Source organism: Varroa jacobsoni, unplaced genomic scaffold (genome assembly GCF_002532875.2).
Source record: "Varroa jacobsoni isolate VJ856 unplaced genomic scaffold, vjacob_1.0 contig00627, whole genome shotgun sequence".
NCBI lineage: Eukaryota > Metazoa > Arthropoda > Arachnida > Mesostigmata > Varroidae > Varroa > Varroa jacobsoni.
This window is the reverse complement of record NW_019214502.1, coordinates 1-134,311: the sequence shown is the minus strand read 5'-3', so window position 1 is coordinate 134,311 and position 134,311 is coordinate 1. Positions and strand designations below refer to the sequence as shown.

General features: G+C 40.2%; 7 protein-coding genes and 2 long non-coding RNA genes across 32 annotated transcripts; 5 read left to right on the top strand and 4 right to left on the bottom strand.

Annotated features, from left to right (window-relative positions):
• Positions 1–20,926: 20,926 nt before the first annotated feature.
• On the bottom strand, positions 20,927–29,993 carry LOC111271445 (uncharacterized). 5 transcript variants are annotated; one of them, XM_086972916.1, is made up of 12 exons: positions 29,071–29,085; positions 28,661–28,745; positions 27,729–27,770; positions 26,849–26,979; positions 26,615–26,728; positions 25,344–25,472; positions 24,169–24,573; positions 23,466–23,606; positions 22,717–22,806; positions 21,921–22,013; positions 21,473–21,559; positions 20,927–21,252 (listed from the first exon to the last, which is right to left on the bottom strand). In XM_086972916.1, the coding sequence occupies exons 4-12, from the start codon at positions 26,906–26,908 to the stop codon at positions 21,076–21,078; spliced, it is 1,296 nt and encodes a 431-aa protein (XP_086829042.1). In that variant the 5' UTR covers positions 26,909–26,979; positions 27,729–27,770; positions 28,661–28,745; positions 29,071–29,085; the 3' UTR covers positions 20,927–21,075. The 5 variants fall into 5 exon arrangements, with proteins under 5 accessions (XP_086829042.1, XP_022707967.1, XP_022707968.1 ...); XM_022852232.2 differs by lacking the exon at positions 28,661–28,745 and having other exon boundaries at positions 29,071–29,603; XM_022852233.2 differs by lacking the exon at positions 28,661–28,745 and having other exon boundaries at positions 25,344–25,469; positions 29,071–29,602.
• LOC111271452 (uncharacterized) lies at positions 28,130–34,345 on the top strand. 3 transcript variants are annotated; one of them, XR_015315319.1, is made up of 4 exons: positions 28,130–28,354; positions 32,517–32,804; positions 33,016–33,310; positions 34,002–34,345. It is a non-coding gene; the product is annotated as an uncharacterized LOC111271452 (long non-coding RNA). The 3 variants fall into 3 exon arrangements; XR_002686872.1 differs by lacking the exon at positions 28,130–28,354 and adding an exon at positions 31,225–31,508; XR_002686871.1 differs by lacking the exon at positions 28,130–28,354 and adding an exon at positions 31,225–31,583.
• LOC111271447 (ADP-ribosylhydrolase ARH3) lies at positions 30,145–49,062 on the bottom strand. 3 transcript variants are annotated; one of them, XR_002686870.2, is made up of 9 exons: positions 48,540–49,062; positions 46,792–47,023; positions 44,406–44,517; positions 39,664–39,889; positions 38,732–38,922; positions 38,117–38,312; positions 31,054–31,218; positions 30,690–30,833; positions 30,145–30,251 (listed from the first exon to the last, which is right to left on the bottom strand). XR_002686870.2 is itself a non-coding variant. In XM_086972918.1 (8 exons), the coding sequence occupies exons 1-8, from the start codon at positions 48,558–48,560 to the stop codon at positions 30,750–30,752; spliced, it is 1,227 nt and encodes a 408-aa protein (XP_086829044.1). In that variant the 5' UTR covers positions 48,561–49,062; the 3' UTR covers positions 30,145–30,749. The 3 variants fall into 3 exon arrangements, 2 of the variants coding, with proteins under 2 accessions (XP_086829044.1, XP_022707979.1); XM_086972918.1 differs by having other exon boundaries at positions 30,145–30,833; XM_022852244.2 differs by lacking the exon at positions 30,690–30,833.
• A 190-nt stretch (positions 49,063–49,252) lies between these two features.
• LOC147751993 (uncharacterized) lies at positions 49,253–54,762 on the top strand. The gene is made up of 3 exons (XR_015315320.1): positions 49,253–50,600; positions 51,618–51,891; positions 52,164–54,762. It is a non-coding gene; the product is annotated as an uncharacterized LOC147751993 (long non-coding RNA).
• Positions 54,763–56,974: 2,212 nt separating this feature from the next.
• On the bottom strand, positions 56,975–63,930 carry LOC111271451 (uncharacterized). Of its 7 annotated transcripts, none has more exons than XM_022852252.2 (3): positions 63,912–63,930; positions 57,883–58,073; positions 56,975–57,377 (listed from the first exon to the last, which is right to left on the bottom strand). In XM_022852252.2, exons 2-3 carry the CDS (start codon positions 58,071–58,073, stop codon positions 57,188–57,190), a joined length of 381 nt encoding a protein of 126 aa, XP_022707987.1. In that variant the 5' UTR covers positions 63,912–63,930; the 3' UTR covers positions 56,975–57,187. The 7 variants fall into 7 exon arrangements, with proteins under 7 accessions (XP_022707987.1, XP_022707986.1, XP_022707982.1 ...); XM_022852251.2 differs by lacking the exon at positions 63,912–63,930 and adding an exon at positions 63,493–63,576; XM_022852247.1 differs by lacking the exon at positions 63,912–63,930 and adding an exon at positions 61,885–61,923.
• A 2,509-nt stretch (positions 63,931–66,439) lies between these two features.
• LOC111271449 (uncharacterized) lies at positions 66,440–76,197 on the top strand. The gene is made up of 4 exons (XM_022852245.2): positions 66,440–66,807; positions 74,541–74,724; positions 74,939–75,067; positions 75,418–76,197. Exons 2-4 carry the CDS (start codon positions 74,604–74,606, stop codon positions 75,945–75,947), a joined length of 780 nt encoding a protein of 259 aa, XP_022707980.1. The 5' UTR covers positions 66,440–66,807; positions 74,541–74,603; the 3' UTR covers positions 75,948–76,197.
• On the top strand, positions 66,985–72,618 carry LOC111271446 (uncharacterized). Of its 3 annotated transcripts, none has more exons than XM_022852243.2 (7): positions 66,985–68,187; positions 68,893–68,931; positions 69,221–69,354; positions 69,833–69,905; positions 70,350–71,107; positions 71,752–71,875; positions 72,368–72,618. In XM_022852243.2, exons 1-6 carry the CDS (start codon positions 68,088–68,090, stop codon positions 71,770–71,772), a joined length of 1,125 nt encoding a protein of 374 aa, XP_022707978.1. In that variant the 5' UTR covers positions 66,985–68,087; the 3' UTR covers positions 71,773–71,875; positions 72,368–72,618. The 3 variants fall into 3 exon arrangements, with proteins under 3 accessions (XP_022707978.1, XP_086829043.1, XP_022707973.1); XM_086972917.1 differs by having other exon boundaries at positions 67,004–68,187; positions 70,350–71,359; positions 71,752–71,956; XM_022852238.2 differs by having other exon boundaries at positions 67,012–68,187; positions 70,350–71,359.
• Positions 76,182–84,051, bottom strand: slmo (PRELI domain containing slowmo). The gene is made up of 5 exons (XM_022852246.2): positions 83,626–84,051; positions 80,586–80,751; positions 80,167–80,253; positions 78,869–79,042; positions 76,182–78,351 (listed from the first exon to the last, which is right to left on the bottom strand). Exons 1-5 carry the CDS (start codon positions 83,655–83,657, stop codon positions 78,166–78,168), a joined length of 645 nt encoding a protein of 214 aa, XP_022707981.1. The 5' UTR covers positions 83,658–84,051; the 3' UTR covers positions 76,182–78,165.
• A 4,133-nt stretch (positions 84,052–88,184) lies between these two features.
• LOC111271444 (uncharacterized) lies at positions 88,185–133,563 on the top strand. 8 transcript variants are annotated; one of them, XR_015315321.1, is made up of 9 exons: positions 88,199–89,609; positions 117,562–118,292; positions 118,699–120,271; positions 121,222–122,431; positions 124,367–124,798; positions 125,284–125,883; positions 126,801–126,980; positions 127,808–129,033; positions 129,441–133,563. XR_015315321.1 is itself a non-coding variant. In XM_086972924.1 (9 exons), the coding sequence occupies exons 4-9, from the start codon at positions 119,042–119,044 to the stop codon at positions 128,131–128,133; spliced, it is 3,978 nt and encodes a 1,325-aa protein (XP_086829050.1). In that variant the 5' UTR covers positions 88,199–89,609; positions 117,562–117,673; positions 118,223–118,292; positions 118,699–119,041; the 3' UTR covers positions 128,134–133,563. The 8 variants fall into 8 exon arrangements, 7 of the variants coding, with proteins under 7 accessions (XP_086829053.1, XP_086829050.1, XP_086829048.1 ...); XM_086972924.1 differs by having other exon boundaries at positions 117,562–117,673; positions 118,223–118,292; positions 127,808–133,563; XM_086972922.1 differs by adding an exon at positions 99,475–99,937 and having other exon boundaries at positions 127,808–133,563.
• The last annotated feature ends 748 nt before the right edge of the window (positions 133,564–134,311 follow it).

Here is a 134,311-nt window from a genome sequence, read left to right as displayed (position 1 = left end):
ATATGACCATATAATTCTAATAATGCAAAAGCAAGCTAAACAATTCTGCTTCCATTAGGAAACTCCTCGTATATATTAAACTTTAGCTTTCGGCAAGATGGTCTATCATATATCGTGAATGGACGATAAATCAACGAGTGCTTTTTTATATTTTTTTTTTCGTCCGTCGCTGCCATTGCTAATAACTTCGGACAATGGATGATCAATGATTTTCTAGTTACTTGACGTATTTGTGAAGTGATTTATTTGGACTCTAACCTCAACGCCTATTAAAGCTGCCATACTTTTACGGCGTCTCACATAATAGCAAACCCTATTGATTGGTAAATAAAAAGTACTTGGTGCTTGAAGACTTATTTAGATTAATAGATGCAAATAAAGCTTTACATTTATTGAATCCGAGCACCGAACTCGTCAAGTCTGTTTTTTATCTACGGGCTTTTTAAAGAAACTGACCCCGTCAACAAGAATTGAAGAAGAAACGACCCGCTTCTTTTTCTAAGCATTCTAACTAAAAGGTTGACTTAAAGACACTTGCTTAGACACATTTATCGCACGACTGTTTATCCACCATTCGTACAAACTTTATGTACAAGTAAAATTCACTGATCTACAGAAAGTCTTTCCTACATTAAATATGCAACACGCTTTTAATATAATTACATTAACATACTGACTGAGACGTTAGCACACCCATAATTATTATTATCACATCTATAAATGCATCACGGTTCTAAGTATCTTTTAGTACAGGTCTCCTCAGCTTCCGTGGTAGGCGATCCTCGTGAGCAGATGCTTCAAGCTGTGAGCGTCTCATTTTTGAGTTTGTTAGAGGTTCATTGATAAAACATATGGAACGAATAGTATAAAGTCCATGTACGATCTGAACTAAAGCTTCTACGTGACCCTGTATAGTAAATATATATATAATAGAGATCTTTTTCTGCGGCTAAAAGCGTCCTGTAATTCCGCTTCACGGTATCCTCAGACGTCTAGCAAGAAAGGAGGTCGTCGAGCCTAAGTGTGCGTGACGCACTGAGAGCGCGCTATATTATTGCCTAAGTTGAAACGCGGCTCGTTAACGAGTTACGGCCTAGCGTTTTGACAATTTGACGACTAATACAAAGGGACAGCCTGACCACGTAAGTAACTCTAGGAAGAAAAGCCTCTCCGCCGATACCAGCGCTTAGTGGATGCTGAGATGCAATTACCCCATTGCATCGACTATTTTTCTTTGACACAAAGTCAAGACGTCTGGTAGCGTCTGTGACGCTGAAATATCTCGAGTATTTTCGTAGCTCTACGATCCTTGCATGATAATTTCTGGACGATAATTACGCAGCGCACATATGCCATATGAAAAATAATTGGAACAAATGCTTCCCTGCTCGGTAAACAGTTTCAGGTAACTACGTTTCCCGAAATGGAAGCGTTCCAAACTTTCAGTTCAACTTTCCCTCAGCAATTATGAACACGAAACATGCACCCCGAATACGCAGTCGCTTTTTTGCCTATCAAAATCCTCAAAGATCACTACTTCTAGGTGACTGAATAACAAATATAAAGGGAACTGATTGTAACACTTATGTAAAAAGCCAACATAAAGTGAGTCAAAACTGAGAGGGTCACAACATTCAGGGTTTATACCACTCAAACCTCAGCCTTTGTATGAGGGTTATTGTTTCAGCTTGCGGTTCATGTCAGGTCCTTTGATGAATTCATTTATTCAAACCCAAACGACCTATATCCGTTTGTGGATTCAACTAAAACTTTCAGTCAATTCTAAACTTTGTATTGCCGCATTGCTGAACTTATCGGCCATCGGGGTTGACGCACGCTACTTGTGCAGGCGATGTAAAGTCCAAGTAGTATGGCATCCTCTTCCTTTTCAAGCATTCCTTTCTACTAGTTGTAACAAGTCTGCAATATCTAGACCTGATGCATTCGTTTTTCGGACTCTGTCAACATTTGCCTTCTCTTTTCCTACATCTACTATATAAATATTGACTTGGCCCAATTTGATACGACGGGGGTACCGAGCCTTTCAGCTGGTGACTGTGATAGTGATGACGCCCGTTGACTAGAAGTAGACAGCATGTGGGCGAGATGGCTTGGTGGTGGATGGGATGGTGGAAGGCATTGCCGGATTGTGACACCTGCTTCGTTCTGACACATTTTCATCGTATGATGTTGGTGAGTCTGTATATGTGGGTGTGCTTATAACTGAACGAACCAGATAACCAACTTGGCGTATGCGTTTATGCCTGCCTTCGATGATATGCCTAACGAAATTAGATAGTATTTTATGAGTATCGTTTGATGGTACAAGCTATACCCGACCAGATCCCAGAATAGGCAGGTTACAAGTAAATTTCGTTAATTTCTCCATTCGTATATAGCCTTAAATTTCGGAAGAATAAACATTGTATTGATTAAACTTCTCCTGAACTCAAACACACGCCCTTTTGTGGGCAATTTGTTCAACTAGAAATTAAAATCTAGATATGGGTGGACTTAGTCCGGCATGTGTATATAACTATATGTAGCTTAAGCTAGTTGTGGGCCTATTTCGGTCGAGTTACTTTAGGCTCACTGTCTCCAATGCTGTGTGGAACATTCTGAATATACTTTTCCAAAGAACGTATCTGATTACTTTTCTTTGTCAGAGACATGTATTTCGTTGTACCGAAAGGCTGCAGTCCATTTGGCATTAGTTTCGAGATAGCGTACCTTAGAGAAACTAGAAAGTAAACCATAGGTCTAAACCTTCACATACGACCGACTGTACTTTCATGTCTCTCTTAGACATAATTTTGTGCGCACAAACAATGACGATGGCGCCACAACGGAGCAAAAAGCCTTACCAAACTCGCAACTTGAAGATTTCGCTTGATTAGGACGTGTTTAGAAAAAAAAATCTCTAGTTATTGTAATATTTTTTAGCTTTTACAAACTGTACGGTATATACGTGTCGTTGCCGTCACTTAGGGCACCCTAACATTATCACGCGCACAATGTTTATCTTCAGAAGAGCTGTTTGCCGTACTATGTGTGAGCACTCGCTATCTACTATAGGTACGTGCGACACCCTAATACCGCGAAAAAGCATAACTCGACAAAAGGCAAATATGCTCAAATCTATAGGGCATTGGTAAGTTAAGCAGCTACGACCTAAGATTGCAACAACGACTGAATAACGTCACTTAAACTAATAAAACCCAGTGCATTTCTTCCTCTTTCTATATATTTTGAATTTGGACACAGGTACGTCATACAAGATCGACAACGTAATCATCAATAGAAACCAGTACGCGTCTCTGTTTTTTGAAACAGTAAAACATAATGATTATTATTGACAAGGAAAGCTGCCTATATTTAATTTTATATTAATTTAGGCGAGCATTAGCTGGTGTGGTGCTAGAGGGCGTTCAGAAAGCAAGTCAATCTTAAGAAAAATAGGTAACAACGCGTATTTGCTTCGTAGCGTTTCCTTAGTGGCACCAAAGGACAAAGCGAAAACAATCCAGGAAAGACGCTCGTCGAAGACATTATAACTTGCTCAATATCTCGAGTGGTCTGTGTTCTGAGTCACTTCTGTTTCTCTGTCAGCATTTGGCATCGACACTGATTTCATTATCATATGTAAGTTATGGTGCATAAGACTACCACATAATTTTTGCCTAATCTCAGTCGTTTTTCACTGTCTCTTCTCCTAATCGCTTCCATGCTTAAAGGGTTTTTGGTGCCCGTGTATTGAAACAAGCTACTCTATTTAATTGTAGAGAAACAATCTACTTAGAGGAATGATTTGACGTGTGCGTAATTCAATAAACTAGGTATATACCAACCGATTTTTATATATACATTGTTCGCTTTTTATATTTACCTATAATAACCATAATAGCATATGATACGCTTGCGTATGACAAGAAATTTGGCCAGTAGGCAATTGAACGATAATAACGTATTTTTGGTAACTAATCATTATTATTGTTATTATTACAAAAGCTATTATTACAAAAAAAAAAAAAAAAAAAAAAGCCTCACCCGGCCTGCCAAGGTAGTACTCCCAAGCCAGCTACACACGATATTTTGTGTCTGTCAGACGAACTTTTCTCGTTTTGCTTAAAATTGAGAAGCTAACCATGAAAACGTAATTAGGGGTAACTGGTTCAATACGATAGTTGGCAATTTGTTTAAATAAGGTTCGTTCTTCGTTCCCTAAGGGCTTTTGCCAATACTGCATTGATTGAATTATCCATTTAATCTAGCCTCGCGTATACCAGATAGTAAAACTCCCGGAGCAATATCCATCATAACCTATTTCATGCAGGTTGGGATTTGCATAATCTGTAACAAAATAGAAGAGTGCTCAATTCTATCCGTATTGCAGATTTATAGATTTTTCACATTAAGCCGTCCATAAGTAGATCAGACCCCATCTTTAGAGTGCGTACAATTCTGACCAGGTTCTTTATATAATCCTATGTCTATAAATTGATCCAGAATACAAACGAGTCTGATATGGAGATGACATGCACGCGTTTATTAAATTTAGCTAAAAATGAAACACGGCACATGATGCTCTACTTGTATATAGGAAAAATTAAATCAGTACTTTACAAATTATGTGTAGTCTTATGTAAGTCGTAGCATCAATTATAATGATTACACGTTTAATTTGAGATAGGCCAAAAGAGAGATCTCAGTTTTGCCACATACGAACAGTACTTCGACACACGATCTATGCCTTTAAATAAGGGTAACTTCGTTCGACCGCGTTTTAGTTGTTTCGAGCATAGGACAAAGCTGCATCTGTTTCGCTTCGCTTGGATGGCATCCTGCAAAAAATGGCAGCAGTCTAATGCAAAAGCAGGCAAACGATACGCTCGTGCATTCATATTAACGACCAAACACACTTGAAGCAAGGACTTTCGGTTAGTTCGAAATACGAGAAACGTTACTACCACTCTGAAGGCCACCATGCCAGAAATACTAGGCCTCATGATATCTTGTTAATTTTATAGGTACCTTACAAGTGTTCAGCGACGAGACTAATGTTTACGAGACTTAAAGCGAATATTTTCTATGCTTCGTCAGTAAACTGTTATGTGTATGATTGATGTTATTGGAAAAAAAAGTTAATTAAAGAGGGATATTTTAAAGAAGAACAGAGTATTCTTCTTTTTTACTAAGAATGTTGACCTTTTAGCGCAAAAGGTGTTTAGCGATGACTTGAACAATCTTTAAGTGTACCGCTAATTAGATTTAAAAAATCAGAAAAGCCGAAGGGCACAGAACCGGGTACCTAAACGTAAGCTAGTTCTATCAAAACTTTCAGCCTAGCCAAAGAAGTAATGGGGAAAAGTTGAGCTGCTTTAGAGGAATTCGTCCATCTTTAAATAAGACCTGTCCTTTTATAGAAATGCAATTCTGCAACTGCCTTAACTGCAATGCAACTGTCTTAACTATACTACATTTTTTTTAAGTCACAATTACTTGGCCAACGTGTCATTATATTTTGATTGACCAGAAAATACCTACACTACGGTGAGGACAAAAGACCCATTCTTAGTTCGAACATCGACCTAATTCGCTTCCACGTTCGAGTCATATTGGGGACATACAATATGATGTTTTGGCTCTACATACCGGGTGAACTAGATGTATTATTAATATAACAGCTAGTCATTGAATACTACATTGATTCAGTGCACAGACGTTGCCGGTAGACACAAATCCCGGTGGATTCCCCGAACGAATCCATTCGCGTCGGCGCGCACGGAAATGTCATGTAGTTGGGACACTTTTTTCCGTCTTTTCTTATAACTGGGTTCCGGGAAGAAGCTTATCGGATACCGATTTGTCTGGTCGAGAAGGATGTGAACTTCTAGGAAATGCGACGCGCAACTACCAAACAAACGCAGCCGACGGTTGGCGATTACATAAGGAATATCAAAACACTCGGTGTCCACCAAGTTATACGATAACACCGTGGAGAAAAATACATCTTTCTTTACAGGCTATCAGGGGCAACATGCAATGAAAACAGCGGACGAATTAGTGGAAAGGAACGCATCGCCTTATTTTGACTCTATTCTTGCAGTTTAATTGAAGCGCCAATTTGAAGGAGCGATAAGTCGGCGATTCCCTTGTATGGAACTTGCTACCCATTTGTGTGAGTCAGTCATGTAAAGTCTTTTTCCACAACCGCGGTACATTTGGCCTTTGGGCCTACAAGGAGCGCGGTCTATTTCATTATATCACCAAACGGTAAAGCTTTTCCTTTTTATTTAAAGCTAGAGCAATATTCAATTTTATCCCACCCGAAGGCCACTGTAACTTAACTTCGGCAAAGTCCCGTCGTCCGCCGATGCATTGTTCTCACGGGGCTGCCAAGAGATATTAGTTGTTTGCATGTTCAGACAAAAAGAAAAACACGATTCAAGATTAATTCTCATCTCATAAGAAGGACTGCAACTCCTTTACCAGTGTGAATGGTAACAATGTTAACCCACCATAGTTTCAATAAAAACAACAACCCATTAATTCTATGAAGTATTAATTATTTCGGTCTGTAAGTCTTACAGCAGGACTCGAACAGGTTTCTGACTTTGCGCTCGAAAGATTCGTATAAGAGTGATTGTTTCGATGTCAGCCTAACAAACTGCGATGATTTGAGGTTGACTTTTACCAAGTGACTTTTTCCCCGAAATGTATAAAATTTATACAGCGTTTGCCTCATATTTTTGGCACATTTGATCAAGATGGACGTTTGTATGTTGCAGCCACCTCCATAATTTAATATTTGAAACGTTTGACTGATCTAGGCGTTCGTTGATAATAAACGTGTCCATATCCTACAAATACGTATTAAATCAGTGGGTTTAGTATTCACTTTAGTTAAAATAATTAACGAAAAAATTACGGCTTAGGTTAATTAATTCAAGCTGTACAAACGCCAGACATGCTACAGTGTTGGCATCTGGGCGGCTTATTTGAAGTAATCGAGAGCGGGCAATCCATCATTCATTAAGATACTAATAGCGCTTCGTCTGATCATATGCCTAGAATGATCAGTAAGCCTCTCCTGCGTTGCCCACCTATTACCGTGACTGTTTCACATAAAAAAAAAAACCTGTTTTATACCGTACTAATTTTACTCTGGCTAACTACTAAATCGTATTCTCAAAGTCTGCTTATTTTACTATTTGTACTACTAAGTACGGCTTTTCAGTTTACTTAGTTACTGGTAGTAGGTGTACATTTTTTATGCGTACTCATTTTTTTACAGATTACGAATGTGTGACATACATTTCACAATATATTATTAATCAAGAAAGAAAAAAAAACGATGAAATTGTTTAGGAAGCAAGAGTACAAACGCACAACTACTCGGGTGGGAACTATACTAGGAGTGAAGTTTTATGAATCGTTCAGAACATCAGATATATATAGGAATGTATTTTCCATACGAACGTGACGCCGTATGATTCTGGCTATCTATCCGCTGTTTTAGCAAACTTCAATTGCCCGTCACGAAAAACGTGGATACTGTTAGTAGATTGTAATTCACTACGTATCAAATCGTAGGTTAAGTATTTTTCAAAAAATCGATGCATACACTTTCAGGATACGAACGGTGAGTTAGCACAAAACAGTTAGGGGGTGCTTATCCTATTATATAGGTTTTCAGAGTTTATTTTTTGAAGTTGTACTCTAGACGCTATTTACTTGATCGTATATTAGCTAAAATAAACGAGCAAATCATTCGAGACCATTTTCATTATATCGACAATGGTGTTAATTGCGGCTAATTATGACAGAACGTGGCATTGTGTAAATAGTCATATTAAATTTACTTAATCTGATTACGGTGCAACAAGTATTCTCAGCAATTCAGGTTGCTACATGTTCAACAATACTAATCTTATAGTTGCATAGTTGATGAGGCCATCGGCTTCAGGGAAGACACAATTATCAGTCGGATCATCTAGCATCGTAAAACGTGCGGCTGAAGGAAATAAACATGCTCGAAATTTTTAGCAGCTAAAATAAGCCATCAGAGATAGATGTATAAATATCTACATATATATGTATAAATATCTATATATGGGGGGGGGGGTATATATATGCATATATATACATATGCATATATATGTCCCCTATATATATGCATATGTATATATCTAAATAAGGGGGAATCGCCTAGGTTTAGCTTGAAATAAAATTGGGGTAAGCTTAGGAATAGGAGGTTTAATCACTCGATAACAGGCCGCTGTGTCGACAGAAGCGATGTTAGACAACGTTTTAACTGCAAGTACATCTTTCATCCTGCCACATACATCTATTGCTATCTGCTACATTAGACTACTGTTAGAGAAGTTATAGGTAGCATATATTTTGAGGTAAACGAATTATCAACCAAACAGCTGAAGCAAGCTTCGAGCTCTCCACCGAAGTGCTCGACTGAGGTAAGGAGAGTACTAGAGCTAATTAACAGAGGCCATAGAAATTGAATTTATCTACAGCTACTACTGGAAAAGAAATCAACGCTGAAGCTAAGTCGACTGTTTCAGTAACTAACGCCTATTAAGGACGCACGATGATTTGCTATCATACTTTATACAAGTGCAAAAAGCATGGCTTTCCAAGAGAGATTTCTGATATTGATCAAACTTAGCTACATTGGTCGCCCTTTTTATATGTCATACTTTTCTTGCCTAACTAGAAAAATCGATTGAATGAGTCTAGAAGCTTCGAGAGATATCGGGCACATAATCGCCGGAACGCCTTTTATATCTAGTTCATTTGGAAAAAAGAAAATCAACATCAAAGACAGTTATGTAGATTCCTGTAGAGCGGTTAGTTGGGTCTACGGTGCTGCTGAAGTGTGTGCGTGTCTTCTATAATAATATGCTCGTAATAGTAGCAAATAAATCGCCGTCAATAAAGAAGTTGCCGATGGAAAAAATCACAGCAGTTGAGAATAGCTTGTACTGTTCCGAAGTTTGAACATCTGGGTTAGATCGCGTTTTAAACGGGCGCTTTATGACCGCAAAGAATTCTTACCTTAAACAGATCTCTTCGAATAATGTCCAGTATCGCCGAGTCCCTAATAGAGCTAAGGAAAAAGAGAGCAACTGTTGAATCACTGCCCGTAGAAATCTTCGAGAGGTCCAGCTCGAAGCGTTCGCGGTGGAGCTCCGGCAGTACTAATGCTACTAGGCCGATACTCGTACCTGGCGTATGTAGGACATGCGCGCAAGAGTTTCGTTCGACTTAGACAGCGTTGGTACGAAACATCCCTGTGCCCGTAAAATGTTGTGTAAAACAAAGGTCACTTTTATGCGAATATGTATTGAAAAACATAACTAAGCGATTACAGCCTGTAAGTGCCTACGCTAGGCCGTTCGAGCGTGTATCTGTTATTAGGAACACGTCGATATAATCCTACTACCAGACTACATATCTCATTCCAGCAGTTCCAGAATATTTAATGCTTTTAATCGGCCACTCAAACGCTGAAACCCTGTCGTGACCCTATTGCTCAAATAGTATCACATACGTTTATTAAGAAATCTAATAACTTAGACCTAAGTACCTCAGTCATGCATATGTATATTAATAAACAAAGTTTAATGGAAATGTAATGTTTGACAGGCGCACCATTCATACGATCGGCTTGCATAGCACAAACAGCGGCTGTTTTTGTTGTTGTGTCAAATTAGAGATCGCCTCTCAATACGGTACGCAGTACAGAATTGACACGGATATTTTTCGTGAACTTCCCATCTGCTAGTTAAGTTCGGAAGCAAAGCTTCCATCGACCATTTCAATGGGCACAGTTCGATCCAGGTCAAGGTTCAAAAGCGTTACTCGAAGCACTGTATAGTCGGTGTTCAGTTAAATAGATTTGGATGAGTGAACTTTTAAGCCCAATTGTGCAGTGTTACATTTTTAAACGTCTTTTGCTTTTATTTATCTATTAATTAGGACATTAGCAAACATCTACAGAACTTTGGCATACATAAAATCTGCACAGCGTACTTCAGCGTCCGTAGGCCTGATAACTGGCTGCAAGCGAGTTTAGCATTCACACTTCGTGTTATTATCTCGCACTACATACGGACGGCGCGTTCTATCCTACCATCTGATACGACTGTTACAAGCGCTATGCGAAGCAATGAGCTTAACTTGTTTGTTAACTTAACGTTTTCTGATGATTTTGCATGTTTCGGTACGTAACGTAACGAAATGAAAAGAAAAAAAAAAAAGAAAACAGATGTTACCGATGAAAAGAAACGACTGATTAGCAGACCAATCAAATACGAATTGTCGAAGTGCTCCATATTTCTCGGATGCAGCCGCCAGCGTTGCTAGACTGCTGAGAGGACACTTCCGCGTTAAGTTGATATTAAAAATCGAAGAAAGTGTGCCACCAAGGGAAAAGGGGGAAGAACTGTGTGATTATTTACAAATTCGAACAGATTAAACTACCATAGACTCGCTGTGTCGACAATGACGCTTCGCTGACAATTTAAAGAGGCTCAGTTTAGGGCAGTATATGCTCCAAAAAACCTCGATTAAACTCTCAGATGGCACGAGCTTGTTTTCATAAGGCAAATCGCGTTAAGACCGTTGAGAAGTGGGAAAAGTTCACTCTTCAGCTGAACTTCATTTGAAAATTCTCGGAAAAAATGTGCCTTCAAACATATTGGCGGACGATTTTCCGAGAAGTGCGTCGTACTGAAAACAAAACACTTATCGAAAGTTGTGATTTGATTTCTGATTTTTGATAACGGCACTGGGATGATGATGGATTTCACACAGGGAATACTAGAGTGGCAGGGCTATGCTGAGGTTATCGAAGGCGAGATGCTGCCTCAGGTGCGAGAATGGTCGTTTGAGGGTGACTACGTCTGCATTCACGATGGGGTGTCTTGCCACAGAACTCAACGTATCCCTAGGTTACTCGTTGCTAATGACGTTTAAATGCTGCCACGGCCTGTTAGTTCGGCAAAATTTAATCCCATAGAGGACTTTTGGAAAATCGTAAAAGCACGCGGCTTTGGAAAAGACAAGAAATAACAGATGTTCCAGATCTCCGTCAAAAAATGGCGTCAATTTCCAGCTAAGATTGAAAAACTCTATCAGAAATATACGTCTAAAGGTGGCGTCTGTTGTTAATGCAAGAGGCGAGGGCCACAAGATACCGATACGCACAACGATATCGTTTGTCATTCGTGTAAAAAGGTGTGCCGATCTTTTTAAACATACAGGGCACCATTCTAAAACAGAATAGTGCCGCGTTCATATACCAAAATCGTTTGAAAATATCCGGTTTTGTGCTCCGTAACCAGTCTTGAGAATTCGCTTCATTTAAGCTTATTAGATTAAGTACTAAGTGTGTGCTGATCATTTTTCAAGTGAAATTATGTATACGGTATTGATTCGATGATAGCTGATAGCTACATAAGTGTAACTAGTGCTAAAAAACATCTCTCACGACTTAAACGTTCGATGATCGACAAAGCTTCAGCCATTGCTAGAGGACAATCTGTTGAAACCCACCAGAAAATCACTAAGCGGTAATGTGATTCAACGATTCTCTGAACGCTAAAGAAACACCACGCAGTGTAACAAAGTGGCTTATCCGTAAGTTAGACAGAAATGGTATTGCGCCGCAAAGGTTTTTCTGTTAGGTCGATTTGAAAATGATCTTTTGTATGTACGTTCTACTTTACTACGAAGTTTTACCCCGAACATAATTTACGGTAGAAAGTTCTAGTGTATTTGATAAAACATGCAACAGCTCTAAATTTTTGTAAAATAGTTACACAATGAGACAAATGCCAACTAGCTAAATAGAACAGTCTGATCGAGGTAAGAGCCTTTAAAAAACGATTCAAAGTGATCTTTTTCGCACGACGACAACGACGACGACGACGACGACACTGTTCTTCGTATGATCTGAAGACAGCGTCAAACCGTCTTCTAGTTAACGTCGAAATTTCCGCAACATGATCCATTAGACTCGCTTCGTATGGACAAATACCTATTTAGATCGATGTAATATCTGCTCGACGAAAAAAAAAAAGTTAAAAATGGATGTTACAATGCATTTTTACGGAAATAGCCAATTTAATTCAAACACAAACAAACTCACGAGTCGTACCCGAGCAATCGCAGGTCATAACGGAAACTATCCTCATGCTCATTCATTCATATTAAGCTAATTTCATGTTAAGCTCAAATAAATCGTCCTTCTTTAAGGGAACATTGTATTGCTCGAATACAAAACATTGCATAGTTTTGCTTACTCTAGGCAGACGCACCTTCTCGTTTTCAGGGTACTCACCTTATTTTGCCATTGGTTTATTTGTCTACCCGTTTGTCACGTTGAAACTTTGAATAGTACATGTGTAGGCAAAGAAACCGGTATTGGCATGATAATTCCACACAAGGACCAGATCCTGTCGAGATATCTCTTTGGAAAGCAAGTATGTACACATGTCACTGTTTACATAGAAAAAAAAAAACAACATATTTTATCACATATCCCGTTGAGTAGATTGACGTTCATCAACCGAGCTTACAATATGTCTATCTTTTGTCGTTTGTTAGCGTTAAATACTACAATCCGAATGTTACGCCAACCTCTGTAAAATCCAATGTTCGGGTAAGCTATTCCACCTACGAAATGTTGGAAACCTATTTCAGAAAGTCATCTGTTTAGTGGACATCTGGAATCATTTCTTCGTTTACTATGGCCAACGGGTGGGGAAAGTACATAAACTACAGTGTAGGATCTAAGACTGTTGTCGTATAGGCTTTGCGTCGATAAATTAGGCACTGGTCCTATATAAATCTGAGGAAAATTTAGGATGCACTATGTTACACGCAATTCATTATTTTGATGGCTAGACCAATTATTTGAAGCTTCATGTCTTTTAGCTCCTTTCGTTTACTTAAGAGACGTACTTCGCTACAGATAAAAGAAGGAAAAAGGCGCATTTATCGTACCTTATATTGTATCTGAACACGGAGAATCGTTGTCCTGTTGCCGTTAAATATGTTTCGTCTATCGCACTCATATCGAAATGTACGTAAAGGGAACTCGTGTCTAGAATGACAAAAGCACTTAAAATAGATGCGTTCCTACAATTGTAGAGTATAAATTGTTTCCTCTAGATAAAATTATAACTGCAATTTGATGCTAAAAATATCAGTATGTTTTCATAAGTCAATCCGTCTCCTTCGTAGGTATAAATAATGTCTCCTGTTTCAGAACAACTGTACAGACGGTTCTTTTCATAGAAACTAATACTTTTTTTCAGATGTAATGAAGAATTAAAGCTGCTATAAGACCCGCAAATGAAGTAGTTGTTTCCAGCCTTTTAGTGACGAATGGCTTTAGCTACTGGTAGCAATGATTACAGCAGTTCTAGGAAAGCGACATAAGACAACAACAGCAACAGGGAAGGTCCATTGTTTTGGCTTATGGATGTTTGGGGTAATGATTACGAGCCAGTACATATTTAGCATCAAGTAAATGGTGTGTAATATCAGGTGCACACATTGTACAATGGCCAGAATGCCTTGGAAGGTGATCTAGTTAACACTCAGCAACGGCCCGTTTTATGCATATTATCCACGCCTGTTTACAGAAAAATGCAATCTAATTTAATAGATTTCTTGGTATTTTGCTACGATGTTTGAGTTCACCATCTTCGGGACGTTGTTTTTGGGCCAGGCTTCAAATAGGCTTCGTCTTAGGTTAGCAAGGCTAAATAGAAAGTAGCACTACGATGGACCACTGTTAATTACCTGCGACTACCTTCAATACGAGTGGCAGTAGAGATTTTCGTTGGGTTTACCTACCCATAGCCCCAGCATCTCTACGTCTGGCCGATTCTGGAATGGCAGTATCATAAAGGGTAAACAAGACTAACATTCTGCTAAATAACACTTTAGCTCCACTAAGTACCATTATATTCGATATAAATTTGGAATTTCGAAAAGAGGAGGATTTGACGTGTTGGCCTTTTCGAAAGATGAATGTCTACGCAAGAGGATATATATATAGACACTAACATGTTTACCTATGCATATATGCCACAATTTTAACATAAGTTTGTTTAGCTTGTTTTAATGTCGTTGATTAGGTTTATTGCAATAAGAAGGACCAGTTGTACGGGTGTGTGCTGCAAGCTGTAAATCGTAGAAACAATAGGGTAAAAACCTTATTTTTTTGACCGTGTTATGTGCATCATCTCCAATATTTACACGAACGTGTAGTTATATTACATCCCCGACATTTTCACGTGATTCACTAATGTAATTGATAGCACACTGATAGGACAGCGGTACCAAAGTATCCCGGAATAGCTTATAATGCATGACCCCCCCCCCCCCCCCTGCTATCATTGATTGTTCTGCATTTGAGCTCGCAAGCTGTAGACATACCTCGAGAGATTAAAAAACAATTGCTTTCCCATTCCGTCAACGCGTGTAGATGGCTCTACATCGAGAAGGATGTCTAAGGCGTACGGAAACTTGCATGATGTATGAATGTTGTCCTAACCTGAATGTTGTGAGCTATTGCAGTGTCCTTATTGATACTTGCACGGTATTTGTAAGTAAGTAAGTAAAGTAAAATTAAGCTTTTTCGTAAGCAAAAGTAATTTTAGATTGATAACAAGTAGCTGGTACCGCAGGTAAAATCAAATTGTACTGAAGGAACCACCAGCCAAAATGATAGTACACCGAATCTAGATAAGTGTAACCAGATTATAAGAAAGTGGATCGACCGTAACTTTCTATTATATTATTATATTCTAACGAGACACATTTGATATCGTCGTCAGTAGGTTGAAAAGTATTCGAGGCTTCAGTATTCAGTGCTGTGATGCCACAATAATTTATCGACAATCGAACAGTTAATATGTTATCGGAGGGGTGCACATTGACCCTCTGGGAATCCCTGTAGACGACGTTTCTTATATTTGCGCTGTTCCTTTAGCCAACTGGTCAGCAAACACGGTAGTTGACAGATACGGCAACACCATAGAACGCAGCCAAACATGGAGAGTGTTCGTGGTGAAAAATGGCTTGATCTGCCTTTGTGTTTCGAGCTTCAGGTCAGGTAGCGCTGTTAAACATTTCATCAAACGGCTGGATTCCAGCACAAAATGAAGTATGTCTAGGCTTGGGTCCGCACGTACATCACAACGTGTCCCTAAAATTAGAAGGAAATAGGTTACCCACACAAAATTATTCCGGCGAGGGGGGGGGATTGGCTTGTCCTACGTCCTTCAATGAAGCACACCTTATCCAGAAACTCGAACAGATTATTTATAGTAGAAATATAGCATGTTGCGTTCGACGACTTGTTGTTCTTTCCGTGCAAAGTTTTGAAACATCATTCAGATCAATTTTCCATCGATGCAGCTTAGATCTGTATGCAGCTTAAGCTTAGAATTGCACGATGTCGTTAGCTTGTAAAGGACAATATAGATTCTTTCATAACGTCTGCCTACTCATCGTGTAAACTGTGTTTATGTATATGATCTATAAACACATGGCATAAAAATAACTGCATTAAAGGCGAAACACGAATGTTGGTAGCAGTAGGGCTCACCCCTGTTGAGTCGACACCAAAGCCATGAAAGTTCAAATAAATAATGTTTTAACGAAACCACGCATCTCATTCCAATATCTTCAACAATCGATCCTGAGTAAATCTCCATAGACTTTTTTTTGGCATGCATAAAAGCCGATTGAACCTGGCAGCTAATTTGACTTTGGGTACAACACGAAAGACCTACTATCCAACCCAGTACGTCCCCTATTGTTAAGTCATAGTGCTTGACGTATAAAACCACGTTGCACGTGCTGCGTGTACCACTTAACTGCACGTAAAACAACACCCACAGTCCAATTTCAAACTAACAAAGGTTGGGTCTATCGACGAGCTTCCATGTTTCGAAATCGCACGCCAAAACAAGACCGCCATTTAGTAAGCTATCCTTGAGGACCCCCAAAGCCAAACGGCCGATACGCTGTATATCATTGGCGGCATAGAGATGACTAGCACATACGATAAAAACTGTGGTGTTTCCTCGTTGCATTAGGGATCAGCGTCGTCGGGGTTGTGTGCTATACCAACTATAAAGGACGTCGTATATAAAGGGCGCGAATTATTACTAACACAGTCCTACTAACATCAAACGTAAACATAATATTTTTATTATTGTTGATCGTTCGAACTAAATAGCTCGTCACTTTCATATTTTGATCAATGTATCATTGCAAGCTTTAAAATCAAGCGTTGAAATTTACCATTAAGTCTCGCTTTGGCTTTCGTTTGCGTAAGTGTTTCTCGTCAGAGGCACAGTAACTAAAATCATTGAGTGGTGTGCTATTACTGAATAACAATAGCCTCTAAGAAAAACGTCATTCAATATCTTAGTTCTCTAGGAATCTTTGGAATTATACGCATCATCTAGTTATTCTATTTTGGAAAGTTGAAAATTAAATGAGTATTTACGGTTATTTAGGATACAAATCTTGAACAGACAACTCCCATAGATACGTCATTGACGTTCTTGAAAAAGTCACGGAAGCTGCAAAAATGGGATCAGGTCACGTGTAATTAAGTTAACCGAGACAATACTTTAGTTGCCAGTTATTTATCGATACATATTACAACCGTACATTGCACGATCGATTTTACTAGATGGAGTCAGAAGGTAAACATAGCACAAAATATAAACAATTGATCTTTACAAGGTTTCTCAAAACTGAGACTGATTTTATTCATACTTAAGATATGCTCCCTTGAAATGCAAGTTCTTCAATTGAGCTGTTTTAAATTAGCAAAGTTCCACTTTTTAGTTCTATCGTTATTCCACAAATCTAGATCGGTCATGCAATCAAAGGGAAGGCAAAAATCAGATAGCCAAAACACAGTTCCTCCAATGGGTGTCGTAGCTGCATTTTCGTTCGTGATATTTAGCTCATCTCGAAGAGATATTAAATCTGATTCCAGAAAACCATATCGTATTCAGACAAAAAAAAATCATTATACACATTTTGTATGTTTTGGAATTGGCTATGAACAGTATAAACCAAATAGCGGAATGTTTAACATGAAAATCTGTCTGAAAAATCTGAAGAACATTCCTAACTATGCCTATAGTCGTCTGCAGTACAAAGCTCAGAAGCATCGGCTTAAAGACCCAAACGCTACTATCAGGTTCGTTTTCTCTTCGCCGGAGTGAATCTCACTTCAGTTTACAGTTGCTTTTTCTAAATGCTTTCATTATCTTTACGTACAGCTCCCTTTAGACGTTGTACTATTTTCTGCGTTAATATAGAACAAAACCAACAGAACAAAGGTTATACCTTGTTAAATGTACGCAATATCTGTACCCATGTACGCACAAACTACTATTTTTTTTTTAATACAGAAGCGACGAGAAAAAGAGCTTGTACAAAAAGCTAAAGTAAGGGCGAACGTTTATGTTGCCGGTTTGCGATGCCGCGCCACTCGTACTCGCTATCACTGGCATTCTAAGTAGTTGCAATCAAAGCTTGCTCATGTATACCGCTTATTATTATAGCCTTCTTTGTTTGTAGCCTGTTTTAAGGCACAAGTTGCCTAAACAAGAGTTGCTAGTTGTCCTGGGAATGGCTGTGTGCAGCGGCATGTACAAGCACTACTACTTCTTCAGTACTTCAATTTTGCATACGATAGCGACTTGAGTCTTAGATTCACAAATGAATAGGACGCGTCCGAACAAAGCCACTTTCCGCGGATATCCACGAACTTATTTGATGTTTGTTGTCAGTAAAGTCGCACCGGGTGGAAAGCAAGATCAGGGTCTCATTGACTGCGATTTCTGATGTTTCGATCCGTGTAGTAATTGTTACGCTCTTAATGCTCACGATGGGTTCTTCTTGTACGATTCTTCCGAAGACAATCCTGCGCCACGTTATGGCAGTGATACTGCATGCAGAATATGGCTCGGACTTCCGCACGATATTCCACAGATTCACTGCGAGCGACAAGAGAGCGTCTTAAATCGGGACTGTCAGGTCTGTTCTTATATTCGTTCGTCCCAAAGATCTTATGCTTCCATAACGCGAAACCTTCTTTATTTTCCTAAATTCATGGAATAAAATACTAGGCTGGCACAGTTTATTTAAATGCAAGACAAGAGTCATTTCATATAGAAATACATTACTGTTTTCACTTAGTCCGAGTTGATATATAGTGCACAAAAATAAGCATCATTCATCATCGAAATATATCTCCCGAGTCTGTATAGCTGTATAAGGATTAGTCGTCTTGTCGAAAAAACAGTTTTCAATAAAAAGAAAAAACCTGTGCAACAGCTTTCATATAGACTTGCGATGCAAGAACGGTGAAGAGGAATGTTTCTATATGGGACATGGAGGGTGGAACAGCTAGGGGCAAGAGTGAACAGGTTGTTTGGAAGCTTTTTCAGTTCATGTAGACTATATATAGACTAGAAATGGTTCCTCTATACTCCTGTTGGATTGAGATGTTGTGCAGGCATGTTAGGGCTGCCGAAGCATTAGGGCACCGACTGGTCAAGGTGGAGCGGAAGTAGAACACATAGCACACTGTCGTATGTGTATTAAGTACCAGTAATAGTGGCGGCCAAGGTGCACATAGTGTGCCAATCTTAGCGCCAGAGACGCGCAAAAGGCTTACTCCTTCAATCCTGCCGTCAAAAGGCTGCGGGCAATTTCTGTAGCTCAACCATGACACACGAACACCCACGATAGGCTATGAAAAAATTAGTGTTAAAAAACGTTTAGAGACCAGTGATTCCATCTAGTTTTAATAGAGACGACTACGAACACACTCTCGTACTTTCATCTGCCGTCAGATCTCGCCACATACCTCTTGCTCCAGGACCATCCTGTCTGCTAGTGCAGAAACAAGTTCCAGTATAGTTTGTGGTAATAATTCGAATCAAGATAGCTCTCCGTTATAACTAGATTTTTATAACAGAAGACCCAATTTTATTAGCTTGCAGGCCATACAAGGTGAACTCGGCTGTAGCCAAACGCGCCACGTACTTATTCCGGAACATGGCTTATGGCATGCTGCCGAATAATATGAGCTCAGAAATTTTTTTAGAAAAAGAGTATTTTTAACATTAAATGTATCAAAAACCTTTTATACTAGCGTAATCCGTTTAGTTGGAACGTATTTCCTTGATTCTTATATACATGCAGTGTAGCTCATGTTTAAAACTGACCGTCTTGTAAGCAAACATTGTTACTCTCCCCGCTGGTAACGTATTGAAAATTGAGGTTTACTACATCACCAAAAATGCTACCCCCACGAGAATGTGCTTACTATTTATAAAAGTAGTCCGAGTTGAAACACTTCGGTACGCTAATGAAAACACTGAGACGAAGCTCGTTGGTCGTGGAACCTCTTTCCCCGTCGAAGCATATGTCCAATAACGTGCTTTTTTAGTCAAAAATCGATGACATGGGTGCTCTTAAAGTTAACTTACACAATATTTTGTTGACATCTACGAGCCTGCCACTCTAGATTCTGTATTTGCTTTATAATAAAGCAGTACGCCATAATTTAAGATTCAGGATCTTCTATGCTTTTTGGCTGCTTGTTATTTTGATCGCTAGCCATGTTCTTAGTTGCTCATGTCAGATCCGATAATTTAAGTTGAAGGTATTCTAACTATAGATAGATGGACAGTTGGTTAGTACCTGTTTTCTCTGCCTGAAGACAATGTACCGCGAAGATTCTTAACACATATGATCTTGCTTAACTGTTTATAAAAACCAGGGCCAATCGATATCCGATGATGATATATTTGAGGTATCCAACACTGCTTTGACAACATCACTCATAGACAAGACATGAATGATATTGTCAACAATATTAATTAATTTCGTTTTGACAAATAATTGCATTTACCGATAATACCCACGCACAAAAATATATCGACAAAGCTGAAGATCTATCTAACAACAACCTATTCAGAGTCGGTCAGCTCAAAAAGCGAATCATCTGCTTCGTAATTCAGGGTCCTCAATGCGAACTTTTAAATTTCCAATGTAAACGGTCACAAAGAAGGTTCGGTGACTGTGAAAGCTTTTGGCGTTTTTTTCAACTGTGCACTCGGTAGAGTGCTCGACACTTGAAAGTTATCTTAAGATGGTTATAGAGTTGCCAAACGTGCATTGGTTGCAAAGCATGGTTTCAATTAAAAAGTAGTGAATTGTACCATTACCATGATACGCAAAGACGCTATCATACTTACGCACATGTTAAGATCGTAATATTACAAACAAACGAATGAAACGAACCACAAGAAGCGAATATTTAGTAATAATAAACGTTTTTCAGTTATTTTACCAATTATCTTTCCGTTGACGTATTATGCATATAGACATGCATAGATATGCATGTATATAAGTATGTTAAAAATAGAATAATCCCTCGATTAGATCGATGTGGGTACTTGGCAATCAAACGGTTTTTTTTTTCATTTGTATTCATCTGTCGACTGACATGGCGAATGGATCAGTCAGTAACGACACCTGACGTTTAGAAATGTCATCCCGGGTACGTTAAGGAACTATTATTATTATTATCGGATTATGCTAGTGTTGACAAGGCTTCCTGCACTGCAACGAATCGAGAGATCGAGAAATCGTTCCTTCGAACATAAGTGTTAAAGCTAATTCACTTTTACGAGCTTTTACTTAAAGGTACTAGTACCACGTAAGGGATCCCTGCAGGTTTCTGCAGTAATTGAATGACTGCTATGGCATATCAGCGCGTTTAGTTGCGACTCTCGATTTGGTGAAGTCTATATCGAAAAGAACGAGTAATAAAATGAGAACTCAGTAGTTAGAATTTGAGACGAATCATTGCAAACGTCGCTGTTCCTTTTTGTTTTAGTTTATTGGCAAGTTCGATAAGTTACTGTGATCATTAAACGTAAATCGGTCTTCTGGACCTTTATGCCTTGTACCATCTTTCCCACCACAACGCTTGTATCATTTCCCTTTCGAGTCTATAAATTTTTGGAAGTAAATTGGATCGTCGTTCTGATGCAGAAACAGGTGCACGGATTGGCCTTTTACCAAGTTGTTCTCGCAAATAAGCTGTCTGAAATCACCCATGATGATTGACGTTCGACACCCCGTAAAGCGAGCAGACCCTTCACCTTCCTCCTATGAAATGACGATCCAATTATTATTATATAGCGTAGAAAACGTGCTGTTGGAATAGAACGTGGGGTATATGGATAATAGTTGTTGTATGCAATGCATTGAAACCAACCTGCATCTTAGCTAACATCCTAATGTAACCCGGATGTAACAATTAAACTTCGCATGCAGAAATGTGCGTGTAAAATAACTAATTATAGTAAAAAGCAAGACAGATCATTACCGTAAAGGGTCGCGACGTCTTTGCTCTTGGTAGAAGATGAGATTCATGCGCGAAGTTGAAGCTCCTGGCTTTGAGTTCGTTTATCCCCTTTAGCAGAAAAATGTCAACGTGAGTTTAAAATATCTAGAGGAAGCTCCTGGCTTTGAGTTCGTTTATCCCCTTTAGCAGAAAAATGTCAACGTGAGTTTAAAATATCTAGAGAAAAAAGGATGTAATTAGTGGCTGAGTGCTTTCAATTTAGGACTGCTTGGCGATATTGTACCTGCCCTCAATAAAGGTTGGTCGTCCCAATCGTATCAAAAGGCCATATACAGGTTGGCCACTAAAATTAACAGCATCACAACATCTGACTATGAAACGGAAAATATTGATCGAACTCGTTAGTTGCATGTGAAACAGCTGTCCGAAAATAATTACAAACAACTCAGTTAATAAAATAGATGCTTACCTGCGCGATGGAGGTTAGCGTCTGCAGATCCTCTAGCTCTCTCTGTTCAGAGCCTGGGCTTCCCTTGCTGCTTGTCTCTGCGGGCATGTTTCTCTGAAAAAAAAAAACATTTAGCCTTTCAGATTTAAGGCCACTGAACCGGTCCTTCCAAAGGGCTCAAAACTTGTTACTGAACTGTTAGAAAAATACGACTACGAAATTTTGATCGAAGCGCAAAAACGATCGATTTAGCAGCCTTTTTGTTGTCGAACGTGTTGAGCCTACCTTTGTCGCCTACCTAAAGTCGCTGTTTTTGGGTTCACCAACAATATAATTAGTATTAAATACACTTTCTACTTTAGGCTTATTTTGTAAATATCTTGTACAAATCGCGAAATTCTAATTGACCATTTACGCTCACAAAAAAGGAGCAGCATCCAATCTACACCGATGGCTTTATTCGGGAGTACTATAGCGACTAGTATGTTTATAATGCTGACCCCAACTTCTGTTTAAGCGGACCCCATCAATTTATAATTAGTGACACAGATAAATACTGGATGTGTACAATTATCTACCGAGCAAAAACAAAAACAAAAAAGCAGCCAATGGGAGTACGTGAAACCGACAGCTTTCGCATTTTAACGTCAAAAATTAAAGCACTATACAAGATAATTACGTCCTTTTTCAACAGTTTGACAACATTTAGCTCATGTGTGGGCGATCAGACATATTTGACAGCTAAAGCAATTCCATGCTAACGGTATTTCATTAAAAACCATTTTCGGCTTAACATAGATTATTAATCTACGCTTACCGTTGAAGAACGTTTGGTCGACGTGTATGGCTTCTCAGAAGTAGATTTTAAATGATACAGGGCCTTGGGTATTTCCACTTTTTTGTCGTTCTTCGTTATTCACAAATTTAAAGCGTCGAATATAAACAAATCAATGTTATTAAAGACCATTAAATTTAATTAGGAAATACTGAAGTTTGGAATTATCATAACGATTCATCCATTCATTTATGGCTTTAGATTTATATGCGCATAGGAACACACGAAAACGTTTTATTTCCTCTTCAGAATAATTAGATATAAGTTCGTAAGAAACAATACAAACGCAAATCCCAGACGGAATTCCGTCTAGTGAGCCTCCATACACATGCCTAGAAATTATTGTTTTACTCTAGTGTTGTTTAGTCGAACAGGAAGTCTTCGAATCCTCTAAAAGAAACCAGGTATTTTACATTTACACCGTAATATGGTTCTATCAAACCAAGCAGTTACACGCTAAAGATATTTTTATAGCTATTTTCGATATTCTGGGAACATTTTGCTTTCTAGTAGAGGATATTCCATCACGGTAGATTTAGTTAGGACCATGTTAAAAACAGCGAACAGTGACTTCTTGCAGATTAATCTTTAAATATCTGCACAAACGAATTACGAGTAGAATTTGGATTCGATGTTTTTTTAGGATACAAATGTACCCTGTCTTAATAAGCACGGGTATAAATTGCATTGCAATTAATTTTTCAATAGTTTCACTTACTCTTTGAACTTACTTCTATGAGTGGTTCAAGTGGTAACTTAATTGAGTGTAGCTGCAACGTCGATGATTTCGGAACCTCCGCATCACCCGAAGTGTAATGGTACCTTCGTGTTGTATTCCCTAGGCTTTCTTTTTTTTGCTCCTGTTTGAAAGACTGGAAAAAAAAGACGAATTTATTGCAGAACTTTACCGAGTGACTGGAAGAAAGAGCGACCTCCTACTAGAAGCCAATGGCAAAAGACTGGGAGGACACGCTTTAAGACAAACCAAAAGAGCTGCTCCTTTTGGATAGGAAAATACGCACGTAGTTAATGCCTGTCCAACTAATCAGAACTGTTCTACAGCTCCCAGAGTGTTCATTACTGCAAGCTGTTCCTCCAAACTATTGTACAAGAGACCTGTCTAAGCGAGTCAGCAACCATCCAGATCTTAATATCCTACGCATATCGGCTATCAGGATACCCTTGATCCTTCCTTTACTCATTGTGCAAAGAAATCTACGACGTTAAGGTCTGTCAATTGTTGGAAGCTCTATCATTCCTGGTCGCTATTTTTTTCTCAGCAGTCGGAGGCAGATTATACTTGATGTTCATAATAGATGTATTGGTTTAGAAAGGGTAACCTGTAATGTCAGTTTTTACACTGCAAAGTACTTTAGAGCCACTTGAATCTGATATACAGGGAGGCGCCCACAATGCACAGCTATGACATCTTACCTTTTCGTGGGACTCGTTTTTGATTTGAACTGGCTTGGTAGCCTTTGAGGTGGTATAAGCACTTTGATTCGTAGGTTTAAGTTTAACCGATGGGATATGCGTATTTAGCTTTGTGGGTTGAGGTTTGACCGATGAGTTATGGGCACTTTGCTTCGTGGGTTGATGTTTGACCGATGTGGTATTGGTACTTTGCTTCGTGGGTTGATGTTTGACCGGTGTGGTATGGGTACTTTGCTTTGTGGGTTGAGGTTTGACCGATGCGGTATGGGCATTTAGCTTTGTGGGTTGAGATTTGACCGATGTGGTATGAGCACTTTGCTTCGTGGGTTGAGACTTGACCGATGTGGTATGGCTATTTTGCACTTTTGGCTGAGATTTTACCGGAAACTCCTGAACTCCAGAATCCTTGTATTTGCCCCAAAGGCAGCAAAATATAACAAATAATATTAATTTACAGGCTAGAAATAGATGCAAAAACTTCCATGCAATAAAATTCCATAATGTTATTTTCAACTTTATTTCTGTACTAAGTGAAATAATTGTACTAATAAATCATCTGGTTTTGATCTTAATAAGCCCGTGAGTTTAAACAAGGCAACGCTATAGACAGAGCTTGTTTAAAGGGCACACTTTGAGGTGCTGCGCTTTCAAAACCATAAAGAAACTGTTAAATGGTTTCTGCCCACAACAATTAACGTAAACAAGTCCAAATACATAATTTAACCCGATCTTATACATATGCCTGTATGCAGGAAAAGAATGGAAAAAAATTAACAGCCAATGCATGATCAACCCCTGATGAATGCCAAATCGTTTTCAAATAGTTGAATTCATAACACCGAGTTGCTATCGATATTCAATCGACAGTGGCTTTGGCTACTACAAAAATACAGACAAAAAATGTGAAGCTTGCCAGTTGTCTAAAACTGGTGACCTCCCAAGGGGAACAAAGGAAAAACGGTAACAATCACTATGTGGCACTAAGAAATTACCTAAAACATCCATTTCGGTACGCTCTCTGTAACAGACTACCTTGACTTGTTTGTTTCCATGTACTTGAATATGGATAGACGATTTCTTAATTAAAGTCTTGACGCGTATCCAACACCCGCTACAAATAAACATTGGTCATTCATATTCGAGCTACCCTGACAATATAGCAGTCCGGCACCTACCTTTGGCAAGAACTCTTTGGTCGATACATTCATTGTTCTTAGAGGTTTCGAATCAGGTTCTAAAGTCCAAGGATCCAAAGTAGCATATTCATCCAATGTCGTTTCTTCACCATCAGCATTTCCTTCCTGCTTCATTTTTATGTATTTTTACATTTTACTTTAATGAGCACAGATCACGTGCGAGTAGAATTTCTAACGGGGTACTAATGCATTCACTCAATGATTCATTGCTAGCCTGGACAAGGGCTCCGTATTGGTAAAATTTTGGGTTTATGAATTTACAAAAGATCAGTTCTATGGCACGCACTAAAGTCCGGATCATTAGCGCTTCCAGGGAGTACCTAAAATGTCGTCTGATACACAGCCAATTTGTGGCTGTAGCTTGTGAAAATGTCTACAGGAGAAATTTGTTTTACCAAATTGTTTTATGACTGAGCAGTTTGATGGTCGTATATTTCCACCCAAAATTATGTATGACTTTCAAATGAAGCACTTTTGATGGTCGTATATTTCTACCCAAAATTATGACTTCATTCATTTCATAAAGTTCAAGAAAAAAGACTATGCCCTACACGCGGTCAGCTATTCCACAATCTACAAATATCAAACAATATCAGCTATCTTAGATAGTTTACGTCTTTTGGTCGAGATTTGAATCCTATCGAGTTTGGCACAGTAGTTCTTAGAGCTGCCAGACTTGATGTGTCGGATTTCGAAAGCTTGGCGCCATCCTCAACGTAATAATTACTGTCAACTAACCTTCCTTTACTCTCATATGCTGCTGTGGAATGTATAGACAATACAACACGAACATACTAAACGCTCCTGATAATACGAACCTCCATGTAAACCTATTTATCACACGTAAAACGAACTCTGTGTGTTTATGACAGGTGCGACGTCTCTTCATCGAACGATTCACACTTAGTGCTATTGATGCTCCGACTGCTCCAAAGTGTGTTTAGGATTTTTAAAAATGTATTGTTTGGAAGACCTTGATAATATATGGTTTTCAGAGCAGTAAACATATCTACTAAGGAACTATGCACAAATTGAAATGCCAAACACAAAATGTTTACAATAGAGGCTTCCGATAGCTTTGTTAGTGGAGTCATTTCGACAAATGACATGAAGGCCTATACTGAATGACTCGGAAACCACAGAACTATAATTTTTAGAATTAAACTGTCTCAGCTACGCTATTTGTGTATATCACCTGACAAACGCATTCATAAAACGAAGGCCAATCTTTAGCACTGAGTAGTATTCACCTGGATATACGGCAGGTCCAATTCTCTAATTTGCGTTCCATTACCGGCTCGCGGCGCTATCGACGTTTTCGCTGTAGATTTTATGTGCCGTGTAACTTTCACCGGATTTTTTAGCTTAAACAAATGAAAATTATTTAAATTAATACGTACGATCCAAAAGATGACTAGCAGAAATACCTAGTCGTCTCTTTAATTTTTCTTGCAGCTTAAATGCTATTAAGAAGAGTAACCAACCTTGTCTTTCACAAGTGGTATAATAATGCTGAGCTTTCCCTCTTCGTTTTGGCATACCATAAACGCATCTTCCTTATGCGGATGTGACAGACATTCCGTGAACTTAGGCGCCGGAACCGTGACAAATTTTCCTTTCAAAATAACAAAGCACCGTTATTAAAAAGATGACAGCGAAGATAAGATCGCCTCAGTTAGAAACTACTTACGGATACGGTAAAAAAGAATCGAATGCAAAAGGTGGTCGCACTTTTCTTAGAAAACCCTACTTATCATTAAACAAGATGTGTAACATGCCCTTTACGTTATAGCCATTACTTTTTTCAAGATTTATCCAAAATCGTGGGGATTACGTTCGATTTCTCAAGAAATATGAAATCCGTTTTCGCTTACAACTATTAAGAAAAACATTAAAAATTAAGATAGTAATAGCCGGTCTGTTATATTCCCAGGTCTTTACCTGGGCAAAATCTAGTCTGCATCAATTTATCGTACAGGCCCGAATACTAAGTACAGTAAATTGCTTACTAAATTCCTTTCGAGAAAGATAAACACATCCTGGATCAGTCGGTGCTTAGGGGCGTTTTGCCCTAAATCCAATCTGTAGCATACATTGCTGCAGTGCTACACATAACGAAAATAAGTGTAGCTATTTTATTTGTCATTGACTAATTTAGGATGAGTTCTCTAGGACACGTAACTTAAGTCAACAGTACTATGCCATTGGATTTACCTGGTATCAAAAGACCTAAGATCTAGGCTTCTTGGTTAAATATGATTAGTAAATGATTAGGTTTGATATTGATTTAAGCCTATAGAGCCACGTGGCATGTCGAGAATTTGCTCTATTTTTTTTTAAAGGAAAAATGCGTTGTATACTCACTAAATGACTCGTCGTTAATATCATTTTTACCGGGCCTATGACCTGTGAAAATAGGAATCGGTCACTATTAAACATTCTATATGGATTGCGTATGTACTTCATGCATGCACTGGGGTGCGTTTTTCGATACAACCTTCTACATTTATATACTTTTTTTATATTATTATACTATTACAGGTACATGCACAGATAACACTTCGTCGAATGCTAACACTTCATCAAGCACTATAAATTAACTCGGCGTTTTCCTAATTTCCGAGTAATGCTCAGCGAAATCAATGAGTTTCCATAAAAGAACACACTATAGCTTCATAACTAAATATCTCCATTATCGATCTCACTTATCATCAGATGGAAATGTGGTTCAGTATGGAACAGTACTACTCAAAGCACTCATACCTTGTATTATTCTAATAAAGGCGTCTCTACGGCTTAATAGGCATAGTACAACGACGACGGATTTAGCTCATATTCGAAAATTCGACAGATTTTAAACGGAAACTTCGTCTTTTTGAGGGAGTAACATGTAAGCAGCGATCGTTCGGACTGGAAACACAGAATTACTTCCAAACTCTATACATATGCAATACATTCTTCAGGACAACCCTTTCGTTTTTCCATTGCAGGTAATGATTTGGGTTCCCACAATGTTTTCATGGCTGTTGAGGTATGTCGCCATTAGGGTATGACTAAATGGGCAAGGCCGAGTTTATAAGGTCCTTAAAATTACAAATTCTAGATACAGCATTTTGGCTGTGAGTCGGTGCAGCTTGGATTCTAGGTCGTTTTAAATGACCCGAAATAGTATATAATAGTTTTATGTACTAGGACTAATTTCAGCAGATAGGCCTCGAATTGAACAGCACAGTTTAACAGTCAGGACAAACAAACGTCTGTGTCTTTTTGCGCTTCTTTGATGTCGGCATTCGTACCGGCTATAGTGCGCCAGGCTCTTCAGCCTCAAGGAGCTAGGAAGCACCGAAGAGAGTCGAGGAGTACCACCATTTCGAATCCGGCCTGGATAAAAACTCAACACCGTCGTCAGTCCATCAGGAAACCTAGTTCTAAACAGAGTTGTCTGTAAACACTAATATTCGTTCACAACATCTACATATCTTTCAGGACGTAGGGGTTTTCTAACATCAGTTTGTTCAAGACACTACCCAACGCAATCTGAATCACTTCCAGGTGGCGTAACTATGTTTCTAGGAGCCCGTATCATTGGCATGGAATTTTAACTTCCACTAAGTTGTTAACGTTTTGTTTCGTCTTGTGTATATCGGAACCTGTCATTGATTCAAAGTCTACAGCGGTAAACTTCTAGCGAGTCCGTGGTACTTACGAACAATCAGCTTTTCATGATTGGCTTTTGCTTCAAAGCCGAAAACGGCGTAAAACAGGAATACCAGTAGGCCCCAGGTTAGATTAAGCTTCGTCATTTACAAGATCTGTATACTTCGCTTGCAGAATCATGAAACAAACTACTGTTTTAGTATTATGAATAGTCAAGCAGGTGATATTAACTATGTAATCTCTAGTAGACGACGACAGATACCCTCGCTTGACAGTAAAGTTAGCAGAATAATGCAGTTACACAAGTATTATAGTTCTGTCAACTTTTACTAACTAAGCGATCATTTTCCATGAACTTTTTACATTTTCTAAGCAAACGATTCAATCCGTAACGTTAATTAAAATACGTAACGTGGTCACTGGACATATTTACACTGTCATCAAAAATATAAACGAGGTCACCTGTGATATCATTTAAGGTGTTTGAAAAACTTAAATAACGTTCAAGCTTTGGTGCTATATGCTCGAAATGGTGATATAAATTTGTCGTCTAACCTGTAAAAACGCAGATTTCTCCGCTATTAAATAGTGTGTAAATACTACCTTTATAAATAAAGGTAGTATTAAGGATATATAAAAGATTCTAATAGTTTTTTTTTTTTTATTCTTAAGAAGAACTGCGTTGTCGAGTTTCGATTTCCTGTTATTTTCTTTATTGGATGTTTATATATTTTTGTCAGAAGCTCTAAACGTGGAATCTAATCGATATGACTTCATATTGAGCTTACTTAGAAATCAATTTTGACTGTGTATGAGTTACTCGAGAGTAACTTGAAATTAAAACTAGCTAAAAGTGAAAATCCCTTTCAATTCAGATAACTTTAGCGTAGAGTTGATAGTGACTGTTCTTATTAGGATTTAAGCTGACTTCATAAATATTATCGCAGTGTATGGGTCAGTAACGGAAGAAAACCCCGCGGTTTAGAGAAGGTAGGAATTTAAAGGACCCTTTGTGTGCCTATAGGGTGATATGACGCATAAGCTAGTTTATCAACAAAGAAATTTCACCTTTACCATTATATTCAGATGTACTACAGAGGCAACAAATGAAGGTTGCAAAAAGTGGCTTTAAATTTGCACAGTTTATTTACAACAGATGTCCAGTAGAATTTTTCAGAGGCATCATAAATCGCAGGCGAACGTGGAATCCGTAGCGAAAATTTCAGCAATCTAGAATGAATAACATAAATGGTTAAGTATAGTAAAGCTATCCAAGATATATATGGCCAAGTTGAGCGCATAGGCCAAATCGCGGAACAAGTTTTCAAAAAAGATCTAATACTGTGAAAGAACTTATCAAAAACTCCAATGAACTAAACAATCCATCCAAACAAATGACAGCGGCGTTCTATGCAGTGGTAACGCTTATGGTCGCAAACCTAACGCTCACTTTGAAGCATGTGTTTTTTGCGCACAAAGCAGCGCGATGCTGACAGAAAAAGCGCTTTGTAAAAACGTAATAAATTAAACAATATCAAAAAAAAATTTACTTAATAAATAGCGAATCAAACGTTTAAAAAAATGGCGCGCGTTTACACGGACCAATTAAAAACAAAATTAATTGAAAAATGTTATGACATACGGTTTGAATGATTTTAAAATTATTACTTTCATTGCGTTGGATTATGGAGTTAGCGCTGAGTAAGCAGAGAACTGCGTTTATGAGATTCACTGCGCTTCTCCGAACGAGAACCATGCGTAACCCGCATGTTGATACGGTGATGTTCGTACCCGGTTCTGCTCTATCCTGTTCTACTGGAAAACTTTTTCTTAGTGCTATATATATATATATATATATATATATATACCATTTACCTTATAAAAACGTATGCCTGACAAGTTATATAGATTCTGTATCATCTAACTGTTCGGGTGGGGTTACACATCTTAATATCTGTTGTTTACTTGAACAAAATTGGCGGTATCACACATTATGACGACGAATGTAAAAAGAAACGTCAAATGGTTATACCTTAGTCACAGTCTCTACAGCCTGGCATTGACGAAGGACAATGGCTGGAATAATCCTGGCGCCTTTGCGAGCTCCAACTAAAGAGCAGGCCATTGAAGCTATCGTATCAGCGTCCCCTCCACAACGAAGTGCTGCTTCCAGCGTCCGCATGAATGCGTTGTCCGACTGAAGTATTACATTACACAATAACGTTACTTCGGTCTCTGAAGCCCAACTTGTCCCTTACAATAATTACTACACCATTCCTTTTTCTCGTCTGTGTCTAACATTTTCTGAGTAACACCCTTTCTTGTTTACCCTTCCTAAGTCGTGATGTGTTCGATTGTAATGTAAAGGTTTTCGGTGTAATCAAATCAGCCGCAACTGGTACAAGTGAGCTAATCAGAATATCGATCAGACGCAGCACCTGCAATTTCCTGCCAGTTTCGCGTGTCCTGGAAGTGTTACATTTCGAGGTGATTGCAAAAACAGTACATACAGATTACCCTGGCCGAGTTCGTAGCACCCTTTTCAGCGCATTTATTTAGCGAGTTGGTACTAATGCTTTACGCCGTGCACGTTATTCAGAAATGATAAATGACAAAGGATCTTGGAATCTAGCAAATGTTATTTTGTTTGCTTTGCGCAGCCTGTACGAGCTGCTAGAATGGCTCGTACGACCATTTGGAATTTTAGCTTCTATACTAAAGAATCTAATATATAGATAAACAGTGCAATTTTCGTAACTTCGAAAGTTGAGCAAACAGATTAAACATGCTAACCGTTCGATATTTCTCGTCGATATCTGTATTTATACGGTAAAACCTTGTAAGCAAAAGTTAACACTTTAATGAACGATAGTCTAGCACAAGGCGGCATTTGTAGATGAAAAGAATAGAGTAAAAAAAAGATCAATAATTCACTTCCGACCAATTTAACTTTGTCACTAGACAAAGCCCTATTCTAAATAGTAAATGTTTACGTCAGTTACTGCCTTAGACATCTCTTAAACATGTCGACGAAGGCACTTTTAATAGAATTATTGTTGAGCACTGCGCACCTCTGGTAACTGATGCATCGACCCAGTGTTATGGATAGACGACGTAACAAAGTCGTTGTAATTTGCGTTGATTCGAACCTTGGAAGGTCATCGTCGTAACGATACGAAATTGTCTTCTTGGGTTTTACCAACCGAAGGCGGTTTACGTATCTCCGATGTAATAAAACTAGGTGGCGACAATCACCTACAGTCGACGGCGGACCGACATGTTATAGTTATGCTTCACGCAGGATTGACTAATATCATGTATTTTCGCTGAAATCAACTTGCCGTTCATTATCTCTGTGACCAGGTTGAAAATTTCACTTATTTGCGCCGAGATATGGGTGCTTACCTAAAAGTCTATTTTTTCCAAGTTGTCATGAATACGTCTTGAAGCACTTTTCTACGAAATTACATGAAGACGACTGATGGATCGTTGCAGGCGCTGTTTCAAAAAGGATTCAATGTTTCTGTGGGTGACAGTTCGTAAAAGCGATACAAAATCTAATGCCATTCACTTCAATTACCATGTTTTACCACGATCAGTGCAGCTACTGGGCTGCTCTTAGCGGAAACCTTCGGTCAACGAAAGGTCGAAGAGGGTAAAACGGCTATCAGATAAGAAAGGTAGAACGCCAAAGATAAACGACGAGGAAAAGAATGCCACAGTAGCATAGTGGCAGAACGAGTGAGCAGCTATCCCAAGGAGCGGTTCGGGCCCATATGTCAAGTAAGATCTTATATACGAGATATTCAGAAATAGTTAGATTGCCGCCGGGGTAGAGATCGATTATTTTCTTACACAGCTTATAAGGACATGGAGACTTTCAAGTCTACCCCTTCAGACTCGGTAAAGCTCCGTTAGAAATATGAATCAATGCAATTTGGGTGTAGATGGCGATATAACACACACACTGCAATAATTTGCCCTTTTTATGAAGAAGCCAGACCAGCAGCAAAAATAAAGGCGGCAGCGAAAGGGACTCGCGGTTACGACCCCAGCGGTAGCGCCACTCCGGATGTGTCAGAAGGCGACATAAAGCGATTCATACATTTCGTATGCGGCTGGGGATCACCTTGACCATGGATGCAGAAGTCGTGGGAGAGAAACGATGGCCGGGAAGACTGAGGAGAGCCAAACTTGGTACGGAGCAGGCAAACAATGTCGCTACAAATCCAAGTTCGCAGGCTGTTCGGAGAAAAACATCGAGAGAGTAACTCTGGCCAGCTAATTCGGTAAATATTTGAGATAGTTCCCATCGGCCCTTAGTACTGTTAATAAAGATTCGGGTCTAAATGAGGAAGTGAAGCTTGGGCGGAAAAACGATTTTAGTAGGTGCAAATCCTGCAATATTAGTTCTGCATGGCTGCGTAAGCCGTTTGAGCCCCTAACCTTTAAAACCTTGGTTTGCGATCTTTTGCAGACGCTCGATTAAACGTCAATGAACTTTTACTGTTGTAATAGTATTTTTTTTTATTTTTTGCTTTTTTTTGAATCGTAACGCATAACGGTTTCCCAAGCCAAAAAATTTGACAATCCTGATATTATTATGATATTACGGAAATTTTAATACGCAACAGTATTTTTGACATACAGCTATTATTGTCTGATAGTCGTCTTTGGATACTTCAACGAGATTGCCGTTCAAAGGGGGGGGGGGGGGTACTAATACTTGTTAAAAAGACCTTTAAATACTGCATTCTTGACTGTGATACCCGCATCCAATAGTGTTGATGGCCTGTTGTGGACTTATAAGATCAAAAAGTTTTCAGATTTATTCAACCGGACGTAAGATATTATTAAACCTGAACTTACATGTGGGCACATCAACCTCTCTAACATCGGTTGGTTATCGACAGCGGTCAGTGACAACTCTTCTCCAAATCCACCTTTGTAAATGTTTGTGTACCCAATAAACTTTTCCAGGTTGTTGAAATCATAACCTACCCGGTCAAGTTTGACGCTGAAGCCATTACCAGGAAAGGCGGAATAATCCTCAATTTTGTATTCATATCAGTTCCTGTATTATTGACAATTCGTCTGTGATTGACTCATCCGCTCACTGCACTTACTACAGCGTTTCATTTGAAGTAGTCGCCGAACTAGTGGAGCCTTCTGAGGTCAAACAGTGCCTAAATTTCCTCGAGAACTTAAAGAACTTCCAACCAAATGTAGTTAAATCCTGAAAAGAATTCCCCTGTCTTCCCTAAAAACATTGTATACCCTCTTATCGAGCCCCTATGCATAATAATGACGCGAACCTGCAAGAAGCGACTTGTTTTCAATTTTTCGATGTTCCAATAGTTACATCAGTCCATGAAGAAAATGTAAACCTGAACGGAAAAATATTATCCAGCAGGTCAAGGGTCAATAGCCTGCTTAGTTTAAGAAAAAACGGTAATTGACTATATTGTTGTTTACTTAGCTTCAAGACTGCCTCCTGGCGCTCATCAACGTGGATTTGCCAAGGACAGATTTACGATCACAGGGCTTCGTACAATGACCCAAGATTGGGAATTATTTTAAAGCCACCAGATAAAATTTGACGGCATCTACTTTAACTTTTCTAAGGTTTTTGGCCAAGTTAATTAAGAGTTATTACTTGTAAAGCTTATTAAAACGGAGAAGCAGATCCCTGCCCCATACAATCGATTGGAAGCTATCTGACAAATCAAATTTTTCATGTTAATATTAATTGCATTCACAAATTTCAGAGGAGTATGCCTCTTGGATGGACCTCAAGGTTTTTACACGGGCTTTATGCTTATGGTTTGAAACTCGAATAGGTGGCCTTTTTACTAGAGCTGGCGCGCTTGTTACTTCAGTCGACAGTCGATGTCGTATCTGCGTGTGACGCACCAGTGGTACGATCATCTCTACCAAAAGTGCATGCTCTCGTAAGCAAACGAACAAACACACTTTCAAGTGTGTGATCATTCCTCTAATGAGATCGGTAAAATACAATGACATAGGAACTTAACTTTAGCGTTCATCACCGTTAGTCTTATTTTTTTTAGACACTCTGCAATAGGAAGCTGCATATTTAATATTAATATTCGAACAGTCACATAATTCCCAAATTTCTATATCATTTCGCTGTTTAAAATTTTCATATAAAATATATTGACACCATTAAATGAATGCGGAATCGGTCTGTTCGTTGAGCTACCTTCAGATACGGCATAAATTTAAGAAGTCTTTGAGTTTCGTGCTACTTGTTAGTATGTTTCGAGTTTTACGACCGGTATCGCCATTTGTCATTTTATTAGATGGCTGACCCCCAGACATGAAATGAGGTCAGTCTATGACCGGCTTTCGGACTTCGATCACCAAGTATTCCTAAAATTAGCAAACAAATACGTTATCCACTAAGCTATCACGGGACTATCGTCTACCAAACACCTACTTTGCCAACAAAACCGACGGGAGGATCGATGTAGACATTTCTACCACCATAGTTGATGTCGCCAACATCCTTTACAGCAGTGGGATTTGTTAGTGCACGGTTCATTTTTTCAACTATTTACCCGACAGCTTTCTGCTGACGTTGCCAGCCTCGAAAAACTGGTTTATACGGCTGTTCTCGGAAGGGTCAGCCAGTTTGCAGTGCCACGAGGGAGCTGCTGTAAAGGAATGTACGAAGTGGAGATACGGAACGCAAATTTCTAACTTTGTTATTATACGTTGGATGTCGAAAACGTGTTCTATCGAGCTAGCTTCTTATTTTCTGTATTAGAGTTTTGTTTCTTGCTTTCCCTGGCTTTCTCGCTTGACTACAGGCATGGAGAGTGATCGGCCAATAGGCACTGCACAAAAGGAAAAATAGCCGAAATAGAAATTCGAATTACGGAGTGGCGGTAACCCGGAGAGGGTCCAGTTTGCGACTGGTAAGACACATACCATCGGTTACCGCAATCGGATTGCTTTGCTATTTTAAGACGTTTTTTGAATTTCTCCTTTTTCGTACGCACTTCTACGCGAAGACAACACTGAAGCCCACCCGCGATTTCAGCTTTCTTCGAGGTTTCTACATGCTATCACATATGTCTCGCCTGCTCAGATTCGCACTAGAATTGAAAATAGATATAGAAACTACATAAAATACAGAGCGCGCATTGAAGAGGAACCATATACATCGAACATGTTAATCACAACGCACTAGGCACAGGCAAAAGAAGATTCAAACAGCTGACGATAGCTTACGGAGCGACGAGCTAGTAACTAAGGAAAAATAAACGTGGAACTTGTATCAAAGATAATCGTCTGTTAGAAAGTTAAGAAAGAAAAGTAACTATTTTCAAACTGCATAGCATAGTCTCGGTAACAATATCTGTCTCATTTCACTGGATCCCCCTTGTCAAAGCCGGCTCTGTACTCGTTGTACAAAGTAAATCGAGGATTTTTCTGAACCTAAGTGGTACGGTTACCCCGAGTAGATATCGGCTACGCTATCCACACAGTTGTACGCACCGGTTAAACGCTCGTCAGATCATTCTGATCTCAGAAACAGCTCGCATCGATGCTACGTCGCGCGTCGTCGTAGCGAACCGATGTTTTACTAGAGGAAACAGTGCATGGGCTGTTTGTGTCGGAAATAATAGACTAGTAGTTAGATTTAATAATAGGGTTAAACTATTTCTGTCACGTAATTGGATTGGTACTTCGTGCGTTCATGTCTGACCTGTACCACTCTTGTCAACGTAAAAGTTGTAACTAATCTTGCCAGCAGGACCATTTGCCGACAAACCCTCTGGCGACCACCTTGAAAGCGTTTATCAAAAAAAATGAGACACAGATAAATATAACATGTAAAGCCTGAATAGGTAACGCCAACAAGAAATTAACTGATACCACCACTCTGCGTATAAGCATTTTAATTAGGCAAAAAGCACTGTCTAATAGAGTTGAGCGGACATTCAACATATACAAACGCATGAAGACTAAGACTAGTCGGTGTTGAATGAATCTTGCTCTAATGTTATAACCTCGTATGGTCTCGATTGTAATAGGTCTCTATATAAGGGTTCAGGAACCAGCGAAGTAATGAACGAGCAGAACTAATGGTGACTATTTACATTGTTGAGGCATACTCAAAGGCTGCCTAGGCCTATGCCCATAAGCATCAATTAATCCACTGAACTTTGTTTATCCTAGTGGTATACCCTGAAACGGCTTTCAACTCCTAGGGAAGATTAGTTTGCAATGGAGAGATACGAATATGTCACACTCGCCTCATCAGAGAATTATAGGTCTCTTACGTTTTAACCGGAATTCAATATTGTTTTGTTAGTTAGTATCTTTCTGTTTACCTCCAACCACTGTGATTAATCAGCATATGCCAACGCATATATATCCATTCATGGACTTATGACAACTGAAGCAGATTTGTTCAGCCCATTATAAGCACAAAGTGAATTTTTAGCTGATATATGTATGTATATGTAAGAGACACACCTCATCGACACGTGTGGCCTTCACAAGACAGGCTTAACGAGCTATGTCCATGACTGCGGTCACGTATTAAGTCATATGGTCTTTTAAGAGCCTACGTGTAGTTCTCGGAGAAGGCAATTTTAGAAGACTTAACCTTTGTATTTTACGTCCGGTATCGCGGTGAAGCATTTCATTTTGGATGCTAGCATAACTCTATTATCATGACAATGTACCTGTAGACAAATCAAATCATACGGTGTCCCCTATAGAACATGACCTATCCTTTATGTACGAAATAGCACATACTTCCCTTTCTCCCATTTAAACATGTATCTACTTAACTAAGACATGTCTAACTAGAAGATAAAACCAGCAGAATTATCTTTTTGCACAAAAAAAATGTATAAAAGAACCAAGTGTGGTTTTTACTATGATTCGATTTCTCACTGCGCCAGGCTACGTTAGGAAATCTTATCCAAGATCGGCATACGCAATAAAAACATGTCTATAGGTATTGGGGGGCATGTCAGTATGTTTGTGTCAGTTTACGTCAAGTACTTGTGTTGGAAGCAAAGAGCTTATTCGTGTTAAACATTAGCTGGACAAACCTTGTTGATAAGTTTGAAATTGGCATTCTCCTGGCAGCCGAAGATGTAACACGCGAGAGCAGTCACTACAGACCCCTGGGCAGTCATATCATTTCCTAGAAGACGCACCAGATCAGCTGATTCAACCGGTGGATGCTCTGGAAAAGCCGCATCGAGCAGCAGCTTTCTAGCTGCGTGCAGCTTGTATGTTAGAGGACTGCCTCAGCAATTAAAAGAATTCTAAACGTTAGTCCTATACATAACTGCAGAAAATGTTTAGATAAACGTATTAAGTAAGAATGGAAAATATATGCATATAAAAGAGACACCCTTGAAATCCGACAATTTTTTTTAGCCACATCGTTTGTTAGAGCTATGTATTTGCGATGTATTTTCGATTGTCACATTATTTTCCTTTTAAACAGATATAAAAAAAAATAAATTCTTTAATACAAAGTTACATATCGAAGTATATAAATCTCGTTGTCTTGTGGTACTTAGCTGACCCACAAAGTTTTATGAACTATTCTATGTATCTCATCGCATGTCTGAAAGAAAGCCCAAGCCTCAAAAGTCTAAAATATTCAGCAAATAAAAAAAATGGTTAATATTTCTAATAGAGTTCTTAAAACCAACCGGAAACCGTCGAGTTCCTCTTCGATCTCTTCCATCCGTTCTATCAATTGATCAAATAGGACCACTCCATCAAAAAAGGCCTCGTTTGAATTTTCTGCAAGTAGCGCATCTCTCAAAGCTAGCGCGTGCAGGACGGCAGCACAAATACCGGTAGGATGCGCGTGAGTCATTTTCGCCTGAAGGATTGTCGTCTACAGGAAAACAAGTTTAAGGTGTGACAGCCGACGCAGTCACGTCTGTGCCATTATGTAACATCTATGATTTCTTTCACGCCAGTATCTTAACCTAAAAGGCGCCGTATGCTGCTAGTGTCGACCAATACATTTAAATCGATATACGCACAAGTGTGTTATAGATATCATATTCAAAGTAAACATAGAGAAATGCGACAGATCCGGATTCCAGCTGCTGCTGTACGTTTTTCGTCGTGAGTGTCTCGGAGAACATCTACTTGTTCGCGGGGGTCCCGTTTGAAACACGGGATAGAGTCTTGCCAGAGAAAACGGGCGCTCTCGCAAGGACCGAAGTCTCGTAGCTTGACTAAATTTCAACATAAGAAAATATTACTCTCTTTGCTAACCACGCCACGACGACACTGAAAGTGTGCCTACTTGAGCGAAACTTGTAACAGGGTAATCATTGAATAGTATTTTGCTACCAAGAAAACCTTGCGTCTACGATTGATTTCTTATGTAATGCAGTTTGAAGAAGCTGAATCGGTCTCGCCGGCAATATATCGCTGAAAGCTAAGTTTTAAGATCCATACTTAGGAATCACTTGTGGAAGCGCTTAACGGTTGCCAAAAATACTCCTCTTTTACGCCTGTGTTTTATAAGATCTCTTTTTCAGTGTTCATGCCCAACTATATACTTTTGTATAGAAGAATGAGAAAGGATAACATTATATATTTGTCAAAATGTTTTCACAGCTACCTCAATCATAGCATCGAGGTCGTCTTTAAGGAATATGGCCACTGGAGCGGTTCGCATGGCAGCTCCGCTCCCAAAACTGCCCATTCCGCCAAACTGTTGCCTAGCTGGTCCATATAATCGTTCGTCTCCATGAACTCCATCGTGTTTCCATTTTCGAAAGACATCTCGTACGGCGTCACCATACTCAGAGTCAAGTGACTCATTTTCGAAGTACTCATTCGTCAATCTGTAACCAGATAGTGTAAAGTCGATAGATAGGTCGATAAGAGTAATGATATACCTTTTCTTAATTAATCTATTTTATTAAAATAGGACTGAATCCAGCATATGGAGACAAAAAAGCGTGCGCTTAAGAGTAAACAACGCAAAAGGTTATTTCTCTACCCACAAAAATTACAAAACATTTTGGCAAAACTCATAATGTTTCAAAATATACTCCATGGCAAGCATCCCTACAAATCTATCATCAGAGCGCAGAGAAATGTACAGAACTGACTAACGCAGAAGTAACAAAATCAGGCAATGCTACCCAACGCGTCTTGTTGGTACTGTACAAAGTTTTTTTGTTTAAAGACGAGAAACTACAAATGAAATAACACACATCGCGTCTTACGTTTAAGATACAAATTTGCCTCTGTTGCTCGGCCCTACGTCCATTGAAGATCATGCGGCTAGAGTTTACGTGCATTTAGATTTAGTCACATTAAAATGAAGGCGTATTATACTGATCAGTTAAAAGTCTAGTTGTAGTAAAGATTTTTCTCTGATTATTCCTTCTGCTAAGTTTGAGCGCCCTGCATAGCGAACTCTTCTTACCTGAATAGCTAGTTGACCTACAATTGTACCTGAGTCTGTGCTGCAAGGCTGCAAGCGTTATTGCTATATTAACAGGATATTTACTAAAGTCTGAACACCTATATCTATACGTATTACCCAACACTGAAGGTCACCGCTGTACATCCGCCACGAGACTGACCTGATCTGTTTTTTTTTTTGAATAACGTCTATTGTTAGGGCAAGTCTTATTTTTCTAATATTTTCATCAGTTTCGTTAGAATGTTCCTCTCATTCTCTAAGCAATGCCAGCGGCCATAAATAAATACCATACATAAAATCGACGAGACCGTAAGTGCCTTCCATCAGGCTTGCCTAGATCGCTCCCTCTCGACGCTCGTTTATGCCTTCTATTAACATAGAAAGAAATCGCACCAGACTTGTTGCGCAGCAGGGTCGCAGGTAAAGCTGCAGGCGTTTTATTGAATGACCGCCGCGCTACAAATGGATAGAGGTTACGTCGTCCAGGAGAGAACAGTGGCAGGCGAACGAATAGGCAAATTTTTGCTCATACCCGCTCTGTAGTAACATTTCGTTGTATTCCAATATACCTTTTTAATGGGATATATAACTTGGCACTAATGTAGCTGCAACGCCGGCTGTTGTCCTATGGCGCCTTGAGCGATACGGCATCCGCTACTTGAACATGAAGCGCTTCTCTAGTAGCTAAGCCAATAGCTTATGGCCTTGGAGGCGAATGATGCAAAGGCACACCCAACGGGTGTGAGAGGCAAGTCCAGAGTAGATCTGGTTATTCACGGCTAAAGCTAGTTTACCTACACATGCGTGGATTTGGATGGAAGTCGAAGGGAGAAGAAGGATGAAGGGGGTGCATATGCACTATGATCGATTATAGTTGTAGTACAAGGAGACGTATCGTACTTCGACAACTCTTCACGTCAGTACCATCACGAAACTGCGCAGAAGTACAGTTACGTTGAGTGTAATATGTGAGTGGTGATGCTGACTGTCGTCACACGATCTTCTACCAATAACATATGCTGACACGCGATATATTTCAACTAAATGTACACCTTCCTGCCCACCCATAGATAATGGCCTTAAACTTCATTTTAAGGGGGAGGTTCGCAAAAGCAATAAACACATCTTCTCATAGATGGTGCATGTTCATTAAAACTGCAATTAGGTCTAGTATGTCGACAAACGGTTATAAAAAAAAAGAACAGCAATATGGTCAAATTACACAGCCAGTGGAGTATTTAGCCCAACATACAACAGCGCTAGATAAAAATGGATACAAGTATTGAAATTCTAATAATAGATTGTACAGGCAAGTCTATCTCTTCCAGGTCATAGTACGATGACGGGATTATGGGAAGTACAATGGATCCTGAGAGTTTTAAAGGTTACGCGCAGAGTCTGTAATAAGTTAAAAGCTCTTTGGAAACATGCGCGTTTAGTTGAAACATCCCACTCCCAACCCACGGCGTCTTAGTCTGATATAGACTTTCTAACATCCACACGAGTACTACACCACCTGGCAAATTAAAGCCTGTTGACTAGATAGCATCCAGATTAGCTGCTTCTATAATCGCTTCTTCAATAACGAGAGCATATTATAACTCAAGACTGAAATAACGCGGTACATCTAGCAAAAGTGCTCAGCAATGACTTTTGTGGTTAAAGCTGTAGACCATTCAAAACGGCTTGTCGAATGGCTTTGTTAACAATGTATAGACACCGAAGTACGGATTCAACATAGACGATCGTCGTATGGCTACTTAAGCCGAGAAAAAACCCGTCAGTAAAAACCGGTCCAGTTTACTCTAGGAGAGATGAGATCAAGGAGAGAAACATCTTCAAGTTCTGAGAATCGATACCCAGTAGTTAAGTTTTTGTCCCTCGAAAATCACCACGTTTCGGAAATCGATCAAAGATTGGTGAAAACATTAGGCAAGGCGACTTTAAGCAAAAGCATAAAACAGGGATGGTGTGTAAACGTTCCCAGAACAAAAATAAAAGTGTTATATATTAGCAAAAACGTGAGCATATATCGGGTCCCGAAAAGCAAGAACGCATTGCACCAATTGAGGAGGCTCTCCGTGAATACAAAGCGTAGGGTTTAAGAGCTTTGTCGGCCAAAATTCATATTTCACAGGTGACAAAATTATAACCAAAATACTGAAAATGTGGAGATTGAGCTAAAATGGTCCTTCATACATTGACTCCAAGTTATGCGGGTGATGTGCTTTCATCACCAAAAAAACCTGCCTAGAGCCTAAGGCCGCCATACAACGGTTTGGCAACAATTGGCGGTTCAGCCAATACCGCCAGCTGGAAAGGGATCACGTAAGAGAATGGCGTCGTCTGCGAAAGAAATCGAGTTCGTTGGTGGTGTCAAGTAGGTTTGATGACAGGTGATCGTAGTGCTTGTACTGGACATCGTGGGCATCTCCTACCACCAGGGATACTTGCCAGAGCAATGAATGCAACCCGCGATCCTTGGCAGACATATAATCCGGCGGCACGGCAGTCGAAGGCACTACCCTGACAGCAACGCCAAACCTCACTGCAATGTTTCTTGGCTTGAGCAAGTAATATCCGCCGCTGGTTTTAATCGCCTTATTCTGTCGATTCAAGTCCGTGTGATCAGAGGGGTCTCCATGCCCTAAGAAGGTCAGCTGATGGGCAGCAATATGCTACTATAGATTTGTTTCGAAAAACCATAGATAAAGAAATTACGTATAGGAACGAAAATGGCCGGTATATCGCTGTTCGGAAGTTGTCAGAGCACTGAGACAAGTGTATCAGGAAAAAGGGTAGTACCATTAACTAATAGTAAAAAATCACCATTATAGCCCAACTAGCTCAAGAATTATTCAGTGTCAGAGTTTGCCAGATTCGCTTATAACAGCCCAATGTATAAATTTTACTTCAATGTATTGCAGGGTCATAGTGCTGTAGAAGTTAGTAGCTGTTTCTGGAATAATAGTAGATTTCTCTCAAATAGGCTTGCGATGCGGGAATTTCGGTTTTCTCTACAAAGTTAAAAAATCTCAGTAACAATACTTCTGTGGTACTCGTCACATGGAAGCTTTATAGACTTCATAGAGAATATATCTAATACGAATGTATTTTTATCCAAAACCTAATTATATAAGGGAGTTTCTCCTAAGTCAGACATGCTTTAAGCACCTTGCCTATCGGAAGTAGTAAATGATGTTTAGTATATAGGGGAGTTCGTTAGTCTTCTGATCTACTACGGCGTAGGTCGTCATGCGATTATCGGAACATCTCTTCAGCTCGTTGCACCCGAGCTAAAATTCTTCTGCAAATCTAGCTTTAGGTAATGAATACCGTAAGTAAACTTTAGCTAACAGAAGCCAATTGAGATCACCGTTACGCTCGAAACAAATAGGCAGGGGCTAGTTTGTCTTGGACGTTGTAATCTACTCAATCTGCCGACGGCGCCGCCTTCGCTATACGTAAATTCTTTCTACCAAATATTTTGGTTGGATGCTCCAACCCCTACGATGCATGAGCATACCCACCGTTCGGTCCCAATGAACTTTACTACATATGCTGAGCTTGTCTAACTTGTTACCTCCATAAACCCGCGCACTCATCAATTTGCCGAGCTGGCAACGCCCTGTGTAACATAATAATTGCCTCATCATCCCTGCGTGCTATGTCTAGCAGCTCACAGACTCATCTAACAAGCTCAGAGCAAGCAAGACTAACAACCACAGGGAATGGTGTCTACTGAAGTGATAAAGCCTGTGAGTAATGCGAATGGCGCAATATTCTAACGATCCAGCGGAGGGCCCTAGCCGAAGAGGGTAAGATTTGCTGTCCTTTCAAACACGCACACAAGAAGTCGAGAAGGACAACCGCCCTTCGTATAAGCGACACAGTATAAGCTATAGGTTGGCCTGCTTTCGACTTGCCTTGTAGCGATGTCGGCAGGCTCGAAGCGTCGTTTTCGGATGAGACTTTTAGCGAGACAGAGGGTAGTGGCGGTTACGTCCGTGTAACAGTAGTAGCCACGTCCGGAGCCGCCTGAAATAATAAGGATATAATAACCTCCTTTCTTTGCACAGATTGGCGAGACCCGAATCAGCGGCCTCTCGGTCTCTCTCTGCCTGGAATAATCGATCGACGCAAATTTCGCATTGCAGCACCAAATAGGTAAGCTGTTTAAATGAGTCGTCGTTGTTACTGGTAACAGCCTGGCTTAAATGGATCAATAACTACTCTTCCTTTGTAAGAAATCCGTATATGAATTTTGTCTTAATCCAAAATCGCGGGTCAATTGCGTTTCTAGAACATGCTTCTCTATCTAGTGAGAGAAGCCTTCTATGTGAAACTACCCTGATGCAGGTTTATTTACTTGCTAAAGTGTTCTGTTTGCTTAGTGCTGCTTTTATTATGATGTCCTAACCAGGATATGCAAGTAATATGTGCGCAAGACGAACGATTGTCACAGCTGAGGTTTTGTTCAGGTAATTCAGCGGTGAACAGCGGTCCTCAATGGGCATTGCCGTTCATAATGTATTGCTTCCTGAGTTCTATCACTAATTATTTACAAATAGGCATTTCTCGAAAGGTTTCCTCCTACATTAGAGACCTACAGAATAATCGTTATTTAAACGCTATAATTAACAACTGATACGACTTTAGCTCAGCGTCTCAGATTCGCCTGAGACGGTTAAAATAAATGTCCTGATCTGAAGTACAATGTAAATAATGTGTAGCGTTCACCTTGGAATTACTAATAGGATCGGCGGATTACGCTGTCCGATCGTAAGCGGTGGTGATATTTGCCTGTTCCTCCAAACTAGTCCCACCGGATCAGGAAGTAATAAACAAAGACATACGAAAATCGCAAACTATAAACAATAATTAGTTCTATATACAATATGTAGTAGAAACACAAATTTCTAATCATGACCATCGTGCATTTTATTCTTTAAACAATGGAACATCATTTGATTTCTTCGGTACTAGTATTTTATTTCCTGAGTCGATCGGGTCTTTAGGTTATCTCTAGGGATGCAATCAACTTGGAAAAGGTGTGGTCGGATGATTCGAGAAAAGTAGACACAATTTTCAAATCGGAAACAGCAGACTATCATGGACTACTTTTACTTTAATTGCTGCATCCACAGAGTACAAAAGTTTTTAGCTACATCTGTATCTATAACATGAACACTTACAAACATATATATCTATTGGTCCGATGTATCTTCGATATAGGCCATGTGTAGATGTATTTCAAATGATATATAAAGTATGACACGTATGATTAAATAAAAAAAAAAACACATTAGCTAGATACATGAGAGTATCGAAAACCTATTTCCTGTCCAGTCGACTTTTATGTCGGCAAAATGCTTTTACCGCTAGCAGACAACATTAAATGTATCCGAACCCAGCGATGTTGTGTGACTATTTCGGTAGTCGCTCGATAAAGACTTAGACCAAGGAAACGAGTTACCGCGTAGACGTCACTGGAATGACGTATTTGCACAAAAGGCTGTTGGCGCTTTGAGTACGATTATTCCAAATGCGGTTTAGCGTGTCATCTGATTTCCATCCGCTGTTAAAACCGGTCACTTAAAGCTTATCAATCTAACGTAGGAGCTGCATTGGTATATCACAAAGCCATAGTGTAAGAAGCAGTTACTCTTATCTAATAATAAAGAAATCTAATAGCTAACGCTACGATATACTCGTTGACGTTTCGCAGATAGTGATTAACTGCACCAACCTAAAATACGTCTGTAATATCAATAATAAAAAAACCATCAAATAATTGAGAGCTCTAAAGCTGTCCTTATGGCTGGTGTTTTTCAAATCTATTAGCTTCAATAAAAGATCAAGGACGTGATAACCTGCTCAGACAATGATTTCGTGTCTCAAAAACGCAAGAAGCTATTTCTGTTGAGTTCTTCAACGTTGCAGAGAGAGACTGACGAAGCTTCGACGAGCTACTATTGACGGTAGCCATGATCCAACGATGCTGACACTTAATCAATAAGGATTGAAGCTCTTTTCCGGAACACAATGCGTAGCAAAGACGAAAAAGGTTCGTTCAAAAGAGCAAAGGAAGTACGGTGATTGGTGAAAGACCGTAGCCTTTGCTGTTAACAATGGCGAACGCGCAGCCTTCTTCCCGGAAATGATCGAAGGCTTTAGGTCTTAGTTCCGGTTCCCTCATTTTCGTTATAGTGGTGCCCTTATGTTTCTTTGCCACTGCATTACTCTGCACCCGCGTGCTGACGTCTACCGACTTGGTAATCTGTGTTTATGATACGACTAAAAAAAACGCACCTTTAGTGGCTCTGTGATTTCTTCCGGCCGATGGACCGGGCAAAACGCTGTTTGTTCGGATGTTGTTGAGGTACGTCGTTACGTCATAATCGAATGAATCATCTGCCCCGTGTGAATCATCGAAGTTCGAGTCGAATGGAGCACCGAGACAATCCCCAACAAGGACGCCTTGCAAACACCCGACATACTTATCGATGTATTTCGCCTCGCGGTCGTCCTTAACCAAGCCTACCTGAGAACGATGATGATTCAGTTGTTTAGTATTGCTTAATTTTAAACGGTGCTAAAAAAAAAAACCAAAAACTATGAAAATCAATAAAAAATAGTATTTTCTTGATCGTCTTTTTATTTAGCTATTTGTCTAGTAGAGAGAAGTAGGTAAACAAATTACCAAATAAAAACAACTGACCTTAATAGAGCTGCCTTTGTGTAGGTTCTTCAAACTAGAGTAGAGAATGACTCTAAGAACTATACTAGTTAATTGCATCTCAAACAGTTTGTGCTCGCAAGTGAAATTGTTCCATTTTGAAGTCGAGAGCGAATTAAAGATGGCAGTCATTCTCTATGTGGAAATAGATAAAGTCAAGGTTTCACCTATGAGTTGAATTCATAAATGCTATAAACTGATATGCATTGATAGATTTGTTTTGCACTTGGCGCAGATATCCACAAAAGCTTAATTACCTTGACAGTGCACCTATATACATTGTACCCTATCAGAACTGGCCATAAGGCAAGAAGACATTGACGTTGTGTCAAACAGTTTGAGATTCTGCAAGTCATTCAAGCTATTCAGGGGAATAGGTCGGCTTTTTTCAACACTCAAATCTTCGTTCACTTTAAATCAAATGAGGAAAATATTTTGTATAAAAGAGATCTTTATGCCAAAAATTATAGTGGTCATTCTGTTTCTATACCATATACGACGTAACGGCGTATGGTATTGTGGGAACCAATGATACAATTCCAGCCGTATTTATATGATGCACGATTGTACCCAGACACATTTTTTACACTCTCATAGGTTAAACCCCTGTCTCACAGATATATTATACCCACTAATGAATTCAATGATATTTAGTTGTTTATATGGTCTAAACAAATATAGATCAGAATTTCCAAGTATACCCAAAGTTGCATCTTTTTGGGCACGATTCTAGCTATTAAGAAATTTCCTCCAGTGCATAGCCAGCCACCATAGCGGAGGTTGGGAAGGCTGTGTCATTCAAACGTCGCTTGTCTTAATAGTTACTGTATGCACAGATAAAAGTGTAGCAAACTACAACCACTCAATTTTTGATCCTGGCAAAAGTGAGGACAGCGGCTTTTCGCTGAACCCGCTCAGTTTCTAGAAATAGAATGAGTAACTTCAATGTTCCTACTTTCAGGTTAATTTGTCTACAGACAATCATCAAGCGAGAAGCCTACGTCGGACACCTTATCCGTTCGTTACCATTGCTAGAAGCGCACATTTTTGGCAGTCGTATTCAATTTCGAGCGGTCTACTCTGTCAATCGGGAAATCACTAGAAGACTACGGCTGAGAATAGGATCTAGTGTCATATGATCAGACACTTGCGAGTTAAACAAACATATTGGATACAAGAAAGCACAGAAATGAACCGATTTGCCAATGGATAGAAACGACACGTAACGACAGCACCGCTTAGATGTTATACTTTGAAATGTTTTGCACCCAACAATTTTCCATCATAGAATAAGTTTCTAGTCGCGCTTCCTATCACTCACCCTTCTCCTGGGAATCTCCATCGTCTCGATGATACTTCGTCGATGAGGGATTTCTTCCGCATTTCTTGAGTAGTCTACTCTTATGAGAAGAATGCACTTTTCGCGTAGCCTCTGTAGAACCCTTTCAAGTCAATCATTATTAAATCATCCTCCTAGTTTAAAAAAGCCGTAAAAGCTGACCGTGACAAAATGTCGGTAGCTGATAGGGTTAGTCCTTGCCTTCAACACTGGAGCATCGAAACCGTCAAAAAGACGCTTCCCGGTTTATTAAAGCGCTGTCAAACGTCGACAACGCCGGTTCCAGTTGATTCAGCAAACTGGGCTATTACACTGCCTAAACTGAGTTATGTAGTTTTTGCTTCGGAGCATTGAGCATTAGACACTAGCGACGTTGAGCCACGGTTCTACAACAAAACCGTACCATAATTTGTGCAAAGAAACTGAAACCATACTGTGCTCATGATTCGAGCGTCGATTGTATTTAGGTATCCATCCTCTCTTGTGGTATCGCTAGGTCACGATACGGTATGTATTTTCTTTGAATGATTCGCTATTTCTCTTTACGTGGACATATGTATCTCTATGTCGCTTGAGCGACTGCTCGCCAACTTGCCAAGAAAAGAAACGCCGTCATCACTAAAACAAGCGAGCGATAAAGATCGTCAAAGAGAGTGGAGTGAACGGCGGCTGTCGTAGGTTCGTCATAGGTATACGCAGAACAAATAAGTACTTAAAGCGAAATGATTACCTATTGCTCCTTTGTCACATTTGAACAATCGTCGTTTTCGCGGCACCATTTCAACGTGTCATTTCATCATTTGCTAACTAGTTGACAATTGGTTCCAATGTTGGCAGTTTGTTGCTTCCGATGGCCGTTCGCTAGTAAACCCTATGAAATTATATGAATATACCATGTTATAACGGCGTTAAGATACATCCACCAGTTTCGTTCCCTCGTCTTGTTATTGTTATTATCGACATCTCATCGTAGGTCCGTGTCGCTGAATAGTGGAAACCACCGGCCTTCGTAATCGGTCACACACACACCCATGGTGTTGCGGAATCTCCAGCCTGACGATCTATCTACAAGAGTAGGTAGATTAGTGAGAGGCCACCACATAATGTTAGGCATAGCACAGGCTAGATACCTAATGGCGGCAAGCCATATACGGAGGCGATGGACGACGTGACTCGTTGCGCAGCTGTCAGAGTTACGGGGGAAAGAGTCCACAGGGAATAGCAGATTGGTTGCCTATCCACCTTCGATAGAGGTATCGTAATCTACCTACAAGCGATACGTTCAATCCAACCACACGTCGACTCATGCGTTTCATTTCAAGCAGCGTTTTTGCCGTCGTCGTCGTCGTCGTCGGACGGAATCAGACGAAGCGATCGGCATTTTACGATCGAGTTAATGGGCCCTGGTCCGTGTCTGTAGCTGCTGCTTCTTGTCTGGTCCACCCGTCCCCCTCACGCCCTCGCCGGAACGCTGCCAAAGGGCACCTTTAAGCAGCACGGATATACGAACATCCATTAAAAATTAGCCGACTGCTTACCCGCACTTATCTATAGATGTGATAGGTGGTAGTACCCCTGCTCGAACGAAACCCGCTGCTACAGAATATCATTCATGACACAAATCTCACGCAGAATAAATTATGGACGATCTAAATGACCTAAATGATCTAATTGACGTCATTGTACTAAAGCGAATCGCCTAAGTGTTGCTTGAAAGCCTCGCACAAAAGAAGAGATCATCGAAACGCTGACCCTTTACACGTACAGCGTTGAACGTGGAAGAATCAAGAAATGCAAAGTGATACGATCGCTTTCTCATATAATAAACATTGTGATACTGTTAGTAGTTGGCAAAAATATTGAAAACATTCATGCGATTATCATAGAAGTTACTGTGAAGTCAATGCGTACGTAATTAGAAAGTAGTTCGATGGCATACCAGTTATGTTGTCTACTCACCGCCACCTACGGCCAACATTTGGGCGGAACGAGGAAATAACTAGATTCCCTAAAGTGCCATGTCTCAAATCTCTGAAAGCTCGTGTAGGTCCCCTTGTTCTATATGGTAAAGTGTTCGTGTATAGTGTGTATCTAGACTGAGAGTTCTAGTAGCAATTATATTTCAAGACGGTCAGACGATGAATGCTTTTCGCATGTGAGACTAAACCCCCACGAACCACAGATATATGTGAACTAGGACTATGTTTGAATGTATGCAATATATTTAGGAACAAATAACTATTCGCTTACAATATCTCGATTATAAGCTAAACACTCTACTTACATGAAAAGCTGCATAATATATAGATCGGTAGTTTTATGGAGTGTTAGATTTTTTGCTTTGCGCTGTGGTGTCAAAAGCCTCTAATTACGAATCCACCAATAACCTTTTCGGAAACTTGTTAAGTAAAAGGTTTTTCGATAACCACCTTGGTTAGGTATCTGTTGATGTCGGAGCGTGTAATGGCGCGTAATTCGAATAACAGGCCCTTAAGTTAATCAAATGAAGATGCAACTCGATTTTTTTTGAGATCTATCAATTCCATGTAGATAGAAAAACGTGGATTAATGGGCCCTTCATAGAGAACCTACGATTAGTTAAAGTAATCTGATAGATGAACAGCTATCTGTTTCACATAGCTATTTTTGATATATGCTAATAGGTGAGAAACAGGGTACTTATACAATTTTCTATTATAAATGTCATAGTACATGCACTATTGTACAGTGTGGGGGCGCTGGGGTCGTAACGTTTGGCTCTTGCAAATGGATAACGAGTGCGACGCATTGAAACTGACTATCAAAAATTAAAGCTTATTTTGTCTAACCTCCTCTTAATCCTGTAAGCAAACCCACCTATAGGTATTATAATTAGTTCTCAAGCAAAGCTTGAGCCAAGCTCCACCAAAGCAACGTTGAGTATTTGATTAGTTTTCCTTTAAACAATTCGACTATATCCAAATGCAGCTCAATTCTGATCTAGGAATATCCGGAAGCAAGCTCGATTTCATTATCATTATATAATTATAAAATATTTACATGAATTTGGATCGCTTATAGGCGAGAATCGGGATCAGCCAGGCGGGTCGAAATCTCGACTCAAATTATAGAGCTGTTCGACACATGAGGATGCAATTTGGGGTCTTCACTGGGTTCGTTTCGTTGCCCAACGAAGCGTGGCTGCAAAATCGTCCAATGTAGTATAATATGGAGGCGTTATTTCCAGATATCGGGAAAACTGGACAGCAAGCTTTGAAGACCTAAATACACAATTTACAGTAGCGGTTTGGAATGAGAGCATGCGCATATTTGCATATGGGCTGTACCGCATATTGTAAGTTATTATGAGCGTATGTACAAAGTTAAAATTATCCTTTCTCTTAAAGAAGGAATTCTAGCACATGGAGAGACTATTCTCGAATCAATTATAGCTGAAAGAAACCGCCAACGGCCTATTCTTTTGTATGTATTTAGAAAATGGTCTAAAGCTAATTAAGCGTGTGAGCGTGAGACAGAGTTTTGCGAAGACAACCACGAGCTAAATTACCTCGAAGTACCCACCTATATATAGCTGACAATCTTAAAATAACCCAATGTTAATTGCAGGTAACGTATGAAAATACAGTGTAGAAGCCTTTATAGGACATATTGTCAGCAAAATCCTGCGTAGTGGAAACGCTGTAACTTCATGCCCTGCCGAATAGAGGCCAAGCTAGAATTGATCATCTTTTAGAATTAGTTGCACATATATCGACAATAAAGGTTGCCTAATAATTAGCATAGATACCTTTAGATAGCATGACCTTTTTGGGTCTATTGAAGAATAGTAAATTGAAAACTTGCTACCATGGTCAGTTTACCGGAAAGATTAATATGTAAGAAAATACAGCACGGATTGGCCTGTTGTACGATGTTATGAGTATATCTATATCATTTAATTCTGGGCTTAATTTGGCTTTCATGAATAAAGGGGTCCGTTGTTGGTATCGTGGACTATTGTCATCGCCATGGGGTGCATTAAAATAGCTGAGGTACATGTTGAACTAGGCAACAAGACGCCTTTGGAGTAATATCCAAAGAGATAAGTGTCAAAGCTGTGGCGCTATAAAACGATACGAAAAGCTGTGACGACTAAATACGGATTTGCAAATCTATCCTAAGCGGACAAAAGGATAAAGGGCCTGAACAGGTAACATGTCACAAGTTTACATGGCTACTCAGACTACGGATGAATCTCACAGAACAAATGCATTCCGAAATATATGTGAATTACGTAAAGCAACACCTGGTGTATGGCGAATGTCCCATAGGAGGATGATTAGATCAACTTCATTTCAATTTGAAACTAAATTCTATGCAACTTTAACTTGTTATGTAGTGAACTTGCCGTAAGCTGGGGTAATGCACAGACATTTTTTAAAGTATAAGCAACCGTAACTTTTGCAAAAACCAACGTGAGGTAATATGAAAGAGTGCAGTTTGCCACTGTTAGGCGCCATCTAAGAAAAGGTCTATTAAATGTGCTCATCGAGTGATGGCACCAGATCTTCCTTTGAAACTCTAAAGGTTCATAAATGTAGAGCGAAAGCTGCTAAGAAGTTATGATACGATCAAGAATTATTTCTCAGTAATGCAACTGAAGAGGAGGAAATCGCAAAAAAAAGCCACCCCCACCTTTACCCCTATGTTATTCAAGCAGACGAGATCGAGCAGGATTTTTTGAATGTTCTATACATTTGGTGATAAACTGTCTCTTTTGAGCTCGTTTTCAAACGGATTCACAAATTCCTGACCATTATCAAGTCTAACGTTTACCCTTCAGATATGCCAAAGCTACATCGAAGTAACAAAGGACTAAGATGACAAGCATCTCTATCCGGTGAGATGGTTTTGCTGAGTGCTTTTGGAAATGCTACTGTTAGAGTTTTTTTCTAATAGAATATCCAAAATTTAAGATAAGTTTTTTTTTTCTACATTTTTTCGGGGTAATGTTGGAATTCGTAGCCCCTAAAAACTTTCTAGATAAAGCTGGATAAGGACCATTGCGAAGATGACTAATTAAAAATTACCCCAATATGCTACCTGTGTAATATTTGGCACACTGAGAAACAGACTGCTATCGAACCATCGTTTGATCGCAGCTCAAGTGAAGACCCGCTTAATTAATGAGTTGACGGTGAAGTGGCGACGCGTTTGCTTGCAATGCCTAGAGGCATGTGAGAAAATGTACGTTGGCAATCGTACATAAACAAATTTAACTTCGTGCTGCAGGTCATTTATTTTTAATAACAGTTAACTGTAGCATACAACGTAAAGCTGGAAATATATATTGCTAGCTTGATCAAAGACAATCCCATTTGGATACGAAAAATAAAGGTTCAGTGAATGTTCTACGGCAGGCAATAAACAGAGGACCAATATGTTTCTACCATTAAAAAAAGGTCATGCTTTCTTCAGTGAAAAAAAATACTTAATATTATAATAAGAAAGTTGATAATGCCCCCGGCGAACAACCTTAGACTGTTTTTTCAAAGATAATCTTCTTCGATGTCGGTCTGCCTGAGAATTTAGTGTGCCAGATAAAAACGTGAGTTTGAGTATGGCTTTACTCTGCATGAATGGTAGAAACGGATTGTCAATACCTGTGATGAACATACACTTACGAAACAGAAAATTTTACGTGAGGTTCTGTGTGGGACTTTGTCACAGTGCCCAGATGCCACTCTATGATAGGGCATATTTTTGCAGAACCCTTTATAAAAATTTTGAGCGAATGACGATGCTTCGCTTTTAAAGGCAGCTTATTATTTGATAATAAACTAAACTACTCAATGAGTACACAATACTATACGAGTTTAGCCTTTTACACTGTTTTTGATATCGACAACGCTTTTTATATGCCTGTCATTGGCGCCATCAGGAAAACGAAAGTTATAGTAGCAGGTTGTAAAAAACCACTATTCGAAGGACGACCAGTAAACCTTCTCTAACGTGCTGAACTGCATAATCCCTGCTGTTAGACCCTACACAAGTCGTTGTGGTGATATACTGATAACGGGTTTACCTCAAACGTTAGAGGTACGTGAAGTAGTTTAGGTCTGACACGGGGCGCAGAACGAAATGTTTCATGCTAGGAGTCAGCCGCCTGAAACAACGCTTAAAAGCAGTGCTTGACATAAAATTCGAAACATATTTATGCAAGCGCTTATGGTTGTATTTTTTTAATGTTTTTATCTTATGAATACTACGGTAATGGTAGAAATATAATTTCTTTTACTCACATAACGTTCAACCGTTTCGGCCTTCGACAAACGCCGGTAGATCTTGTATCAATCACTGCATGCTCTGTCACAGATATTTTAAATTCATATTACACCAAATTCGTTAGCTCATTGTGGAACCCTTTTTAAAATAAACCAAAATTTAGAAAGACAAAGCAACAAAATACATTTCGAAACAATATCTTATAAGCAAGCTCTTACCGTTTACTAGTTTTCGGACAAAAATTTGTATATAAGCCCAACTCCGGCTTTGTTGTATGGTGATTTTCGTAAATTTTGATTGAAAACGAATTTTATTAGACAAAAATGTGGATTGAGTGGAAAATAATCTAACACAGACACAACGAATTAAAAACACCTGAAAACAAGCACTGAACGTATAACAAGCTGAAAAGCCCCCGTGTACAAGTGGCTATTTATCTCATGAATGGTCTCTTACTTAACAAGGAGTAGAGTGTGTAACTACAGTTATATGGTTACAACGCGGGCATAATAGTCGACTTTAACTTATCCAAGAACAACTATTTTTAACTCCATCATAGTCATTAATATCACAGAAAAAAAGGGACAAATACTAAAGTAATTTGTCTCGTATCAGACGAGATCCTTCAACTACTTCAGACATATCTGCCTTACAATATTATATATATATACATTTACCAGTTATTCATCTTTATGAGTATGTGAAGAAAAGGTTCAAGAAGAGCGCTTTTTACATATAAAAATAATCAATCAGTAAAGATCATTGCTTGTCGACACTGTAGGACGCTGCGGACACGCAAATATTTAGTCGAACCTTTAAATTATATGATAATTTTTTATTATAATCTTAGTATCTTAAAACATTAATATTTTGCGAGATTTTTTTTAAAGTTTAAAAGTTAGGTCTTCTAGAGTAGTTATGACCGAACCGTAGTTATAACCATACATGTTCAGTGAAAACTTTCTAGTCATGCGAATGAATGTATTTTCTATTGAATAGTAATCTCAGCTTGAGAGAGTAGCTTTACTTGAGTTACAGGCTAGGCAGAAAAGGGTACTTTGTCGCCTATGAAAAGATCGATCGAAGGGTTGCAAAGTAATAAAAAAATATAAATAATTTAGTGTTCCATACTCAAGTTTGATTAATTCCTCCGGAGCGTTCCATTCAAATATTGGTAATAATAATAATAATAACAATAATTTGTGCCCAGACAGTTTTTGTCCAAGGTATGTTATTAAAAATCACTGGATAACTGAAGAATCAAAGGTTGCCATAGAAGACAATTATTTTTTACAGTCGTCTACCTCTTCAGTCGATCGCAGTCTGCAATCGTCGTGTATTTCCAAAACTCGATTACATTTTCCATTAGTTAGATCCGAATGCTACGCATTAAGCCTGTTGTTGAAAACCCCTTTTTCACTCATACTGTAGGTTTTGTGTAGAAATCACTCTTTTCTTCTTTTTGCATTGTTCAAATCTACTGTGCACTGTTAGCAGTACGATTTTTGCTGGACTTATATGGCTGCTTACTTAATCGCCTTTAACATAATCGCATTTGGATGCAGAAGATTCCTGAAGGTGGCACGACTAACTCCTACTGTGTAAACAATGGCCCAGATAGTTCAGTATTGCCTTGTGACGTTTGCGGTCCGAACATGTACCTTGAGCCCTGAAGCGCTAAAACCCCTTTCTTATATGATGCAGCGCACTATCGTTTAATCAATTATTCAATAACTGTTTTTTTCAACTGGATGTTTTTAAGTTAGAAGTCGTTATGGACGCAGTGGCATAAATTTTCAGCGCAAAAAATTACACGTAACAGAAAAAGCCTAAGTGCGAAACAGTGCAAGCATTGCAGAAGGTCTTGAATGAAAGGTGTAATCATTTTCAGGGCAAAGCACCGCATGAAAGTAAAAAAGCTGGCAAATTTTAGTGCTTGCCGAACCCACAACTAAGACATTTCGTTAACTTTACTTCGCCCCATTTTACGAGTTCAGGAATGAAACCTAACAAATTATCTTTCGACTCTCCTTGCAGAGACGAAAGTACGAAGAAGGTGACAAAGTAATTTTGCAAACAAAACTGTACAACTAACCCCATTCTTTTTTCGGATCTTTATTTCATGTATTTACTAGGAATTAGGGAGCATAATGTACAATGTCCTGTCATGTTAACAGGTTCATGTGTCTCCATTTATTGGCTGTTTTTCGCCAGATACAGTATATGCTGTCCGTTTTTTTTATCTTCCGATATTTATCCCTGCTCAGTTAGCTTTGCTAGGCATGAATGAGGCAATAGTGGCGGCAATAAATTATGCCCATCCCTCTTTGCATAACGACATTTAGCATAAAAAGAGAATGAAGTGCTCAGTAGTAGTTATAGCTATAGGGGTATCCGCTCCCGCGGGACCTGTATCCTCTACCGTACAGACCGCCGCCATAATAATCGTGCGTTGCGACCAAATCGTCATAGTAGTCAACCGGAGAAAGATCCCGATAACCTCCCGCCAGGAGTGGTCCACCACGATAACCCCCGGACACTCGAAGTGCTCCGCCCCTGAAATATAAAAAAATCGCTCCATTGTGAGCGCTAGCTAACCAACGTTGTAAGACAAGCAGTATAGAAGTCCAGGGCAACAATCCGAACAGCACACGATTGAGCTATGCCATATATACTATCTTTAATGCACAGTATTTGGACAGTTTCATAAAATACAGCGCACCTAAAATAGTCTAGCTGCACAGATGTATTTTTACATAAGTTGAACAGACAGATTTTCATCTACGTTGACAGGTATAAGTTGAATTTAACTTATACCTGTCAACTATACATATATATATATATATATATATAGTTTACATATATCACTATGTAAACTATACATATATGCATTTAGGTGGAAACCGTCTTCCACTCTGTGCATATTTTGAAACATTTTTTTAATAAAATGAGAAATCTCAAAAGTGCGCAAACGAGCCGAGAGCTGAAAATTGCTGCGAAATGTTAATGTATTTCGAGGCTAAAACCAAATGCTATCTTCAATAATAAGTTGAATACATACCGGTATCCTCCTGCCAGTACAACGGGCTTCTTGTATTGTCTTGCATACTCGTTGTAATTAGCTGTTCCGCTGTACGAGTACCCGTAAATGCCCCGTACGGCTCCGGGGAAATATACAACGTTCCGTGCCATGATGCACGATATCATACATGCCATAGCAAAACACACATGCAGTATTAACGATCCGTTCATCTGCAAATTTTCAAGCAGGGACAAACAATACGAATACGAACACCTTCAGACATACATACAGGATAAAGGTGCAACGACTGCAAAGTAAAACAATTTTCTACGTCTGATTAACGTACTTAGCAGGTCTGTAACAGTATTATTAGTGAGACGGCGAGTCTTCTGAGTATGGGCTCAACGCTCCTGCTTCTATCTTCGTTCGATGAAAAATGAAACTTGCGCAGCGGAAGAAGCGCTTAAGATAATCAGCCAAGTTATCTCCCAGTTATTTTATCGTTCTTTGCTTCATTACGTTCATTGAGTATATGTCTAAATTTATTATAATCAGTATATATTATGATAGTAATTTATGTAGCAGCTGACTTGTTTGGAGTAGAAGACGTTTACTGGGTACAGCGCTTACTGAACTCAACCGTAAGTTGACTTGCCGTGATCACGCTTAGATTATATATATACATACAGAAGAACATGTTGAAGATAAGAGAAGGACATGTTTTTTGTATCTTAACGGTTTCTGCTAATGAAATATTGTGGCGGTCACATTTGCATCGGTACCATATTGAAAACATACACATCGGGTACTTATCGGTACTAGAGTGCGAAAATTTTTCTCGCTAATTTACCTCTAATATAACCTTTTTTTTCCACTCTTCACCTGACAATGTTTTGTCGTTTGAAATCGATTACGGTTTATTGTTCACAAAACTAATTCTTCGACTATCGTTGCATGTGGTTTGGCATAGAACACGTCGAGATTTCAGAAGATAGCGAAGAAAATGACACGCCACGGTTACATCAGATCTCTTGTACGAGTAAAATGGTTCTGGGGATTTCCTGTTGAGAAACTGCAATTTCGCATGCAATTCTATACGACCGGGTTTACCTATACAGTGTGCAAAAAAAAATAACTTATTCGATATGAAAGTTCGGCAATAGGCAGGCTAGCAGAAGTTATCATAGGCATACGTGGACATCATCTAAAAAATTGCCATGGCCTCAAGCAAGGCATAATTGCAATCGCTATATATAGAAGTACACGCACAGTGTGAACCGAACATCGGTAGCGTAACAGCTACTGGCTGATAGCATGTTTAGATAGAAGACTTTAGAAATTTGTTCTCGTTCAACGTTCAGAAAAATGAGATAGCATTACATTTGCCCACGACGGGCAGAAATAGAAAAAGTAAAAATTAATAACACATAATACACCGAAGATTCAAGATAACTGCAACACTAACAATGGCCGAGGCCAAAGCAGTGGTTAAGTCTAATAGTTATGGCTATGTTTGACATCCTGCAAGTGTCGAAAGTCAACAGTGGTTTTCATTTGAAACGTGCAGGTAATGTAAAAAAAACTGCATAATGTATCACATTTTAATTAAACTGGCCGCAAAGATTCCCAATCGGTAATTTAGCATCAATGATTTCTTTGAAAAATGCCATAACCATCAAAGTTGACTTTTTTTTCGGAAGAAAATATCTCATTAAAAAAAATGATAGATAACTGAAAATAAATGTATTAAATATATCGTACTACCTGAAAAGACAGATTTCGTTATTTATAATAACCCACGATGCTCAAAAGCTATATATACGCACTATTCAAAAACACAGTTTTCCCTTGTAAATAATTGGCAGCGCATCAATACTCGATGACATTATTAACTGCACTCTTCTGGAAACGCATGCGAACATCCACATCATTATGATCGTAGAAGATGATCATCTGTACCACTCACTTTAAATTCTTCTGCTTTACCTCGATTTGACACAAACTTCTATTGTCGTCCTTTTGTGCTTTACTTTTCCTTTTACGCTGTGAAGATCATCTGTAGTCGCGCATGACATTACAACCCCCCCCCTGAAGCATAAATAGTACCCTCACCCTCAAGTCCCTCAGACCATTCCATCACGGTCATTCGATGTTGATGGCAAGGGTGCGTATAGACTCAACGAGTTCTCAGTAAACTTACGTATATATATATATAAAAGTAATCATAGTACATGGGGATTTGTTTTCATTAATATATGGTTTGTTTTCAACAAAGTATGATCAATAGATATAAGATGTCGCGGTTGCGTTCCATCAAAATCGATTAGGCTTCCCAGCGTCTATAAACTAAGCACTGATCGCCGTAGTACTACATATAGGTGGTACTGGTATTGGGAAGCCGAGTGTGATGCAATCAAATACATAGTAAAATCACTCCCAGCTACGTTCACTGGTCAAGAGAACCATCTGACGATATGACTATTACGGTTCCGTACCTTCGGAACTGCATAAAAACAGTGAGCTTTTAAAATCTAGCTTCTAGACGAACAGCTAAATGATAGGGTCTGTATTTTATCACTGGTAGGAACGGTGCGTCTACGAAAGATCAAAGCAAGAAGTGAAATTTGCATACGACCTTGCCGGCTGAAATATTTCGCCAAACGGGGGGAATAGTCAACCATTATATCTTTCATTATTTTCCTATCTGTATTCTAATGAATAGAGCTTCTGTCAGAAGAGAACAGAGAATATTTTCACACCGTTTTCAAGCGATTTGTAGCAAAGTTCGGAGTATATTTTTTTGAACGTCTGAATAAATTCAAGTGTTGATTTAGTCGACTTGTAGATTAAATGGGTGATTTAGGTTTTATTATGTGCATGAACCGTATTCATTTCTTATATTCAAACTTAACCCTCTTTATTGTGACTAGGAAAACTAAACCTTTGGCTGGAAGACCTAGGGGCCGCTGCCCCTCTGTGTTCCACACGTTAGCATGTGCGATGCAACGACAAATTCAGATACAAAATTGGCTACCACCGCCCAACTAATTACAATGCTCTTTGAGTAAACGTTGGTGTTGAAAGGATTTAGCCTTCACAATGACAAAATGCCTCTTGACCTCTAGGAGTGCTAAGAAATGAGCAACATAGTAACAGGCGTATGTGTTGTCAATTATTAAGATATAGTTGCGAAGTTTTCGGCATCAAAACGCTCAGAGAACTTGTTCCTCTTATGTACCTAGGTGACGACAAGTTAGACAGACGATGCAGTTTCTTCATTACCTCTCAGCCTTTTACCCTATATTGCACGTAGTTGCTGAAGACGACACGCTATCGCTTAACTAAGTACTATGTAAGGGCACCACAGAAAGAATGTTTCGGCTATATGTATATATAAAGAATTTATACACAAAGTACACTACTAGTTAGGATGTTGAGCAGGGTTCGACATGATTAAAGGTAATCATGGTAACGTTATATGTAGAACAACATAGGAAAAGAAAAAACCTAAAAGTACGAATTAAAATGTTATGTCCTCTGATTGTTTCCCTTTAATTTCCATTTCAAAATTAAACTCGCTATTTACAGAGCAACTTAGAAAAGTCGATTCTTGATAGATTGCTTTAGTTAGAACTTACCGGCAAATAAGTATAATGAAGCTGAAACTTATTTTATCATTATTCACGATTGAGAAGTAATGTTAAAAAGTGCAGCTACTATTCTTCTTTAATTTGAATTCTTTTACTTAGCCGCTATCGGTGTCCCACTCAAGTCAGTTTGTGCGCACAGCTAGCTGACCGGCTCACCTATTGATTTCCGTGTTCTGATCACATCGTTGACATACCCATTACATCTACTCTATCCGCCCGGACAAGTTTCACTTTTCAATAGCTAATATCAAGGGTATCACAATGGCGTTCGACACGATTTCCACCCCGTATTGACTGGCCCACCTTGCACCGATGGCCTGTTCTTATTCGCGTTTGCTTTTTGTCTTATTGAGGCCAGCGTATCACGAAGAACGCCCCAGATGCTACTCACCGTCAACAAAATAACAGAGGTCATATGGGGGTCTAGTTTTAATACCTCATTCGACCACCAACCACAAAGTTCTTATTTTCATCCCCTTCGCTAATATCAATAGTTGCTATTAATGAACCTTCGTGACCAATGAGAATCCGTAATGTTCTGCTATCGAGTCGTAACGTTTGGATTTATTCAATAGTAACAGAGGACGCTGAAGGGGCATTTCGATGATAAAGTATTACCGGCTGAAATGCTGGTTGATAGTAGCGCAGAATTCGATCGTATATGGAGTTAATGCTAACTTGATAGCCAGCCCCGCCGTACCGGGATCTTGCGTCAATTTCGTGGCCGTCACGAAGTCCCGAAGCCTCGGCGCGTCGCACAACGCTTAGCCGTTGCGAATATGGAGGGAAACCCTACATCCGTCAATGACTGAATGATCTGAGGGCCGGTTCGATAACAGCAGATTTAGATCTGTTCACTTCTAAATTTGCCTACCCATTCGTTCCAGGGAACTAAGTACCGAAAACGGTGCAAATGATTGCCGCATATAACAAGGCATGGTAGAAGTCGTGACAACGCTACGGTTACCGGTTCGATTGTTGCTTTTGCAGTAATCTGTCGGGTTTGTGTTGAACTCTATCGGGTTGGCTAGCAATCACTGACGTTCTCTTTTTTGTAGCATTACCTTCGTTCGCCAGAATTACAAGCAAACAAAGAGCATCGCTTAGCTTTAGCTTCCATGCAAGGTCCTCTGGTCAGCTTTGACAATGGTTTCATCAGCTAACCCCGTTGACTCCACAGTGGGTCTGTGATCGATTTTTGATCATTATTATCAATATTAGTTTATATAATACATTTTTAGTGTTTCACTCGATATGGAAGGGCGTATAGTTCATTGTTTCTCTATGAAGCGTTTTGCTAACAGTAGCTATTGTTCAGTGCCAATGGAATTTTAATCTTGATCGTTTACCGTGTGGACATTTTTCTCGTTGATATTGTTTAGAAAATCAATGTATGAATACGCGTAGCCATGGTAAATAGGTAAAAAGTCATACCTTAGCTAATCGGACTATAACGTAATACGATAACAGATAGCTAAGAAACCGCTGAGTTGTAGAGAAAGCATATATGATGAAACAACAAATTTATGCTAACAGTAAAATGCTGCTAGCGTGTCGACATGATCAACAGCAAAGCTCTTATTAGCGTCAAGGTCGGCATTTCATCAATCAGCTAATCGATCTAACACTGCAATGTTTCACCCTAAACCCACGCATCGTAATTCTCAGTAGAATCGCTTTCAAACATTCAAATCTGTTTAAGAACAGTGTCACAAATACTTAGCGAGTCATAGATATTTTCTGTGCCGAATACATCGACGGGACATGCGAAGCGATGTATATCGTCAGCTACACTATCAACATTACGAAAAACAAAACATGCAGTGGGTAGGCTAACACTGAGCTGTAAACAAATCGATGGTTAAGATATACTGCATCGCATTCCAGTCTATTCTGAAACGTCAATGTAATACCATGTGGTATGGAACGACCGGCCTAGCATGGAAACAGATAAACACCTAAGCAAGCCGCCAAAAGCCGATTCCGCTGAAAAACTTACTTTCTTCTAAGCTATTGCAAAATAAAGCCAAATTTTCCTCGGCGTCCATTGGATAGCCGCGATGGATGATGCTAATTGCTGACCTCAAAAAGTGTCCACTAGACTACTTTATAGTATTTAGAGGTGTAACGGGATGTGGATGCCTGATAATAGTACGCCTCGCATTGTCCACTATTCACCGCAAAGGCGCCTTATCTGGCCTATGGCATATTTGCACTGAATCATTGTCTGAGATGTCCTCGTTTACAACAAGGTCGGAACGTTCGGGAATTTCATAGCATCACTAATAATTCTGTACTCAAGGTAGCTTAGGAACTGCTTTTATAACATGATAAATTTCAATCTCAAAGCTATTTTGGCGTCTGCTAAGCTCAATTCAATATAAGTTTCGGGCACAACATGATTGAAAGTGGAATTACCGCGCACGTTCTTCATTCGAAATAGAATGCCGTTGTTTGAGTACGTGTATGTTTTAGTATACTCTTTGAACTGTTTGGTCTAGAATGGTGATCTATTAATGTGCATTAGAAACGCTTCCATTTCCGCTCTGGCAACTTCTTAGCCACTGATAGCTTTCTTAAGGCGTCGAAAGCCCCATAATCACATTGGCTTAGATCTAGAAAATAAGAGAAGTAAAACCAATACTAAAAACTCATTTTCTAAGTCTTGAAAATTAACTGAGGCATAGGGATGAGATTTGGCTCCACGATTAAGTAATCACACTACGTGCCTTCGATCACCGTACCAATAGGCCGTCTATAGGCCTTTGCAGGAATTCGAAATAGCGGGTCGCATTGATTGTTTCATTTTTGGCAACTATCTCACAGTAGCGGATACCGCTGATGTCTATTGTAAGTACTACCGTCATTGTATATTCGAACCTACGCGACATTGCCGTCGAGCCAAACTTCTTTCCAGGGCGATAGCGCTCCCTTGCCTGGTCCTTTGGCGCTTCACGGCAAATATTGAACCATGGCTCGTTTACGATGATCGTACCTAAACGTCCGCAAATTTCACGCGGAATATACGACACGTATTTCCAACTAGCCAGGGATGGATCCATAAGGCGTTCGTCTTTTCCCTGGTTTCTACATTTTCAATATTATAATTTTCTAACGCCGGTTCCGACCGATGTCGATTAGATGCAATGGAACCCTTAGACTCCAAGTTCTGCGATTGTGGCAATGCGTTCTTGTCCTTCGGGTCTTGAAATTCGGTCACTTGCTTGCTTCAGACTAATTTATCTCAACACAAGAACCTTTATTCTTGAAACGTTTACCCCATTCACGTGCTACGCTTTCACTTAAGACCTCTTTGCTCTGTTAAGACCGCAATGTCTATGACCAAACATACCTTTACTAGCCACTGAAAAACAAGATTTTAACGGACAAAGGCGTCGTCAAAACGAACAAGGATGTGCATTACAAAAAAGTCCAAACATCAAATCCGCACTTCTATCCAACATACAATATTTTGTTGTCGAACAATCAGTAAAATATGTAAATATTTAATCCTAAATTTGCAGCTCACCGTTTTGTGCTATTCGATTGTGTATGAAAGGCAAGAAAACCTATAGAGTTTTTTTTACATATTTGAATTAGAGCATTGACGATTATACTCGTATGCACGGGGTATACCGAGGTGAATGTCTTTCTAGAAGCAGATGAAATAGTTATCGTAAAAATTCAAAGATCATAATTGTGGTTTACGTCCACGAATCAGGCAATTCGGACATAGCGTTTGCAAAAATAGCTTACTAGCTAATCGTTTGTATATGTCCGGTCCTTTAGAACATGAATGAGAAAAACATCAGAGGACTTGCAGCTCTATTCTCAGATGAAAAAACACCATGTATTTCTTAGCATAGTTTAATATGTAGAAAAACGAAACCGCATGATAATATATTATAGTATTAAACTGAAAGAAGAACTCAGTGCACGGACTTATTCATGCAGTTCGTCCGTTGTCGTTTCGGGTAGTAATAGCAGCGTGAGTCACGTTCCGCTTCATCGATTTGTGGTCATGAAAAATCATCTGCATAGGCCATTCGATGCCAATGCCACGATACAATGCGATGCCAACATGACGGCGTCACCAGCTGTTTTAATAAAGCCAGCCTAGAAATTCGTCTAATTTCATATATCAGATTGAACTGAATAACAATAGATTGAGCGGCTGACGTTCGGCCGACCGGGTGAATAAGCAAAGATGTCGTGGTCACACACGGATGATTTGCTAAACAGCATCGACCAGCAGCACCGGGCTTGAGAAAAGGCCGAAGCCAAATCACAAAAAAATACGGTCAGTTAAAAAAAAAAACTTATTGGTTTAAGCGTTGAATGAAATGTGCAGAGCAGCGAAAACGAAAATGCACTCATTGCCTATGTTCACCAGCGCCAATAAGAGGGCATCAAGTTATTACTGTTGATCATAATTATTGTACAATCAAATTTGTTTATAATGAATGGAATAGAAAGAAAATTGCTCAGGCCAAGAAAACGTGTACGTAAGCAGGTCTATATCGACACGAACATCTATAGCATCAGTTCATATCCGTCAATATGTCCGAGCCTGCTGCCATAGGAATCACGCTACGACAGCAACTGTACGAGCAAGAACTGAAGACAACAAAACTCTTAGTTAATGGCAGTAGACGTGAAGATACGCGCTGGAAGCAGAAATCTGTAGCGTACGAATTATATGTGGACGGTGTAAGATGACAGATCTAACGAACATGGGTTATATTGAATATGGCAGCGGTCTATGCGAGTTGGGCCCGACTCGTACGTCGAACGGACGAGTAGTGGAAAAGTAGAAAAAACGTTTATTCGACGCCACTTTATAATCCCAACTAGCTACACAGGATTGGCCGTTGTGCTTACCGCCTGTTTGGTGTTCCGTTCAGGGTGGTAAGGGCGAATGTGTAGCGAAGGAGGTCAGAAAGACTGATCCGTTTGCGACGGTCCACTCGTATGCGATCCAAGAATGACTGCGAAACCATGACGAACCAGAATGAGGAAACGCGAGCGACATATGAGCAATAACTGAACGAACAACAGCCGATGAATGAAAAGTCGTCATGCAGAGTGCATCAGTGTGTAGTCCCGCCGAAAGGTGCCCATAAATAATGCTATTACGTTGTGATTTCTGTTAGCACTTAATAACAGACGTGTAAAAAAAATTACAAGGCAACACGTTAAAAAACATTCGATCGAATCCTCTAGAGTTACGTGCAACATTTGCCTGCTTATGCGCCCAGTGGGGCGGCAGAATTCGTTGTGAGGACAAATATAGGACTATAGAAAGAAATCAACGGTAAGGAGCCACATGCACTTTGGTAAATGTAACACTAGTACCCTACTTACATCTGTATGTATGTATGTCAATAGGTTAGGTTTAATGCTGTTGATGAGCGGTTTAAGGTGTAAGCCGTATCGGCCTTAGGCCGGCGGTACTCAGTGCTATGTGCAACGCTTACCGCTAAAAGGAAAGATATCATATTGGCGATACATCTGCAGCGTTCGTTAAGCAACACGATTAATTTTACCCCAGTCACTCACATATTGATTTTCTATATAAGGATCTCCTTATAAACTGCACACAAGGACTGTAACGTCAGATGTGATTCGGCATACTTGCACACGCTTGAAGAATATGTTTTCCAGAACGCTGAGATTCTGTTTCTCCTAATTTTAAGGCAATACTTTATTTCGAAAGAATTCTATAACTATGCCCGCCGTAAGCGATTTGAGTTTAGTACGATTGTTTATTTGATAGCTCGATTTACACTTTCCAGAGAGTCGGATGTACATATAAACTGTACTCGATGAGCCTAAGTAGCTTATTCAAAATTTAAGGTGGCCACATCAACGAAGTCGCGTGGAACACAGACTAATCCATTTGCTGGTTACTGAGCAGGCCGATAATCAAACTCGTATATGCGTTTACTTAGTATGTAAATATACAGCGATTCGCCCAAATATTCTCAATAGCGAAATTTGTACGGAGCAAAATTGCCTTTACTTCAGCAATTTACGCAGTTCACGATTCGGTCAACAATGAAGGATAATTGCTTTCTTATTACTTCTAGATGGTTGTTTTTGTTTATTAGCAACACCTTTAACCCATTTGCGTTAAATAAAAATGACCAGAAAAGGGCAAGTACGAATTAAGGCTCTGTATATGATTTAATTCTATAATCCTTGGCCAAAATAATTTGCCGAATCCCTGAGGCGAACAAAAGAGAACTAGAAAAACTTGTGTGATTAAAAGAAATCGAGATGCATTTGCACCTGCACACTTGAATAGCTTAGCCTATGAATGGCCTTAATAAGTACGATGTCTACTGAGGGAAAGGCATCCATTAACGCCAAACGAGGTGAAATTAAGCCAACGACTTTTTCACTCAATATAATTAGATAGTTAAGATTTACGCTAGTTATCTTCTACTTCAACATTTCAAGTGTTTCCATTTGAACGTGCATGCAACGCGTCACCGATAACAAATACGCCATAAAACACATAAAACACATCGTCAACCTCGTTGATAATGGTTAGTACTTAGTTATTTTTTAACAGTTCTTAAGTCCCCTAAAATGACGAAGTTTGTCTCAATAGCGTTGGGTCTAGTGGCGATTCTGTTTAACGCTGTCTTTGGCTACCCAGTGAGCATCAGCCGTGTATTGCAGAACCTCCGTAAGTGCTCATTTAGCAATGCTCAGCTTGATTCCCTGTCGTTAGATCGTGTCTGATATGCTAACACAAATAAGCGAGGTGGTGCGATCAAAGACGGAAGTGGAATTATTGTGCAGGTGATGACCGTTCTTTTTCCAGAAACAAATGTGGCGTTCGCGGCGAGTCAAATTGCTACTGATGCAAGGAATTTGGCAAAAAAAAAAGAAAAAAAAAACTAAAATGCGGAATTCAGTTCTATTCAAGGTGCAGCGTACGCATTCCTGTTTAACGTCTGCAAAAAGCATGTGGAAAGTTGGCTCTCAATCTAGTACAACCTTTACAGGAACCTGCAATCACTTTAAAATTTAAAGTTGTTTCAATATTAAATTGAACCGAAATTAAAACTTTCGCAAAAGCTATTTGATCTGAGCTACGATGATTGAACTTGGTCGTGGCCTGTTATTGTTAAAATGAACTGCTCGCGACAACGGGTACACCTATTCGTTTTCTTACTAGTTATTATCCTACACTTCGTTCAGCGGAATTTTCCCGATGGTCAGGCGAAGATTCGTTTTGGCCAAGCAAAGGTCTTGCTAAACAGCTTCTAATACGACAGGTTATCACATTGTCGAATTCGACCATGAACCATATTAAGAGACTATCGATCAATGTCAGGAAGCTTCGGCCACTCGAATACTGAAATTAACGGTTTTGTTTTATACGCAGTTCACGACGGAAATTCATCGGGCGCTTTCCATGAGTTACGTAAGTGACTGCCATTTACAATGTAGTTTTTGTGTACCACGCTTAATTCATGGATTCGTAGGCGCGCGTATATGAACTAGGATCGAGTTTTTCGTATGGGAGCGGATTTTCTGAAATGGTATAGCTGTCTTATTATTTTAATTATTAAGCAAATTATTATTTGAAAAAAAAAAGATTACTAGCTTTACTCTCCTGAGTAGATACGCGCAATTAGCTATGATGTAAATTATCATGCTGAACAGCAGATCATCTCGGATATCTAATAAATTGTGGTTTTTTTCTTCTCTAGAAATATCGCAAGGGTACAAACGACAGGCGAGTCCAGAGTTTACTGACTGCATCGAATCAAATGTTCATCCGTTCAACATACTTTGCTCGACCTATGACGGACACAATTATGGGATCATTCATGCGAGCAAAGAGGTTGTAAAAGTTCTATTCATCCTTTTTCAAATGTTTTTTTTTTACAAATCAAAAAAAAATTTAATATTTAAGCTCTGGTTTTCATTTGTAGCTGGTTCTAATTTGAATGAGAGTTGACCGTTGCATTTAATTAACAATGAAAACCTTGGCATCCTGAACATGTTGACGGTTTCAACTAACGGCCTGCGATTGATCATTAGTTTCGCCAATATTTTTGGTGCTGATAATCGATGTTTACGGTGTATACGGATTCATTCAATATTCAAACACAGATCTGTGTCGGAAGCAAAAATGTTGTTTTTTTTTTTCACTAGTTAAAAAATAGGAGTTCAGTGATTATATAATGGTTGAGTATGTGCTGCACTCGATTCGTGATGAATGAACTTCCTTATTGATGTTGTCATGTCGAATTTTGCGTGTCAGACGCTGATCTTCTAGTCTATCTAGTCTAAGTGACGTTACCTTGTTTGCATGAAAGGAACGTGACCTTCTGTCAGAAAGTGAACCGACAATTACAGCAAGCAAAGCTCCTAGCGTACGCTTACGTCCAGGTGAGAAAAGCATTTAATAAAAGCTTTTTTTTTTTTATTGTCTGCAGAATTCTATTTTAAAACTGTATTGTACTAGTTAGATTAGAAAGCGTAAGTCTAAAGCATTGAATCAGATTGCATGGAGAAGGATTACGTTGATCAATTATTTTGATCAAAACGAACCAAGTATTGGTTGAATCGCAAATCCTTACTTGGATTTAATTGATGAACCACGTCTAGGATACTCTCATGATATGCAAAACCAGCTTTTATCACTCCAGTACCATAGTCATATCTAGAAAATTGTTGATTAATTTTCCGACTCTATTCATGATGTTATAATGGTGGCAGAAGTGGTGCTGTTACAAACTTCTATGTAGCTTACTGTGAATTGATTATTATGCATATGCCGTTTATATTTTGAAACAGATATTTACTAATAAAAGGTAACTAATTTCTAAATAGGACCAGGGAAGGCGGTTAATAATAACAAGCAAGATAACCTGAAAGGGTCAAAAAATAATGAAAAATCTAAAAATAAAGAATCATCCCCGAAAAACGAAAAACTAGTGGGACAGCCAAAGCTTGATCTTGATAAATTGACGTCAAATGACCTCAAATCAAAAGGCGGAAATAACATGGACAGGAAACCGATGCCTGAAAATAAAAGCGGAAAATCGTACAAAGACGGAGTAACAGGTAGAAATGGGCACTGGGATAACAAGGTGGACCTACTGCCGAAGCAAATACCTGCGGATACAACAGTGGATCACCAGGAGCAACAGAAGAATGTGAAAAGTCAGGAAAAAAATTCGTATGTCCTTTCAAATGAGCCGAACGAAAACCGAGATAGGCATCAAACGGAACCAAAACAAAAACCAAACAAAGAGTATTACTCGGGTGGGTCCGATACCAGCGAAAACCAGGACCTAGAGGACGAAATACTCATTCCACCGAAGGCACCTAGCTTACGAGAGAAGTCGTTCAAGACCCTTAACAAAATAAACGCATATGAATACCGGGATGAAGACCAGATGAGTCCCGACCAAAAATACCCGGATGAAGACGAGGACAAAGAGGAGCCCACTGGAGAAGATTACTCAAATGAGTACCAGGTAGAGCCGGAAGTAAAAGAGGAAATGTCGGCGATGCCGAAGGCACCGCATACATTCAAGCCTCCTGAGACTTTTCACCATCAGCCATGTGCGAAGCCCATAAAAACGGTGAGCTCAAACAGGGAGCTGTACATGACTCCACAAGAACCAAATACAGACGAAAATTTGGAAGAACACGAGGTAGGGCCTGACGTAGATGAGAATCAAGGCAAGCACCAAGAAGCTTCAGGCTTAACTAAAGAAATTCAAAAAATTATTCAACGTCTAAGGAAGGGCAATCGTGACTCTCCAAAAGGAACGTTGTATTGCGTAGATCCTTCTAAACCTCGAATTTTTTACCTCGTCAAGGTCAAAACACAGGTGCGGTGTTTTTTGTGCCAGTTGTAATCTAGACGTCACTCTACGAAGATACGGTCTCTAAGTTCAAAGTTTGTCCCTATTATTAGTAGGGCATATTTCGTCTTTGAATAACGCTTTTCCTTGTAAATTTTATTGTCTTTAAGAACCTTACTTTAGTTACCTTAGGGTACTCTGTTAAGAAGAAACGGCGGCTCCCGAGTGGGCATAATGAAATGTCTAGTTTCTTTATGCCCACTCTGGAGCCACTCTAGTGGCTCCAGAGTAGAATGGATAAGCAATATATTATCGCGCTTCTATAATCAGTTCTTTTATTGCTCATTATGGGACAACTTTTGAAAACCTTAACAAGGCTCACTAATTTTAACATCCCTTTCGTAACTTTGCTATGGTAGAAGGATAAAGCAAGCACGTAGAGGCGCAGGTCTCGCCGAGCCACTACCGAGTTGCTGAATGCCCGATTTCCTATTTGCCCATAAAGCGGAGTGTCCGGCGGAACCGGAAGATTGAAAACAGATGGTCAGTCTTAAAAATCGAGTATTAGAGCGCAACCTTACATAGTGCGGCTGCCGACATACTTTTTTCATTAAATTTTTACTGGTAATTTGCCACGTTCTATTCCACCCAGGGTTGATGTTATCCGCAATAGCAATATAATAGCAATAATTTTATATATATAATTACGTGTTACTTTTTTTAACATAAAGGTACATGCTTTCCGCATAAAAATCATGTTCATCTTGTCATCCTTATAGGATTTTTTAAATTTAAAATGATATTTTATATCATATCTTTAAAATTTAAAGATATAAAATATCTAAAAGACATAAAAAAGATATAAAAGTAATATTATAAATTAATAAGGTAATATTTAATATATATTGACTATTTTTTATACGTTCCTAAGCACCGAGCAACACGTAAAAGCGGTAACTTAAATTTTCTTATGAAAAAAACAAGTAATAGAAGTAAATGCTTAGCGAACTAATCATCCTGAATCGTGTTCCGCAGGTGAAGGATCCATAATGTATTACCGATACCTGAGTTAATCATTTACTGAGGTTCCTTTTGCATTGATCGTACTATGCGCCGCCGTGTATCTCGCAGTTGCTGAAATACATTATGAAGTTAACGGGTTTACTGCTGGCGTCAAAGGAAGCGCTTGCAGAAACACCGCTTCTTACAAATCTACAAAAATATGGCTCGCATATATCCACGCGGATCGAAAGTTGATCAATATTAATAAACAAAATACCACTAAATCTTAACCAGTGTTGTCAGTGTCTGTGAGAAAACTAAGCGTCGCGGCGGCAGAATAGCAAATACAAAAATACTTTTACCCCAATATACCCCAAAATATAATCTAGGCATTAAACCTGCAGTTCGAACCATACAGTTTTGCTGGATCAACAAGACATGGAACGCTAAATGTTTTTTTTTCCGATGGACAAACCACGCGAACCCGGCTGCACGACTAATGTATTTGCTATGCTATTGTAGATAACAGTACTACTACAGGCCGTAGTGTGTGGAGGCTACACACTGTATTAATTATATGCACGCGCTGAGCTGTCCTCCAAATGATTAAAATGCCTAGTTACATGAAACAGATCGTGACTGCTAAATTATTAGCAATACGAAGGCACACGTTTGTACCACTGTATTATTGATGAACTCACAGGAAGCACCCTGGTTAAGGAACAATGCATCCAATGATTTCTTTTAAATATTACTGTGTAGTTATGTGCTGGGCTCTACTTACGAGATAACTGGGTTAGTGAAACGATGCACCGGGTATCTTTGATGGCAATTTTTTTTTAATTATTGTTATTAAAAAATACCTATTACTAATGGTTGTTATATCGAATTTCATTTTCTATAAGATGGCAAGCAGTGCGGATATGACAGTGCAGTAGTGCATACCTCACGTACACATTGGTTGGCCTGCATTTAACAGCACAAGCTCTCCATCGGTTTGTTTAACGATAATAATAAAAAAATTGACATTTTAGTCTTACAAGTAGTGCCTTGAATCATTTTTTAAATAAGTACCTTAATAGTTTCTTCCGGTTTGCTTCTTTACTTACGTCCTTCGTTGCTGATTTTTAAATTAGGGATAATTATAGAAGATCAAAAGTGCAAATAAAAAAAAACAGTATCATGTGCATGATGTATGTACTACATTTCCAGAATGGGTTAGCGATATATGATTAAAGAGTAGCAAATGTGAAATTACTATAAGTGAACCTTTAAATACCAAAATCAACAATTGTCGAGTGATCTAAAGGAATAATAATAAGGAGAAAATTCAAAATTTAAGTTTCGGGAGCTTTATTCGACGTAAAGGACACATTTGGCATATCCTAAAGCCGGAAATGTTGAACAAAAGTCTGTGTTTGAACCGATTCATTATAGTGATTGCTTTACGTTAGGCGGGACAGAAAATACATTTGTTGTAAATTTGTTCAAAAATAATTCTCATGAGATATTCTCATGTGACAAGTGTGATGAATAGACGAATTGAGAAATATTCCTTATGCCATAAGGTAACTTTCAAATTACATCGAACATCCTTGTGCGCTGATTTTTTATGACCCGTTATGAAACTGCTGCGTGTAATTATTAAGAACCTTAAACGTTGCTATGTACGCCTACAGTGAAGCACATGCATATTACTGTTACTTCTCACATAACCACCATTTTTGTCGTAACGCGTTCTTGCAAACGCTTGTTACGATTAGCTCAGCATTGTAGTTCGGAATGAAGAAGCTCTTGTAATTAGCTAATATAATTTTTATTGCTGAAAGCTAGACAAAATTTAACTGAATGACACAATTCTTTGATATATAACCCTGTAACAGTGAAAATTATTTTACACAATAAGGCAACAACGACGCAGAACAGAATTGCATTGTCGTTTCCTGTTCTTAGTTCCTAAGCTAGCCATGAATAAGCCTAGTATAGAAAGCATGGATGCGTATTCCGTTTACTCTTTTTCCACATCATTTTCTTAAAATAAAAGTGTTCGGATACATAATTAAGCGGGTGCTTGCATATTGTTCACAGCATGCTTTCTTACCCTAGAAAACTAAATTCACAACTAATGCTTATCTCACTCGAGCTACTTAGTTTGTTATCTAGTCCGTTTAAATAACCGCATATAAATTTTTGCACACTATTTCAGGGAATAACGAAAAAGTCAAATGCTGTTAGAGGAATTATAAACACATCCAGTGAGTGAAAAAAAATGGCCACTCCTTGCTTCGACTCAAGATCTTTTGTTGTTATAAACGTATTGTTAATTTCATTATGGAACGTTGCGCAAGCTGCACCTATGAACGACTTCAACAAAGGTCACAGTCAAGAAGGTTAGCAGATTCTAAAGTAAAATACATAGGAAGATATTATGCGAAACGATTATTGATTAACCCGAGATAATTATTAATTATCTCGGGTTAATCAATAACCGGTTATTAAAGTTCGCTAATCTTTTGTCTAAATTTCGCTAATCGAGTTACTCGTAATAAATTTATATATTGCTGCACAAATATGAGTTAATAAGTGGATATTATGTTGTCATAGGGGTGATTCTGCCAGATGGATACGAACTGACGCGCTGCTCAAGGATTGCAAGTCAAAATGATTCACGCTTGCTGGTATGTTTAGACACAAAAGAGGAACCCGTGTTATTGACTATTTCCTCAGTCAAAGGTAAGTAGGATACCGTCACAAAGAAGCATTATTTAGAAAAATTCATTTTCATACGGTGCTGTTTAACAAAGCTTGTTTAGCAACATAACATTGGTAATACTTTTTTTTTTTGAAAAATCTGTAAAAACGGCTTTTGAAGCTATACGCCAAACTTTTTCGCGTTACGGCTAGTATTTTTGCCATATTTGAGTATATCAGCACTGTCGGCAACCTTTTGAAAGCGTTGTTATGGTAACTATGAACATGTGCTATTGCTTTAAACATCAGGATTGGTAAATAGCTACACTATGGGAATAGCTAAAGACAATGTTTTAAAAGAAATTAAGCAATTACTTATATTGCAATTTCAGATTTTTCTTCATTTACTGCCCGAAATCAATCGCCTCCTCAAAGCAAGTACCTTATCGCACCGCGAACAAGCCATTTTGTGCCGTCTTTCCTCCGCCGATGCTTACCAGCGCCGCCGATAAATAGAGAACAACGTGATCATTCCATACCTAGATTGGCAGAATCCCAAAATAATCGATTGCACCGTAGCTTTTTCAACTGTCACGACAGCACTACAGAGTATGCTACATTACGGGTTGGTCTAGCACATCATATATTACGGGATAAACGGTGGATCGAGGTTGTGGTAGTGGATAGCAATAATCGTCAAATAAGCGGGACCAGCGGCGAAAAAGAAGGTCTACATCACAAAAGTCCAGCCGTAAAGGCTTTTAATAGTAGCTCCCATATTTTCGACACCCACGAAGCAGACAATCAGAAAACTATTACAGAGCAAGCTGACGACGCCGCTAGCGTAGGGGAACGTACTGACTGTGTCGACGAACATGACCCGAACTGTGATCTGGAAAGCGCTCGCAATGAGGACAATTGAGCGTAACTGGTAAATGAACATGCCGTATAACCAAAACTATTAATTACAGCTACTATTTAATTCTACTTCATTATAACTACTTTAACAGTATCTGATGGCAGTGCTACTGATATTGTAGTCACGTCGTATATGCGATACATTAAATATATTGACGAGCTTAATGTAGTTTGGACATAGACAAAAAAAAAAACAATTCCTAATACAAATACCTAATAGAGGAATAAAGTGCTGGAATAAGATACCAATAACACAGCACGTTTGTTTATTTTATAATACGAAGATATATACATATATATCATCATACGAGAGAATCGGTTCTATCATTAATATACAGAGCATCAAACAGCAGTGGTCTGACTCGTCAAATATAACTAGGATGAGGTATCTAACTAGCACATCACCACTGTCAAATATATACCTCTTCGTTTGCAAACTCTCAGGTTATCACTGATTTTCACCTTAGTATTTGCAATATCATACACTGCTTCCAATTCTAGGAAAGTCTTAATATTCCCGCTTCTATCAGGAAGATTGTGAATGACAACCATTCAATCAATATTGGACTCTCCGGACGACATCTCACATTCGCTGCTTGTTAACATAATATCTAAGAATGAACAATAAGTAATTTGTTAGCTAAAGGCAACCTTATAGAGTAAAACAAATATCACTTTAGTTCAGCGAGTATGTGCCCTTTTCATGTTACCAGTAAGCACTGAATTTCGGCGATTTTATATTGAATTGCTAACTTTTGAACTTCATAATTGTAGAAATATGAACAAAAGGACAAATTGTAGAAATATGAACAAACCGACAGTCCAACGAAATTCAGCGATAAAAAAGAAAACGTTAGAGATCTGTTCCTTCGCATCCATCGTTGGACAATTTGTTTAGCAAGTTGTTATACAGCAATCTGTTAAAAAACGCTAATAAAACCGACTTAGGGTTCAAGTCGCATTCTAACACATGCTCAGATACTCGGCACCACTACGCGTCTTTTTCGTATTTTCCTTGTGAATGATCTACAGATCTCTAATCACTTTGACTTCTACTCCTGTTTCTCACAGTATACCAAGAAAACACCAAGCAATACTTTTTATGCATTTAGTAGACGTTGGTGTGCTATTAGCGAGTTTTTGTCGCTTCAGCTCAGCTTAGTAGAATAAAAGCTAAAAATCACGATTGTGAAGGCTGTGCCGGTGTCACACAGCATGGCTCGAAATAAAGCCAGACGGTAGGAGTGCTCATCAGTCAATACATGCAGTTTCTTCAATTGACAGCTAGTCGATTTCATCTACCACTACAGAAATTGAGCAAGCAGCCGACCAGAAGCTTGAAAGATGAAAGCGCTCCGTTAGTGAAGTAGATTCGCTTGTTAAAACGATCGTCTCAGCCCTACTACTTTTCCCACTTTTCATGTTGCAGAACAAATAGTATAGTTTTTTCTACATTTCACGTGTTTATTTCTCTCCCAAATGTCACTGACCAGAACGTATGTAAAAGCTCCTATTACTTAAGCGTCTCATTCAACAACAGCCATACTTAGACACGTACACATTCAAGTACTCCTCTAAGATATTATAAAGATTATTTCTATTAATACGTAATATATTTGTTTTCACTTTTGTCCGTTTCTAATCTGTCCTTACTCTGGCTAGGTTTCCGCGTATATTCAATCGCTTTTCAAATTATTTACCCTTCTCTTTATGTGCGAACAATTAACTCGTAAACCTTGGCCATTCCGAAAGTATCCTTACGTACTCCTCCCGGAATCAATTGGAATATTCCTAACTCTGAGTGCGCCTGAGGGGCATAGTACGTCTGCGTGCCCCTCCAACGTATGCGACGAATTCGGTCCATGTTATTGTATAGGGTGTTTGCGTGTCTTATTGTAGTTCATTATTGCGAATTTTTTCCTTCCTCATATTGTTACATGGTTTCCTACGTGATTCCATGCGTCTTGTTCTGTCATTGTCCTGCAGCTATTAAATTACTCACGCGTCCTCTTCCACCTTTAACCATCGCTAATTTAAAGGTCTTTCGTGAGGGCTTCACTCCGGTGTACCTCACAACTGAAGAATAGTTTCTGCTGCGGCCCACACACATGTATCTGGAGCGGTGTTTTTCTCTTTTTGGGTAACTCGTGCTCCAATCTAGCTTCTCAATTATTTGTTACTGTTACCTAAGTACTAATTTAAGATCCTAAGCTGGCTAAAACCTAGCCTCGGAACCACGAGAACCATCCTTGAGGCTGAGGAGCTTGTTCTTCTGCCCGTAGAGTTACCAGACCCTCCACCCGAGACGCGACATTTTTCGCTCCTGTTGCAATATCGTCGACAGAGTGTTTTAATTCGCCGATCTCCTCCTTGATTTTTGATATGACTAGTTCCATTGCTTGCCGGCCCTATGAAATGGATCAGACAAATGTAAAAAAAATCTTGTAGAGTCATCGTTTGCACAAAGGTATCCATAGGTACGCATATTTAACGTATCTGCATTTATATCCATTGCATTTTCAAAAATCTATCTCAAAAAACCGACACCACGTTATGCCTACAAAAAATAGCTGGGCATTCTGAATAAACTATATTAGATATTAAGTGAGTCTATATATTCAGAGAGTAGGATAAATAATCGAACAAATGCAACAATTGTGTAGTGTACAATATCAGTACATGGTACCCGTGATAGAGCATCTATGAGGCCACTTGTATTGCTGTAATCCATTCTTTTAGCTTGCCACAATAATTTTACAAGTAAAGGATCAGAGGAAGATTCTTTTATCATGGTCAAGTGTGGTACGAATTTCACCAAATTGGCCTTGAGATTTTGCATATTCGCAATAACATATTTAATAACGATATTTTGGCATATCTGAAGTAGTTTTCTTCGATTACTTCGATAAGTAATTAGGTAAGTACCTTTGTAGCATTGTTGGAAATAGATCCCGCGATGAAACTCTCGAGATGGCTGCTAAGGGGCACTCCCTGAATAGTCACAACGGCCTCCTGTGTCATCAAGGTACAGCCAGGCTGGGTCGGATGCTCGGTATACGTTAAGCGTTCAACGAGATTTAGTTCTTTGCTAAAATTCAACTGAAATAATAAGAATAATAATAATATATGCGTATAAATTTGCTATGATCCTTTTAATCAAGCTATATGCCCGTGAATTTTTAAATGTTGGTGGTCCTAACACGCCATGTAAATAATTGTGCATATTTTAATTTAGCTAGTTAATAAACTTGTAAGCGATTACACCATGAGTTAGACAATTAGCGCGCGAATTTTTACAACATTATTGTAACCTACTATTGACTGTCTTCTTTTTTTACTATATTATGTTACAACATTCCTCGATCAGTATGAGGTGGCATTAGGGAACGACGAAAGCAAAGGTAAACTATCTTAATGCAAAGGTGAATTCATATGAATGAAAGGTAAAATTAAAGTTTGGCAACTAGCGAAATCCAGTAAGTAATGTCACTATTTAGTTTTATCAAATCTGGCAGTTACGCCAACAACGAAAAAACGACACTCAAAATGTCAAACCGAGGCTGTACTTCGGGGTACTCATCTGAATTAAGATATATGCCGTCAAGTAATCACGATAATAGCGAGTGAGTAGACCTCACAGAATGCTTTCATTCAAACGCAGCTTACGAAGTACTTGCGAACCTTTCAAAGTTACTTAATTACAGTAAAAGTTACCAGCAGCCGCAGGACCACTAGATCTTATAGATTCACCAAAACAGGAATACGTGTTCTTTTGTATCAAAGTACAGCGACCCGACGGTCAGCTAGCAGTTGTCCTAAAAGTTGGCCTTCAAAATGCCCGTTAAAGGGCTTTTTGTGCGTAGCGAGTCATGTCTAAACAAAGCCAAAAATTGCCATAATCGTAAAGAAAAAATACGATAAAAACAGAACTAAACAATAGTTTTGCAATACGATTACATAGAGACATACACATGGGAGAAGTAAATACGTATGTGAGATCTTTCTTTTGTGAGGCTTTAGATTTTCCGGTATTAACGTTCCCAAATATGATGCACGGTAAAGACATACAAAATCTTTTGGGATTTCGCATTCTAACGCTCTAGTTAACTAACTGTAAAATAACACAATGTTTAAATTTGCTATCATATACTAGCTTCCACTGGTATTATGAATAACCTCATATCAGTATCACATGTAACACACGTACATGAAAAGGCACTTACATTTTTTGACATCATCGTCATGACCTTTTTCTCAGGATCGACAACAGAATGTTCACTTGCATAACCCAACTTATCACGCCCAAACACCTGAGATAAAGTAAACGTTAAGAGAAAATAAAGACAAAACAAGAGACAATGAAACAATAATGATAAAATTTACGTTAAATCTGTAAAATGCAATTTCCGTTTGAAATTGGCGCCCATGTAGTATGCAGTACTTCTATAATTATTATTACGAGCGTTTCTCTTTTATGTGATCTTCAACTGTGCTAAACAAATGTGTAGACGCGAGGGACAGGTACACCGTGATTCCAGTAGTAGCATACAAAATGCTATTCTATATACATATGTAAAATATGTATCCTAAAGTTGAAAGCAAAGCTTCTGTAAATTGCTTTCCGGCATATTAGGACACTAACCGGCCGGGCCCAAGCGGGAACGCCCCATTTCGTCGTGATGAGCCTATGAGAATGCAGCTGGCCTCCGTGAACGTTCCGATCAACGATGTCAATCGCTACCACTGAAGGGTTCAAGGGATTCGGATATTTTCTCCACGCAGCCTGCGTCACAACCTCCCATGGGTGGCTGATAACCGAATAAAAAAACAGGCAAGCTATAAGACATCGCCTATGTAATCGTAACAATAAATGTATAAACTATAGATTTCGATTCTGTTTGCCGCCTTTCCGATAAAGACACATTATTAGTACTTCTCTGCAATGGCTATAAAACGTGCTCATTTCCAGTCAATAAATAATATAATATAAACTGTGTAAACATTCGTGCAAAGTATGTAAAGAACTCTCGTGTATTCAAAACAAAAAAAGATTTCCTAGGTTTTGCTCGTGTCTTGCCACTATGGCGAGCTATCCGAGCCTGGCTGTCGGATTTTAATTGTACCTAGGCTGTAAATCTTAGAAAAACGATCAAAAATTCATGGGCATCAATTTCTCTCAAATAGTTTTAACTACAAAACAAAAACTGCGCATAATCACATATCGTTGCCGCGAACTTATAGAACATATGGTGCAAAGATAAAATAGATTTATTAACCCTACTATACCCTATACCAAACCTAACCCTAAACGAGTTATATTTTAAAAGCTTTTTGCAAACTAATGTTTCCTAGCGATGAGACTGATTTTTATTCGACAGATATTTACTCAGCATCACTCCACTAAGCGCCAGCATTTTATTACAATAATAGCATCTCGAGTTGCTTCTCTTACCAAAGAAGCACATGTCTATATATAATGTTCTAAAACAAAAACGACCGTACGTAATTTTGTTCCAAGCGACATTCACTACTGCACCGTCAACAAGTTGCATTGTGGAACCTCTGCACCACCGTCGGCTATCGATCAGCCCATTCTAATGCGAAATAAAAACTGCTCTCTCCAGTGGCGTCATCTGTCTCCTGCCACCGATAATGCTTCCTCCGGTGCAGTTATGTTAAATTTAGCAGTAATGCTTTTCGTACTCAGAATTTTGAGGAACTTCTATTAAGCTGCACAGTGCATTTAAATCATAGGAGTGAATACTTCTCACTCTATGATTGTTTCTAAGTGCGTAGGGGTGTGCACGTAAAGGCTCATATGGGGTTCTCTAGTAATGCTTTGCCAGTGACCGTTGGCCACTTCAGATGCGCATTGTAGTTCGCACAACGCAGCTTTTTCTGCAGGTTTGATTTGGAGCAGTAATTTTAGAAGGTTCGTTCAACACTAGAAATCCCCGTGTCCTCTTGAGCCCGTGATAAGATCTCGAATACGCTCTCTGATGTAAGGTTTGATATGTATAGAACGTAGTGGAATGATTAGTTGTGACCCTTGAGCTCGAACAGGTCAAAACGAAAGACTAAAGGTCATAAAAATTTAAAAAAAAACGATCACATTAAGTCACACAATTGTTTTTAAGTTAATTTATCGCTATAAATAACATGCACCATGAATACGGCACTAAAATGTGCATTTAGTGTTAAGTGTATCTAGAACAACAATGAGTTTCGAAAATGAAAGTAATACTTGATATAATTCTCTGATGATACTGCAAACCTAGTAAAACAGGATAAATGTTTACTACACTGGTAGAAGTAGTCCTTAGTGCATGAGAAAATTTAATTCCAATAACTTGGTCATTGTTTTGCACGCAGTAACAATTTGACATTAAATTATATCGAATTTGGATTAGGATCTTGTTAATGCCAATCGTGATAGAACATAATGCGCTGAGTTATCGGAGTTATTAAGTAAACTGCTTTGATCTTATTATGAAGCGACTACGTAACTCATATGTCGAGTTACTCTTTTATCCTCAAGCTGTTGATGTTTGCTAATGGGCCAAAACTCGTAAGTACCCTGCCCTTTCCTTCACTTTCGGTTGTCTGGATATCTGACCTGCCTGAAAAAATCGTTGGACCAAGACGGGGCACCGTTTTTCAGCGTACGGGAAAAGCATGCAAGCTTACATCACTGTTCTCTGTGTACAGTCATTTTCTCATTGGTTCCACGTTAAGTTTGATCATCAGGCTAAAGCTCCAAAGGAACACGAAGAATAAGGCTAAAATTTGAATAGTTAATTCTCGAATCTTGATTGTAATCCCACTCGGTATTATATAATTTAAAAAAATCTTTGCTTCTAAGTAAACTCATGACCAACTAAGACCTACATGCTATATTCAATATAACGAAATATAATGAGAATGCCCATGTATGTTTGACCGAATTCATACAGAGCACTCCGAATCATCTAGCCTTTTTCACCTGTGACAGGAATTGCTACCCCAGCAACGTAGCATTCTCTTTATATATGAAATATATGAAAAAATTAGTGAAATGTTCGGATACATTCGCTTGCAGATGACCTGCGCTCAATGCTGCTCTATGAAAAACAAAGAAAGAAAAGTAAGTACTAGTAGTTAGATTATTGTTATAACCAATTTCTCTACAAAAAGTTAGCTTCAATAGAGGTCTTCTGAGAATATTTTATATAATTCGTCACCCCACAGATGGCGTAATTACGGAAGTGGTATAGTGGCTACAACCGTATACTAGGCTCTGATAGCGTCACGTTACTTTACACTTAACATGTCTGCACTCTTGTGCCTTACTGAGAGTGGACTACCCTACTCTGACTTACAGCAGGTTGATAATGCTACCGGAAACGTTTAGCTTCGCCAAACCCTCGCCAATACTATTGTCTAATCAGCCATAAGCGAAAGCCGCTTGATAAGAACACCGTCGACCATACAAACGTGCTTGTTAGTCACGCTATATGTTCGGACAAAATGTAGCACTCGAAGACGTTTAAATCACTGATATGCGAGTTTACTAGAACAAGAACACCATATAGAAACAAATTGTTCCAGACCCCGTACCCATGCAGTGGTCACCCTCAATATGCCACATGTGACTCCCGCATCGTGACGTTAAAGCTGAAATAAAATAAGGCACTGCTACTCACTTAAAGGTATGCTCTGACGTCCAAATTTTCATGATGATTACACGTTCCAAAAATTGTGACACTTCACTTAGAGAATCACCGCACACTGATCTAAATTAACACCGAACCCAACAGTCGTTCTCTTATCGAGTGTCTTTCGTTAACGTGGAGCTCATGGATAGCAAGAGGAGCAATGGATTTCGGCGCACCCGAAACCGGCTGGAGCAGCTCTCGAAACTTCTTCTAATAAGAATAATAGCAGGGCCAATACTACTTATCACTGGACACAGAGAGGTTGCCTTTACGTTAAATACAGACTCACACACTGCACAACGCTCAGCGGGGGTCTGCTCGCTTGCTCCCTCCCTTATTTGAGCAGCGCTTACGAGTACGAAATAAAACACTGCTCACAGCCAACCTCTTCCTCCCACAGGCGAACGACACTGTTTAGCAAGGTCTCGACACGAAGAATCATCTCTACACTTATCGGCGACCGGCGGCAAAGTGGAGAGAGTTCCCTTTTTCAAAACGTGTGGCGCGCAAAGTGTGAGTTATATTTCCATTCGTTTGTGCCAACCAAAAGTTTAGGTGATAAATACCTATGTAAAAAATGAGCGTAAAAGTCAAGTAAGAAACAATTGCTGTATTCATATAATAAAAATATAACACAGCACAGACACAGATTACTCTAGAGGCTGGGTTATGACGAAACAAGCACATTTCATACACTTCTCTGCTAAAAATCACGTGAAACTATATAATGGCAATTAAATCAAAGTTCTGAAAGTACGTCTGCTAACGAGTTGTCATATGTAGCATATGAATTAAAAGTGTTAAGTAAATTTTTTGGGGGAATTGCGACGTTCCGATGTTGTAAACGTAATCAAATCAATCAATGTCAACCTCCTAGCCCTATAACACATCTATCTTCTTTTCCTAGAACTCCACATTTCAACTTAGATTCCTAATAACAAATTGAGAAAAATTTCTTTTTCTAAAGAGTTAGGGAAAAACTTCAACTTCATCTACATTCGCAAAATTCGATGAAGTGTACAATTTTTTTTTGTATTTGAAATAATCAATCAAGGAACTATAGAATTTGGAAGTTAGTATAGGCCTCCCTGGAAAAAGATGTTAATTGAACTTGAGAGCAAACATTTTCGGCTATATCGTGACATCTACTAGATATTCTCTCATATGTGAACCTTTTATGGCAATTTAGTCTAGACTGACTCGCAATAATTGAGAAATTACCTACAGTGCATCATATCGACTACAGAAGAATCATTAAGCATTGTTGACACACAATAGCTTCCCGCAGTGCAAAGTTTAATCATCGAATCCATCATTGCTTACGTGGAGATATTTACACAATTATCTTAAAACGAAGCTCATTTAGATATATTGCTGTCGTCGACTTTGGTTTACACTCTCAAGTAAAGGAGACACCCGATTACCTTTGGCGTTCACAAAAAATTTCAAATTCTTGTACAGAATATTTGCCGTGCTCAAGAGTGCTCTCAACAACTGGTATAAAATAATTAAGGTGCTTGCTAGAAGATAGTAAATTTAACGTATTTAGTGTACCCCACTGTCCCTCCGTATGAACTTCTAAGATTTTTTAAAGCACCAATATTGTAGGTAATTTCCTGCCCGACCTTTTTGCAACGTCCGTGACGTACAACTAATCGAGTTCATGAAAGTCAACCAATAAGCTGCTTTTCAGGAGTTTTGCAAATTTCGCTACGCCTTTCATTGTCCTGAATGCAGTCGATGAAGTAGATGAAGCGGGATTGCACATATCTCGTTGTGGTAAAAAAGGTTTTAAAAGTTTGCATATTTTCGACCAGGCTTATCCCCGTATTGTTAGATAGAAATTTGTTCGAAATCGACGATCGTCTTCATAAAGCTTTGGCCCACAATGGTTGATCCTAGTTTCATAAAAGAAATTAGTTCTATTAAATTTGTCTCGCTATATTGCCTTCGTCTGGATCTGTTTGCTATCAGTGTGGACCCCATCAGCCTTTACCTTCAGTCGACGAGTTCAGTCTTGATAGACAACTTACATAGATACCAACGGTTACCTGTATTGCTTGAGGATGAATAGTACGTTGACTGTTATCCAGAGCACGAGGTGGTTGGTGTCGAACACCGTGTGCTCTGACATGCCAGTTTGTCGCATGTTTGCAGCTAATGATCACGTCAAAGTTATCTTTTGTTGATCTTCGGTTATAATCCAATGGTAAAGTACTTGTTACATACTGTTTGCACACAAAGGTTGCGTTAAATACCGCAAATTTTAAATAAAGATATTACTGTTACAGTAGTGGCATAGTGACAAGCCGCATAACGACATTGCAATGAATCAGTTGTAGGATACCAAACGCCCTGTAAAATAGCTTCAAAAGTAGCATGAATTTATATACACACATACATATACTTTGATGTTGCTTTCAATAATAATGTCGAGTTTCTTAAATCAATTAGCTGAATCAATTATGATATAATTTGAAAACAGTTGCTACCACACAGGTTACTAAGTTCTTTTTATACGTTCCGTTTCAGGAAGATCGAGAAAAACTACGGCCTAATACGGCTGTATATGCATTAGCCTTCGACGCTCGTTCAGGCCTTTAGTTTCTCATCTATGTAGAAGATATGTTGGAGAGAGACTTGCTGCACTAAATGTATAGGTATCATTTTTCAGTAGTACTTGCGACCGGAACTTGCTGTTGCAGTATGAACTGTGGTTTTGTTGATTCGCGTCTATCATCTGAATTTAGAGTTTCTTTAGCATTAGTAGTACCAACGGTGTGACTATAATCCATCCCAGATCTAACAAAAAACTGGCAGAGAGCACAACATTAACTCTAATAAAAGGTAAGACGCTAGGAAATCTTAATGTTGATAAGACATAATTAACTATACAACTATATATATATATATATATATATATGTAATACACAATATAATATATAGTATGATACTTGTGTGCCGATGAGCTTAAGCAGCTTAAATGTATATTCTTCATGACACAAAGTAAATTTCTGTTTTTTCAACTAATCGAGAAATCTTGAGTTTTGTATAAGTATTTAGTCATGACAGTAAGGCGCTTAAAAATGGGTTATAGAGCTATCCTCCAAATAAAGACAAGGCCTTAGGTACAAGCTCCTGTGTGGAATCGACCCATTTTTAATCACTGATGATAACTCGGGTTTAATCGAGATCATTTTCTATGGAGCCGTCGTTTGCAAAAACATATATACATTTGAGCTGCTTAAGCCCATCGGCACACAGAAAAAGAAAATTTAATTATGTTATTATTGTTATTCATATGCTATAACTTGCCTTTGATATCTAAAATATTAAATAATGAGCAAACTGGCAATCCGAAAACTTCGAGGTCATTTAAGAGCGCAAAACTATAAGCATGCAGTAACAGTATTCATAATAGTTAGAACCCTATACTGTTAAATCAAAGTTTTTAGATACATATATATACAAAAAATATATGTAGTCAGTAAACGCTTAGAAATGTTTCAAATTGTTTGCGCATAGCTTTTATAAGTAATCATAGGTAAAAACTATATAGCTGGAAAAGAACTTACTAAAAAAATGTGACAACTGTTTGCGTAGGCAAACTTTCCGTACGGCCTATAGTGAGCATATATTGTTTTGTATATATGCTGCGATCCTAATCGTTACTGTACAGTCGAGTGATACTATCAGGTCAGTCACAGTTCTAGTAATTATAGTTGATTGGTTTTGACATTACTCCTCTACAGACCGATGTATTTTTTATTTGCAACAAACTGTCAAAAAAGGCAGACCTACAGATACATATATATGAACAGACAAAATGTTTCACAATTATTGCGAAGCAAATTCGATCTTTGCTCAATCCTCAATGCGACACGCTACGAATTAGCAAAAAAATGATTTATTGTATTTGAAAGATAAAAGGTAAAGTATAACGAGGTCTTTCATTTGTGCTTATGTTCTTGGTATTCTCAGGAGATTTTTTCAGATAAATTTGTATTCTACTACCTGCATAGCTGCCGCAGCATCCATGACTCGTCGTAGAGTATTGGGATGCGCTCGGTTTTTTTTTGATTTAAGGGTCCACGGAGTTATTCGTTTGACGTATTTGCATATAGTTGTTAGACCTTTATGTCGGCGAGCCTGATAGGTAGAAATAGAATAGCCACACATTGCCTTGTCCGAATTTTTTAAAATTTGTTGTCTCATAAAAATAACTGATAGACGATTCGAAAGATCCCAGCATTTGTAGTGTGTTTCTTCATTGTTTCTCTGTCTCTAATGGACAAAGCTGGTTCGTACCGCCATAGATTGGCACTATTTTCGAAATCTCTGAGTCCATATTTAGCCTACCGGCGACTCCATTGCGGAGGCTTACTTGCTATGTATGACTTGATACGAAGTTTTGCTGTTGGTAGACAAAATTTATGTGAAACAGTGAAATTTCTGTCCACCTTTAAGCCATTTATAATGATTTCCAAGGCCTAATTTTTCTGTTCCATACTATCACTGCGACTTTTCATCTGAAATTGTATATGTTAAAAATCATGTCAATATTATACCATGTTAAGCATAAGGTTAAGAATAAGAACTGTTATAGGGTGACCCTCTAAAGGCATGGGCAAGGCAAACATTTACTGCATTCATTTTTCCTGTATATTAATATTCTTCTGTTATATGTTCGTTACCCTATTTATAAAAGGCCGCGTATCAATGAATAACTAACATATTTTTATAGATTGTTTGTGGTAAAGATTCGTTCTCTGAGGAAATGCCTAACGGCAGTATCGGACGTGAAGGACTGACACGAAGCATTGACTTTGATTCATAAATTGTATTTAGATTGCCTAAAATTTTGCACGTGCGCGCATTCGCATTATTCAAAATCATCCGACTATCTCCCTATTTGTCTATCGCCTACAATATCTGTGCCCCCTGGCGGACCGCCTTCAAAACACCCGGGCACATTACATAGTCAAGTTTGCGTCGCCGTTGTCTCTTGCAGCCGTTCGTTGACCTTGGCAACTAGTAGGGTATTCGACAGCGGGATCCCCACTCTGCATTTGTTTGCCATTTTGTTTGTCCGTTTTTGATGTTGATATCTCGCCTTTTATATGTTAGTAGGTTGGTTATCTTTCTTTCGTCGCCTCGTCTCTCACAGTCGTCACTGTACTTTGGCCATTAACAGTGGTGGCGCTAGTATCGGCCCTGTCGCTGCCGCCATTAGTGCGCACCAGCGCTCGAGCACTGCTGAGTCGATCAACGAACAGGTCGGAGCCGTGCTCATGTTTAGCGAGCGACGGCGGGCAGGATCGTCTGCTTGTTCCCCGCTATTCAGACACATTTTTTCTTCATCTTCACTGCTTTCATAAGAGTCGCTAGTTGTTGGTCAGGGCGAATGGTGTGTGGTGTGTCGGTGTCTGCGCGCCGTCCGTCAGACCGTGTCCCTGTTGGGTGCGCACGACCCAAATCATCGGTGTTGTCTGCATTAGCAGCACAGACAACAGCAGCAGCAGCATTGCTGTGGCCTGCCTCTGGGCTACGGCCGTCGAACGAGCTCAGTAGCAGTGGCAGCGCCAGTAAGCTGTCGGTCGTCGTGTTGTGTGAGTGAACGAGGTGTGAACATCGTTCACCACCGTTTGCTTCGAGATCATGCCCCTGGCCCCCCCGGATAACATCCGCGCCGTTGCGGCCCGGCCAGTAACGCTTCGTCCTTAGATCCCCGGCCACGCTTTTGGAGCTAATCCAGCCAAATTAACTATTACCATAAGCCATTATCTATCGCCCACCACCTTCATCATCATCACTTAGCTGGCTGGCTGGCTAGCTAGCTGGCTGGCTGGCTGGCTGGCTGGCTAGCACATCACCGTCAGCAGCTGGTCGAACTGGCAGCGGCGACGGTGTACGCAGGAAGCAGCAGTAACAACGAGTACAGTCGAACCCACTGCTCCAAGACTTCCGTTCAAGTGAGTACATGCATAGAAATGTGTCTTAGATATATGGTATTATGTGGATAGATGAGTCGCTCTTATGCCATTCAACGAATCCCAGTCAATGTTAGATATTGCAATTGGCAAACCCATCTTCTTATTTGCTTTCTTGCCCGGCTGCCTGTCGGCCTGCACCTCCTCAGATGAACCTGCAAAAGCAGTGGTAGCAGTATAACTAGTGTGTTCTAGGAAAATAGGCGGAAACAAATATATATGGCGCAATAATGACGCAGTTACGAATTCCGCATTGGAAATAGTTTGTCTGTTTATAATAGCAGGCAAAGCTATCAACACCTAATGTGTGATAGGATTAACTCATTTCCTCGCAGAACATGATGAAAGCTACTGCAAACGACTAGAAAGATAAACATTTATTATATTTATGAAATTATACGTTCAGAATCATAGGTAAAAGCAAGGCACTACATGAACCTTTACATCAAATCGTATAGCAGGTTGTTAATGATGCGAGAGAATAGATACAGGCAGGTCGTCTACAGAAATGGCGCTAAGCGCTACAGATCCACTCGTTCTCCAACGAGTGATGGCAGACTGACGACGACTATTTGGCGACAGCGCTCAGTGTAGAAGTACGAGTTCTAGCAACTGCGGCACGGGGCAGTCGATGGTGCGGTCCTGCTGCTGTTATCGGTTGTGGTTGTTGTTGTTGTTGTCGTCGTCGTCGTCGTCGTTAAGCAACGATGCCTCGTGTCGGACCGCCACCAGTGGCCTGTTTTTCCCAACAGTACGCGTAGGGGTTATGTGGCTTCTTCGTCGTAAAGTGAATGAATGTGCGGATGAAGTTCTGCTTCGGCGGACGGACAGAAGGAAGATTAGAAACAAAGATGGATATGAATCCATCGCTCGTGGGGGAGGTTTTGTGCTTATGATCGTGCTTGCCATAGTACCACTGCCACTGAGAATCAACCTAAGAACGAGGTCAGTGTGTATGTGAAGCTACCATTTATTGTGTTTGCTTAATGCTCCATATATATGATTATTGAAACTAGGAAAAAATTTATGGGTGGAAATACTGTTCTGTCTATCCCGAATCCCGTATGAACGAAGTACAGTGCCACTGTGTGCAGTTTGTGCGGTTAAACGAAGAAACGACACGTTTGGATTTCATTTCATTACATTTGGATATGTGAACGTACAGTCGACGCTGATGCGTGTCTGGGTGAGTGCAAGGCAAGATTAGAAAAGCTGGGAGAACTAGGTGGCCGAAATTCGCAACCGAAAATGGCCGACTAGTCCTTTTTGTCACCTGTGTATTATTGGATTATTCTGACGGCAATACTAGAGAGGAAAAAGTGAAGTCTGTTTAGAGAGAAAGAGCCGAAGAGGGTCTGTCTCCGGACCACCTAGAAACATCTTTATGTTACGTTCAGCTGTTGCAAACATATTACAACCTCATCGATGTGACAAGCCATCGCTCGCCGGCTGTTGTCGGGGCATCGTGTTACTTGACTACGGAGTTACAAAACTATCTAAAGCCATCTATCGAAGTAATTGCAGCTATAAGAAGTCCTCTGAGCTACCATCAAGTCGCCTATGATCTCGTCCTAGAGCTCAACTCCTGTTATATTGTGTCTAGTAGCCGACGGTGGTAATCAGAAACGCGGCTATCCATGCCTGTTCGATGTAATTCAGCCTATTGTCGCTCAGCTGAGCGGCCCATCCCGGACGCTACTGTATTCACCGAGCGACATTAGCGAATGCGATCGAACTGACAGGCCATTCATTGTATAGCCCTTCCATTGCGTAGTTCTTCATGCGTGCAACTCCGCCGCACGCGTCAAGGCTGTGCTCCAACATTAGATAGGGGAAGAACAAAACGCGACCGAGAACTGTCTAAATACATATCCATGAGATTTGATATATTTTTTGAGTATAAATGGAACTAATTGTTAACAAAATTGGCTTTACATCTTCCTTCATTTAGCAGTTATAAATTGATACGGGTAAGGGAGGTTTATTATGTGTATGTAGACTGATGGTTATGATGATTTACGATCGACGGATGCGTCCGTCGCCGCTGGCGTCGCAATGGATTTGGCCAAGATATTTATGAATATCTAAGTCACAGTTGTTGGTAGCCTTGAAACGATTCTCATCTTTTTTCTGGTTTCATCAGTTTTGTGTACGCCAACGCAGAAACGCTGCGGCTAGCCTAGTAGCGGACGAAAATGCCAAAATCGTGGCAGCAGGTGGGCCATCGGCGACGCCATTATTCAGTAGGAGATGTAAACCTGCATTGTCGCGTAACGTGCAGTTCTCATCCGTGCTGAAAAAACTGATACCATTATATACAAGCCTTTCACGTTGAAGATTTAGGATCATAATCATAGTTGTCATTTCTAGCTCTCGTTAGCTGGAAGTACAACGTATGCTCACACGGATGCATGTGATACACCTCATCTAGATATATGGTTCAAATGGTCGTGTCAGTTAGCATCTTCAATATAGAAAACGAATATTAAATCGGGCTGAGTCATTACATATATTATTATATAATTAATGATTGCTGATAAATTTGACTTAACGATTATACGGTAACCTTCCACACACCTTTTACTTTTATAGATGGTATGGCGGCACTCGGACAGCGGAAAGTTTCTTATCTGGATTACGGCTGGTCAGACAGTCGCCAAGGTGGTGAAGGTTTGTCCAAACGTGTGAATGCTCATATTTCTTTTCTTGCAAGGTGATTCGCTGGCTTCTGTCCAGCTGCTATCTCGATCGATAATGGCGGCTATGAAACTCACTGAGTCATTCGCTTCGAGACAAAATGCCCGTGGAAAGTGAAAACGACAGCTCCTACTTACACGTGTACATTTCTTTGCCACCCAGTAAAGTCAAAATAGTGCCCTCTATGGCAAAATAATCCCTTTATGCGCCTGCATTGACGCATATAAGGGAATAAAATATATCCATTTTATTGTTATGTGTGAACAAGACCCGGAAAAGAGGTGGAGATTCGAACTGCAGACAACTTCCCGAGCGGTGGCCTGGGGCACTGTTATTGGATGACGTAAGCCAACAGCATCTTTACATCTTTTGCTCAAAGCGGTGCTCTTTAACCAAGTGCAGCACCCGCGTTCGTTGCGGATGTCATTTCCGTTTTCGCCTCGTCAGAGCATCTCAGAATAGCGCATTGCTATTCTGCATTGTTTATTCGTTTAATAGGAAGGTTATGGTATATACCAATCAAATTCAACTTGCTACATCTCACTGGAGCAGCAATATTATGCTGTGAAAAATCTGTAGATGTACGTCGATGGCGTGGTTGCCTTTGGCACAGCTATTCAGCCAGCTATCGATGGAGTAAGTTGACTAGCTTTGGGCACCCTCTTATTAATTGTTATCCTCATTAAAGAGACGGCATTTAAAGTAAAACTGCTGTAACAACGATCGACAGAACCGGCGATGGGCCCCACTAAGCTGGACAATGATGGCTGGGTCCACAGCTACGATTCGATTAGACTAATCGCGCTGATGGTAACAGACGTCTAGTTTGCATTCAGTAAGTTTATGTATTTAACACTGAACGGTGTTAATTCATTCCGTAATACTTTTTTTTATCGGTAGTCACTTTCCTATCGACCCATTGTTGAGCTCATTGTTGCTATGCTAGCAAATCTTTAAGCTGAATTGCTCTAACTAGGTTAAATTGAACCTCTGTAAGCGATGTTTTCAAATGTGTACGAGCTGATATTTCTTGTTTAGCTATTAATGACGTCGGTACTTAAATATTTGCGATACTAGGCACATCCACAGACAGAACGGACATCCTAAAATTGGCCAATGGAGTTTTTTACGCGGATTTTACCGAAAAGAGTTACCGTGCTACAACTCGATACCAGCGGTTCTGCATATGGGTAGTAGAATTATCAACGGGGCCATTATATGCAATCGGGAATATCGTAAAATTCCTTTCAGCAAAAAACATCGCACAATGCAGGTTTGACAAGGTTCATTTTTTCCGAACAGCTCGCCGTTGCCAAGCCAACGCTACCTCGCAGCTATTGTTGTTTCGCCAAAGACTAACCACTTAATATACTGCAGCATGTATGCTTTAAATAGCTAACGAAAATGTTTATTCAGTAAAAAAAATGCGTTATGCAAAGTATCATAAGCAACTAATGTAATTTTTTTAACCGATAATCTGTCCACTACCGGCTTTTGTTGCCGTTCATGTTCTTTGCTTACTATTATATTGCCATTTGCCATGCCTCTTGTTTCTACAGCCGTTTTACCACCGGTAAGCTTTAATAAACATTAAGGTAAACATTACGAAGTGGTTCAACTGGCGGAGTCAAAGCGAACGGGCTGTGGCTATCATAGTAGAATCGTATAGGTGCGGGTTTAGTAGGAGGGCTAGCGACAAACGAAGCTTTTCTTCCTCCGTATTTAATAATGCTTGCCGGTTGGGCTAGCCATCCGCAATTTTTTTTTTAGCATCATCGGCAGCGGCGTTGAACGCCGGCTGTCGCAGCTGTTCGCGCTGGCTGTATTAGAGCACCGGCTGAGCGGATAGAGGTAAATCGAGCGATTGGCGGAACGAAGAAACAAATGCTAGGTCAATAATCGCTCCCATATATCATTGTTGTTGCTGTTGTAAGGACCCTTAGCGTTGTTTTTGCTATTGTCATCGCTTATCGTGGACGAAACGTGATGATTTTGATTGAAACATCTGTTTCTACGACAATAGAAACTACGCAATTCCAGTTTAATATATCGTAAACTGACACAGTGTGGACTTCTTTTATACTAGAATTTACTAAAGCCGGGCCAAATACGGATGTAGACAACTCACAAAGGTAAATTTAACTTGAGAAACTAATTTAGTATAATTTCATTTTGCACAAGTTGGCATTGTGGGAAAACGTTATGCCTTGCACGTGCGGTCCTCCTCCTTTGGAGAAAATCGACAGTCGACCAGCAATGTCTTTGACAGCTCTGTTTATACGATCTCCTTTTCATTGTCCAGTGTTAGCAATCTGTCTGTCTATATAATATACACATAATATACAATAAACCTATATCTATTACGTTTCTGTCAAATCAGTAATCGTTTCGCTGTTTTACCCATAGTAACAACTGTCATAATCTGCCGCTGTTAGCTTAAACGATGATTCAGTGGTGATGTGTCTGGCTAGGCAAGTCAGATATATATATATATATACATATATTATACATATATATATATATATATATATATATACATATATCTGAGTTAGAAACACGTCTTTTTGGTTTTGCTAGCGGCAACAAGTGCGCCATACAGATTTCAGTTATCCAAAATGATTGCTTTTAATACTGTACTCCGTTGTCGTCATTTAACGCAATCATTTGTTGTTCCTCTTTGGTACTTTTTACCCTAATAGATAGATATGTGCTCCACCACAATTATACGTAATAGTATTGTCTTATTCGCCTTAGTTGCTCGGATGATTTAAATTTGTCCTAGTTGCCCCTCTGGCATATATATATATATATATACCATCGATACTAATCTGGAAGTGGCGCTACGATGAGTTTTTCTTGGGTCTTTCGATTACTATGCGCCGCGCGTCCTTTTTCCTGTCGACATGTGGTGGTGGTGCTACTACTGCTGCCGCTGTTCCTGTTGCTTTACGTTCTTTGGACACACCAGCGAATGCCCACGTAATCATCGACTCTCAACTGTCCAACTCTTAACTCGAGTCATGTGGTTTGCACTGCAGTCAGTAATGCTACCGCGGTGAAGCTGCCGCTGTTGCTACCGGCAACACCGCTTCGTAGCATTAAAATCCCATTTCAATATCAAATCAAAGTTTCCCCGGTTGTTCTCCAGCAGTTGGTTCACTTACCTCTGATCTTGACAGCAGCGAGAGCGCTACCATTTCTCGGACATTGGTCAGCCAGAGCGACAGTCTGTTGACAGAGCGTGTTAGAATAATAAACACATAAACACGCACAGATCACCTTCGAACACCACGTAACAGCTCATACAGTCATTGTGGCGTTAGGTTCGAAGTAGCATAAAAGGTTTCATACTCATCGGCAACAAGGCAGACGTCGATAGCTGTTATTGGTGCTGATGCTGCCGTCGATGACCCGATCGATGCACGCTTACCGTCGGACACAAGAAAGCCGCGTGGACCACGCAGCCTCGTCGAAAAGTCTGATTTGTCCGATTGGTCCGTTGGATAGACTCTGTTTGTGTGTGTAAATCGTCCCCGTTTTCGGAATGCAAAGTCTGTTCTATAATTTTAGTTGCTCCCTGGAGTTTGCTATGCGCGGAGAAAAGCGACGTTGCTTGCGGTAAATACACACAGACGTAATGCATTAGAAGAGGTAATATTTTGGTGCGATCTTTCTGGTAGATGGGTTAGAATCATGTAGACCACGTTAAGTAGCGATATTGTAACAGCATATCTGCTGTTAGCGTTTGTACTTTTAGGCTCACCGTAGTCGATGGTAAGTGGTTGACTTGAATCATGTAGTCATCGGGCAAGTTGTTATATAAACTCAGCTGGAAAGAGAAGAATACGTCGGCGGCAATGTTAGATCCGTGGTTAGCAACAAAAAGAGCGACGTACTGAACAGGCGGGCCGTCTGCCAGTGACTGCTAGAGAACCATTCCGATTAGCAGCAACTGCGCTGTTGTTCTGGAATGTTCGTCGGCGGAGACTGATTTAGCTTCTACGAAGAGCGACGATCATAGTGGCCCATTGGTTACTGTAAGTCGCAGCGATGATGAGTCTGGTCATGCCGATCTGAACAGGCACGAGATTTCAGCGATTTATATTCGCCAGCCGTCATGTATAAAAAGCATAATCTCGCACATAGTTTATGTTATCTTTTACATGCGTAATTTTTTCATCTTTCAAACGATCCATCAAAAAAATGCCTCGTCGTACGGATATAATGACGACTTTTTTGGTTGGTGAAACTAATTCTTAAAGAATAAATTGGAAATTTTGGTTTTCTGTATTTACTAAATTTTCGTCTTGCGAGGTACACGCTGATATGTAATCGCTGATTTAGCAGCAAATAAGCTGTTTGTAACGGTTGGAATCTGCGGTTAGCTGATATTAGATCAGTTATCCGTGTGTTTCGTTTGGCTAAAAACTCTTGTTTAATTATGCAAACGAGGAAGACAAACGATTGATTACTTTCCATAGAACAAAGCTATGACATAAATCTACTCAATGTGCTCGAAGCAACGCTAAGTAAAACTTTGTTCAGTGCTAATTCTGTATACTGTTAAAATAGTACAATCTTCCTACTTGTCTCTGTTCGCAACTATTCTTCAACTTGTTCACCAATGTCTTCATATAACGCTAATAAGATACGGTCCCTTTGCATTCAGCTTATTTACTGGATCGCACAGCCAGTGATTAAAGGAATTTTTAGGCTAAAGCTGCTGTTACTTTGAGAAGCTTTGAGCAATTCCATAGACACTATTTCTAGTTTAGCTTGACTCTATACCGTAGACATACACATACACACATATATTGTACAGCGATTTCGATTTTTCTGCTCACATGAGCTCATTTCCAGGTACTTCGACCCGATAGCATTTTGACTTATTGATCGGAGCTTATACACTAAAATGTTCTCTGACTGCAAGTTTGTATACGAATTGCTGATGTGTGTATATTTGAAGGGTGCAGATTATATATATATATGTATAGTCAGCACTCTTACTTATACTACTAAATATATATATATAGATTCCTGGGGGGCCGATATATAGATGACGATGACGTGGTGGTAGTATTACGTACGTAATACAAAAGCCAACAGCGTTTCGACAGCAGACACGTGATGTGCCTGTACTGGAGTTGTATTTGTGGGGGCTAGAAAGTGTTCATTCTTCCCCCGCTCTTCATTGCTTTTTATCCTTCGGCGGCTATAGCAGACGGCCGCTTTAGCCGGAGCAGTGGAATGAAAAAGATCTTTGCGAATTTTATCGATGAATACAGGATAACATGAGCTAGTAATAGAACCGTTTATTCTATGTGCATACGCGTGAAAAAATTTATGTATTGAAACATATGGGACTATAAAACCAGCGCGGATTTCATGAGGGACGGACTTAATTTCCACACTTGTGTGCGTTACACAACTAAACGGCAGATCCAATCGGATAACATTCGATTTTCTTGAAGAACAAGTTGAAATTGTTAGGAAAACCTACTTGTGTCCGCTGCGGCCAACCCTGTTACGGCCTCGTCGTCTCTCCATTACCCCTCCTGCTACAAGCCTGGTTTGTTTTATTGAGCGGAGTCAAGGTCTCAAGCGAGTATCATTTTATTTGGGGTCTACGCAGGGAACAGACAAGGAAAGATGTACTCCGCTACTGCTCTTTCAAAAAAGCAGACAGTGTTGGACTATTTTTTTTGAATTTGTGAGCGCTGTCACAAGTAGCTCACTCACTACCCGGACACGGGACCATACCGTTAGAGAAAGAGATAGCAATCACTGATCAGGCTTATTCGAAACATGCTTCTCGCTTGCGTGTACCGATTTTCTTTCATTATGCTTTATGCTGCTACCGATGCTATCGGTCTAGTATCCTTGAAGTAAATCAGCTATTTGCGGTAGCTGCGTGTGTGTGTGCGGTAGTAAGTGATGCGAGCTGCATCGAATAAGAGCGGAAGCTAGTTCGTGAAGGATTAGTCGAATCAGTATCTAAACTAATGGCTCTGTGTTCGTTTTTTTCGTGGACTGCCTAATTCGATAAAGGCTGCTGGCCGCTAATAATCAATTGATCTTGACGTCGCCTGTGTACAGCTAGTGGAACCGTTAGGGCGAGTGCATGAAAACAAGTTATAGTTTTTCTCTACTTAAATTATGTCAGAATATATTTCTCTGTAGTTATAAGGAAGGAGAAATGATCTATGTGCTGCTTTTGTGGACCTTCTCGCTTTTCTGTGCGTCTATCTGTTTTGTTTTTTTTAGATTGCATCGATACGTCTGTAGGAGCTAGTCCAGCTTTGGTCACAGTAAGGCTTTTATAGTGGCATTAGCGTGTATGTATCTATGCCGGCATGTTTCTAACGAGATCGTGTCGCTTGTAGTAAATCGCCTTTGGTAGTAACCTCCAGGTTTCGAATTTTAAGTCCAGTGTCGCCGTTAGGCAATGCCTCAGACTATGAGGTAGTAACCCATAACCACCTGTAACCAACTTGGCCATTTGTACTGAATTTCTTTTAGAGGGCTGAATATCAGTGCTATCCTTTGAAAAAAAATCAGATGTTCAATCCTAGACCACACGCTCATTTCATGTATGTTCACTTTTTATCGTTGGCCGGTTGTGATATTATGCCCATTTGTATTTACAGGTAGAATTTGCAAGAGCTTCGCATTTTATGGATAATATACTACGTCAAAGAAAAAATCATGACCACTGCTACGAGGCAAATGTTTCACCAGAACGCGTTCGCATTGCGTTTCAATTTGTGGTATTATTGATAAATGTGAAATACGCTTAAGCGCAAGCTACACGTCATAAGCGATTGTTTTTTGTCTGGCTTTTTTCATAGGTCACTCTCGCCTTAGATTCTGTGTTAATTTTCGATGGTGACCTGTCCCTACAGGAATTTGCCCTTGTTTTGTTTCCATTTGTCATGTTGTTACTTCACGTAGTTATATTTCACTCGTGTTGGCCAAAAGCTTGTTACCTTGCTGATCTAATTATAGCATTTTTAGCGTTAGATTTTACGTCACACCGGTGTTAGTCGATTGCGCGAGAAATCTTCTTTTTTCCTACCTTTATCTTCTTTTTCTACGTTAGTATCACTAACCGCTATCATCACTACTTACTACTACTGTAATTCTTCTACAGGTTTACGAACCGTTCCATTTGTTGTCTGTTGCTGACAAGACTTTGTAGCCACTGCCAGATAAGTCTTGGTCGTATTGTTTGGAGCAATGGGAAGTCAGCTGCAGGTATCGGTCGACTGCGGACAACAGCAAACGATGGATGAAAAAGTCCGAGCTAAAAGCGAGAAATGTAGAAGGGGCAGACGAGAGTTGGTGGATAGAAGCGAAGCAAAACCGCAAATGACTGCAGTAGTAGTTGTAGCAGAAACAGGCAAACTGAAAATTAAGAGCAAATGTCGACTACAACTATAGGTAGCAACCCAGTTACCCACTAACACCGCTGCACACCAGCATCTGCGGCACATTTTGTTACGGGACGTCTGGTACGATGCCGTCAGCGGTTGCTGCTTCTGTTTGCAGTCACACTACGTGCTAACGGGCTGACAGACAAGCGATAACGTAAAAGAACAACAACGGCAACCGTGGTAAGCCAGCATTATCAGCATCAGCAGCGCCATTATAATCATCTATTTGAAACCGTTACTTTTGCCTGTTAACGTAAGCAAACCGTTATTTGTATCGTGCCCAGCAGAAGACGCTCAGAGTCTACTGTTTGTGTCTATTTTAGCACGGAGTCTAATGTTTTGGCTCACTGATAGTGGTGGAAGTAGTTTTTTTCACTGCTTGCCTCCCCTCCCTTCTTAGTCGTCTATCCGGGGGGAGGGGGAGCTGATAAAATCGGAAGGTTTAACGTGATATTTCCTTACTTCTCTATTTTATTTTTATTTCTCTTGTTACGTCGCTTCAATTGGCGGCTTGTTGGGTGACCAACGCGCTGCTTTGGGCGGACGTTATTGCCATCTCAATGCAGACATCAGTGAATAGCATTATGTTCTATAGCGGGTAAACGTTGATGATTGTTATAGATGCAATCGGTGCAATTGACTACTGTATTTGTGAGTCAGCATTTCTGCTGTCACTTTTGCTGCTTTTCAAGACGATTTTTGGGGATAAAGAGAGGTTTGCCACAGGGAAAAGGGGCCAGAAGGGAGGGACGAATGTGGTGGCCGAAAAGTCTTCGGCCGGCCACGTTTCGACAGGGCAGAGATTACCTAAAATGCCTCCATCCTCGCCATGGCTCAAAGTGACGGATGCTCCACTACGTCCGCGCCTATCCTAAGCTGTTGCTGCTGTCATCCTAGTGTGCTAAGGGACATCCATTTCGTGTGTAATGGCTTCTGCTGCCGCGCACTTCAAGCTGTTTTTTTTTTTAACATCCTGATACTCTGCACTAAACAGCAGAAGCAGCTAAAGAACAAGAGACACCGAGAAAGAGAACGTTAGGAACAAACATGAGAGCCTGTGACGCGCGATGGAACGACCATAGCACGGGAGATTCGGGACGACTGACGAAGAAAAAAGTAAAAAGGAAGCCAGACAAATTCTGTTCGACGAACGCAAACTACCGACTGACGAGCAATCAGTCAGTCAGTCAGACAGACAAACGGATTTGTCGACACTTAAGAAATAAAAATCAACCAGGTGTTGGCTGGTTTCAACTGTGTATGATTGCGGTATCGCGTCCCACCAATAAATGCACCTGAACACCGGAACAGATAGTTGCAATCTTTTCATGTAAATGCAGATGGCATAGGCGAAGAGAGACATTTGGCGTTTCATGTATGCGACCGTAGACAGTAGCAACAGCGGTATCAAACAACAGTTCGAGCAAGAACAGAATTGCAACTATCACCAATTTCCTACAGTGAGTTTGACGGAGAAATGTTGCCCCATACAACGACGACAATCATATTAATAATCGAGATCGTATTCCTGCTGTGGTTGTGCGTGTTCCGAATGCGATTCAAATTCAGAATATTCTTTAAGCGTAATTTATGGAGGCACTTCACGAAACTAACTCGAAACACCGAAACGCGAATCTGTTACGAGAATTCGAGATGTTAACATATGGCTTTACAAAAGTGCTGCAGACGCTTATGTACGCGTGATCAGCTACGATATTCCAGTAGCTTTGACTATATATAAATGAATTTAAGCATGCCTTAGGCATTTTCTCGCATGGCCGTCAACGGCACGTTATTTAATATTTAGCTTCGTCTCACCTTACCAACGAGTGAAGGAGATAGAAAGGTACAGCCATCTGAGCGAAGCGTTGGCAATCTAAAATTATGTAAAATGTGACACGTCACTTAGAAGCAGAGCAGGATGACAGAACGTTCATCGATGCTATTAGTGCTCTAAATGTGCTAGTGTAATGGTACCTACTATGAGAAACAGCGTCTGGCACCATGCTTTAATTGTGGAACAAAGTTCGAATAAATAAGGGAGGCAAAATACGCTACGAAGAAATATCACGGGTCCGTCTGAGCATGCTTGTCGCGCTTGACAACAAGTAACCTTAGAAGTAGTGTATAAAAAGCTTGAATTCATAAAAATAGGTTAAGCTAAATTCACATCGCACGTGATATTTGTATTACCTAGAATACAACATAAATGCAAACGATTAATCGCTCTTAAAACAGTTATGGCTTAGCAGAGAAATCTAATGCTCATCAATCTCATAAACCAGGGCAAGTCGTGTAAATGCTATGTTTAAGGATATCAGATCGGATGCGTTGATGCTGTCTTACAATTTAACTATGGCGGTCTACCATACCCGGTCGACCCGTACCAAAATGAACATGCATGAAAAGGTGGTCGATAAATGCAAACATCACGAAACCGCGAGAAAATAATGCGAGAAACAATATCCTTCTCGACTGAGCCATTGCTAACAGCTGAGGCTAGAGGTAGAAGATCTGATGCGATATTTTAGTGCCGCAATGCTGCCACCTTAATTTGCGAGTACTGTTATGCCATCGGGTGTATGCCTGAACGTGTATCGTAATGACGTCAGTTATGTTCGGGTTACTAGAAGCTTTACTACTCTGTTGCAAGCATGGCAGGACGCCGAGCGACTGGACGGCGAGCAAAGGTCTTTGAAGGGAGCCGAACAGGTCGTGCTGTTCTCGAACCAAGGTCTGTCTGCTTGAATAATGAAATATTAATTGAGGTGAGCAAATTGGGTGTTCGATGTAAGATAGCGTATGAAGAGAGAAATTTTACACGTTGACAATGTTGCTGTGGCTCAACGTTTGGCGACGACAGATTGCGGACAAAATTTGTCTTTCAAACAGGGGCTGATGTCCGCTAAATCACGAGATAATACTAATAGTAATAGTGATCATCATCAATAGAGATACATATATATATATATACAAGTGAAATTGATCATGAGAACAACAGCACAGCAAGAACTGGTGTAAAGTCGAAAAGGTTATAAAACAACCATTGAATCATATGGAATTGCTTTGGATTTACGACTTTATTGGCCAAAGGGGGTATTGCCTTCATATAATAAGGTTAAAGCTAGTTAGTATTTGTGTAAGCAAATGCAAAGTCAGGTGAGAACGCGACGAATACTCGTCAACGAAAGAAAAAACAGCAAAAATATATACAATATCAGCTACAATTGGCAAGCCGTCAGCACGAGACGTGCAACTGAAAGTCAGCAAAAAAAAGAAGTACCGAAACTTCCTCTGCTGAAGTATCGTGTTATTGGTAAAAACGATGGTAGTGCAAGCGCTGGTTGAGGGCGGGAAAGTGAAGATAACAAACATGAACAGTAATTGAAACTACTTGCTGCAATAGCGGCTACAGCCATTTTCACATAAGCAACTGGTAGAAGCGAATTCAACCGGCCACCTTAACATAGTTGTAATAGTAGTTAAGAACTTGCGAGGCTGTTGCTTAAGTGCTGTCGTCGTAACTCCGTCGGAAACTGCAATCATCCGGTAGCTAATACCGTGCCGTTTTTATACTTCACTCAGCCAAAAACTCGCTTTGAATCATCATCACGGGTATCGCGATTAATAATACTGCATACACCACTCAAATGACTTCGACAGTCATCGATGATGTTGCATTATTTGGTGTATGTGTGCGTGAGCGCGCACGGACGCACGCACGCACGCACGCAGGCACGCAGAGTCAGCGTAACGGTTCCACAAACAGCGCAATCGTGAGCTACCACTTACTCGCCTTTTGATTGTTAGATGGAACGTATTGCATTCTAACGTAAGAAAATCACGTTAGAAAGACGTCACAAGGTGGCGTTGTAGCTAACCACAATCGACAAACATTAGCAGACTATTCGCCACAATCACTTCGTAGTTACCCAATGTCCCAGCCGCTCGCTGTTAGATAGCTATAACTAGTGGGTGAACTAACGAATAACAGCTAATAAAAGGTCTCACAAACTACATATAAACACAGAGCAAGGTTGCTAGTAACAATACAACTATGACTAACCATCGCTTCTTAGGTAGTGAGTACCACCTGTGTGGGTCTTTGAAGACGATGTCTTAGCTTTGTGGCAATGGGACAGGAAAGGACAGTGGAACTGCGTCGGTAGAATGCACAGCCGTATGACAAAGTGGTTGCTTGTCTAAAGGAAGGTGAACTGCAGGACGTTTTGATGGAGAACAGTGGTCACAGGTGATCGATAGAACTGGGATTTGCGGCTTCTTACTGCTGCTACTACAACAACAAAAACAATTGAGGATTGGTTCATATACAGTCTGTACCTTACGTTATGGTCGCTTATCCGAAGTACTTCAATAATTGGTATCACAATGCATCAACATATCATATGTTGAACTTCGTAACGCCTTTAGGTGCTCCCTAAAGTGTGTCGATGGGTGATAGATCGATCTTATTCAGGCCAATGATTAGGATCATACGGGGTCTACACATTTCGAATTTGATTTGTCAGTAGATAGTTGTCTTAAGGAATCATTAACGTCGTTAACGTTATAACAACCCAGACCCGCTGTATAGACAAGCAAGTGCAAATGGTCTTCGTAGCAGAAAAACGTTGGAGATTACAGTGCAGGGCCCGTACACTCTGTATGATTCACTCTACTGCATCTGTTTCTCTAACCCGTTGTCGACCTTGGTTCAGTCCGGCCCGCACTAGAAACCGCATATTCTGTTTTTGCTCGGTTTAAATTTTTTTTATTCCACTGTTTTTATTTCACGTACACGCAGCTTGGTATCTTCGAATAAAAATCAGCCACAAATGATCGGGGATTCCGTTATTGAAGCTTGTCAGCACATTGTTTGTGGATACTTTCGATTTTTCGCTCCATGAAGGAAGCAAGTCGCTTACACCGCAAGCGGCCTAGCAAACATTAAATGGATGTGAGAACCCTTAATGACGTTTAGTGTGCTATAGCAGTGTTTCGTAACGCGTTTTTAGTTATCTGACTGACGAGTTAAATTCGTAGGTGTAAGGGCCTCTGTCTGTGGATGACGATTGTAATCGAATGCTACCTATCGAACTGAGACTAATGTCCTATACAGAATGGTTAATTAAGCAATAACAAACAAATTTTTAGAATACATCTTATTTTCAATAAGACATACGATTTTATGACATCGTACAGCAGCAGCAGCAGATGCTTCAAAATATTTATCTAAATCTTCATATTTACTTTACTCTAATAATAAGTTTAAGTATAAAGATAGACTTATATAGCGAATGCAGTTGTTCTTTAGAGCATCGGAGTACTTTATTTTGAAGTACTCCGATGCTCTAAAGAACAACTAATGCTTCCGATATCTTAACCACTGAATTTATAGTATTTTCCTTCGAATCCGCTAAATGCCAATCATAACAAGCAGCTTGCTAATTACTAGAAAGCCTGGTGAGGCCAAACGACTACAGAACGTTATACCATACCAAGTCTTAGGTTTTTATCGTAAAACGTTGGAGGATTATATTCATTTGTCTGACACGAATAACTTTTAGTACTGAAGAATTGTCATACATGCTTTAAGTTCGACGATTGAATTATCTTCTAGATTAATTGTTACTTTTGTGAGAGCTTGAGACGCTGCAGGCGTCACGAGTCTACTGTTACAGTGTAATTACCAAGTAGCTGTAGGGAGTTCTATAGCGAACGATGACTCCGCTTAGTTTGATAACGAAGAAGGGAAAAGAAAGAGTTTAATGGTATTTTTAAGTTGGACGCGCACCGTTCTGATCAACAAGAATTAGGCGAAGAAAAGCATCATTAGACAAACGAAGCAAGTGAACGCTTATGAATAGCGACGTCATCGGATGTCTTTAGGGTATTAGATTAGCTAGGTTAATGTTCTCAACGTGCACGAATTCTCGACGGATGGTCCTTGTTAGCTACCGGGATTACGGGACATGAATAGAACTATAGCCCGTCCTATCCAACAAACTTGTCCTATTAGACCAAACAATCACAGTATGTATAAGATTAATATGACTGCACAATTGCAAAACTCAACGTCTATAAGAACAGTTGAGATGTCGCGGTAAAGCTTTCTGTTTAGGCGTCGGCAATGTTATGTGTTAGGTCCGAATCAAAGTAAATTATAGGGGTAGTCTAGGTGAGAGTACGAGCAGTAAGTAACGCATTTTCAGTTATGAGCGTCAGGAGAGACAAAGTTCTACTTTTTAATGCATTGCCGTACGTCGACGATTAGGTAACAACGGACAGTCAATATATATTATTATACTCGCTCGTTTTAGGCTTTCATTGTATTCTGTGCACTGGGTAAAAAAAATTTCGATAAAAGGGTGTACTGAGCACTCGTCTTTGGCTATTTATGCTGGATCGGTAATAGACGAGTATAGAAGCGATTATTGGTAATAGCGCTGTAAACAACGCTGGGCTGGTTACAAAAATATATCCGAGGTTACTTTTCAGCTACGAGTATATCAAGCTATAGTACGCATTCTCCTATACCTGCTACCACACCGAACCAAGTAATGCTGCACCATTTCAGCTTTTGTTGCCGCCGCCCCTTAGTACCAGTAACGCGTTCGTTTAGTGAGGGGTTGACGCCGACCTTGACGGCGCAAGACCGCGTTTTTGCTTTTTTTTTTGTTCTTATAAACAAGTGAGCGAACATTCTATGCGTACGTGAAAGACCCATCTGCTCAATAACAATATGATACGTATGAGAAGATGCGTTCTCGCTAATATATGATTCTACACCACGATAAGACAGTAAAATGACTAGAACTGAACAACATAACCTCCAACCTAAGTAGTAATTAGTGAATAAAATTACATATTATTTATGTCGTAATAATATCATCTGAAGAACTTTCTTGAGCTCTTGAGATAAGGTGTATATGACAATCAAACAACAATTGCTTCACAATTATAAATTAATCTTTAATCAGCATCATTGATCGTTAGATAATATTATAATGTAGGACAGCATATGAATTTTCTGTAGGGTTACTTAAAGCCAGATTATTTCTGCTTAAAGCATACGTGCATATTTGTTTTTGCTACTTTCTCCTGTGTGATAGACATAATAATCAAGCTACTATTACATTAGTTGGCTTTGTTACTATGACAGTTTTCAATTGGAATGCATCCATTAACGCTCTATTTAACAATGTCGATGTAGGTTGCCGCCCAACTATATTTCAGTTACGAGTTACTTTCGTCCATATGGTAATAACATGATGACGCCAGTGTTCTACAGCTGGTAAATAAATTTCTATTGGACTTTGATTCATCTGTCTGATGAATTGCAGGACTGCTGCAACTGAAGTTGGTACATTCCCCTAAGCTTGTAAAGCATATCGTTTTGTCTAATGCCAATATATACCATACGATTCATCGCTATCGTCGTGATACCGAATTCCCTTATTATTTATGCCTAAGAGGAAGCATAGACCAAGCGCTGGAGAATCAGCTGGCCATGACGTAAAGTGATGTTACGTAAGTAGCGCGTCCAGTGTGTGTTCGATGTGGGTCTTTTCATCGAGATCAAATCAACACATGCTTTACTTAAACCATCACATATCGCTTTGAAGTATGACTGCGTTTCGGTCAAATCATCGTGTCCAAATGCGCTTACTTGCGTATGACAAAAAGGGTTCACGGATACAACGGAGTGATCCTGCATCCTATTTTGTCGTTGTTGAATAGACAGTTTCTTTGTTGATAAATTCCTGTTGTGCTTAGGACGAAATGGTCTTATTTTTTTTTTATAGATTCTATCGAAGGTAGCGGAGAACAGAATAACGTACGACGGCAAAGCGGGAATGGCGCATGAGAAATAAAGAGATCCAGTGCTAAACAAACAGCTGCTCATTAGGGTATTCGCGTGTGTTTGGGTGTATGTTTGTGTGCGAAGACCTTGAGGCAAGGTTACGGCCATTGAGAACTACAGCAGGGCGTCTACGGTATTCGCGGTTCTTGCTAACGGTAGTAGTGATAGTAGTCGAAGCTGTTGCTGCAAGTGGATGATTCACAGTAACTGACAGAGCGATCCAACTATGGTCATAGCTGAGAGGCGCGTCTCGTCCACCAACCCACGTCCGCCTATTCGCTAACCGGCCCGGCATGCTGCATCTTCCCAATGACGTTGAACGTTGGGTATTATTTGCGCGAACGCGAACTTAATTATGTATTGTACTTTAGCGGTCAGAGTCGAAACACTAACGCTTATGACTTAACAGAAGCGTAAAGCCATCTGAGGTGACTGCTCTTGTATGATGATGACAATCGCAGCTGAACTGTTAGCTCTTGTTGGATTTGCTAGCTGCCGTATTAAATCATTGTGTGCTTTTCTTAACTACTAGAAAATAATAGCGATTCTTACTTGTTAGTCGCACCCTGCCTATGTTTAAAAAGTTTAAATTGAGACGAGAAAAAAGCGACACACAAGGAAGCTTTGGTTGAACATGCGGTTAGTTCTGCACAATTAATAATTGAGGCGGATTGAATAGGAACTTGAAAACTTTGTTTGGTACGCCCGTGCTTGTTAAACAGCAGGAAGCAAGTGTATGATGCACTAAGTTAACACGGTTCTAATGCTAACAGATGGCGTCATTTGTTACCACTGTATACCGATGTTCATTCGTAGCTACTAGCTTCTGAATGTGCGGCGCTTATTACATACAAGCCGTTGGCGCCATGGTGCCAGGGGTATACTCGTGTTTTGTATGTATATTCGCAATTATGCCAGAAGCTTTCCTGCTTTACATTTTGTAATGCATATATACTTTTCTAGATACAGATCCGTAACTAGCATTACCGTACCTTCTCGAGAAAAATAATCTTGTCATTTGTTGTGGTTGACTTCTGCTGATGCGGTGATACCTGAATATCGGTTGTCCAACCTCAAACGTTCTGTGCAAATATAATCGAGGAATTAAACAAACGCAGTTGACGAGTAGAAAAAAAAGCTGAGTCGCATACGGCGTAATTCACGCGTCCTATGGCACTCAGGCTATCAGGTATGTATAAAGCGCAGCTGACTGCCGCCAGTACAGTGCGATCGAGCCTCGTTTCTCCGTGTAACTTACCGCCATCGTCACCATCAGCACCGTCGCTACTAGCGTTACCCGCCCCTACTACAGCGATGTCACAGAGGAAAGGGGCATGCTAGTCAGTCCCAACAGATAGCTAATGAGCAGAAATGGTGGTGAAGAACGAAGAAACAGGGCTTCTTGTCTGCTTGAAGTCTGCCTGTCTGAAGGGTCGGCGGCCAACTGCTCACGATCTGCTTTGATTCGTCAGCAGCCGCAGTAGTGGCAGCACCATGAATCTACGAACGCCGTTGAAGAGAAGCAGTCAAACGTTGCGGAACACAGCTTTTGCGCGCACAGCAAACGCTCAAGCCGTGGCTACGTGACAGTAGAATGCTGCTTGGTTGGCGGGAAAGCCTTATTTCGGTCATGGATATCGTTAAGCTTTATCATTGCGTTGGATAGAAAAGTGCCCCAATTGTTGTGCCTGTTGATGGCTGGAATTCAGGTTGGTATCGAAGGTTCGATTTCATTTACACAGAGGCTGTGCGTCCATGTGATGCTGTAGAGACAGTAGGAATACTGAATAATCATTATACAATTATGTCCCTTAGTTTCACGTTTATTGGTTAACTCTTGCCTTGTTGCTCATACACTCTCCATGTGTTGAAGTTCGCTATGACGAAAACTCAGGCTTAAAGGTTGGATAAATATCGTACAAACTTTGGCCGGTTGACGGAACTCCAGTGATAAGAACGCATATAGTATAGTTTTTCCGTAGCATTTTAATCCGCGATTAATGGTATAATAAAACATTGGTATTAACGTTATCTAGTACAGACCACGACTAACGTTTTTCTCGAGAAAACCATGCTTTTAGAGGTGGAAGGCAATAGGATTACTATGCAGTGACCCGACCGTTTGTGTAAAAAATCAATCGTTTTTATGCGTACTGTACAGCTGTCACGTGTTAGTATTATAGCTTTTCTCACCTTAAGGTGCTAGTTCACTGAGAAAGACGAGCCATTTGTATTGCTCTTCCAAAATTGCGCTTTGCGATCTTTAGAAGCGCGGATTCATCTTTACTGCAAAGGTTGAGATCACTAATATTGAGTAAACGGTAGGGTGAATGCGAACTACGACTGAAGGCGTTTTCGGTTGTGTCTCGCATCTTCAAAGTTTGTTTCCATTACATAGATTCTATTACGTAACGCCTCAACAGCGTCTACAGATTCCATATGATCTATGATTCTTTTCTGAAATCGTATCGTAATGCTTTGTTGTAGGATGCGCGCTTCGCATCCGTTGAGGTTACCGAAACGTTGCGCTACAAGTGCCACTTACGCAGCTCTGAATTGTAGGTTTGAACTAGGATATTCCCATGCGGATAGATCATCTCAGCCTTTACTTTAATCTACAGATTGCTTCTAGACAGGGAAACCGATCAAGCGTCAGTTCTACTATGAAGCTGTTCTGTAACTTCCTAAAAAGCTGGGATGAATGAACACTCGAATTGGTTTCTAAGTCCAATTAGTTCCATAATGCTAATAGAACGCTTCAAAGGTATGTACACGGCGATGAGCACCATCCCATGGACTGTCCTCATATGCTGATGCGTGGGATACACGATACGCAAATCGCCGTGGGCGGCGTTACTCTGAAATAACTCCAGTCGATCTTAACTGCAATAGTAAACACTCTTTCGAGTGCAGCTGACACGTCCCCTGATGGACAAGCCTGTTCAATGCCTACTTCAGTATGAACGTCTGCTGATGCCTAAATGTCGTGCCTAAAGAAAAGGCGATCCGCACGATTCATTTCCTCAGAGGGCGATTGCAAGAAAAAGGTGATGGTTGTGCTGCTGCTGCTGCAAGCTTTATTCTCGTATTATCACATCGTGCCTGACTAAGTTTGAAAAAGCCCGTTCACGTATTCTAAATGAATTGCACAAATTCCGGACAGACCGCTTCACCACTACATGACTTCAGTATGTGACATACTACTTCAAGAGGTACACTGCGTCTATCGTCGATCAAAACAGTCAGTTGCCATTTGATATGGCGCCCTGAAAGCGGATTTTAGTAGAACCTATACAATGCGCAGTCTGTCACAACATCCTGCATCTGATTAAAGCTAGTTTACAAAAAAACTTCATTAGCATAAACAATGAAGTAGCTGAACTTAAACCGTTCGTCGGGTCTACTGGCGTGATAACTTGAGTCCATCGCCTTCCTCTCAGCTGTTGAGTGATCTACGCTTCTGTGTTCAAAATATAAAGGGTGATTTATGCTGACGATCTTATTACCTTTGAAAAACGTTTGCTTCATGTCCAACAAACTCTTGCAAGGCTCCCGTTACACATAGATGAAGCGGAACTGGTGATCAATATGGATAAGACAGAAGCCATGGTTTTGCCGTGAAGGCCACGTCGCTGTTATTAACACGCTCCGTATAGATCGAACAGCTTTGAAGTACGTGACCAGCATTAGGTGTGTGATTTTACCTATGAACGGCCAAAGCTGTGCCGAGCACATTACGGATAAAGCGCAATAAGCGATGGCAGCGAGTGTGGGTATATAAAATTCGAAATTAGAACGGCCCAGCTAGATTTCTATAGACTCGCGTGGAAACACCGGTTAATAATGCAACTCGAAAAGCACGAACGAATTAAACCTGCGCGGAAAAGCAAGACGACGGAAATCAATCCCGCCTTAAGGGGTATGAAGGGCGATGATCAGTGAATGAAGCCTGGCAAGGGGCATCCATAATTAATCTACACATACCTAGGCGTTTCACTGCATCCTACATGGGACATGATAATTTTATTTGTCAAACATTACGTGTGTATGTATGAATTATGGTGAAAAATGTTTCAGGCACCATACAGCGTCATGTGTTGCGGTACCTTTGCTGAACAATATTTCTGACCAGGCATATGAATTTATTTACTTCATACATTTATAAAACACAGTTGTTCTTTTGGCAAAGCTTACCGTTATGGTCGAGCATGGTTTTTGTGGCATCTTCATGCGCCCTCGCTTTCTGTGCGCTATACACTGAGAGTAAGCGTTATATCTGGTACCAGTAGTAATCATATGATTGTGACGTTTTACTAGGCTATCAAGCGTAGGACCGGTAGAAACCGTCTGGCATTGCCAGCCGCGGCCGTTGCAAGTGATGTGTTGCAGCTGCTGACACATTATTACCAATTTATACATAGTTACTGGTGGTGATGACGGTACGATCACGGGTTTTGACTGCTGAACGCTTAATTTCGTCAGATTCATCATCGACATCAGGAACTCCCATCGTTCGTTCGCTCGCTGTGATGACTCGATTTCTTTTTGGTTGTCAAAACGTGTCACGAAACAGTCATCCCGTTTTTTTCTGACATCTTCCCCTGCTCGCCCCTTTCGCGTAGTTGTGCTTTCCCAATAAATAGAAAAAGTTCAAATGGCTACAATGATTTAGTTGAGAAAATGGCCGCAGAAGTGCTAAACTGTCGATTTTCAGTTCCATTTAACAGAGATTAGCGAAAGCGAGCCCAGATAAGTCGAAAAGACAAATACGTGCAAATAAAATGCACGACTGTTTCCTCGTGACGATTACTATCAATAATCATGAGGAAAATGGCAAATAGTTAACGCATATCAGGTATTGTAATTGTAGTAGTCGTAAGAACTATAATTTGTTCATTAAGAAAAATTTCACAGAACTTAATGTTGGGAAAACCGTTTCCCCGTTATGGAGAGAATGGATTTGTTGTTTGTTTGGAAAAAAGTCGAGATATTTTTGTGTCAAAAGGCTATACGTTCACGTTTTTTTTGTGCACTGTTTTTCTCTAGTTCAGTGTAGTCGAAGTTGAAATTGTACGTTCGATGAAGTGGCAACTATGCTTGATCCGTCCTCCTACCGTGATTCGAAAGCTATAGCAGCGATGATTAACCACACGGTATAGGACTAATCCATAGGAATTGATTGTTTAGTAAATTAGATTTAACCACAATGACGGAATTCTGAAGACAGTCGCTGGTGTATGCAATTCGAAACTTCTTGTTCATATAATAAATCTGTTGAAGTAGAAAGCAAGCAAATCGTTCTGCTTAATAACAGAGATTAGATACTAGTGCATCAGTAAACGTATGGGGTACGCACTTTCCACGGGACTCCCACTTGTCCTAGCGTCCAGGTAGGTGGTAGTAGTTTAAGGCATAGCTCTATTTCGAGTGCAACCGCCCTACTAAACCTGCCGACCGACCGGCCGGCCGGCCTGCCTGCCTGCCTGCCTGATGCCACAAGTCTTTCCCGCTGCTTTTCAATGGAACGTACCAGTATCGTTGTGACTGGAAGCATTGCCGCCGATCGGTAACTGAGTATGGGGTACGGCCAGTAGTCGCTAATTATTAAACACAGTTACAAAGCCGTGAAGCCGGATAATGGCGTAGCTGACACGCAGCTGTACTGGTAGAAGTAATAGTCATAGCAGATGCTCAAACGGTATCTGCACGTCTAGCTCTAACTCTTCTATCTGAATGGGAACGCGTTTACATTTTGTGTCCATCTTTGATTTTCCCCCGCTTCTGTGCGTTGCTGCGGTAATTTCTTATGATGCGATTGCCACGCGCGACTCTTGTGCGCGTGAACGTGTGACAGTATAACGGGATTTTACTTCTCGCCTACCCATTTTAACGTGGAGCCGCACACGGACAGAACAAAATACCTTTGAAGAAAGCCGCGACGTCAAGCTGTCAGGCGACTGACGTCGTTGGAATTGTGGCCAATGTCACTTAGTCGCTGTCCGGTTTTTTGCGTAGTCATAAAAATACAGTTGTGTTGAAGGACATTTGCATCAGTGGCATTCATCAGTGACGGCGGTGCTGACCAGTTGGGCAAAAGAATTTGTATATGTAGTGATAGAGATGTCATCGGAAAAATGGGTTATAGCTGAGATCGTTGATGGCGGTAGCGATTGACGCTTGTGGCATCACAGGGGTAAATGAGAAAATGAGGATAGAATGTGTACCCGAAGATAATGCTTTATTACAAATGTTTGTGCGCACATAGTCCTGTAATTAACAGTATTTAGTGTCGTGGCTTTCGACATTCTAGTAGGTTGTCACTGATGTATTGCTGAAGCTAATCGTCGTAAGTAGCTGAAGGTTCGAACACAAAAATTGCCGATTGACTTCGAAGATTCTGCGAGAAGATTCGTTTTCGTCAGCAGGGACAATCTGTTTGTAGTCAATGCGCAGTCGGACATTGGCATATCGGATGCGTGATTATTTACCTAAGCAACAGTCTACGGATAGAGCTTTCCCTAGGAGTTACAATGACTCAGTGATAGGGAAAGTGCAGAGATTGGACGATTGAACAAACAATTCGAATTGTTTCGCATTAGTCGATACACCATTGAAGCCGATGTCGTTGTAGCTGAAGTAGCTCACTGCTTGCCTATTAGGCTTTAGCCGAGAGTGGTCCAGACGGCGGATTTTGGTGCTCGGTGACTTAGTTGCATCCACTGTTTCTGATGTAATAGCTGCATCGACAGGCAGCGCGGCAGGTGAACAAGCAGCTGGACCGAAAGCAAGCTCAAACGTTGCAGGATTACCATGCCTACTCTATGGCCTTTGTAGCTTACCCGCGAAAATCAGCAATTTAGGTGTGAGAGGACGAAGAGGCGATACAATAGACGCTTTGCAATGGGCAGCCCAATCAGCTGTCGCGGACGTTCTCCAGTTCGGCAGTCAGTCGGTCACCGCTTGCTCGGTCCTTGCCTGCCCTCTAGCCAGTGGGCTGACTGTGGAAAAGAGGGCGGATGGGCGAGTAATCCCTCACAAATTACCTGGGGCAACTGGTAATTGCCATGGCCGATGGAATATGCACATGACGAAAACAGACGTGTCGACGTCTCTGCTTGTCCATAGCAACTTGCCTGTCATCACCGTGATAGCAATTGTAATCTGTTTTTCCAGTGAAGTGACTATACACAATTTGTGGAAGCTGCATGCCTCGTCCCACCCTTATTCCTACGCTTCTTCATGACAACTTGTGATTGTCGTCACCATTTGTTCTGTTATATTTGCCAGGCTCACTGGTGCCCCAAACGTGCAATACGCTCAAACTTGGAGGCGAGAAATACTAAATGTCTGAATTGCGGGTTCGGCTGAGCATTGATTCACTCAGAACTCATTCAGCGATAGCCTGCGCCAGTAACTGCTAAACGGATAAGTACTCACATGGACAAAGGAAACTCTTCTCACCATCCGTGGTATCAGATGGAAGTGTTTCGAAAAGACGAGTCCTACACTCGACGGGCCGTCTGACATCAGTAATCACTGAGAAATCACTGAGTGAAAAACGACACATCATCGAGAAGGTAAAACTCCAGGTGGTAATATTATTACTGCTACATAGAAGCTCATCGGCTGAAAGATGATTTTATTCGAACTCATCTGTCTCAGTGCAATCTGTTGCAATCGATGATCTCAGGCTGAGTTAACTAGTACTAAGTCCGTCCATAGAGTCTGTCAATCGCCTGGTTAACCTCAATTTAAAGGTGACGTATTCAATCCCTTAACTTTACCTGCACACAATCATTGCCGGTACTGCAATATTATTGATATTTGTCGTCATAGGACGCTAAATATACAAATGTGGCTTAGCTGGTCTTTTGTGTTTTGGCGGCCTTTGTGGTAATCCTGTTGCACTGTATTTCGTCGCGATATTATTGTGTATAGAAGTGGTGCTATAGTGTTGACTCGCTATTGTATTGCACTATTGTTTACTTGGAGTACAGATAGGCGAATGTGTCATGGTATCACTTGCGGGTACTATCAGTGGCCTATGGGGGAGTCTGACGCTGATGAGATGGCCTATTGTGATAAGTAACTTATATTCCAGTGTATGCCCAAATTGTTGTATGAAAAACGACGTTTTTGTCTGCACAACCAATATTACGTTATCAAGTTTGTAAAAAAACTGTTTCTTCGCAGGTAATTCCTGTTCAAGTTCTGCTTCGTAAAGAAGGCATTTAAACACATTTATAATAGTAATGGTAATAATAATAACAATAATAATAATTGTATCGATGCTTCCTCGGAATAATCGAAGAGCTCCAATTTATATAAACGCACCTTTTGAGTTTTTTGAAAAAATCCTAAAAGTTGTCTTTATAGCGAGTGCCAATACAACGGCATGTAACAGCTCCGTCATGTAGGTTGGTTAGCTATTTGTTGATTATACGTGATATGTAGTTGCGTTTTGAAATGTTGGCGGCCTTGATATACGCCAGTGATTATATAAATCAGGAACTAAGGTACGACTTGTCGGTTTAAAATTGGCGTCAGTTTAATACGACAGCCGACAAGAGAATAACGTTGGAGACAGATCAAGCAATTACTTTCCGGTCCGTCACTTCACTGCAAATCGTTCTGTAGCAGTCTATACGTATACTTCCAAAGCAGTAGCCGATATCGTTGCAAAAATTGTAGCGGTTGAAATCGCAGTAAAAATAGGGTCAGTAGTCGCACCTTGTCGTACATTTGTGATCTTGCGTTACTATATTACAATGCCTGTGTTGACGGATAGCGGTCACTTATTTTGCTGTGACAGAAAAGAAAGTGTGTATGTGCGTGTAAGTGAATCAAAGGAGAAAATGAGTGATGTGTTCGCCCAGAGGATTTGCGTATTCCTGTCCGTCGTCAACAGATACATTAATAAAAAATAAATAATAATTTATAAATAAGCTCATGGTTACGGCCGCTAAAACTTCGGTCAGTTTTTCATTTCTCCACCTGAGAAATCAGACGACGATCAGAGACTGTGCAACATAAGTTCTATGTACTATATTTATGGGCGCTAGTGATGTCTGTCTATTATAGGGTCCACCTTAACATAGCTTTTTTTTTTGAAAGGTTCGCAAAAGTTATAGCTGATGCGGAGAGGTATCTTTTAATGCAAATCTTTGCCCTCAGAGGTCGCTCTCCACCCGAATGGCGCCCTCCGCGTTGCAAGGGATCTACTCAAAAGCTTCGCCTTCATTTAATGCAATGCAATGGTATTTAAACAACCTGACACTGCTGAGTAGATGCTAGTCGTTGCCGAGGGCGTAGCAGTGCGGTGTTGATGTTAGTATTGCAGTGAATCAATTAATTGTTGTTTTAGCACCAATTACACAATACCTAAATGAATACACATCATTTAAAGTAAGTACCTGATGTTTGTTTATTGAACCATGTTATCAATTATTACGGTAATGTATGGTGGCCGACACTATAGTTTTTTCTTGCGTTTTTTACGCATTTTAGACAATAGACAAAGGTTCGTGCCAGCATGAAGCAAAGTGTGTTTCTAAGTTCAGCAGGCAAGCACGGCACCTACTACACTGTTACCGAAGCTCAAGTGAGCTAGCTTGGATATTGTTTTATATCATTTATCATACCCTGAAGTCTACGTGGAGGTGGGTTGCTTATGCCTTTGGTGGTGTCGACCAGCAGCAAAAATATGCAAATATATAAGTCTACAAGTCAAACAAAGAGACACCACCTAAAATTGGCCTTTGATGGCCAGCCTTGTTTGGTCCTAACACTGTTACTGCTACTACTACTACTTCTATTATTAATGATGCCATATGGTTTGCAATGCCCTACCGCTGTACTTAGCAACGAACTTGCTTATTATTTATGAAGCTTCGTCTAATTTGATCTAATATCAATTCAGTATAACTTGTTTGCCTTACAGGGAAGATGGTGAGCGGTGAGTGGCTGTATGCGGGCCGTTCGGGCGGAGGCCATCATTAGCCTCTTAGCACCATCTGCATTGTGGCAATCTCCTCCACTAACGGACGGAGCCGGTAAGCCCGACATCATGGACAACCGCTAAGCACTAAACGGCTTCGGCCACCCCAACCACCAGCGGCCCTCCCTACAGCTCCCTCTCTCTCAACGATTACAATTAGAGATAACTATTTTAACAACAACAATAACAACCAACGACAATAACAGCAACAACAACAATAACAACAACAACAACAACGACGACGACGACGACAAAAATAGCAACAGCAGCTGCAACAGCAACAACAAGATAGCGACAAGACGAAGTTCAGTTAAGAACAACATTGACGAAGATACGACATCAGTATCAGCAAAGCAAAACTCAGACTTAAGAAGAGCTGCAACGACGATCGAGCATTCAACAGCAGCGAAGAGAACAATGTTATACAACACCCACATCATCGAAGTTAATTTGTGACATCAATCAATCAGTTGAATTAACTATCGGAAGATCAGCCTTTACTTATGTCTTCAACTGGCAAGCGTTCAACTTTGAATCGAGCGTTGAACCATCATAACTAAGCGTGCGCGTGCAATTTGTAACTTCGCCACCGTATCATTTTCAGAACTGCTGTTGCTAATGTCTTGAACAAACGAGAACAACGAGCGACTTCAGCCTCTCACAGGATGAAACAGGTAAAAGTGACAGTAGAACCGTTTCAACGGTCGAACATTTAGCGTTCGTCGAATTTCAATGACACTGTTGACTAGCTCGAAGATGAACACCTAACAGATAATGAAAAACCACACATTAAGTAAAAGCTGACCGTTGTAAGTACCTGTGTTAGCATACTCTTAATACATATGTAATACCAGTAATAATTATAATAAAACATGATTAAAGAGAAAACATAAACCGCAAACGTATGTATACGTAGTATTACCACAGATGGTTTTCCACCCCGCAGTCTATCTGCACTTTCCGAAAAACCACACACGATGAATTTTGAAAAGTTAGCAAAGACTCGCGTATTAACACTCAATACGAAGAAGACGCTATTACATGATTAATTTCTTTTTTCTCGATCTGGTGTTATTTCAGGGCATCTCACTTTTCAAACTTGCAAATCATTCATTTGAACGTGATTTTTGTCATCCGGACATCCAATGAAAAGCCGCATGTTCTCGTGACTTTATCATTAGCTCGAAGATTAGTTTAGCGTGCAGAACAATTTAGTGTGCAACTATCCTCTTTCGGTGGCTGCGTTGTTCGTATTTAAGAGTGAAGCGTCCAAAACAATCTGAGCCAAGTGAAATCAGGCCAGATTCAAAGGGCTGTCCCTACGATTGGCTTTGAAGTAGCTCGCTAGAAGCAGAAGCTGGAAAAAGGCGAACAATAAAAAACGTGGGTCGACACAGAGTACGTCAATTGCCCCGCTGTTTAGATGAAGTACCATCAGTTGGCTTCTGTGTCTACTCCGGCCGCTGTCTCGACGTGGTTTCAGGACGAGCTGGTCAACCGGGGCGTAGACGCAGCCTATACTTACTACGTTTTATCGCTGTTGAAGGAACCCGACGGCGACGACCAATACTATTACTGTCCTTCAACGAACGCAAACAAGACTCCATATAATCCGCAGGCAACGAAACCCGAGCGGCGTAGACTGCTAGCTAAGCGGTGCGCCATCGAGTGCCTCAAAAGTGCGGCAGACTCAAACGAGGAGTTTGACGCCCTGGTGGAAGAATTACTTGCGCGTCTCGAGCCCACTGAGGACGCTGAAGCGGACCAAAACGATAACCAACGAACACCAACAAAGAAGACCCCGCTAACAGGCGATAACCGAAGACATTCGGTGGCTAGAGATCGGCTGGACGTAGACAAGGAGCCCCGTACGTTGGCGGAACTTGCCAAGAAATATTTTGACGCATTTCCTGCCCTGCAGGTGGACGAACGACCTTTAGTGAGTAAGACAAACGGCACCGATAGCATCTCAAAGGAACAGGATCTACGGAGAGAAGAGCAGCAGCACCAGCAGCAGGGTGTTTTTAAAGAACAGCGTAAGCGAAAGAAGAATAAACGCAAGAGTTTCTCACCAGCCCTAGGCCTCGCGGACGATTTCAAAGGATTATTTAAGATTGATCGTACTAAAAACAAAGGCTGGGGACAATCGCCGGGACATCTTAAAGCGAAACCTGATTCAATATCAACGGGAGCTACAGATAAAATAACTACTTTTAGAAGTACAGCCAACATTCACGAAACCGATATGGGGTCAATCGTACGAGAGGACGCACTGCTTTCGCGTCTCACCCAAAAATTCGATTCGAAGCTTGCAGCCATCTGGGCTGATGCGCCGACTGTTGATCACCAATCATCCCTATGGAAGATATCATTAGACCTTGGAGGGAAACCCGGTGGACGCACAGGGGCCGATCGAGCCTGTGACGAGGTTATTTTTAGCATCCCAAACTTGTCAATCTTCAGTAAAATCCTCGAGGACGATGATGATTCAACGAATAACGTTGTAAAGAGCCAGTATAATTGTAGTACGGGTACCGGCATCATCGGGTCGGATTTCATCTCGGAACAGATTTTCGAATCACACCCGCCTCCAACTATTTGTTTAAAGAATTCGGCACTCAACTACGACAAAGACAAGACAGCTTTTACTGAGGTAAATTGCATACGCCCAAATCAGATATTTTCGGCAAAAATGTTTCTCAGTAGGTAGTTACCTTGTTACTGCCTTTGATGCGATCTGATTTTCACATGTCGTGCGATCGTTAACGTTCAATAGCTTGTCCTAAAAACGCGTCCGGACGGTTTTACTGTGGCGAGCTGCGGTGACGTACTTGTAGCCAGTTTTTTCACGACAAATAAACTACACATAAGTTAGCAATCGTTAATATGCGCGAAAGCCTATGATTAGCGCTTGCGACTCATCAGGCCTATCATTATCAACAAAACAACGACGACAATGATAACAACAGAAATGAATAGATGTTACCCAAATTTCAACGAATAAATCCTTTTTAAAACATATCAGGCAGTCATTCTAATCCGGCCATGCGCGCTCGCACCCAAAGTGTACAGTTCTTTAATCTCTGCTAAGCCACACAGCAGCTTCATTAGAGAGACCCCTGCATGTTGACTATGTGTATCCATATCTATGTAAAGCTGCTGATGTAAGCTATTTGTCAATTCTGACTGTTTAATGCTACGCTAAGTGCCACAGGTTAACATATCATAACGTCTATTAAAGCGGCCAGCAAATTCATCTCAGTACCTAGTTTATGTGAGTATATAAAGAAAGCAGTTACTAATTCAGACTTTGTGTTCTATATCCAGTCTGTATATACGTAGGTATGCAACAATGAATGAGATCTCGAGTTGTTTGCTGTCAACGCTGACTCAACCTTTTCCACTTGGATCTCAATATTCACCTGGATGCCTGGATTGGGTTTTAGGCAAATAGTATGTCTCTATAATGTCGCCAGTGTGTAGACGGTTCGTCACTATCATCGTCATCGTAATCATTTGCATTGCAATGCATCATCAAGCGAATTGATAACATTCGAGTTATTCTTTTTATCATCGTCGTCGTCGTCGTCGTTTTTATTTCAGGTGATCCCAACACGCAAGTTTAGCGCAGCTAACCGAATCTTGATGGGCGTCGAGAGAAGTGTACACGATAGTCAACATACGCAGTATCATTCCATCGGCGGAAACCCTTTGGGACCAGGCGTCGCTGGGGGCACATCAGCAGTTGTGTCCGCAGCTAGCAGCGATCCTGCCATCGACAGCAATAGCAGCCCATCTACCATCGACGACGCTGAAGATTTGCTCGTGTCCCCGCGGACTCACTTCACACCGATCCGTGTGGAACCCGAGCCGGCGAACCTCGACGACGAAAACAGACCGCCCTCTTCATCTCTAGCAGAGCTCGCTTCGTACCACTTGCTGCCGGAACCGCCCCGACGTCACCAGCACCAACAACAGCTGCATCATGCCGCCACCTCAGCTGCCAGCCACACGGCGCCTGCTGTCACCGCTTCCAAGGTCTCTACGTCTTTGAAAAACATCGCTAACAGCAGCAATACTAACGGCAGCGTTTGTGCTGCTGCTGCTGGCGGCACCACCAAGCAACAGCGCTCTCTGCTTAAACAACAACAAAAATTAATTCTACAGCAACAGGAGCTGCACAAACAGCACCAGCTGCAAGCTACAGCACAAACCAACCTAACTAAAGTGACCTCAAATCAAAAACAGGTGCAAAAGCTGCAGCAGCAATACCAGCAGCAGCAGCAGCAGCAGCGGAGGCAGCAGCAACAGCAGCAGCAACAGCAACAGCAACAGCAGCAACAACAACAGCAACAACAGCAGCAGCAGCAACAGCAACAGCAGCAGCAGCAGCAACAGCAACAGCAGCAGCAGCAGCAGGTTCTGCTTCAAATTGGCTCTTCTGCTAGTAGAGCTTCCGTTGCTATCACCGGAACTGCAGCGGCTTCAGCAACGAGCATGGTCACTCCGTCTGCGGCAGGAATTTCGACGGCCTGTGCCAGTCATAATGATAACAGCAACAGCAGCAATTATTCTAGCAATAACAATGAGCAGCGGCAACTGGCGCAACAGCAGCGGATGAAGGATATAAATAAACAGCAAAAGAGTCGATCTATATCAACAACAACAACAACGGCGGTGACCGCCGCCGCCGACACCACATTGGTAACCCGTCCCGCGAACGCTGCTGCTAATAGCACCATTCGCAGCACCACAGCTACGAGCATCACTCAAGACGAACCCGACAGGGGGTCCCCACATGGCGTTGTAAAATGTAAGCGTAAACGAAACGTAAAAGTACATTTCGTAAAAACTCTGTGATGTGTTGTCATATCATGTCAGGGTTTCTCGGCCAACTATTAGCTCATATTTTATTGATCGTGGGTGATGATCTCAGTTTCATGGTTTTTCAAAGTTTCTATGTATTAGTATGCACCTATTGATGTTGCTGTAACCGTCCGTGAATTATTTTTTGCCTCTAATTTACTGCCGCATAATATATCAAATTCACGAGCTTGAAAGATGTAAACATGCGAACTGCTGGTAACGGTCTTAAAATAGGAAGTAAATCTCGGTTTTGTTTGTTTTATAGCAAACTTTTTAGCCCTACGAGCCCTTTTTAACCTTACAGCCTATCGCCGAAAGCTCCGTGCGTTCTATTTACCCTGTGACCTCTATGGCAAACACCTAAAATCAGCTGATTGAGAACAGTGGTACCGTTTTAGTGGTGCCTGATAGAAAGAAAACCGTGACTTCAGGTCGCCGATAACTTTTGTCTTATCAGCCACCACAATTATCATCACTACATTTTGAATCAGCAAGACTAGTGGAACGCGTAAATTCATTGTTAATCTCATCTGTGTCTTTTATAACCTTTTACCTCCACTATAAAAAATTTAGCAGTGTTGTCCTATTTATCAATAGTTACCATTAACTAGCAACAGATTGCACTAGTCGTCTACTACCGAGGTACCAGCTGTTATTATTACAGCTGCTGTTGACGCAGCTCGCTAGGATGAGCTGTGAGACGATCGGCAGTATCCTGATCATCAAATGATTACCGATTGTCACAGAAACGTGGCAGTGAACGTATCGCAAAGGCAATTCTATTTAGAAGGGTCACCTGTAGCTGGGAAGATAAACGCGGCTGTGTACATGCCCGAAAAGTGGCACGCTCCAGATGGTCCAACAGGCACACAATCTTGTGCTGACAGCTTTGGCAGTCTTTGTGCAGTGGTACACACGGTCACTGCCGAATAACAACGCGATGTAATGGAATAGAACGCTGGAGATCACCATCACTGTCGACAGACGACGATTCGACGGGGTACAGCGGCCAACCGTGAGCGCTGCCTGGTTTGCCTTTTGGACATCCTGTTGTTGTGCTGTCAAATTTCGAGTTATCGAAGTGAATCAATGAATGATTCATTTTCTGGGTGTCGACAACTGACTGACTGTGAAGTTCTTACTGAAAGAAGCAGAATGAGGCCCCACCGATGCTTATGTGGCTGGGATTGTTATAAGAAATAAGAGCTCATTCATACAACACTGTCGCAACCCGATTTGTGAAGATTTGGCTGCCGATAATTTTCATTGTATCGTAGGTCTTTAGCCATACGATGGATTGATTCTTTCTCTAGAAACACGATAATTTACCTGAAGGATTTTAATTAAGAAAAGGCGGTAAGAGGCGAAATCAATCGCTATCCATCCCATTGAGTAGCCCGATATTTGCGGCTTTGTGCGAAATTAATATGGACATTTTCCATCTGTGAACGATCTATAAGAACGATATTCTTGTTATGAACGTTATAGCTTGCGATCACATGCTGCTTTAGGCTACTACACCACATGTAGAAACCTATGGATTTTCAGCGGAGGGTGAATTTAGATAGTATCATATTCGATCATATGACGAGATCAATTGAACGGTACGGTGCACGGCAAGATGAAAATTTTGCCGATAAGAATTTAGAGTCGTAATTGACACCATCCTTAGCGACAGAATGCTGGCTATGGAATCCTTTGCTAGCAGACAGTAGGATATAGCTACAGAAGGATAGGTATCTGTACAGTTAATTATGGCGTTATTAGAGATATCTTCATGTAACACAGTATTTGTTATTGGTTGAATGATCATGAATGATGAGAAATTACCTTTAACGCGTGTCTTGTTAATGTGATTGTGTGTGGGCTTCTTATTGCTCAGGTGGGACCGCTTTGGATGACGTGGAAGTTCAGGCCCTGTGGAAGATGGTAAACTTTACGCTGCCACAGGCCCCCGCTGTGAATAGCGACGCAGACATCTTGGGGGTAGCACACTGTTGGCAGACTGCTGGGCCCGCGGTAACTTCTAGCGCCGCATCCAAGGAACTACGAAATGAGATCCATGACGAACAGGAGGAGTTATTCCTTGACATTATGCTTGAGGCACGAACCTTGCAGGCACTACAAGCAAGCCAAGACGCTCAACAACAGCGTATCGCAAGAATTCATGCACAACGAGTACAGCAACGCCGAGAACAGAATCAGGATGACAGCGACAAAACGTCTGCTTGCTGCAACCGTGAAGATCGTAATATAACAGGAGCATCGACAACAGCTTCTACAGCAAGCGGCTACGAGTCATCGTCGTACCATGGTGAGCAAACCGGAAGGCATACTGCCCGCACCGAATATTTCGTTGGCCAAGATAATAACCATCATTAATGTAATGTAATGTAACTGCAGAGAACACTACATTGAATGCACGTTTGTATCGGAATATGCGGAGATTCGTGTCGCGCCGTTGATCGTGACCACCTGGGATTAACATCCCACAATATTTCCTGTCGAATAGTAGGATTTTGTTCTCCATATATGAATTTATTTACACGTTCCAGTAAACTTTTTGTCCTATTGGAAACAACAAGCATATGTTTTATATTTAATTTGCTCTGCATTCGCGTTTGCTGTATATACAGTGCATATCCACGTTAGTTGTTCCTCCCATAAAATTTTTCGTAGTACTAGTTCGTAGGTAGTTCGTTGTATTTTGTATTCGTCGTAATAACTATTAGCTCACATACATATGTCAACATTTGTCATCTACGCTGCGTAAAATGTGGGGCAATTGGGCACTTTTAGATGCTTCTTTGGAGTACGGATCACTGCCGGGCTGCGAGGAGGACAGGGGGGTGGCGGACTTGAGCTGTTCGTTGGGCTACTCGGAAGATTCATGCGGGGTGCCCATCGAGTATCTGTCGCACTTCTCATCGAGTGTATCTACGATCACTCCTGTGGCGTCGTGCCTATTCGCTTCTCCCGAAACGTACGATTCGGCTATCATAAACAGCGTACGATGCATACAGGACTTGCAGCGTCGACGGCAGCGAGCGCAGCGTAAGCCGTGCACGTTCTACATGGAGGGCAACTGCCGTCGCACCGACTGCAAGTTCAGCCACGAACTTGCGGCCATTACGTGCCGCTTCTGGGAGGAAGACAGTTGCTTCAAAGGTCTTGCATGTCCCTTCCTGCATGGTTATCCGCCATTCGAGGAGGAGCTCTGTAGCCAATCCGTCGGCCAGAGCCTGGCAGCAGGCAATGTCGGGCCTAATACCGGTAATACACACGGAAGCCACCATCAGCATGGAAATCATCACCATCATCACCACCATCACGGAAACGGCCACCCCAAGAAGGATACAATTGGGCATGTGGCCAAACGAAACAGCAAGTTTACCATAGGTAAGTCGTAGTACTATGTAAAATTTTGCTCTTACTGCTAAATGACAACAACAACATTGTCAACTTATTAATACAGCGGCATGCATTTTAGACACTTACTTGAGCAAAGCTATCTTGTGTGGTTTTGTTGCCTGTCGGAACGGGTAAGATATTCTGCTTTGTAAATAAAATATAATAATGCAATAGAGATGATCTTACCTAGATCAGAATGCATCCCTAGTGAACAACCAATATTCAAACACTACCTAACTATCCTATATTAATAATGTGAAGTAATAAAATCAAGAAGCTCAGTATAGTGCAGAGGTAAGGTCAACCTGTTTAAACTCTCAGTAACAGATTCAATAATGGTCTGATCGATAATATGGCTATATTTGGTATCGCATTAGTATATATTCTATACGTGATATTAAGATCATATTAATTGGCCAGTAGTTATTACTAGTTTTATACAGAAGAGGCCTATAGTTTTTAACATAGTTGCTTGCAGCTTGCAGCTGTTGCCCATCGCCATCCGACCCTGCTCTCCAAGTTGAAAAGAGTAATACGTGTTTCCTATAATCTGTTTCTGCATTTCGTAACGCTGTATTTCTGACCCATCACTGAAGGATTAACCCAGTCTGACTGGTTGAATGACCACGAAATAATTTCGCCTATTCTCTCTTATATTAAACGATCTGTGGGGAAATCAATAAACCAAACCAGTAGAAAGAATTTTTTTTTTTAATTATATCCTCATGAACGACACGCATATATGCAACTGTTCTCACACTTCTAGAGGAGACGATCTCGTTTATATAATTTTAGTTATGTATCTATATTTCTTGCTGTTTTTGTTTTCGTCAATTTTTTTATTATTTTTTATTTTTTTTGTGTCGTTTTTGCTGCGATTATGTTTTGTTGACCCATATTTACAGGGGGTGGGGGGTTAGATGGTGTGTTTTGTGGTAGTTCCTCGCAGCCAGGCTCACCCAGTGTCGCCACCCAGTTGAAAAACAGAAGCCTTATTCCACCATTGTCGGTCGCAGGGGTCGTCGGCTTACGAGTATTCTCGAGACGCCTGCCTGTATTCAAACGGTTTTGGCCCTACTTCAAAGGTAACAGCCACATTTGGCGATGCTCTTGGCTGTGAATGGAAGGGAGATTAGCTAACGCGATGGAAGTTTAAAGGGTAAAACACACATGAACTGTCAGAATTGCTGTTGTTGTAATGTGTTTTTTTTATTTGGGACATATGCACGTTTCGGCTGTATGCTCGTGCTTCTATAAGCGAGAAGAGAGGCTAGCTGGCAGGCGGTGAAAGGGAAAAATAAGCTAAGAGGATAAAATTTCGAAGACTCGGCCTCTTGTATCACTCTTTAAAATTGCTACCTATCATTAAGGTAATGATTATAATGAGGGCCAGAAAAATGAACGATTCATTCTTACTCTGATTTTCACACCTACTCCTTTTACCCCTACTTACTTGAAAACCAACGAACTATTGGCTTATACTTAAATAGTAAATGTACATGGTCCAGGCCAAATTATTTCAAATGCCACTATGGCTGTGTCTGAACATGCAGTTGGTACTATCAATCCCTCAGTGTCTGTGAGCGTGAAAGCTGTTAGGCGCTGCACGTTCTATATAGTTAAAAAAGGAATCTATTTCGTGTCTGCTTTTACTGTGCCTGCTGTCAGTGGCTGTTTGTTGTCTGACTGTCAAACTCAATATTGTTGAATGCCGCTGAAAGCTTTAGGTGAAGGACGCTTTTGGGCAGGATGGTACAGCTTGCGTTACAATACGCTTTTAATTATCCATATGCATAAATCTCTCTGCGTTTGAACAAGTATGATCTCGTTGGTCAATACAAAACTCACTAACAGTTGTTTTTTTTTTTATTTTTTATGTATTTCTGTGACGTATCATTATCTCTCATTACAGAATCCGAACAAGACTTCCCGTCGCTGACTAACCAAAAGTCCAACGGTTATCTAAGGGCCGTCGCTAAGAAGAACTTGAAGAAGGCGAACGGCATTGTTCCGAAAAAGGCCAAAAAGAAGAAAAAGAAGCTGAGTTCCACCTCGAGCTGCGGAGAATCGAAAGCGGACGCCAAAGAGTCGAAAGACAGCAATAACAATGGCGGCCAATCGGAAAACAATAAGGGCAATAAGAAAACTGATATACCACCTAACGCCATAAACTCTGTAACAATAACACTCGCTGCTGCTACATTGTCATCGAACGGGAACAACATCGTCATACCGTAAATTCGATTTGAACTTCGCTCGGTAGCATCGAAATCAAGATCAGTTAAGCTGAAAGATACACCGACTTTAGGTAGTGCAATTGTATCCAGACGCAAATGTGTCGTTGGCCGTCACGAACCGATGATGAAACAAATAAAACCTGTAGAGAAACAGATAACATTGAAAAACGTAGAAGAAAACGAGCGACATAAGAAATCCTATCAAATTATCATAGATAGTGTCAACAATTGTGCATTCATACGATGTCGTTGAGAAGTCGGGGGCTGAAGTTAGTCGATCGGCAAATCAATCTGTTTCGGACAGCGATCATGGTCATCGAAGTTGACTGAGCTTAACACAACTGCGGGTTAAGCTCTTAAAGTTAAGCTAGAGTGTAGCGCGATCGATGAAATTAAGTCTGATAAATCTAACACATTATGAGAGCCACGTCTCAAAAAGGCGTGTAGCGTAGTAATGATGAAAGAGTGATAAAGAGATAGGCACAGACTGTGAGGGATTTGAACAGATTCCTCGGCCAGCTGAACACGTCCTTGTCCCACATGGACTCCGATAAACGCAGATAGGACGAGTCGTCGTTGATCAAACTCTCTTCGCTAACGTTAAGGCTAACAGTTCGAACAAGCTAACATCAACAAAGAACATGAACATTATACGAAACATCAGAAAACTAAAACAGCCAGAAATAGAAATAATAGAGGGAGAGAGAATACGGGAGAACGGCCTGCTCCGTGGTCGCCGAGACGAGTTGATTGCCTAAGAGGGCCCAACAGAGGCCAGACTCGAGGGCCTCGCTCTAAGCTTGACGGGGGGCCTAATGGCTGATGAATAGAAGAAGTCGTTATCAGCACAACATGATTATGCGAACGAAAGTAAAACTAATGAAAAACTGTACAGACACAAGTAAGTGAAGGAAGGAAATAATAATAATAATGATAATAATGATAATTATAATCATAATAATAATATTAATAAGTAACAAGAATTTAAAATAATTTTCACACATGAAGGAAGAGGAGAATATGGAACAAACTAATGACGATGCTGAAGACGGATGATAATGATGACAGGACGAATGAAAATGGGAAAAACAAATTACTATGTACTAAATATTTCCCCCATCAGCTGTGTTGCACATATCACCCGCTAAGAACAGGTTGTCGGCGCCATGGCTATAGAGCACCCAGCAAAAAGCTGACTTAGGCTCCTACGAGAGGATATTCGTAAACCTAATCAGGGCGAACATTCAATGAAAAGTAAAAAGAAATTGAACTCAAAAATAAAAAGCAGACCTTGTGAATCGTTTACAGGAGGAAGTTAATTGGCGCAAACGGACTTCTTGATGGTTACTGAGTTGCGGCATGACAGACCACATCTGAGGAGGGTGAGCATGGAAGATTTCAGCAAAACCAGAAAGATATGGAAGAGAAACCACGTTAATTTGGGCGCGTTGTGATGCGCACGACCGCCACTAATAATGACCTCTCACGCGAGTTCAACAGCTATCTAGTACTACCCCCAAAAGCTAGAGTAGGACGGCCCTAGCTGAATTTTCTTGGTTTGGTCTTAGAAAGAGAATAGATTTTTGATTTTTACTGCTGACAATAATAATAACAACCATCCTCAAACTACGTAAGAAATAACGGTGTTAAGAATACTTAAAACAAATATGCTATTAGTTATAAGGTAAAAATTTGCTCGTATTTTGCGGCTGTCATATTATTAGCAGTTATCAGACATTATATTATTATTATATTCGGTATTCGGTTCTTATTTAGCGAACGGATTAGCGTGTCTGAAATCTCCCCATTAATTTATATATGACTCAACCTGTGCTTCTTTACGAGTATTGGCGACGATGAAAGAATATTTGGGATACGAAGCAGGCATGGATACTTACGCCCTCAGCCCCTTTTCAATGTACTGTACAATGCAGCAGCGAACATGCTGCAACCAAATCTGCTAATACGCGAATTACACGCAAAGACTGTCTGAACGATGGCTCTCCGTAAATGTGGATAGTACGCATATAGACGCCCTAACAGCCGCCTTGTAGGTGAGCTACACACGTATTTCGCTATGAACCGATAGCTACAGACGAAGTAGCAGTGATGAATCTCTATGGTACAGCTAAACGGATCAATGGCAAACTGTTTTTCTCTAGTTACTTCGTTATCAGATAGGCAAGAACGGAACGCGGGAAAAATGGAGCTTGTTTCTCGCTGTTTGTTAGACATTTTAAATGGATCGTCAAGTTCGCGTCTATGACGAAAAACATCCGAAGGGAGAAAGTGAAAAAGATGGAAAAAAGGGCCGGCTGTCGTCGACGCTGTACAATAATCGGCGGCTTTGTTGATCCTGTTTGGGCTTATCTAATGTCTAGCATCTGTCCGCAGCGAACCGAGTTTCACGGTGACGTCCCCTCGGCCCGCGTTGCTGTTTGTATAGCACTTCTGTGAGGAGTTGACCCACCCACCCCCCCCCCCCCTCCTCCCCCGTGCTTATTTCATTTCTCTCTTCTCTTTACATGCAAGTTAAGTGTGTAAGCTAAGTTATTCTCTTCAATAGTAATGATATAAGCTATTATTACAGTACGCATATTATGAAACATCACATAAAATAATGATGGTGTCAACGAAGATAATAACGATGCGTAATGATATTACTGTTATCACCGTCAAATGTAGGGTATTTTTTATAGCCTTATTTATAACTACTGCAATTAGAAATAATGTTAGTAGTAAAAGAATCGTTGAGACTGACCATCATTCCCCGTTTCCCCATCTAACGGCGCAACACACAGTAAAAATAATAGGTGTCATTATGATCATATAGAAAACCGTTTATGGAACGAGAAATATTGCATTCTGTTTTAGAAAATAAATAGCGATTAACAGTAAATAGAAATATATTTGGCGTGGGAAAAATGTGCGTCTGCATTGTGGCCAATAGTGATTTCAGCACAGAATGGCTGTTGTGTAGCGGACAGCACAAACTGACATGAAGACGAATTGTAGATTGGCGGACCTAAGAAAAACCCTAAATGCAATTATTGAGAGAAAATATCTTGGGGTACCGAACGAATTAACTTCACATAATTTACGAGGAATCGTGATCTAGACGTTGATGGTTACTTTGAATGATTGTGCAGCAGTCTTCGAAACATATTAGCACATTTGAAATAGACATAAGAAATTAGTAAAAATGAACAACAACTGAAATAATATTGGCGGCAACAACGATGACGACGATGCAAAATTGGCGCTAAAACGCAAAGCACAACAATAAATGCTTACAAGGACTATTTGGTATTGCTGCTATCAAAGCGTAATGTCCTGGATGCGAGGTCCCCTCCTCTTTCACCCCACAGCCTTAAAACCTTGCAAAAAAGTAAGAAGTACGTCATTGCGCATGATTGCTACAAAGACAAACGTCGATACAAAATGGTAATGTGAATTAAATTGAAACTAAAATTGTTAGTAACGCTCAACAATCAATAGTAACCACTACACGTTACCTTTTTGCTAAATTTTTCCTAGCTTCTCTCTGCGGGATGTTCCGTATGCAAGTAGGACCGTCAGATTGAATACAAAAACCTGAAACTGAGGCCTAATCCAGGTGACTCAGTAAACGATGAGCTGAAGTTAGAAAGAGGATGTCCAGACTGATCACAACACAATATTAACAGTGGTGACTCTTATTATATGATACCCTCATAACATCGCTACAAGGAATTCTTAACAACACACAATACCTTTGTATCGCCGTATATATACGTACTGCTATAGACGTGCAGGGTTGATGTGGCTAAAACAACGGAATAATTTTGCATAGAAAGCTCCTCTGTAGAGACGGTGGCAAATTGCAGAATAATATATAAATGTAAAAGCTAAATTGCAGTAGACCGCTCGCCTGCTTTTATGAAAACAAAGAAGAGATAACGTTATTATAAGCAACGCTGGCAAATCACAATCGGTGGACATTTAGATAATGAACATTTAAAGAAATAACTTCATTTCACGGTAAAACGAAGAAAGCCTGTCGCATCTATATGGGAAACGTTTATTAGACTTACCAAGCAATTAAAGCCGGATGAAACGTAGGCCAGCCTCTCTATAGGGGTACATTTAAATAAACTCGTTAAACTGTGATGATTCGAAATGACGAGATGGAAAAGAAAGGCGGTTTGTCAAACAGGTAGGTAATGAAGATTTAGTTTAGGCAAATGCAAGGGTGTCTACAAAATACGTTGGAAGGTATTGACTACAGTCGAATTGATTACTACGATAACTTGTCTGGATAAGCACGATGAGTAATTAGCACAGACAGCGGGTCGTTCAGTTCATCTCGGGGGGATCGATCAGATGCACGAGTCAAGTGGGTAAATATATAGCACTTACACCACGTTTTGACAATGGAATGTATATCGAGATAAACAGATCTAAAACAGACGCAAGTGCACAGAGAACAAATAAGACTGTCTGACAGAATCTAGATAACAGATTGAAATCGATAAGGATGTCGGTGGCGATGCCTCTAATGATGCCGATTACGAGGAAAAAGAGTAACGAGCGGAAAAGCGAGCCCGTCAACATCCACACATTTGCTACGGGGTTCGACGGGCTCCGTAATTAACACCAAAGGCAACTCCGTGGTTAGCTGAGTTTTTTTCCATTTCCTACAGATCCTATAATCAGTATACTTGTCTATGCTAAACAAACAATAGCACTGTAAAATACATATTCAAATGCATCCATCGATCTAAGCTGTACATTACTGAGTGAGGCGTATTTTACTCTTTGAAAATTTGAAGATTAACTTTGTCGCACACTTCTAATGAAATTCTCACAACACTGACGATATTAAGTTTATTCTAGAGCTTCTAGTGGATATTGGGACGATGAGGCACCATACAGTAATGGCGACGTAGTTAACTGTCCCAGACTAAACAGAACCCATATGCGGATTTGACTTTTTACGGCGAGTGTTATGATCATCTTTACCTGAATTATGTGAACAGTTAGTGCACGAATAGCTTTCTCTCCGTTCTTAGAATTTCCTATGCGTATAACTGTGTTGTTGAACGCAATTGCTTTTATAAAACAAACGGCGAACTAAAATCATCATAACTAGCTAGCAAAACAGCACCTATTGTTTAATTTAATTACATTAAAATAAAAAACGCCAGCTCATTGTGCTGAACAAGCATGTACGAAAAATGGCATGATAGATTTTACGGTCAAGGACGGTCCACATTCTGCCGTTTTACGTCTTGCAAAGTTCGCTCGGATTTCGTGTCGTAGCTTCTTGGCGACCTGTGAATTATAAGGACATAGAGATAACTATACGAGTTCTACGTGCACACTCGTAGGAGATGCGCTAGAGGAGTTGCCTTACAGAGTTTTAATACAGCTGATAATTATGTCGACATGATTGCTACTGCGTCGTTATTTAGATTACTATTAATTAATATACTACAAAAATAAGCATATTGTCTGAAAGTACTCTAAACACACTTAGACAAACAAACATTTACACATGGAAAAAAATATGATTATAAGATTATATTATTACCAATAAAATGAAGGGTGCTGAAAATAATGAAAATGCAGAAGACACAAAACGTTGACAAGGCCCCATAAAAACAGGTGACCTGCGAGCGTAAAAGAAAAATAGTAATGATAAACGATACGAGTTCAAGGGGGTATGGTGTTCCCCTTAAGAGGGGCAACCCAAAACACGAAAAAACCAATGTAATGAGAGACAAGGTTTGCAGACGATAAATAGAACGAAAATACATGATACGCTATGAAACGGTAGCGAAACAGATAATAACAACAAAAAAATAAGTGTTAAAATCACGTAGAAAGATGAGGAAAAAAACAAAGAAAAAAATAATATTTAAGAAATACTACGTCGAAGACACTTCCCCGATCCCCCAACCCATGCAACTTTATTTACACAAAGGTTAGCATGAAAGTGTAATTTCGTTGTTATTCAATTTAACTAAAACTGAAAAAAATAGACTGACAATCTTCATATCACCATGTTTTGCTTGAAAATTCAAGTTTTGTCACTATCAGATTTTGATATATATATATATACATAAAAAAAAAAGTAAAAACACATTGGAATTTAAAGAGGCTAAATATTCCGCAGGTTTAATTACAAGGATCAATAT

Coding starts and splice junctions, on each gene's coding strand:
- LOC111271449 (XM_022852245.2), top strand. CDS start 74,604: ATGGCCACTCCTTGCTTCGACTCAAGATCTTTTGTTGTTATAAACGTA. Junction 74,725..74,938: donor CAAAGGTCACAGTCAAGAAG/GTTAGCAGATTC, acceptor ATGTTGTCATAG/GGGTGATTCTGCCAGATGGA. Junction 75,068..75,417: donor GACTATTTCCTCAGTCAAAG/GTAAGTAGGATA, acceptor TTGCAATTTCAG/ATTTTTCTTCATTTACTGCC.
- slmo (XM_022852246.2), bottom strand. CDS start 83,657: ATGAAAATTTGGACGTCAGAGCATACCTTTAA. Junction 79,043..80,166: donor TGACGATGATGTCAAAAAAT/GTAAGTGCCTTT, acceptor TTATTATTTCAG/TTGAATTTTAGCAAAGAACT. Junction 78,352..78,868: donor TTTCCAACAATGCTACAAAG/GTACTTACCTAA, acceptor TCCATTTCATAG/GGCCGGCAAGCAATGGAACT.
- LOC111271451 (XM_022852247.1), bottom strand. CDS start 61,908: ATGACCTCTGTTATTTTGTTGACG. Junction 58,074..61,884: donor CCTCTGTTATTTTGTTGACG/GTGAGTAGCATC, acceptor GAAAATTTGCAG/ATGAACGGATCGTTAATACT. Junction 57,378..57,882: donor GTACTGGCAGGAGGATACCG/GTATGTATTCAA, acceptor TTTATATTTCAG/GGGCGGAGCACTTCGAGTGT.
- LOC111271447 (XM_086972918.1), bottom strand. CDS start 48,560: ATGGAGATTCCCAGGAGAAGG. Junction 31,219..38,116: donor ATTTCAAACTTATCAACAAG/GTTTGTCCAGCT, acceptor GTAATACTTCAG/TCGGACAACGCATTCATGCG. Junction 30,834..31,053: donor CTGTAGAGACTGTGACTAAG/GTATAACCATTT, acceptor GTTTTCCAGTAG/AACAGGATAGAGCAGAACCG.
- LOC111271445 (XM_022852232.2), bottom strand. CDS start 29,167: ATGACGAAGCTTAATCTAACCTGGGGCCTACTGGTATTCCTGTTTTAC. Junction 27,771..29,070: donor TCATGAAAAGCTGATTGTTC/GTAAGTACCACG, acceptor CTATTTTCACAG/GTCATAGGCCCGGTAAAAAT. Junction 23,607..24,168: donor AAAACGAGTCCCACGAAAAG/GTAAGATGTCAT, acceptor TTTTTTTTCCAG/TCTTTCAAACAGGAGCAAAA.
- LOC111271444 (XM_086972925.1), top strand. CDS start 119,042: ATGAAGTACCATCAGTTGGCTTCTGTGTCTACTCCGGCCGCTGTCTCG. Junction 124,799..125,283: donor CGAGTCATCGTCGTACCATG/GTGAGCAAACCG, acceptor GGGCACTTTTAG/ATGCTTCTTTGGAGTACGGA. Junction 125,884..126,800: donor AAACAGCAAGTTTACCATAG/GTAAGTCGTAGT, acceptor CCATATTTACAG/GGGGTGGGGGGTTAGATGGT.
- LOC111271446 (XM_086972917.1), top strand. CDS start 68,088: ATGACGAAGTTTGTCTCAATAGCGTTGGGTCTAGTGGCGATTCTGTTT. Junction 68,188..68,892: donor CCGTGTATTGCAGAACCTCC/GTAAGTGCTCAT, acceptor TTTTATACGCAG/TTCACGACGGAAATTCATCG. Junction 68,932..69,220: donor GGGCGCTTTCCATGAGTTAC/GTAAGTGACTGC, acceptor TTTCTTCTCTAG/AAATATCGCAAGGGTACAAA.